This window comes from Grampus griseus (genome assembly GCF_964374135.1).
Source record: "Grampus griseus genome assembly, chromosome: 5".
NCBI lineage: Eukaryota > Metazoa > Chordata > Mammalia > Artiodactyla > Delphinidae > Grampus > Grampus griseus.
This window is the reverse complement of record NC_138998.1, coordinates 140,644,347-140,786,385: the sequence shown is the minus strand read 5'-3', so window position 1 is coordinate 140,786,385 and position 142,039 is coordinate 140,644,347. Positions and strand designations below refer to the sequence as shown.

At 52.3% G+C, this 142,039-nt stretch overlaps 1 protein-coding gene across 1 annotated transcript; it reads right to left on the bottom strand.

The window, feature by feature from the left end:
• Positions 1-37,075: 37,075 nt before the first annotated feature.
• On the bottom strand, positions 37,076-136,282 carry PDE9A (phosphodiesterase 9A). The gene is made up of 19 exons (XM_082654137.1): positions 136,192-136,282; positions 100,854-100,924; positions 99,487-99,564; positions 92,888-92,931; positions 68,114-68,168; positions 67,153-67,223; positions 59,627-59,711; positions 53,524-53,605; positions 51,910-51,984; positions 49,261-49,347; positions 47,960-48,064; positions 47,697-47,779; positions 46,276-46,432; positions 43,111-43,224; positions 42,035-42,139; positions 41,448-41,576; positions 39,996-40,088; positions 37,957-38,029; positions 37,076-37,237 (listed from the first exon to the last, which is right to left on the bottom strand). Exons 1-19 carry the CDS (start codon positions 136,258-136,260, stop codon positions 37,227-37,229), a joined length of 1,587 nt encoding a protein of 528 aa, XP_082510263.1. The 5' UTR covers positions 136,261-136,282; the 3' UTR covers positions 37,076-37,226.
• Positions 136,283-142,039: the final 5,757 nt, after the last annotated feature.

Below are 142,039 nucleotides of genomic sequence, written 5' to 3'. Positions count from 1 at the left end.
GTTTGCACGGGCCTCGCTGTGTGGCCCTCGGGCGTGCTGTGCCCTCTAGGACTGAGTAATCAAGCTCATTTCTCAAAGTTCCCTGATGGCTTTTGCTGAAGCGCGTCCTGCAACCGTAAGAACCAGACAGGCTGGTCCAGCCACAACCTTGGCTGTGGTGGGGAAAACGTCCGGGGGCTCGCTCTAAGCAATTCGGGTTGTGTGAAGCACACGTGCGGTTTTGTAAGGAAGCCCCGTACCGTTTTCCAGAGTGGGTGTGTCATCTTACATTCCTCTGGGTGATGCACGTTGACCCAGTGTCTCTGCATCCTCACCAGCATTTGGTGTCATCACTGTTTTATCTTAAGTGAGTTTTGAGAGTTCTTTATTCAAGTCCTTTGCCAGATATGGTTTGCAGACGTCTTCTCCCAGGGCGCAATTCCTTTTTTCATCCTTTGAACACGGGCTCTTTTGCAAAGCAAACACGTGTGATGTTGATGGGCTCCAGTTCATCAGTTTTTTCCTTTGACGGATGGTGCCTTTGGTGTCGAGAACCCTTTTCCTAGCCCTAGCCTCTCAGGATTTCCTCCTGTGATACTTCTGGAAGTCTCATGTTTCCCGTTTTACATTTAAGTCCGTGATCCATCATGAGTTAACTTGTATGTAAGATGTGAGGTTCTGTTCTTTGACTGTGGACGTCTGCCTGCCCTGGTGCCACTTGTTGGAAAGGCTGTCTGTTGTCTGTTGAATTGCCGCTGTGGCCTTCATTGTGGAAGGATATTTTCACTGGATGTAGTTCTTTAATTTTCGTTTCTTTGGAGATGTTCCTGCTCTGTCTCGGGGCCGCCCTAGTCTCCCCAGTGTCTGTTTTCCTCTGTGCTGGTGGCCTCAGTGTCTATGCACAAGTCCGTGCGTGCCCCTGCAGCTGGACCCTCTGCCTTTGCCTTTGCGGGTTGGCACAGTGGCAGGCATTGTCAGTGGAGGGCGCTGGGCTGGGCTGGGGGGGCACTGCAGGAGGATGGGGCTGCTGCTCCAGGGCCCAGGGTCCTTTCTTCGTGGGCTGTGCTATGCCGGCCAGCAGCACGGGGTGCTCTGTGACACCCCAGTGGGCTCGCAGTGAGCATGCACCGCACCCCAGCAGGAGGCGTCCTGGCACGTGCCCTGGTACCACGTCCAGCTCCCAGGGAGTGTGTCTCCTGGTGCCCCAGTGAGTTGCTGGAACCCTGGCAGGAGGCTTTCTGCTCGCCAGCGCCACCAGCTGGCACATCACAGCCGCACCCCCTCAGACAAGGTCCAGTCCCCACCCCAAACCCCCAGTGGGATGCTGCCATCTCCCCGAGGTCCACAGATGCCACGCTTCTCCTGGCTTGTTCCCTCTGCATGAGTCCTGGAGGTGCCGGCTACTCCCAGACCTCAGATTCCTTTGCTCTTTAAAGTTCTTCACGCTTTACTCAGCAGCCCTCTGTTCCTGTTTAACAATTCTTTATATTAGCGTTTTCCTCCTTAAATTGTGTGACTTCCATCTCTTGACCGATACACCTTCTTTTCCCCACTGTACGTAATGTGTCTTCTTTTCCTGGCTTTTAAAAAGCTTCCTCCCATCACTGGTCGTCTGTAATTTGATCATGATGTGCTTTGGGGGCATGCGTGTGTTTATCCTGTTCAGCATTTGCTGAGTTTCTTAAATCTGTGGATTTATCGTCTTTGTCAAATTTGGGAGTTTCCAAGTGTTATTTCTTCAGATATCTGTTTCCTTCCCCCTTCTCTCTCTGCCTCCTGCAGACTTCAGTACTTGCATTTCAGGCTGTTTGCTGCGGGCACTAGGGTCAACCAGTCTCAGCAGTTTCTCTTCGGGCCTTTTTCTGCTTCTGCTTCATTGTGGATAGATTCTTTTTTTAAAATTTATTCTTGGCTGCGTTGGGTCTTCGTTGCTGCGCACGGGCTTTCTCTAGTGGCGGTGAGCGGGGGCTACTCTTCATTGCAGTGCACGGGCTTCTCATTGGGGTGGCTTCTCTGTTGCGGAGCACGGGCTCTAGGCGCACGCGGGCTTCAGTAGTTGTGGCTCGTGGGCTCAGTAGTTGTGGTGCACGGGCTCTAGAGCGCAGGCTCAGTAGTTGTGGCGCACGGGCTCTAGAGCGCAGGCTCAGTAGTTGTGGCGCACAGGCTTAGTTGCTCCATCACATGCGGGATCTTCCCGGACCAGGGCTTGAACCTGTGTCCCCTGCACTGGCAGGTGGATTCTTAACCACTGTGCCACCGGGGAATTCCATGGATGGATTCTATTTCTCATCTTCACGTTCCCTGATCTTTTCTTCTGTGGTGTGTAAGCTGCTGTCATTCCAAGGCTGAGTATTTTCTGAACCAGACATTGTATTTTTCATCTCTGTAATTTCGATTTTGTTCTTTTAAAAATAGCTTTCATTTTTCTCATCATACTCATTAAAAACTGTCCTTGAGCACACGGCGCATACTTAAAATGGTGGTTTTCTCTTACGTCGACTCCACCTTCCCTGTCGTTTCTGGCCTGTTTCTGCTGACTGGTCTACCGTCTGCTTATGCACCTCTTTTCCTGCTGCTGTGTCCAGGAGGTTTTCTGTCGGGTGCCTGATATGGTGACACTGTCACGGTTGAGTGCTCAGCTCTATTACCTTCCTTTAGAGAACGTTTCGCTCCTCTGGGCAGGCTGTTAAGCTCCTGGGGATGAAGCCGATCCTTCTGGGGTCTGTTCTGGAGCTCACGGGGGCAGGTTGGAGCAGCCTCTAGAGGGACAGTGTGCCCTGCTTTCTGAGGCCGGCCCACCTGGCATCCCTGGGGAGCACCTGTATGTTCGTGAAGTCTCCCCGTGCTGGGCTGGCCGGAGGGGCCTCGGGTGACCTCTGGTCTGGGAATTGTCCTGTCCTCAGAAGTACTTGTGTGAGCCTCGTGGGGCTTCACCACACGTGAGCAGGGTGGTGTTGAAGCAGAGACCCAAGGGGACCCGGGCAGCCCCCTCTTCTCAGGCACCCTGTCCCAGACTCAGCTGCCCTGCCTCCGAATTCCCTTCCACCTGGACCTGCCCCCACTGTGCTGCGGCCAAACGATCACTTGAGGCAAAGAGTCCTCAGGCCCGTGTCGCCGGGTTTCCAGTTGGCCCTGGGGGGCGGGGTGTGTGTCTGGGCCCGCCGTGTTCGCCATGGTCTGCGGTTGAGTCACATTTGTCCTGTGACGAGTGAGGCCTGGCCTCTCGTCTCTGACCTGCCTGTGACCGTCCTTGGCCCAGGTGCTTGGCAGTGTTTCCTGGGGGGAGGGGGCGCTGATCTGAAGGACATCTTCCTAGCCTTTCCTCTGTTATGTCAATTGCGCATCTTTCCCAGTTTGGCTTCTGGCTTTGTTTTAGATATTTTCTTTTTAATATGGCCTTTTCTGGTAGTCGGATTCATCCATCTTCTTATGATTTTTGGGTATCACACTGTATTTGGGAAGGTTTTCTCCACCCTGCATACCTTTGAAACAGCTGGTTTAGGAAGCGGGGTGGGGGGGGGCAGAAGTGTGCGACCAAAGACAGGACAAGCCCGCCTGACGTGGGGGAGGAGCGTGTGGGAAGACTGTGATTTCCGTGTCAAAAGCCATTTGTTTTTCCCCCCAAGCCTGGCTTTTTACCCGTGAAATGGAGGCAGAGTGGTGCTAAGATTCACAGTGGGATTTGCCAATTTTTGAAGCAGAAAATCACCAGCCTGACATTTGATGTTATGTTTTGCTGGTTCCAATTCCGTGACAAAGAAATGAAAGAAAATAAAAAAGCTGTGCTCATGGCTCCTCTGGGTGATTTGTTTTGACTTTTGCTGGCCTGACGGGGAGGGGAGGCGTCTGTTGGGGGAAGAGCCTGTGAGCGGCTAGCGCGGCTGAGAGGGCACGGGCGGTAGCCAGGTGGGCAGGGGCGGCCACAGAGGGGGTCAGCGTTCCTGGAAGCCTGCGGTTCCGGGCCAAGCATCTCTTAGGTCAGTGTTCTTTGAGGTTACTAGCTCAGATGGACCATTACCCAGAGAAATCAAAAGGCTATGAGACATCTGTCATGGCGACCCTGCTCGGAACATCTGCTCCTTTTGTGAAATATTCCGATGGCAGTGAATATTCCAGTGAAGTGGCTTGTTCTGCACAGCAGGCGGGCAGACAGCGCCCTTGACTGAGGGTCACGTGATGGCTACCTCAGCTCTCCAGCGTTCTTCATCTGACCCGAAGAGCAGACAAAGCGGGCCCCCCACTTGTTGGCCCTGCACCCGTGAATCCTGCCAGGTCAAGTCTGACTGTACAGCACCGTGTGCTCAGGGCCCCTCTGCAGCTGAGCCTTGCTGGGAAGCTTGCTTTGAAGCTTAACAAAGTCCAGTATTCAGAAGACCCCCAAAGCCACCAGCACAGGTGAGAGCAGACTTGTCTCTGGTCGGTGCGTGTTGGAAAGCTCTTCACTGTATGTGGTTAAATGAGGACGGCAGCATGTTAGAAATAAGTATACGTAAGAAAGTTATTAAGGAACTACCCCAGAGAAACCACAGGCCCAGACCTTCACAGGGGAATTCTACCAAACTTCAAGGACCAGATAGTCCCAGAGCACCATAAAGTGTTCCAGAGTGTAGAAAAGGAAGGAAAGCAGTTCCTGATTCCTCTTGTGAAGCTAGTATAATATCCGATACTTAAACCAGATAAAGACAGTATAAAGGGAAAAACCTGTACTCCAATATCACTCATGAATTATCAGTGCAAAATTACTAAGTATTAGCAGCTGGAATCTAACATAAAAATAATACAATAGCATTACAAAAATAATACATCATGACTGAATGGGATTTATTTTAAGAATTTAAGGTTTGTTCAATATTAGTATCACTTATCACATTAACACATCTAAGAAAAAATTCATAGTTCTCTCCATGGATATGTCTTGTACAAAATTCAGTACCATGATAAAAGAATGGGAATTGAGGGGAAAAAATCGTGGTGAAATATACATACAATATGCCGTTTTAGCCATTTTTAAGCCTACAGTTCAGTGGCATTAAGTACAGGCACGCTGTTTACAGCCATCTGACACGATTCACCTTAGCCCTGAAGCCAGCACCTTACTCTACGAAGAGGCACTTAGAGGCATTTCCATTAAGATCAGAAAAAAGGCACGAATGCCCACTACCTTTTCTACTATCCTGCACGTATCAGACAAGAGGAGTCAATTAGAGGCATAACAGTTGGTAAAGAAGAAGTAAGACCATCTCTATTTGCAGATGACATGATGGTATATCTGGAAAACCCTTAGGGGATCAATGACTTTAAAAAAATATTCAGTGAAGTAGCTGGATACAAAGTTAATATTAAAAAGTCAATAGCCTGCCTACATATGAACAGTAAGAGACAGTACGGAAAAATTCCATTTACAATTGCAGCAAGGTTTGCTCAGGAATCAATTTAACCAGAAACGTGGGGAAACCTCTACAATTAACATTTTAAAGCAGTCTTGAAGGACACAAAAGTGGACTTGAAGAAATGGAAAGACATGTCTCCTTTTGCATGGGATGACCCAGCTTTACAAAGATGCCAGGTCTCCCTAACTTTACAAATTCAGAGCAGTCCCATGAAAAATATTAGCTGTTGTATGGAGCTCATATGGAAAAACAAACAAAAATAGCCAGAAAAACATGGAAAAATGATGAGGGGGCCCAGCCCAGCCAGCATTAACACCATGAAGCCTCTGTAGTCAAGACCGTCTGGTGCAGGCACGTGAACAAGTAGAGCCCAGAACAGGAGAGACAATGCAGAAGTAGCCATGAGTATATGTGGAAGCTGAGTGAGTGACAAGGTGGTGTCTCATATCATTGCGTAAAGATGAATTGTTTAGAAAATGTCCTGGGACAATAGGATTGCCATTTGGAAAAAGGTAAAATTAGATCCTTATCTCACCCCATACACAAGAATGAAATCCAAATAGATTAGGAAGTAAAAAATGAAACTACACAAGTAATGGAAGAAAACATAGGTGGATTTCTTCTTATCTTTGGTGTAGGGAGGGTCTAACTATGACCCCAAATCCAGAGACAATATGAGAAAAGTATTGATACATTTGACTGCATACAAATAAAAAAAAACTGTATCACAGAAAACACCATAAACCAAATAAAAACTGAACTGATAAACTGAGAGGAAATACATGCAACACAGACCAAAGAGTTGTCTCTTTGTAAAATCTCTAACATATAAAGAGCTCTTTAAAAAATTGAGTGACAAAAGGATTAAAAACTGGGGAGAAATGGGAAAAAGACATGCCCAAATAATTTACAAAAATGGTATAAAAATGACTCTCAAACATGAAAAAAATGAAGTTCAGACTCATAACTAGAGAAATGCAAATTAAAACGACAATGACATACTGTTTCTCACTTACCAGATTGCCAAAAACTTAAATAAAATGACACACACAGTGAGGCTCTGGGGAAAAGCCCTCTTGTACATTGCTAGAAGGAATGCAAATCGGCACAGCTCTTTTGGAGGGAAATTTGGCAATAACTAGCAAAAGCACACATGCACTTACGTTCTTCTCCTCCCACTTCTTGGGATCTACGCTGAGGATACATGTCCAACAATATGAAAATACACACCCATAAGGTTATTTATTGAGCATGATTTGTCACTGTGAAATGTAGGAACCAGTGCAAATGCCCACGTAGGGAGGGTTAAATAAACAGGGTATCCCCAGACAATGGAGCCTGTGCAGCCGTAGTGATGAATGAAGAAGGTCTATATGAACAGACACAGTGATTACCAGGACGTACTGTTACGTGTAGGACACCACGCACAAGTGTCTGTAGCATGATCCCTTCATGTGAGAAAGATGGGGATAGAAGAAAAGACACAGGCACCTGCTTATTTGTGCCGAAGAAATACAGGATAAACCAGCAACTAAAGAGGGTGGTTGGTTACCTGCAGGGGTGGGGGTTGGGGGGGAGTGGGAGCAAATTTCGTCTAAGGATACTTTGTTTAGTTTTGTTTTGGCCGCACGGTGTGGCACGTGGGATCTTAGTTCCCCAGCCAGGGGTTGAACCCATGCCCCCTGCAGTGGAAGCACAGAGTCCTAACCACTGGACTGCCAGGGAACTGGGTACTTTTTTTTTTTTAAAAGCTCCCATTCTTAGAACCGTAGTAGTGCACCCACAAATAAATGATGAAAACCAAGCACTATATGGGGAGAAAGGAATACGAACAGTAACAAATGAACCTAGCTCTTCCACAGCGAGTAATGAACCCCTGTGAAGGAGGCCAGGAAGGAAAGAACCAACTTAAGTCACTTTGGAGAACAGTATTTTGACAGGATACTGCTAAGTCTAAAGACAAAAAGAATTGGATAAAATACTGTCCTTTAGATAGTGAATTTGTTTCACACAGGGCTATGGGTTAGTAATGCGGAAACTATTGTCAGAAAATACCTAGAGACAAAGGAAGATGAAAACAAATTGACAAATCCTATGGGATGCTGCAGAAGCAGTTCTAAGAGGGCAGTTCATAGCGATACAGGTATTCCTCCAGAAACAAGAAAAATGTCAAACAACCTAACCTACCACCTAAAAGAATTAGGAATTAGAAAAAGAAGAACAAACAAAACCCAGAGTCAGCAGAAGGAAGAAAATAGTAAATGTCAGAGAGGAGATAAAGAGATGAAAATAATATAAAAGGTCAATAAAACTAAGAGCAGTGTTTTTTTTTTAAAAAAGGTAAACAAAATTGACAAACCTCTAGCAAGGTTCACCAAGAAGAAAAGAGAGAGGACCCAAATAAAATAAGAAATGAAAGAGGAGAAATAACAATACCACAAAATACAAATACAAAAAATCATAAGAGAACACTATAAACAACAAATTGGACAGCGTAGAAGAAATGGACAAGTTTCTAGAAGCATACAGCCCACCAAAACTGAGTCAAGAAGAAACATAATTTGAACAGATTGATCACTAGAAGTGAAATAGAATCTGTTAAAAACAAAACAAAACAAACAAAAAACCCTCCAAAACTCCCTGCAAACAAAATCCAGGACCTGATGGTTTCACTGAGGAATTCTACCAAACATACAAAGAAGAATTTATACCTGTCCTTCTAAAACTATTCCAAAAAACCGAAGAGGAGGGAACCAGTCCCAAATCAATTCTTTGTGGCCACAGTTACCCTGATACCAAAACCAGACAAAGACACTACAAAAAAAAAAAGAAAATTACAGGCCAATATCTTTGATGAATATAGAAGCAAAAATCCTCAACAAAATATTAGCAAACTGAATCCAACAACACATAAAAAGGATCGTACACTGTGATCAAGTTGCATTCATTCAGGTCACAAGGATGGTTCAGTATAAGCAAAATCAACGTGATACATCACATTAACAAAAGAAAAGACAAAAACCACATGATCATCTCAATAGATGCAGAGAAAGCATTTGACAAAATTCAACATCCATTCATGATAAAAACTCACCAAAGTGGGTATAGAGGGAACTATCTCAACATGGTAAAGGCCATTTATGATATACCCACAAGCAACATAATACGAGATGAAAACATTCCCGCTAAATTCAGGAACAAGACAAGGATGCCCACTCTCACCACTTCTCTTCAACATAGTATCGGAAGGCTTAGCGACAGCAGTCAGACAAGACAAAGAAATAAAAGGTATCCAAGGGACTTCCCTGGTGGTACAGTGGTTAAGAATCCACCTGCCAATGCAGGGGACACAGGTTTGAGCCCTGGTTCCGGAGGATCCCACATGCTGCAGAGTAACTAATCCTGTGTGCCACAACTACTGAGCCTGTGCTCTAGAGCCCGCAAGCCACAACTACTGAGCCTGCATGCCACAAGTACTGAAGCCCATGAGCCTAGAGCCCATGCTCCACAGCAAGAGAAGCCGCTGCAATGAGAAGCCCACGCGCTGCAACAAAGAGTAGCCCCCACTTGCCGCAACTAGAGAAAGCCCGCGTGCAGCAACAAAGACCCAACACAGCCGAAGATAAATAAATTAATTTTTAAGAAAGTATCCGAATTGGAAGGGAAGAGGTGAAACTGTCACTATTTGCAGATGACATGATACTCTATATTGAAAACCCTAAAGTCTCCACACAAAACTATTGTAACTAATAAATGAATTCAGCAAGGTAGCAGAATACAAGATTAATATACAGAAATCTATTGTGCTTCTTTACACTATTAATGAAATATCAGAGAAAGTAAAGAAGCAATCCTGTTTAAAATTGCATAAAAAAATACCTAGGAATAAACTTAACCACTGAGGTGAAAGACCTATATGATGAAAACTCTAAAACATTGATAAAGGAGGGACTTCCCTGGCGGTCCACTGGTTAAGACTCCATGCTTCCAGTGCACAGGGCGTGGGTTTGACCCCTGGTCAGGGAACTAAGAACCCACATGCCACGTGGCAAAATCCAACAAAAACAACAACAAAAAACACATTGATAAAGGAAGTTGAAGATGATTCAAAGAAATGGAAAGATATCCCGTGGTCTTGGAATAGGAGAATTAAAATGGTTAAAGTGGCCACACTACCCAAAGCTATCTACAGATTTCATGCCATCCTTATCCAAATACCCAGGACGTTTTCCACAGAACTAGAAAAAAATAATCCTGAAGTTTGTATGGAACCACAAAAGACCCAGAATTGCTGAAGCAATCATGAGGAAAAAGAACAAAGGAGATACAACCCTTCCAGGCTTCAGACAGTACTACATAGCTGCAGTAATCAAAAACAGCCTGGTACTCGCACAAAAACAGACACACACAGATCAGTGGGACAGAATAGAGGGCCCAGAAGTAACCCCCCACACATACGGTCAACTAATCTATGACAAAGGAGGCAAGAATATACAATGGAGAAAAGACAGTCTCTTCAGCAAGTGGTGCTGGGAAAACTGGACAGCTACATGTAAGTCAATGAAATTAGAACGTTTCTTCACATCATATATAACAATAAACTCAGAATGGTTTAAAGACCTAAAATATAAAACATGACACCATAAAACTCCTAGAAGAGAACATAGGCAAAATATTGTTGAACAAAAATTGTAGCAATATTTTCTTAGATCAGTCTCCCAAGGCAAAAGAAAAGTAAAAATAAACAAATGGGACCTAATCAAACTTACAAGCTTTTACACAGCAAAGGAAACCATCAACAAAATGAAAAGACAACTTACGGAATGGGAGAAAATATTTGCAAACAGTGCAACTGACAAGGGGTTAATATCCAAAATGTACAAACACCTCATACAACGCAATATTGAAAAAACAAATAACCCAATCAAAAAAATGGGCACGAGACCTAGATAGACATTTTTCCCAAAGAAGACATACAGGTGGCCAACAGGAACATGAAAAGATGCTCAACGTTGCTAATTATTAGAGAAATGCAATCAAAACCACAATGAGGTATCACCTCACACCGGTCAGAATGGCCATCATCAAAAATTCTACAAATAATAAAAGCTGGAGAGGGTGTGGAGAAAAGAGGACCCTTGTACACTGTTGGTGGGAATGTAAATTGGTGCAGCCATTATGGCAAACAGTATGGAGCTTCCTTAAGAAACTAAAAAAAGAGCTGTCATGTGAGCCAGCAATCCCACTCCTGGGAAAAAGTGAAAATTATTTTGAAAAAGATGCATGCACCCCAATGTTCATGGCATCATTATTTATAATAGCCAAGACATGGAAGCAACCTAAATGTCCATCGACAGATGAATGGATAAAGAAGCTGTGGTATATTTAAACAATGGAATATTACTCAGCCATAAAATAGAATGAAATAATGCCATTTGCAGCAACATGGATGGACCTAGAGTATTATGCTTAGTGAAGTAAGTCAGACAGAGAAAGACAAATACTATATGATGTCATTTGTGTGTGGAATCTAAAAAATAATACAAATAAATGTATATACAAAACAGAATCACATAGAAAACAAACTTATGGTTACCAAAGGGGAGAGGGAGGGGAGAGGGACAAATTAGGAGTACGGGATTAACAAATACAAACTACTATACATAAAATACATAAATAAGGATATATTGTATAGCACAGGGAATTATATTTAATATCTTGTAAAAAAATTACTCTCTGTGCACATTAGGACTGAAAAAATAATTAAATACATGGTGGAGAAGGAGGCCAGGATTCTTACTGTTGGAGAAAGACGTTACAAATAAGGAAAGGGGAGAGCTGCAAGGAACCTGGTGGTATTGGATTGTTTCTGAGAAATCAGTGTGAATCTGTGGTTTTTGATATATGGGTATGTAGACATGGAAATCAATACAGAGTGTGCATATGCTTGGGTTAGCATATATACATGTTTTCTAGCGCTCGTTGCTCAAAGACAATGACACCTCAGTCACAGTGAGCTCACCCGGCACCCAAATCTTGGTGTTTAAGCACCATTCCCCAATGTAGGGAACCAAGGGTCCTTGGAGAATTGGTTGATTCCAGGACTGTGGTAGGGAAATACAAGCTGAGCCTGAAACCTCTTGTGGAACGAGAAAATAAGGAATCGCTTGAAAAAGAGGGGCATTTGTTGAAAGTACACGGGAACCAACCTGCAGGAGTTCCCAGTGGCCAAATCTAGGATAATCTGGGCAACTAAATAAATGGTGATTGAGTTGTATTATGAGCCTAGCATAAAAGAGGTATCCACAAGCTCATATAAAGTATTGAATAAATAAATAAATGGTGGAGGAGAGACAGTTCTTCCTTGCAGAAGAGTTCCAATTAAAATGTAAAAAGAAGGACTGAAATTCCAAATCACTGCTAGGCACACGCCACCACGATAATCATTGCCAGCAAGTCCCACCGATGGATGCTCCGTTCAGAGGGCAAAAGTCTGGAGAGCAACAGGAGAGTCGCACAGTTTTAAAGTACCTCCTCCAAGATATTTATTCATTACGCAGGGAAACTATACCTTTACAATGGAAACCCCCAGCAGACACCCCCTAGCCTGGTGATCAAGGTCAGCCTCCCCTGTAATCAGGCTTGTGGACACCACATAGCCCCTGACCTGCCTGATGCACTGAGCAGGACCATGATCATGGCTGTGGAGCTCCTGCCAACATGAGTAGCCCATGAAACAATGTCAGACAAGCCCTCTTGGAGGGACAGTCTCCAGGGCTCACCCTTCCAAGGCGTCATGGCCACGACGGACGGGCGGACTGGGGACAGCCTCAGTGTGGAGGTGAGTGGGGACCCAGCAACCCGGGGGAGTGTGGGAGCCTGGCGTGGATCCTGGAACAGGAAGAGGACGTCAGTAGGACACTTATTAAACACGGGAGGTACCTGGCCTGGTGTGTGTTTATGGGAATGGACTGGCAGAGGCGGGGCAGTTGATAAGGAGGAGAGAGGGGAGGGCCGCAGGAGGGAGTCCACAGGAAGGGGAGCCGGGTGGGACCAGTGGCTGCCTGTCCTGCCTTTGTGGAGTTGGTTGCATTTTGGGGTGGGGGTTAATTTACACACGGAAAGACGGAGCTCTCCGTGATGCTGTTGGGTGGGCAGTGACAGACATGCGCACCACACACCATCATTCAAACCAAGCTGAGGGCTTCCATCCCTGGAGACTTTCCTTGGGCCCCTGACCCCAGTACCTCCCCAGGACCATGCTTGGACCAGGGCAAGTGGAACCCCATGCCTCAGGCGTAGGTTGGCGGGTTCGGCAAATAAAAGTGGTTTGGGAACCCTCCCTGGGGCCCCACACCTTGAAGTGCCTTCCTCTGAATTGTCCAAGTACTTCTCATGCTTGGGAATGGCCGATCCCCATCTTTCCCTTTTGGGGTACTTCGTGATCCTCTATACTCTACCTCCTGGGATTGACCAGTGCATCCCTCGCTCATGGGCTGCAGCCGTGTGTGTGTGTGTGTGTGTGTGTGTGTGTGTGCGTGCGTGCGTGCGTGCGTGTGTGTGTCTGCATGTCTGCATGCCCAACTTCTGCTTGCCCTTCCATGTTCCACTGCTCAGGTAAAGCACCCAAGGGCAGCAAGATGGTGGGGGGCCTCCTTTGCCCTGTGTGCCCCCCCTGGCTGTCAGCAGGCAGTCCTGGGAGTGGCCACACCCATCTCCCCTGAGGGCCGTGAGACCCTTGCTCCCATACCTTTATCCTTTCTGGTCTCCAATCCAGGCAATTATGTCAGGCTCACCCTGTGGGAAAAGTCATGGACCTTCCTTGTGCAAATGGGCCATCTCTTCTGGCTCCACCCTGGCCCCTCTCCTGGCCTCCCACTGGTGGCAGTGTGGAGGGCAGGGGTGTGGCAACATTGAGAGAGTTCTGGGAGTGTAGCGATCACAGCTGGCGAGGCCGGTTGGAGACAAGACTGGAAGGCACCTTGTCCTACATGAAATTTCCAACAGTAAATCCAGTGCGGCCAGAAGAGGAACTGTCGTTCACATTTGCATTTGCGGTCACCACTAACCACACGTTTGAAAGCCATTGGAAACCGCTATTCGCGGCAGCGAGATGGGTGGTACAGCAACCCAAGTGCTGGGGGAACCAGCATGAAATAAGTGGTCTTAGGGAACTGGGCAGCAGGAAGACCTAGATTGTTTCCATGAAAACGGGTTCCCAAGGGCCACTGCACTGTGAGTAATGAGGGCACTGATCCCATTCACGGGGGCTCCACCCTCATGACCTCATCACCCCAAGGCCCCACCTCCTAACACCATCACATCAGGCATTAAGATGTCAGTGTATGGGACTTGACTGGTGGCGCAGTGGTTAAGAATCAGCCTGCCAATACAGGGGACAGGTTTGATCCCTGGTCTGGGAAGATCCCACAGGCCTCAGAGCAACTAAGTCCATGTGCCAGAGCTACTGAGCCTGCACTCTAGAGCCTGCAAGCCACGACTACTGAGCCCACATGCCACAACTATTGAAGCCCACGCACCTGGAGCCCATGCACCTAGAGCCTGTGCTCCGCAACAAGAGAAGCCTGTGCACCGCAATGAAGAGTAGCCCCCGCTCGCCGCAACTAGAGAAAGCGCGCGCACAGCAACAAAGACCCAACGCAGCCAAGAATAAATAAATAATTTATAAGAAGAAAGATGTCCACATGAATTGTGGGGAGACAGTCTGTAGCAGAGGCTTAGACGAGGTAACCAGTGTCTCACCCATTCAGGGAGGGCAAGAGGAATGCCCACTTGCTAGAGTCGCGAAAATTACACGTAGAAGAAACCACATATGTTCATCTGTGTCTTGCTTAGAACAGGGCTTGGCACATAGTAAGCTCTTCGTAAATGTTAGCTCATTAGATATCGACTAAGAAATATGTGTGTCGTATATATTGCTATATGTAAAATTGAAAACTGGAGAAAACTATTAAATCACGGAAAAAATAATCACTGAGCTCCCACTGTGTGCCAGCGCTGAGGATACAGAGCTGGTCAGTGGTGCAAGCTTTTGGATCGTATTGCAGTTCTAAGTCCGTTCTTAATCTACATGTGTTGAGGGAAGGGACGTATAGGTCATAGGAAGTTGTCAAGAGGTGCCGCAGACCTGCAGCGATGGATTCCCCTATGGACAGACGGTCCTGCCTCTTTCTCTGACCTTCTCTTACTGAGTGTCCGGCTGGGGAGCCAGGTGGGGGGATGCCCATGTAACCAGAGGTAACCTGCAGTGGGGGGGGGGTGGTGATGCGGAGCTCAGATGTCATTTGATTGAGACTGTGCAGCCGTCTGGAATGCGTTCTCACGCAAGGGCTGGAGGTCTGGTCTACACCTGTTGTAAAGCGTGTCATGCCCATATGATTTGTGTCTGAGTCAGCCACCTGAGCCCTCGGGACTTCCCATGTCCGTGCGCCAGCTGCCTGTCCCCTCTAATTGCAGAGCCAGCGGGCATCCACGGATGTCCCTCCCAGACCCCACTGGGGCAGCGAGGTTTGCTCTCAGTGCCGCAGCGGGTGTCCGCCAGGAGTGCTGTGCTGGGATTCGGCACTGCACACTGGGCCAGATGCCCTGCTCTTTGCTTCTGGTCCAGAACAAACAGCCTGTGCCCGTTGAGTCCTGCTCCCCAGCCCTTTCTATTTTTATCTTTTAACCTGAAAATGTAAGTTGGCCCGTCTGTTGCAGCACACGCCAAGCTTGATTTCTCATTGTCCCGACCACATGTGTAGTCCACGTCAGGAGACAGGGCGCCAGCAGCAGGAGAAGCCCCTCTCCCCTCGAGTCTTCTTGGGCTCACTCCCCTCCGCTCCCCTGTAACCACAACCCTGATTTCTGACATCATATATTGTTTTGTCTTTTTTGAACTTGATATGCATGGAATCCTTTATTATGTCCTCCATTGTGTCCGGCTTTTCCATTTTGCATCACGGCGTGCGGTTCATCACGTTGTTGGGAGGATGCCTTGCCTCACAGCTGTGCTGGCTGGAGCATTGGGCCACTGCATCTGAGCGGCTGTGACTGTCCTTGCGTGTGCCCTGCCTGATGCCTGCCTACGCATGTCCTTCCTGGTGTGAGTGTGGTCACAGCACAACTGGAGGACTGATGGGATGGATGGAGACCCGGGATTACATTTTCAGGTTTAAAGGTGTGGGAACTCCTATTTAGTTCCTAGGTTTTACCTAATGTTGGGCAGGTCTGGCTTGTCCCCTGGCAGGCACAGGGCACACCTATCCGTGGGACCACAGCAGGCTGGGGCAATCAGCTGTGAGCGGTCACTCTTGATTTTGAAAATGGTTTCCCCTCTGAGATCTTCAGATTTGGTGGAGAGCAAGCCTGAGGACTCTGAGGGCTGTTTCCATGGAGATGGGAAGAAAATGATATCCTGAGTGCTGACCTGCTGACTTGCTGACCACCACGGGAGGTGCTCTCATGGGCCATTTTGCTGAATTTTCACAGCAGTTACTGTTATCACCCTTTCTGGGTCAGGAGCCTGAGACTTGGGACGTGGCCAGGGTTACACGGCTGCCAGCGCCAGAGCCAGGGGTTGCACTGGTTTTTCTGGCTTCAAAGTCCAGCCTCTCCCATGTGCAGTTGTTGTCTCCTTGAGACAAGACACAGTTTTCTTCGTCTTTATGTCCCTGAGCCTCATCTCCCTCCCATGCAGGAGGCACCCAGAGTTATGTGGGAGGATTCTGGGAAGACGGCAGAGTAGGAAGCGGCAGAATCTGTCTCCCCACCTGGACCATTGCACTGGCAGCATCTGAATGGTGGAACTGTTCTCGCAATCTGGAGTCTGTTGAAGCCTTGCAACTTCAAGGGGGAAGGGCTGGGTTGTAAATTGCGGTTAATTTTGGTAAAAGTCAGCTCTTGCACAGTAGTGGCTACTCAGCCCCCATCACCAGCCCAGGGCAGGCGGCTGCGCCCTCGCAGCCACCTGCATAGATTGTGAGAGTTAGGGTGGGAAACAGGACTCTGCCCCCAAATACAAGGGACTGTGATCTGACGGCAGGCTGCTGCTTCCGAACCCAGAGGGGCCCACGGGGGCGGGGGTAGCCATAGTTGTACCTCCCCCATCGCTGCCAGGCCCTCCCCCTCAGGCCGACGCGACCGCCGGAGCACTTAAAGGGCTGGCATCTTTTTTTTTATCCTTCGTTTTTTGCTTTTTCCTCTTTTGGAGCCAGACATTAAAGATTAGAACATCCAAAAACAACTGCATATATGGGGAAAACTAGAAAGTAACTGTCTATACCCAGGGAAAGGCTCAGAAAAGACCTGAGAAGACTAAATTTACACCTCAGGCACAGGAGACAGCCTACAGCAATTACACACACACACACGCGCACACACACACACACACACAGAGTGCTTGCTTCGACAGCACATATACTAAAATTGGAACGGTACAGAGAAGATTAGCATGGCCCCTGAGCAAGGATGACATGCAAATTCGTGAAGCGTTCCATATTTTTAGAGGGGATATATGTATACGTGTGGTATAGCATAAAGTAACACAACATTGTAAAGAAACTGTACTCCAAAAAAAACACCCAACAACAACAATAAACAAATCAACAACAAAACCCAGCAAACACGGGGAAAGGGGGAAGAATCTGATTTTCAGAGCTACCACGTCATTAGATCCGAATGTCCAGTTTTCAACAAAAAATTACAAGGCATTCAAAGAAACTGGGACACAGGGTCCATTCAAAGGAAAAAAAAAAATCAACAGGAACTGTCTCTGAGAGACCTGAGGGCAGATCTACTAAACAAAGACTTTAAAACAACTGCCTTAAAGATGGCTCAAAGGACTAGAGGAGGATGTGGAGAGAGGCAAGAAAATGATATGCAAACAAAATGGAAATATCAATAAATAGACCTAAATCGAGACCAATAAAGAAAACCTAAAAAGAAGCCAAAAATAAATCCTGGAGCTTAAAACCGAAATGAAAAGTTCACTAGATGAATTCAAAGGCAGATTTGAGCAGAAGAAAGAAGCAGTGCTATTGTAGGTAAGACAGTTGAAATTATCAAGTCTGACGAAGAGGAAAAAAAAAAAAAAGATTGAAGAAAAGTGAACAGAGCCTGAGGGCCCTGTGAGACACAATGTATAAAGATGTAATTTTTTGTGAAATTGACAAGGAAAAGGAGTGGGGATGGAGCTGTAAGGGAGCAGAATTTTTGTATGTTATTGAAGTTAAGCTGCTACAAATTCAAATGAGAGTGTTGTAACTTTAGGATGCTAAGTGTAATCCTCATGGTAATCACAAAGAAAATAGCTATAGGATATACACCAAGGGGATGAGAAAGGAATTTAAACATTTCATGACAAGAAATCAACTAAACGCGAAAGACGACAGTAATGCAGGAGATCAGGGACAAAAACGCTATAGGGCATATAGAAAACAAGTAGCAAAATGACAGAAGTAAGTACCTCCTTATCAATAATTGCTTTTTTTTTTTTTTTTGGTACGTACGCGGGCCTCTCACTGCTGTGGCCTCTTCCGTTGCGGAGCACAGGCTCCGGACGTGCAGGCTCAGCGGCCATGGCTCACGGGCCCAGCCGCTCCGCGGCACGTGGAATCTTCCCGGACCGGGTCATGAACCCACGTCCCCTGCATCGGCAGGTGGACTCTCAACCACTGCGCCACCAGGGAAGCCCTTGTGTTCATCTTAAACGTCTCTTGCCTGATCTCTGCCTCACTCCTCTGTGGCTTTCCCACTTCGCCCATGTACCAGTCTTAAAGCACGCCGAGAGAAAAGCTAAATAACCTGGATGGTGATGGTCTAACAGCGGACATCTCAACAGCAACGTATATGGCGAGAACGTAGCAGAACAAAGTGCTGAGAAAAGGAAGTAACTGCCAACCTAGGGCTGTAGGTCCTGGGCTAAATCATCCTTCACAAGCCTGCAGGAAACAAAGACATTTTCAAACAAGAGAAAACAAAGGGAGTTTACCATGAAAGGAGCTGGACAGCCAGGTACAGAAGTGAGCAGAGGATTCGGTAAACATACACAAGTATGGACTTTGAAAAATAAGGATAATGGTCACAGTCTACTTTGGGCTGTTAAAGCACACAGGTAGACCCCAAAACACTGGGCAAAAATGACACACAAACGAAAGGGGCAATCGGAGTGAAAGATCCTGAGATGTTTGCCTTTTGCAGGAGGGTAGAGTTAGTCACTTTAGATTGCGTTAATCTGAGTTAAAAACATAATGGCGCCGCTGAAAGACTAGACATAGAGTAAGTACGTAACTCTTAAAGAGGAGAGAGAAAAAATGGAATAAAAAAAATCTTAATCCAGAAAATGAGGAACAACATATCTGCAAGCAGGTGTCGGGAAGGGGTGAGTCAGGGTGAGGGGGTTATTGCCTGGGAAGCTCTGTGGGCACCTCGGAATGTTCTGTTCTAGGTTAGTCTTAGGACCAAGTGATGGGGGAGGTCGGGTCAAGAGGAGGGATGGAGGTGGCAGCAGAGAATGGGCTGGAATTGGTGTTCTTCCCCCTTGCTTCCTGCAGTGACAAACTGTGATGAATCTATGCTTTTTCTTCTCGACTAGATTGAGTCTTGAGAGCAGAGACCACGACTCATTAAAAATATATATATTCATTCACCATTTGAAAGAGTACAATTCAGTGACGTTTAGTGCATTCACAGTGCTGAGCAGTCGCCGCCTCCTCTAGTTCCAAATATTTCATCACCCAAAAGAGACCCTCACACCCCCTAAGCAGTCACTCCCCGTCCCCAAACCCCCAGCCCCTGGCAACCACCAGGCTGCTTTCAGTCTCTACGTAAAAGGAAGCTTCTGTTTTCAACTCACTACTCTTCGCTCTGACACCGAATGTGTGGGTTTATTCCCCACTCCAGCCGGCTCTCCAACCCTGACACCAGCTGTCCTGTAATTCAACTGTCCTGATGCCAGGTATCCGGACTTAGTGCAGATCTCACAGGCTGAGGGCTCGGCCCCACGAGACGGCCCCCACTGTGGATGCGGACCCCAAGGAGTGGGTCCCCAGGTCCCGCAAGCTTGTCTGGCTTGGCTACAAATCAGGGGGTCCCGCAACCCCCTTTTCGGTTTGATAATTTGCAAGGACAGTTCACAGGACTCAGGGAAACGCTTTACTTACATTCGCCTATTTATCGTAAGGGATGCAGATGGACGGCCAGGTGACGAGGTAGCCCGGGCAAGGTCCAGAGGGGTCCTGAGCCCAGGACTTCTGTCCCCATGGGGCTGAGGCACTCACCTTCTGGTGTGTGGAGGGGTTCAACCTGGAACTCTTTGAACTCCTCCAGTGGGGTTTCATGAACTCTTATTTAACCCTCACGACCAGATGAATGTCGTGCTGACCCCTCCTTTAAAGCAGGGCAGCTGAGGCCCCAGAGGTTAGCAATAATCCATCCTGAATTTGGACCTGGCCGCCTGGCTTCCGAGGCAAAGCCCACGGTCCCTGCTGGTCTAGCGGAAATTGCCGCCCCGTGGCCGACTGGGCATCGGAAAGCCTGCGGCTGGTGCCATGGGAGCCCATCTTCGCCACCTTCCACGCAAGCGCCCTCCTTATCACCACCCCCGAGGCCCCTCCTCACAGCGAGCCAGCGGTTTCCCAGTGAAATCCCCCGAGGGGCACTCGAAGAAATGCGCTTTCTGGCCCTTCCAGGTTGACAATGATGGGATCTCTTCCTTTCAAATCCCCCTCTTGTTGAGTGCAGTCAGGTGTGATCAGAGGACTAATCCCCACTGAATTGTCAATGACGCATCAGCTCATCAACTTTTTTTTCTTTACCCTTAAAAAGCTTCCAATCCATTAATTTCCTATTTTGCCTTCTAAATATTCTTGCTTCCAACCCCTCAATCAAAGCAGGACCAGACAAGACTTTCCTTTTCCCCCTGAGGTTTTCCATTTTCCCTGTTTTCCCAGGATTATAAAGCACTTCAGATTTTTTTCTTTGTAGATTGGAAGTTACCGCTCGAAACATCCTCCTCCTTCCCGTTTTGCATTTTAATGATGGACAGTTCCTTAATGGAAAAAAATACATTTCTGATGGAGGAATTGAAAAAAATGTTTTCTGTGCGAGACTTGGTGGCAGGAGGACCCTGCGTGTTCCCCGAGTCAGGTGGGAAACTGCACCTCACCGGGGCGGGGTGGGGGGCGGGGGGCGGACAGGCTGTGCGGATGGCACTGCAGCTGAGGAAAGTGCCGGGCAAATCACACCGAGCAGAAATGGAAAGCCCCTCCTAATCCATTCCTAGCAGCCGAGAAAATTGAAAACCCCAGGGAAGGACAGGCAAGCGCGGCGTACGTGTGCGTGTGTGCGGGCACGTGTACGCCTGTGGGTGGGTGCACGCGCGCGCGCGTGTGTGTATGTGCACGTGGGTATTTGCAGCATCTGGACCCTTCGCAGGGGAGGGAAAGGCACATGAAGGTCGCTCTCGTGTCCTGAGAACTTTGGTTGCATTGGCTGGAAAGCTGCCTTCCCCGGGGAGCCGCAGGGGAGGCTGGGATGCCCCCCGTTTTGGCCCATTTCCTCCTGTGACAGTGTTCTCCCCAGCGAGGCTTATCCTGCTTCCCTGGCTGCCAAGGGGCCCCGTCTTAAAAGCACACTCGGTCTCAAATGTGCAAAGGACTCATTTCCTTGCTTCCAGAGGACATAAATTACCCACTTCAGAGGGAGTGATGGCCGTGCAGTGGAGTCAACTTTCCAGCCCTTGGGACCTCCCCTGAGCGTGGGGAGGACCCTCCAAGCCGCAGGAAAGCCCCTGGGAGCCTTTGACAGACGACTCCCCCCACCCCACCCCCATCACGATGGGCTCCTCTGCGTGAACTCGCGCTTCGCTCTCCGGCAATTGCTAAAAGCCAATTAATTATCTTAAGAGCCAATTTGCCGAATGACCAATTCCCTGAATTTATGGTTTCTTTGAACCAATTCGTTGTAGTTGAGCAGTTTTCAATTTGTGTTCATATCAGCGTATTCAGACCGTTCTGTCTCTGCCTCAGTGCCCTGGGGATGGAGAGATGTAGAAAGGGGCCTTTGGAGAAGGCAACGGGGAGTATGTTTTAAGCCTGTGACCTTGACTATGAAGAGTTCTGATCAACCAGCTCTTTATTAACATGAAATAATTGTCATAAAACCAATATTTCATATTGAAGAATACATTCAAGACTACGCTCAGTGATGCATTTTTCATAAATGTTTCTTAGATGGATTTATTCTTCCATTTTTTCAATCTGAAGGTATAAAAGAGGTTGTCGGTGGCCTGTTCTGTATCCGTTCTCCGTTTTTTTCCTTTAGCACAAGGTCTCCTTTTGGGGGAGCACCCTTATGCCTAGTAAGCAATCACATTTCCCTGCCTCCCTGAACGTAGGGAGGACTGGAAAAATCTAAGCAAATGTATTTGGGAGGAACCTCATAACAAAACGTCCTGCAAAGGGACTCACCTGGGAGGCATACTCTTTGCCCTTCTGCCTACCTTCTTTCTGCCTGGAATGCAGTCACAATGGCTGGATCTACTGTGGCCATATTGGGACTGTGAGGTGACCTTGATGATGAATGCTGAGACTAAATGTGTAAGTGGACAACGGCCAGATCATATATAAAAAAAGAATGCTGACCCACAAACTGTAGGGGCCTGTAGAGGAAACCAGCCCTTTATCTTACAGCCAGACTGCTGTAAGTCAGACTTGTGTGAATTCAGACTGCTATCTCTAGTAAATGGTTCAGGAAACCAAATAATAACCCTTGCAACAATGGGCCCCAAATGTCCAGGACTTGATTAACAACTGACAGCGTCCCTAAATTTTGTTCCTGCTTGCAACCTGGGACCAACCAGAGAAAGCCAAATAGGCACCCCTAAAGAATCACATAGGACCCCCACTTCTAGTGAGCCTGCCTGCAGCTTCCCACACCGACAGCCTCCATCAGGGCACACCTGGAGCCTTCCGTTTTCTCCGTGTGAAGCTTTCCCCCACCTCTATCTGCCTGGGAGCTCTGACCCCCTTGCTACAGCCAGCTCTGAATGAATAGCCTTTGCTTTCTCATTCGAGTGGGTTTCATTTATTTCCATGATGCCACATATCAAGGATGGTGAAGAAGAAGCACAAAAGGACCTGGAGCTCTGATCAGAGGAGCGGCTGCTCTGCTAGCTCAGAACTATGCTGGGGAAATAGAAAGAAAGACAAAATCTCCTCCCAGTCCACAAACCATCTCCATAAAGGTAGGAGAACAAGAAAGCGATTTTATTATTGAACAAGCATTTAGCTATGATGTGATGTGCATCCCAGATAATCTGTTACAGAGACTGCAAAGGCAGGAATCTTTCTCTTGCATGTAGCTAAGTAACTATAACCCATTATATTCACATTTCTAAGATGAAATGGCTCAATTTCTTCTACCTTTATGACTGGAGGTAGGGTTTGTGTCGTGGAGTCGGGTGCCAGCTGAGGTTTGGCCGTCTCTCGTCCTAGGAAACTGGGAGATGGGGTCTTAACCTCCTCGGTGATTGCATTTCAAAGGGACACTCCTGGGTCCTTGCGGAGTTGTGAGGCTGGCAAGAGGCTTATTTCACATTTGACCCACAACTGCTGATCTCCAGACGTCTTAACATGACAGAAAACCAGTCTCTATCATCTTTAAACCACTCTTATTTATAACTAGCTTGAAACGCAATATCTCACAAAAGCACAGTTTTGGTTTTTTTTAGATGTTGGGGGCAGGAGTTTAGTAATTTATTTATTTCTTTTTGCTGTGTTGGGTCTTCGTTTCTGCGCGAGGGCTTTCTCTAGTTGTGGCAAGCTGGGGCCACTCTTCATCGCGGTGTGCGGGCCTCTCACTATCGCAGCCTCTCTTGTTGTGGAGCACAGGCTCCAGACGCGCAGGGTCGGTAGTTGTGGCTCACGGGCCTAGTTGCTCCGCGGCATGTGGGATCCTCCCAGACCAGGGCTCGAACCCGTGTCCCCTGCATTGGCAGGCAGATTCTTAACCACTGCGCCGGCAGGGAAGCCCAAAAGCACAGTTTTGTACACTTTTTTCAAATCTGGAAAATTCTCTTATCTTTGAATATTGCCTCTTCCATGCCTTCTATTCTGTCCTTCTTAGAAAATATCTATTACAGCATCTCATTCTATCTTCCTTGTCTAAAGTTTTCTTTAATATTTTTCAGCCTTTATCGGCTTGTGTTACAGGTCAAGCTTCCAGTTCATTAATTCTCTCTTCAGCTGTTTCTGGTCTACTGTATAATCACTGTGTTAATTTTTTATTTCAATGAATCATAACAAATAGATCTAAAATTTTTGTTTGCTTTTTAAAATATTCTGCCTCTTTAAAAAATATTCTGTTTCATGTGTTATGAATACTATTCTCTATATGCTGTCTAGAAGAAGCCATTTTAAGTATAAAGACAGATTAAAAGGATGGAAAAACATATACTGTGCAGACACAGATGAAAAAAATGCTGGTGTGTCGATATTAATATCAGACAAAGTCGATTTCAGTACAAGAATTGTTACTAGAGATAAAGAAGGACATTACATGAAAAATGAAGGGGTCAGACTATCAGGAAACTATCAGGAAAACATCACAGTCCTAATAACAGAGCTTCAAACTACATGAAGAAAAACCTGAAAGAACTGAAATAAACTAACCACAGTTACACCTGGAGATTTCTGCGCTGCCTTCTCAGTAATCAGTAGAACACGTAGACAGAGCTTCCTGGGCCAGGAGATCAGTGTGGCACTGAGATAACCATGGCAACAACTACCCAAACTAGCCAGGCTCCTGACCAGATGGGCCAATGCCCCACACCAAGGCCTGCAGGAGGTGAGCTACGAAGTAACGATGTCAGTTCTCCCCAAATTGAGAAACATGTTTAATGCAATTCCTGTCAAAATCTGAGCAATATTTTATAGATACAGAAAAGATTATTCTAAAATTTATATGGTAAGGTAAAAAAACCCTCCTAAATATATTTGAAGAAATATAAAATGAGAGGAATCAGTCTATCTGATTTTAAGACTTATTATATTGAGACTGTGGTATTGGTGGAGGGATAGACACAGAGATCAGTGGAACAGAGCGGAGAACCCAGAAATAGACCCACACAAATATGCCGAACTGATTTTTGACAAGAGTGCAAAAGCAATTCCATGGAGGAGGACAGCCTTGTCAACAAAGGGTACTGGGCATCCACGGGGGGAAAAGTGAACCTCAACCTAACCCTCACACTTCATATAAAGGTTAACTCAAAATGGGCCATGGATTAAAATGTAAAACTATACGACTCTTAGAGAAAAAACAGAAGAAAACCTTCAGGATTTAGGGCTAGGCAGACAGTTCCTAGAATTGATGTCAAAACCGAGATTGGCAGAAGGAAATGTTGATAAATTGGACTTCATCAGAATTCAAAATGTTTGCTCTGTGAAAGATGCTGTTAGGATGACAAGACAAGCAGCAAACTGGGCGAGAATGTTTGTGAACCGCATATCTGACAGAAGACTAGTATCTAGAATCTACAAAGGACTTCCAAAACTCAACACTAAAAACAATCAAACAAGCACAGGGAATGCCACTCAATACTCTGTAATGGCCTATATAGGAAAAGAATCTAAAAAAAAAAAAGGTGGGTATATGTATCAACATTTGTATAACTGATTCACTTTGCTGTACACCTGAAACTAACACAACATTGTAAATCAACTACACTCAATAAAAAATAAAACAATGAAACAACAACAATCCCCAAACAGATGTGAAAGTGAGCGGAAGACAGGGGCACACATTTTACCAATAAGCATCCACAGGGCACATCTTTTCAGATGTTCAACACCTCAGGCATCGTGGACGTGCAAGTCAGAGCTACAAGGGGCTCTCACTAAAGTAAAAGAAAACAGTGACAATACCAAATACTAAAGAAAGTGTGGAGAAACTGGATCCCTTGGACATTGCTACTGGGAAAGCATAGGTATAGCCATTCTGGAAAACGTTTTGACTGTTTCTTAGAAAAGCAGGCGAACCCCGGCATATGACCTAATAAATACACTCCGGGGCGTTCGTCCCAGAGAGATGAAACGTCAGACTCACGCAGAACCTGCTGGTGAATGGACGTAGCCGCTTTATTCGTTAACAGCCGAAACCTGGAATCAGCCCAGATGCCCTACAAGAGGTGAGCAGGTAAACGAACTGTGACCCATCCAGCCGTGGGGCACTGCTCAGCCGTAAAGAGCAACAAGTTCCTGAGGCACCTGGATGACCCTCCAGAGAATACGGTGCTGGATGAAATAAGCCCAGAGGTCACATGCTGTGTGATTCCGTTTATAGAACATCCATGAAATGACACACTTTAGAGATGGGGGACAGACTAGTGATCGTCAGGGGTTAAGGAGGGGGTGGGGTGGAGGGAAAGAGGGGGAGGCTATCAAAGGGCAGCAGGGGGCTCCTTGTGGGATGGAATGTTCTGTGTCCGGACTGCATTAGTCAACAGCTCGGTGGTGATTCGGTACAGAGTTCTGTAAGGTGTGACCGTGGCGGGGGGGAATCTGGGTAAGTCCACGTGGGATCCCTCTGTGTTCTTTCTTACAACAGCAGGGGAACCTACAATTATCTCAAAATAAAAAGGTTAATTTAAAAAATGATCATTTGGGGAATTCCCTGGTGGTCCAGAGATTAGGACTCAGCGCTTTCACTGCCGAGGGTGCCGTCTCTGGTTGGGGAACTAAGGTTCCACAAGCTGTGTGGCATGGCCAAAAAAAAAAAGAGATCGTTTTTCTTGGTTATAAGGTCAAAGAGAAGCTAATTTCACGGAGCCCACGTGGTTCCTGAGCAGCCCAGTGCTGGGAGGACTCTCTGTGTGAGGCAGACCTCTTCTGGATCGCTTTGGCCTGTCCAGACACCTGCTGATCCAGTGGGGCCCTCAGCAATTCAGGCCGGATCAGCCTGAGGCCGGACAAGTCTGCCTGCAGAGAAAACAGTTCACTTGCTGGCTTTGAATGATGCCTCCCGAGATGTGGGAATGCGGGGGCGGGGTGGTGGGCAGGCTGTGGGCTTGGAGGGTGTCCCAGGGTGGGTGCAGGCCCTCAGCTGGAAAGTGTCCTGGGGGTTGGATACAGCCTGTGGATTGGTGGGTCACTGAGTGACCCACACCCTGCCCCGCCCCGGCTGTGATGACGAGGGTCTCCTTGTGGGGAATTTAAAGGAACCACAGAAGATCCTGCTGGAGCGGCTGGGAGGGGCCCAGGCTGTGGAGGCCCCGAGAGCTACGGTGCTGTGTGCATAGCCTCACCTGGACCCAGGAAGGATCAGACCCAGGTGCCTCGCCTTGAGTTGGGGCCTCCCTTCAGCTGCCCAGGAAGCAGCGCTTGTTGGAAGTGACCAACTGCACCGGCAGCTCAGAGTATTGCCCGTCCGCCCTGTGGGCACAGCAGGTGATAAACGGTGACTCACAGGCTAGGCCGCGGTCAGCGAGGATGACACGGCTAATAAACGAAGAATTGCAGACCTCGTGGGTTAGCGTTCTCTCGCCCCTCTCCCCAGGGGCTGCTTGACCTCGCGGCCCCTCATTCATCAGCAGGCGTGTAACAGCTGTATGGGGTGGCGGCCTGACTGCCTCCAGTGGCGAAGCTGCTTTTGCAGCTTTATAACAGGAGAAAAATACCCTTCATAACAGGAGAAAAAAATACCCTTCATAACAGAAGAAAAAAATACCCTTCATAACAGGAGAAAAATCTCCCTTTATAAACAGGAGAAAAATACCCTTTTTGGTCTTTTCTGCAATCACATGTGCCTTCTTTATGCCCCTTCATTTCTGAACAAAAGCAGATGTATTTTTCCTAAAGACAAACATTTGGAGAATCTATTTAGCTGAAGTGATGGACAGCGGCTTGTCACAGAGGATGGAGAAAATACCGCAAGTTTTTTCCCAGGAGCTTTTGTGAAATCCTATCAGGAATGAGTGGTCTGACCTGTGGGGAGACCTGTGCATTTCCCTTCTCGTTCACTCTTCCAAGCCTCCTTGAAATCAGTTTGAATGCAATGCTAGCAGCCCTTTCAGCTGAAAACCAGAGCAGTAGACCCAATGATTCCTCTAGGTTGGCGGCATAAACCACATTCCAAGTACCTGCCTTTTAACTGTTCTTTCTTCACTCACTCGCTCTCATGTTCATCAAGCATCCTTGAGCACCTTGCTCGCTGGGCCGGGTACCACCAGGAAGGCAGAGAACCTGCCTCCCTTGCATTTCTGGGCGCCCATCCTCACCCACCCCAGTGCGCTCAGGTGTTTTCTTCAGATGCCAGTGAGGGCAGCTCACTTGTCAGAGATTAGCTTAGCTTATTCATGTGGTGAATGAGAGAGAATGAGAACGAGAATTTTAAAAAAGGTTCCTAATGCTTATGGGATTTTTTTGCAATTCTAATGAATGTGCCAACGTGACCTGACCTGGAGGTCCCTGGTGGAATGCGGGGTCTGACACATTTGCTCGTATCAGGCAGGTGCCCTGGAGGCTCGCAAGGTTATGGGCAAGGTTAGATTTCCAATGTGCCCAAGAGAATGAAAACATAAGGCAGTTAGTTAATAAACAGACTCAACCACCATGCTTATTTCCACAAACTCCACACTTCCCTCACTCGATTCAAGTTGCATGATTGATTCTGGGTAATTAAACACCTTTTTATGCACCAGCAATCCCCAATCGAGTTTAGCCCTGAACACCCACTCCCTAATCGCTGTCTCATTCAGGGAGCCCTGAGGGAGCCCTCATGTCTGCAGTCCCAGTGGGGAGCATTAGGGCTCCAGAGCCCCCGGGGTCTCCACGGCGGGGCTACCGATGACTCAAGAGTATGGCTGCTTTACCTTTATGGGGGTAGGGTTTCTCTGACAATAAATATAAAGAAAACCATTATCACCTACTTGGAGGCTTAGAGATGTGTTCGTCAGACCAGCTAGGGCGCTACGTACAGGGGCTGTGGTCCAATATTCCCACCTTCTCATCTGCCACCCGTCCAGCCTCTGAGCCTCGGTTATTGGTGTCGCTTTTTTGGCCAAGCTACCTCGTCAGAATATAATATTGTTCATGGCCATCTGCTGATGAAAAAGTGATACCCATTCACTATAGGAATTGAGGAAAATGTGCTGGAAAAACATCACTTGTAATTTCACCCAGGAATAACCTGTGAAATACCTGTTAACATTTTTCTTCAACAAAATCAGGGTCATAAGGAACAAACCATTTGTATCCGCCTTGCCCAATCTAACATTATTTAAGGAACACTTTCCAATAAAATTAAATGCCCTGGAAGCACACGGTGGTTGTGGTTGCCGCGTGTCAAATCCTAAGGATGTTTCCTGGTTTGCGTGAAGTTTCTCCCACTCGTAAGACACTGTTATCCTCCTGCCTTACAGTTGCCTGAAAACGCCAAATCTTTGCATTTCTCAGAAAATGGAATGACGCTGCCCTCCAACCATTTGAAAGGCCAAATATGACAGTTTCTGTGAGCACTTAGGGGCTCAGAATAAAACCTTGCACTCATTTTTAAGAATCCCTTAATTACACGCTTCTGCTGCAAGGATAATGTCTAAAAATTCTTTACACTTGAATTAGATGCCTCTGATGGCTAGGTAAAGTAAATAACCATGTATAAAATCTGGTGAGGCGAAATAATACCAGATGTGGGAAAGTCTTCCTTTGTCTGCTCACAAGGCTTGGCCAGCTGGGTGTGATTCTTACCTGATTCCCATGTTGAGACAAGCAGACGCATCAGTACTGGGGGTGCGAGTGCTGATAGCAGAGCCCACAGTGGGCCTGTGGCAGTCGCTCCAAGGACCTTGGGGAAGCTTTCAGGAGCTTTATAGGTTGAAGCCCTTCAATGGGCGTTCTAGGATCGCAGCACCGGGACGTGAAGACAACTTCTCAGCTGCTCTTCATAGGGTTGGCCTTGTGCCTTCATGTCTGAAATCACGTAACTGCTGGGCGGGTTAGAAAAACTAACGGGGTGGGGGGCTTGGAGATCAGGGAGGAAACGGGCATTGAGAGGAGACTGGAGAACGATGCCAGCTGTGTTTTACACCACGGTCATACCCACTCTCGTAGACGGCAAATGGCCATATGTTCTTTGCAGCTCTGTCTGTCGTGAAGTGGGCCCTATTTCCCACCCCTTAACTCTAGGCTTGGCCAAGGGACTTGCTGTGGCAGATGGGACACAGTGACTGTGGTACTTGATCAGACTTGAAAAGTGCCTGGGCCCCGGGGGCTTATGCTTTCTTGCTGCTGGGACCATTTTGCCACCACATTTTATTAACCTGCCACATGGTGACAGACACACGCATGGCTGCAACTCCAGCTGACACCAGACACTGCCAGGTGTGTGGGCGAGGCCATGTAGACCAACCAGCTCCAGCTGAACTGGGCCAGACCAACTATCCTGCCCAGTCAGCCCACGAAGCCCTGAGAAACAATACACGTTGTTGTTTCAAGTCACTGAGTTTTAGGGTGTTTGTTATGCAGCAAGAGCTGACTGACACACTCCCCATTCGTACCCAGGTGGTTGAAGGCAACATTTCAGGTTTGAGTTTGGCCAAGCAGAGCGTCATCATTTGTATTCCTGGATTCTTACATCCAGACCATCCTTTTCCTTCTGTCCCATTTCTACCAGTTCTCCCTGTTGAGTCACTCTGTGCTCAGTGCCCAGTCCTCTCAAAGAGACCCCACTGGCCATTCCTGCCTCTGCATCTGACCTGAGCCTGCTATTCTCCTTTCCTCCAGGTACCTGCCTTTTGCAGAATCTGGCTCCTTTGAGGAAGCCTGACCAAGAGAAGACGCCCCCAAACAACAGAGCTACCTCCCTGCCTAGGGGATGCACATCACTGATGGCCTCCTGCAACGATGCCTTCACCCACAGAGAGATGCAGGCAGGCTCCTGAGGGTACCTGCTGTTGATGGAGAGCTGGGTGCCAGACACTGTGCTGACACTTGACACACGCTAGTGAGTTAATCCTCACAGCGAGCCAGAGAGGTGGAAATTGGCAGATGGGCAAGCTAAGACTGCCAGGGTGTAGGGGGTGGAATTGTGTCCCAGCCCCCAAAGATTGTAACCACTTGTGCCTGTGAGTGTGACCTTACTTGGAAATGGGCTCTTTGCAGATGTCATAAGTCAAGGTGAGGTCACTGGATTGGGCTGGGCTGTCGTCCAGTGGCTGGTGTGCTCGTAAGAAGAAGGAAATTTGGGCACAGAGACGAGGGGAGAAGGCCATGTGATGTCCCCAAGAGCCAGGGACCAGCAGGGATGGCTAGCAGCCGCCAGAGCTGGGAAGAGGTGAGGAAGGATTCTTCCCTAGAGTCTACAGAGGGAGCTCGGCCCTGACAACACCTTGATTGTGGACTTACGGCCTCCTGAACCGTGAGAGAATACATTTCTCTTGTTTTAAGCCACCACGCTTGGGGTACTTTGTCACAGCAGCTCCAGGACATGAGTACAGGAGGTGGGCAGTCCACACCAGCAGTGAGAAGAGGATTCCAGAAGGGCTGAAACCCAGTCTTGCCAGGTTCTTTGCAGAACAGGCAGCCTCTAGACAACGCCCCGTCCTGATGGCAGAAGCTGGACCAGCGCAGGAAAAGGAGGAAAGGAAGCAGCCTGGCCTGGACGTCAGTGGAGGGGCTGCCGCTGGAGGAGCCGGCTTGGGCTTCCGGAAGTCTCCCAGAGTTTCCATTCAGGATGGATGGCTTGCCCGAGGAGAGAGGGTGATACGTAAACAGATGAACATTTCTGCCAAGTTCCTTCCCAACCAGTACGCTGTGGTCGGCACAGTGCGTATACCAGACTGGCAGGCATCCTCAGCCCATGCCATCAGCAGGCATTTCCATGGAGGTGGGAGCTGCGTGCCACGATGCCCGCTGCAGCCCTGGGGTCGATTAGCATCTGTGGGACACACACGGGCTATGTAAGGGCAGGTGCCTCTGGACATCACAGCAGCGGTGAGAACAGGCAGATCTGTCAGTGGCTGCAGTCACCGAACATCTCCTGTTACATTCTAATCGGCACGTCCAACACATTCTGAATTTCTTGTAGAGTTAATTTTAAGGAAAACGGCAGAATTTAGTCCAGAGTTCTCATGGCCATGAGTCATCGTGGGATGCTGCAGGTTCAACACGCGTCTCGCTGCCCCGTGAGGGACCATGTCTGCCTCTGCCGCCTCTCCTCACACCTGTCCCTTTGTTCCTTAACGAAGCCCAAATGTTCTTATTTTTACCCCGTTCACTGCCAAGTCTGAAAACCGTGCCAAGGATGGATGCGTGCTATCTTTTGAGGGTCCTTTGTCTCAGCTGGGAGTGAGGTGCACATACGCTCACAGATGCGCGCGCGCGCGCGCGCACACACACACACACACACACACACACTCACTGTGCAGGATGACTTTTCCTCTTAGTGATTCTCTAGGTTAGTGACCACAAACTCAAATTCATTCCTTCGATGGGTAAATGTCTGAGCCCCTAATGGGTGGTGGTCACCAGCGTCACCCCCAGGGTGTATGGGGTCCAGGGAAATCATTTTTTGCAGGGTTCCTATCCTTTATAAACAATGCGAGTCACCCCAAATCACCAGGAGCAGCGGGGCCATGGGGCAGGCTTGCAGCCAGGAGGGTTGATGCCCCAGTCAGCCTCAAGTCCACTCGGTGGTGTTCGCAGCTGTCACCACCCCCTTCTTACAACTGACCACCAGTCCAGCTGGACTTAGGTCCAAATGGTCCCTCAGACCCCAGCGGCATCTCTCCCTGGACGATGCGGCCCCAGCTCGCACCCCTGGCAGAGCCCGGTCCTTCCCCACAAGCCCCAGGGCACCGGCGGTCCAGGCCCCTGCCTCACCCGGACACCTGGTGGTCCTCTCCCCGCACGCCCTGGGCTTCCAAGCCCGTGGGCTCCTCCCTGCCTTGGGGCCTCTGTCGTGCCGTCCCCTCGTGTGGGAGCCGCTTCCTTGGATCTTTGCCTGGTTCACTGCGTTTATCAGCCAGCAGGACTCAGGGCTCTTTGCTCCAGAAAGCACACAGCAAGGGCTGCAGCTCCCCGCCCACCGGGCCGTCCGCTTGGAGGGCCCTCCCTTCTCCCTCTCCCGCCCACTGGCCTTTCAGGAGGTGACCCTTGCCTCCTTCTGAAGGTTCCGGGCACCCTGCGCGTGCCACAAGCAGTGCATAGGACCTGTGGCTTCCCACCGATCCTCTATGGTTTTCCCACTGGCCCGGAGCTCCGACGGGGTGGACACCCAGAGTGGCACCAACGCACATGCTTTGGGAAAGGGACTAGATTGGGCAGGAGGGCATCATGTTGTTTCAAAAGAAAGGCGGCATGTGATCCGGGAAGGGGTATTTTCCTCCTTAGGAATATGAAAGTTTAGGAACCACGGTTTGGCTCTGCAGACCCTGGGCACGTCTGTGACCGCGATGATGGGTCCCTATTTGGAATCGGGCTTGTTGAGAGGCACGGGGCCGCGAGGCCCTGGGCGTGTGTGCGGTGATTCGGGGCTGGTAAAGCCCGTCTGCCCCCGACACCTTCCACCTCGGGCGCCAACATTTCCCCCCTAGAGAGTCATGCTTTTTTCCGTGTCCCATTTTAAAAATAAAATAACATTTATTTATTTATTCTACTTAGAAAAGTAAAACCGGCCACTGCAGAAAATTTGGAAACTACAGGAAAAATCAGAAGCTTCCCCCACCCCGCTGCCGCCTGCTTCAGCCGGCGTGCGAACTCCGCTTCTGCACCCGAGGAACTGAGGCTGGGCGTCGGTGTGGGTCCTCTGGCTGGGCCGAGCCAGCGGTCCTTGGGTGAGAAGGCCCGGCCGGGCGGACGTGGCCTTGACGTCTGGGCACCTCCGGAGGGCCCTCTCCTCTCAGCACGCCCACTCGCGTCTCAGGCGATGGTCCCGACGTTCCTCAGGCCTCTCTCCCAGCTCTCAGGTCCCCTGAGCACTGGGGGAACCCGGTGGGGTGTTCCCGTGGGATGTGTGCCCAGGGGAATGCCCGTGAGGAGGGCCTGGGTGCTGGAAAGGCCTCTCCGCCGGGACAAGCAGTGGCCCCGAGAGAGGAGGGGCAGCTGCCAGGCTGCAGGGCGTGGTGTCGTGGGGGACCCGGCTTCACTCCTGAGCACCCCGCGGTGCTGGCCCCATGCTGGCCGTCCCTGGACACAGGCTGTGTGAGGTCCTGGGGCGGCCGTAACAAAGCACCGCCGACATTTATTCTCGTGCGGTCTGGAGACCAGAAGTCCAAGATCAAGGGGTTGCAGGCCTGTCCCTCCCGAGGGCTCTCTGCTGGGCGTGAGGATGGCCGTCCCCTCCTGTGTCCTCACGTGCATCCCTCTGTGTGCGTCTGTGTCCTCATCTCCTCTTCTTACATGGACACAGCCCTCTGGGTTAGGACCCACCCCAACTACATTATTTTAACGTAATCACCTCTTTAAAGATCCGACCTCCAAACGCAGTCACATTCTGAGGTGCTGGGGGTGAGGGCTTCCGAGTATACATTTTGGGGGACGTAATTCAGTCCATGACAAGGGAACTCACCCCCCAGGACCTGGCTCCTACCTGAGGCACCCACCCCAAAGCTCCCGAGGCTGTGGTACCCGCTGCCCCTCCACCTCCCCTGGCACGGGTTGGAAGCCCAGCCTGAAGCTGGGAAAAGCTGCCTGAAGACACTTCGAATCCCCAACACCCTCACCGGGTCCTCTCGGCTCCCAGCGGAGAACGGCCCCCTCCAAATCCACAGCGACGACTTTATCTGCCCTTCAGACAGATTACAGTTAAATTCTTTTGACTTAAATTTTAAAAACTCCCCTCACGGTAACACTGGAGGAGCAGTAAGAGTGCAAGAAGCCTCTTGTCTGGGGCCCGTTCCTGGGTTGGGGAGGGAACCAGCGTCGCTGCTGCCCTTGGGGTCAGGATGGAGGTGGCATTTCCTGCTGCCACCCCGACCCGGTGGGGCAGCTCTGTGGCGCCTGGCTCTTCTCTGCCGGAAGCGACCTGCAAGCTGACAGTTCCCACCGACGCCTGCTTATCCAGGGTTAAGTACTTAGTGTGTGTGGTGTTTGTTCAACCCTCACACTGAATTGACTTTCCCGCGTGGCTTGGTTAAAGATGTCACGCTGGCCTCAGAAATCATGGCTGGAGGAGTCCACGGGAGGTGCCCGTGGTCTGAGACACGGCGGGCAGCATGAGACAGCGGGGTAGGGGCATTTGGCCCCGGGGACACCCTCTAGACAGATGAAGCTCTCCTTTCTTCCTTCTTAGCTGTGAGGTCAGAGCTGAAATCACAAGCGGCTGCACGGCCTTTCTGACGGTGGTGGAGAGGCGGGCGGCCGTAGCTGTGTTCCCAGGGCAGCGCGCCCTCAGAGCTGAGCTCCCACGATGACGTTTAGGAAGGGGATTTGTCGGGGTTTATGAGATCCAGTCTTTGCCTGACACGTGTGCGTCATTCCTTGACGGCTCAGAGAAGTTCTTGGGGGAGAAAAACCACAGAAGAGGGCGCTGTCTTGTCCCCTTGTATGAACACAAGGTGATGGAGGCGCGGCCGGGCTGCAGGGTGGGGCCGAGTCCCGCTGTAGCCGCTACGCGCAGGTCTCCCACCACGGGGCTCGCCCTGAGCCTTTTATCCTTCACTCTGACTTTACACTGAGGTTGATGGGGGCCGCCGCCGCCTCCCCACCCTCCGTCTCCTACGCGGTCACTCAGCCAGCGTGTGTGGTGCCCCAGGGCAGGAGGCCTTCCAGGTGCGGGTGTGTGCAGGCTGACGCGGCTGGACGGGGCCCCTGTCCGTGGGCTCTGGGGCTGCTCTGTGCAGCAGGGGGGCGGCTGGCAGTATTCCTGCCGCTCACAGAGAGGGGCGTCCCGTGTGAGACAGCTTTCAGTGGGGTCCCGATGCTCTAAGGGATCCCGTTAAAGGGACCAGGCTGGCTTCACAAGGACCCGGACTGTCACAGGTGCTGCCAGGACGGTCTCTCCTCTTGTTTGTCGATCTCATTGTCCCAGGACTTGGTATAACCTAACCCAGTCATGCAGATGACGTGTTAGTGTGTGTGTACACACGTGTACATGCGATTGCCTGTATGTGTATATAAGTGTGTGCATGTGTATACATGCATGTACACGTGTGATTGTGTATATGTGTATGTGGACACGCGTGTGTATGTGCAGTATAAGTGTGTGTGCACACACGTGCCTGTGTATCATCGCATGCTTATGTATGTGTATGCATGCGTGTTCTGATCATGTGTACAGTGCACAGAAGCATTATGTGTGTGGACACCTGTGCATGTGTGATTGCACGTGTGTATGTATGTGTGCGTGTGTCGACATGTGTATCACCTACGGGTGGTTGCGTGTATACGTAAGCATGTGTGCACGCATGTGTGGATACATGTGTATGTGTATGCCTGTGTGGACGTGTGGACCTGTGACTGTGTGTATATGTGCATGTGTGTTTGTGCATGCGTGTGCATGAGTGTTAAATTCAGGAATCATTGTATGAAGTTTGATCAGGGGCAGAGTTGGGTGAGGTAGGCATTCGGCGTAACCCAGCAGACAGAAGGCACCATTCAGCACTTTCCCTCACCGATTGGGAGGGCGGGTGATAAAGTGTCTGTATAGCGTGACGTGCAGGTTGAAGGCCTCAATATCTAAACACGTACTAAGTTTGGGTTGTATTTTAGCCAAAGTTGCGGTAGGTACTGGCTTTAGCAGATGAAAATGAAAAACAAAAATAAGAACAGAGGCGGAACCCAAGCCCCCTGTCCATATTGAACTGAATTCAAGGAGAGATGGAACATTTCACAGCTCAAAATGAATTATTCAAAGATGGGAAGTAATATTCTGGAATTCACCAAGAGGGAATAGATGCTCTGAGGAAACTGAACCAACGTGCAAATGAAATGTCCACAGAGCTCAGATTACGCTGACGGCCTTTAAAGTCAGTTTTTAGAGCAGATGCTTTTGGGGGGACGGAGATGGAGCTCACAGCCCCGGGGAGCATGGAGGAGTCTAAACGCACACGGGGAGGGGCTTCTGGGCGAGAGCTCAGGCGTGTGCAGCCTGGCGAAGCCTGACTGTGAACTAGCCTGGGGCTGGGTCTCCCCTTGTGGGCGCAGGGCCACCCAGGACGTCCCCAGCGCTTGTGTCTAAAACAAAGGCAGGAAGAGAAGGACAGCTTCATCCCCTGAAACGGGGGCCCTGAAGTGTGCTGAGTAAACGCGGCTCCTCTGCCCATCTGCCCGCGTAAACGTGGAGCTCCCAAGCTGGAAACGGGCCCCAGCGTGCGGTGGCTGGTACCCCGCGTGGATTTCTCGGGCTCACGCTGCCTGCAGCCTGACCGAGCTGCCTCCGGCCTCACGTCCCTGGACGCAGCCCCCAACACCCCCCTCGCAGCTCACAAACAGGACACGCACAGCCCCGCGCTCCGGGCACCGGTGTGACATTTAATGCTGAGTTACGCGGAGGCACGCAGCACATCACTCAGGCCATCACTCCGAGACACACGGGTGAGGAAAGCACAGTGTCCTTTGTCTCCCCGTGGGAAGCGGGGGAGATTCCTGTGGTATATCAGAAGCAGCCCGGGATACACAACACTACCAAAGAAAAAGGACAGTACCCGTTTCTGTATAAGAATATATTATTTAAAAGACAGTTTAAAAATAAAAATTCTGTACAGCGTCGTGAAGTCCTTTTTTTTGTTATCAGTGAACAAAATGGTTCTTAGAAAACATGATCTCATGGTGGCAGATGCTCAGGACCACGTCTCCCCGCAGGGCCAATCCGCAAAGCCCAGCCGGCCGGGTCCGGAGAGCAGCCCACAGCACACGGCTTTCTTCAGGCATGATCTGCTTGGAAAAGGAAAAAGACGGCTGGTTTGTGACTGTGGGATCGGAACTGTGCGGGCAATGCTGCAAATGTCACAGGCTCACACACGGGCAATGAGCACTTCTTCTGTCCCAGCACTCTGTGCGTTTCATCACTAAAGCAAGAGGAATGGGATTATTGCCTCCGGTTTAGAGACTGGGGCTCTGCGGCTCAGAGAGGTTGAGATGCTTGTGCACGTCACTCAGCTTGTAATTAGCAAAGCCCGGACTCAGAACAAGGATTGTTGGATGCCAGGGCCTGGTACCCACCTCTCCTCTATGAAACCAACCCAGTTCTCATGCCCTGTACCCTGACTGCTCTGTAAGCGAGGCTCTCCCAAGTGACCCTCATACACGTGTGTGGTGTGATCTTACCACGCGGAGGCCGAATGGGCTGGTTTGCCTTCTACCCGTTCCAAATGCAAGCGCGCAGGAAGTGCTTACAGCGACATAAGCAAAGACTTTCTTTTTGAAAAGTAGTACCTATGCTAATCATTGATCTTTTTCTAAGGCATGGCTCCTTTCAGAGCCTAATTGTAAAGATTATATGCAAGGGAGAAGCGTTTCATTTAAAAACATTCATACATTCAGATTCTCTCCCCTCCTTCCCTCCGTCCCTCCTTCCTTCCCAGATTTCCACGCCATCCCCATTGCAGTCTGGACTACCGTATACACTGAGACACCGTTCAGAACAGCCTTACCTTCACGTTTTCCCCCATCTCTGCTTTTCTCTCTTGACGCGGTGCTCTCAGGTGTCAGGCTCTCAGCCTTCTGCTGTAACCAGGACAGAGGATACGGAAGGCAAAAATCAAGCTCCAGGAACAGTGAGTGAGTGACTGCTCGTCTGCCCAAGACCTTCCCGGGGCTGCAGATGCTAAGACGCGGGAGGAGACTGGGGTCTACAGCCTGGGGGAGCTTCCCGGACAACAGCTCTGCACGGGCCACCTTCCCTGCGGTCAGAGGCCCCACTGCACACGGCCACTGTCCTCGCACTCATGGCCACAGGTGCAGCGCCAGCGCACTGGTGGATGCGGGTGCGAAGTCCGAGACCCTTTCACCTCTTTTGTGGGTCTGTTCTTTCTGGGAACAGGAAGGGGCACTGGAGCGTCCTAACGGCCCTTCTAGGCGGCTGGCCTGGGACCTGGAGACTGAGGCCTTCACAGCGATGGCTCTCAGTTGACCCTGGGGAGTCAGGCCCCTTTAGCCCTCCTGTCAGGGGGCTCGGCAGGGGGACACCGCCTCTTCCATCTGTTCTCTGCATCTTTTGCTCTTAGGTTCTTGGAGTTTCAGGACCCGTCTGTGACTTTTTTTTTTTTTTTTTTTTGCGGTACGCGGGCCTCTCACTGCTGCGGCCTCTCCCGTTGCGGAGCACAGGCTCCGGACACGCAGGCTCAGCGGCCATGGCTCACGGGCCCAGCCGCTCCGCGGCACGTGGGATCTTCCCGGACCGGGGCACGAACCCGCGTCCCCTGCATCGGCAGGCGGACTCTCAACCGCTGCGCCACCAGGGAAGCCCTTACATTCCTGAGCTCTTAACTCTCCACAACGTCTTAGTACTTGTGAGTTCCCCAGCACTCCCTTTTTCAGTCCTTCACCTGGAATGCTGAGGGTTTTTTTAATTTTTTTTTTTTTGTGGTATGTGGGCCTCCGACTGTTGCGGCGTCTCCCGTTGCGGAGCACAGGCTCCGGACGCGCAGGCTCAGCGGCCATGGCTCACGGGCCCAGCCGCTCCGCGGCACGTGGGATCTTCCCGGACCGGGGCACGAACCCGCGTCCCCTGCATCGGCAGGCGGACTCTCAACCGCTGCGCCACCTGGGAAGCCCCATCTGTGACTTCTTGGGGGAAGAATCCGAGTAGAGGAATTGGCTGCCAGCCTGGATTGCCATCGACCCATCAGCATTTACCGAGCACCATATCGCGTGCGGCATTGTACACGAAGGAGGTCGAGAGCCGCACCGAGGCTCAGCGGGCGCAGTGGGAGTTCCTGGCTGCAAAGACGGGGCGGGGCCCTGCCCGCAGTGAGGACAAATGGCACAGAAGGGGGCCCTTGGGTGGGTGCGGGGGGACACCGGCCAAGGCCAGAGGGGGACCAAGCCCGAGGCAGCAGGGACGGGCCCCGGAGAGAGGGGGTGGGAGCGTGGACGGAAGGGAGGCGACACTCAAGTGGCTGGACGTCACGGGGGGAGGTCCCAGGGGTCCCAGGAGGCAGGGGGACCTGAAGCAGATCTGCACACACTGGGGTCCTGCCTTGGCCAGACCAGCTTCTGGGGCTTTTCTGAAAACCTCTACCCCAGCTCTGAGCCTATGAACTGGACCTCCCTGAAACACAGGATCAATCCCAACAGCAGCCTGGAGCCAGACCCAGCCTCTCCTCGAGGTGCCACGTGGTAGCCCTGTGGCCAGGTCGTGGTGGTGGCTTTTCCCATGCCAGGGGAAGCGTCTCTTCCGCCGCCCTCCCTCTGCACAAGGTCAGCCCTGGGAGGAGGTGAGGGACCCGCGCGGGCCTAGGGCGCTGCTCTGAGGGGATGCAGGCAGCCGAGGTGCTGTGATGCTCTGCATTTCCCGTGGGCGATTGCGACCACGGGCACCGACTCTGCCCGAGGTTCTGTGCGTTCCGTGCCGTGAGCTCCCCGAGGACTGACCCCCCTCCTCCGTGGGATGCACGAGCTCCCATCTGGAGGGCCCCCCGGGCCGTGTGGCCGGGCCCCGCGGCCCCCGTGCCTGCGCAGCCCGGCTCACCTCCTTCATGGCGTCCATTTGCTTCAGCTCCTCGTAGCGGTCTCTGGACTCCCACAGGGGCTGCAGCATGAGCTCCCCCACCGCAGGGAAGAGCTGCGAGGGAACACACGGGCCTTCTCAGCAGCTGGTCCCCCTCGCAGAAGACGCTGGCGCAAAACCGTGCCAGGTCCCGTGCGTCCCGGGGGAAAAGCCGCGCAGGGAATGTGCTTCTGTCCAAGGGGCACCTGTGGACCCTTGGGTCTCGGCTGCGGCGGAACCCAAGGTGCCCGAGGTTGGAAGCCGACTGGTCAGTGAGTCCCGGGAGCCCCTGGGGAGGGAGAGCCCCCGCTCGCTGCCCACCCACCCCTTCCAGGTCCCTGCTTCCCGCTCTCACACTGTCCTCGCGGACCTGGCAGAAGCCACTCCCTGCCCTCTGCTTGAAGGGACCCCCGACTGTCCAGCCTGCAGACTCTCATCTTCCAAACGCCAACCTTGCCTACTAGAGCCCTGGCAGCCCCGGGGTGGGAGGGGTGAGGCTGCTTGCACCCCCCCCCCCCGCTGCCCCCGTCCCGCCGCTGCATGGCCCAGGACCCCTCCGCCCACCCCGTGCTCAGGCCTGGCCCTGCGGCTCCCACCGCCCCGGGGCCACCTGCTGAGCATCTTTACCTTTGAGACTCAGCTCTGAGGCGCTCGCCTCTCACTCCAAGACCCCCCGGCGGCCCCAGGGAGCCCAGTGCACACAGCCCTCAGCCCCTCGTGCTTCCTGTGCTTCCCCAGCCCTGCTCCTGCCACCTGTGGGAGCCACCATCGCCCTGCTGTGCCCTGGCACCCGGTGCCCACGGGGAAGACCCCGCAGCCTGAGGAAGGAAGCTGCAGACAGGGAGACAAATTCTAGGCGGAACGGAGCCACGGGGCTTGAGGAGGGTGTGCTGAGGGAGCTCTGGAAGGTTGCTGAGCAGGGCATGGGGTGCCCAGGCCACGGAGGGTGGGCTCAGAGGTGGAGGCTTGAAGAAAGGCAGGACCAGGAGCTAAGGGCCGTCCTGTAAGACGGGAGGGCCTGGGAGGGCGGGGGGCTGTGTGCCCTGTGCTGGGGGCAGTGGGGAGCCATGGAAGGCTCGGGAGAGAGGCAGAGGCCGGCTCCTTGCTGAGGATTAACCTGGTGTCAGCCGTGTGCCGGGTGGGGTGGGGGGCAGGTTAGAGGGGCTTCTGTAGGCAGAGTTGAAAGGCTGACAGGGACTTGGCCGGTGCCCTGGGAAGCGGGGCCCTGGGGGGGGCCCAGAGACACCATGGGGGAGGGTGGCCAAGGGTGGGGCGGTGTCCATGGGGGAGGGTGGCCAAGGGTGGGGCGGCTTTGCTGCTGGGTCGCTGCCCGGGGCACGGGGCAGGCGGCCAGTGCACACGTGTGTGTCCGTGTGAGCGTGTGAGTGTGCGTGCACCTGTGCATGTGTGTGCACACATGTCTGGGTCACTCACCTTGGTCACCGTTTCAAACATCGGGATCAGCACGAAGCTGATGAACCCAGTCTGGGCCGTGGCCTTGGTCACTTTGTCCCGGTCCATGAAAGGCGCCACGGGAAGGCCCTCCGACTTCTCGCGGTCGCTCTGCGGGGAAGGCAGAGGACACACGTTAAAGAAAGAAACACCCGTGGAATCTGGGGGCTTCCAGGATCATCGTCTGAGAGGAAGAGAGAAACAGCTAATATGCCAACGGAACCACCCGCGTCACGCACGTTCGTGACCACGTGGGACGATGGGGACGCCGTAAGTGCGAACTAGGTGCCCGCTGGGCCTGCAGGGTTGTGCGAGGGGGGGGGGGGCGGGGAGGGGGTTTAACTAGTGGTAACAGGGGCACTAATGTGGTAACAGTTTGACATTAGCTTTTCCTGTTGGTCCCTGTCTTTCGTGTCTCAAATTACACGTGCGCCTGTTGGGAAGGCTTCCGGAGGCGGTGATGCCGGAGGCCACCTTGGCCCGTCCGTCACGCTTCCAGCAGGAACCTAGTTAAGGGGCTAATGAGCCCAGGAGGCGTGATGCTGCGTGACGCTGTCTGATGCTCCTACCTGCATGAAATACTCCTCTAATAAACAATCCACCCAGGGTTCCGCCACCTCCATCGGACGGACCTCGTTAGAGATGTCACAGCACTTAATCAGGATCATCTTCAGCTGAAAGAAGAGATCTGGAATCAGCTGTGCAACACGGGACACATCCCACAGCGCTGTGCGTCTGGACTCACCATCACTGGCCGGCAGGGAAGGAGGGCGGGTGATGCTGGCGGAGGGGAACCCAGCATTGTTGCCCCCTGCCCCCCACAAGGACATACTTCCCACTGCAGGGGGAAGACGGGGCATCCCCGCACCCCCGAGGGTCAGAATCTTTCCTGGAGGGGCCTCAGTAGTAGGGAAGCCCCTTGAACACACGGACGTTTTGTCATACAAACTATACACTGCAAAGCTCAGAAGTGTCTTCTTGATGTCGAGAATATGTAAAAAGTGTAGACAGACGGTATTGCCTGGAGGCAGAGGTTTAACAGATGACGAAAAAAACCCCAGCGGGTGGAGAGTGCTGGGACCCCAGAGCACTGAAGAGGTGTGCTAGAGACACAGGGTAAAGGGGATCCTCATGTAACAGCAGGGAGGGCGCCCACCGGCCTCGGCACCCCGCCGCCTGAACACCGGGGAGCGATGCAGGGGTGGGAACCACAGTCCTGCCGGCTGGCCCAAGGGGCATCCAGGGCAGGACTCCACCTCTGCCGCCCCCAGCACGGGGGGAGCAGTCCCACAAATGCCAAGGCGGCCCTGGCTTCTGCCCTCTGCCCTCTGCCCTCTGCCCCCAAGCCTGGCGCTCCCCTGTGTTGGCCAGGCCTCTGTACGCAGGCTTACCTTCCCCTACTTATAACCTTCAAATCTGAATGAGATGGGGGAATGGGAAAGGGGTGACTTTAACTAGGAGAGGGGGTCCTGCTGGGGTGACAGGGAGCTTTCCCTGCTAAGTGCCGGGACTTGGAAAGCCGGCTTCACCGACACCTCGCTGCGAGGCGAGGTTACACGTTTTCCTTTGGCGCTTCGGTCTCCAGTCTGAGCTGGGGGTGGCGCTCACTCCCCAGCCCCCCAGAGAGGGAAGACAAGCCGCTCACCAGGGTCATGTGCTCCTCGTTGCTGTAGTCAAAATTCTCCATTTTTTCTTTGAAAGAATCCATAATTTCTGCGTGCCTCGCCATGTCGGTGGCCAGGATTAACGTGATCACCCCCTGAGGAGCGAAGGCAAAGTGTGAACGCGGGGCACGATCCCAACAGTGACTCAGTGAGCGCCTGCTGTATGCAGAGCCTTCTGCTCATACCGCTTCATCTGGGCCTCCTGCCAACGCCACGGGCGTGTCTAAGAACCACTGTCCTCGTTTTATAAAGAAACTGAGAGCCGGAGAGGCTGGGGAGCCTGCCCAGGCCTCAGCTGGTGAGTGGAAGGCTGGGGGTTGAGCCCCGGGCTGCCAGACACAGGCTGTGTCCCTGGAGAAGGCAGCGCGTCGGGCCCGCCAAGACCGTTCGCCTGCAGAGGGCAGGCTCAGCACGTGTCTCCTTGCGAAGTCCAGACGCTTTCAGCCGAGGACAAATGCTCCCCGCTGATGCAGTAATTTAGGTATATGGTTTGTTCCTTCCAGAGCTTGTTGTTGGAGGTCAGTGACCTATTTTCCAAGAGTATTTTTTTCCTGTTATCTAATCTGTATGTGATGATATGTGCTTATCTTGCCTGGGAGCGATCAAAGTCTGATCATATAATAGCATGCTTCTATTAACGAATTTGTAGGTAAGGATAAAATAAAGGTGGTTTTGTTTTGTTGTTTTTGGCCATGTGGCATGCGGGATCTTAGTTTCCCGACCAGGGATCGAACCCGCACCCCCTGCATTGGAAGTGCAGAGTCTTAACCACTGGACCCCTAGGGAAGTCCCCAAATAAGTTTTTTAATACAAATATTTTGACCTTGTTAACCCAGTATTGGTTTAGTAGAAATAACATAATTTGAAACCATGATCATCTACCCACCCACTCATCCACCCATCGATTTATCTGTCTACCCCACCCGTCCACTTGTCCACTCACCCACCCATCCATCCATCCACCCACCCACCCACTTGTCCATCCGTCCATCCATCTATTCAGTCATCCATCCATCCTACAAACATTTACAGAACACACCTCTGTGCTGAGTATGGTGTTCTACTTTTCCAAGAAAACACCACCACAAGCATCAATTACACAACTCAAATCAGTCAAGACAGATAAAAAATGGGGGGGGGCGGGCTTCCCTGGTGGCGCAGTGGTTGGGAGTCCGCCTGCCGATGCAGGGGACACGGGTTCGTGCCCCGGTCCGGGAGGATCCCACATGCCGCGGAGCGGCTGGGCCCGTGAGCCATGGCCGCTGAGCCTGCGCGTCCGGAGCCTGTGCTCCGCAACGGGAGAGGGCACAGCAGTGAGAGGCCCGCGTACCGCACAAAAAAAACAAAAAAAGGGGCATCACTGGCCTTTTCAATTGTGCGATTTCTCGGTAAAGATTTAACTGTATTGTTAGTGAAGGATCTGTTCCTATGATGAGTTATCCCTCAAAATATTCAAGGACGGAATATGATTAAAAATTGGGACAACGGATTTTACCCTTAGGAAGGGTTAATGTCAGTAAGGTGCTGGGCAAGGTCAGCCTGTGTCCCCGTGGCGGGCGGCACGAGCAGGGCCCCGGCCCCTGGGTGCGGCTCCTCCGCGGGAGCGGGGTGCTGCTCTGACCCCTCCACGCACAAAGGGGCTCAGCTGCCTGAATCCTCTGGGCCACGTCCCTGGCAGGGCTCCTCACCCGGCAGCCATCGGGGCGGCACAAAGGCAGGGTCCTTTCTTCAGGGTTTGCCCCTTTACCTGCCTCACAGAAAGACTCACTCCAGCTCGTGGAACATGTCGCGTGTGCCTGCTGGGTGGGTCCATAAACGTGGAAGGGAGGCCAGAAAGCCAGCAGATAGAAAGCCAGCAGATAAAGGGGAGGTAACTGTACCAGGAGCCGGTGATTCACCAGGGCGGTAATTAAGCCCTGATTGAGCTCTGACTGCCTGGAAGCTGGAAGGATGGGGAACGAGGCTGCTGTCGTCTGATAAGGTGAAGCTATCAGTTCTCCTGGAGGGAGGGGACTGTGTCCTGGCCCTGGGCTCTAGTGCGTCTTGGAGCAAGGCCACAGAGACACCGAACAGACGCGGCGTGTGGCTCCTCCTATGCCGTGGACACGGCTCCCGTTCTAAGTGCCACATGCTGGGGGACGGAACAGCAGGAAGGCATCCTCTCACAGTTCTGGAGGCCGCAAGTCTTGAAACCAAGGTGTCCCCTCTGAAGGCTCCGGGGATGGTCCATTCCCTACCTCTTCCTGTTTCTGGTGGCCCCAGCGCTCCTTGGCTTGTGTCCACATCACTCCTGTCCCTGCCCCTGTTGCCTCTCTGTATCTCTCCTCTATGTGTCTCTTATGAGGACACTTGTCATTGGATTTCACATCCACATGGATAATCTGAGGTAAACTTATCTAAAGCTCCTAATTTAATTATGTCTGTAAAGACTCGTTCACAGGTCCTGGGGAGTCAGGAAGAGGACACACCTTTTTGTTTTTTTTTTTTGGTTGGGGGGTGGCTATCATTCAACCCACCTCACTCCTCCAAGATCTCTCTGACATCGCCCCTCCCCTGAAGACGCCAGAGGATGGGACACAGGGCTGCGTGCAGCGGGACCTCCTGTGTGTGTAGGGGCGTCACTTTTGGTGAGTTGGAAGCATCTGACCCCAGACAGCTGGCCTCCCTCATCCTTTTCCCAAAGTGCCCCGAGCAGCAGAAATGTCTCTTCTGAAATGGGTGGTGGGGTTGCAGGGGACAAGAGCAGGGCTTAGGGGACAGTGGTCGGGGTTCTGCTGGGCTGGATGCCGCAGACGTGTCTGCCCAGGGCCTGCTCCCTTGAGCGAGTGACCTTGCCTGTGTCAGCCTCACTTTCCTGGGCTGTGAGATGAGAAAGGACCGATCTCAAAGGGTTCAATTAAATGGTGGCCGTGATCTGCAGGTCCATGGAACACCGTGCATGCGTGCCAAACGCAGACCTCTTTCCGGGGAGCCACTTGGCCTTGGAGGAGGCTGGGGAGGAGGGCCGGTCCCCCAGGATCCCTGGTGGGGGACTGGGAGATGTGGGAGCCTCAGGCACGGGGCGAGAGGGCTTCTGCTCTCTGGTCGGACTCACTGTCCCCCCGGTGCCTCCCACTCTGCGGTGGGCGTGCCCTCACCCCACACACCTGTCTGATCTGCTTGAAGCCCTCCGCCGGCACGCTGGAGAAGATGTTGCACTCGGGCTGGCTGAGGATCTGGAAGGCCACGGCACAGTGGTGGTTCTCCAGGGGCGAGATGTCATTGTAGCGGATGGCCAGCTCCGTGCGGGCATTGATCTGGTACCTGGGGTTGGAGGAGAGAGCAGAAGGGCCCTCGGGCACCCGCACTCAGAGGCACCTGCGAGTCGGGGCAGCAGCGCTGGCGGTGGGGTGGGGAGGTGCATGGAGGCTGGAAGGGATGGAGGGGACCGCACTCTGCTTGTGTCAGGAGCCTCCTTCTCCTGGCTCTCCTGGGTCTCTGCTGCCCCTCCAACTGGATACCTCCAAGTTGCTGTAGTCCTAACAGTGGAGGTCACCAAGAAGCCTCAGCGCCTCCCCGTCGCGTGCCCTCAGAATGGTCAGACACCCTGCAGACGTTATCAGTATGTGGAGGACTGGGGTGCAGACACCCTGCAGACGTTATCAGTATGTGGAGGACTGGGGTGCAGACACCCTGCAGACGTTATCAGTATGTGGAGGACTGGGGTGCATTTTCTCGTCAGCTGCTGTGGGCACGGCCCTCGGCTGGCCTGTGCTCGGGCTCGTCATCCGAGTGTGAACTGAGGGCATGGATGCCCACGGGGCCGCCTCCTCGGAGGGGCACAAACGTCCACACCTTGGAATCCGCTCTGGTCCTGACAAACGACGGCACGCTTCTCGGGCAGACCTGGCATCATCACCCGCCCAGTGATACTCGATACGCAAATACACAAATTCGATAGAACCACCAATGTGCCACTAGGAACACAAAGCAGCGCCACCCGGCCTGGACTCTGGCAGGCGCGTGGGGTGGCACTCGGGGGCCTTCGCCCCAGAGGCGGGAGTGGACCAACGTTCCAGCAAAGCCTGGCCCGTCCTCCTGGCTCCACACCTGCCCTGGACCCTCCCACCTCCCGCTCGTCCACAACCCTGCTCTTGCTGTCACAGCCCCTGCCTCTGCTTTGCTCCTGTCGGAAACGGGCTGGGGAGGCTGCCCACAGGGGAGTGAGATCCAGAGACCGGGGTGGGGCTGCCCCTCCCCGTCCACGTGTGTGCGGGAGTCCCTGCCTGCTTCGGGGGAGGGAGGTCCTGCTGCCGTCGGGGCTTTGCCGGTGCAGACGCAGAGGGCTATGGCAGCCCCTCTGGCTTTGGTAACCTCCAAGGTCCTGCGCCGGGAGGCCCGGGCCCCGGACACAGTCCCAAGCGGCGAGCCATGTCCTAAGAGGTGGGGTGGAGCTGGGGGCTTAGGAGGCCTTGGCCGACTGCTCCAGCTTGGAACTGGCAGAGGGTTGAGCTGAAAAGTTCACCTCTAATGCACAGAGGCCCCTTTACAAGGGAAAAAGAGACAGAGAAGAAGACCGCGTACGCACGTGTTGTTGTAGCCTGGATGATCCAAGTCATGGCAGATGGCCGCTGTCATTAAGATCAAGATATCCATCTGGGAAAACTTCTCCTGGATCAGAGAGAGAGTGGGGTGGGGTGAGGAGGGGGCTGGAGTCGGGTGATACAGGGGGACGAAGCCCCTCCAGCTGCTGGCCCGGTGGGGGAGGACCTGCCTCTCCCTGGGGTGGGGCGGGGGTGGGCGCCCATTTGCTCACTGACCACGCCGGGCAGCGGGCTTCCCCAGACCCACCTGCAGCCCGCAGAGCCAGGTCATGCTGTACATCATCTGGGTGACGCAGAAGCAGTGACGGAAGTTGTGGAAAGGGTTGTTACGGTAGTTGTCATGCACGCAGAGCTGCGGAGACGAGAGGGTCCGCCCTGTGGCCAGCTGCCCACCCCTCCCCCCAGCTCCTGGCACCTTCTTCCCGGTGCCAACTGCCTGCTCCCCACCTGGCCCTCATCCAACTGCCCTCCCGTTTCCCGAGGGTGAGAGCACCAGGGGGCCCAGGGGCCTGAGGATGTCCGGGGGCCACACCATGGCCCCCACGATCCCACCCCGGGGAAGGTGTCCCCAGGGGAGCCACGCTGGGGTGTGAAGCTTGGGGGAAGAGCTGGGGGTCTATACGCGGGGAGCTGGGTCCCCAGCCACCATCAAATCTTCCACAGGCTTTTAACATCTGGTTGTGAGCAGTATTTTATTAAAAAGAAAAACCTGGGGCTTCCCTGGTGGCGCAGGGGTTAAGAATCTGCCTGCCAACGCAGGGGACACGGGTTCGAGCCCTGGTCCGGGAAGATCCCACATGCCGCGGAGCAACTAAGGCCGTGCACCACAACTACTGAGCCTGTGCTCTAGAGCCCGCGAGCCACAACTACTGAGCCCACGAGCCACAACTACTGAGCCCGCGTGCCTAGAGCCCGTGCTCCACAACAAGAGAAGCCACCGCAATGAGAAGCCCGCGCACCGCAATGAAGAGTAGCCCCCACTCGCCGCATCTAGAGAAAGTCTGCGTGCAGCAACGAAGACCCAATGCAGCCAAAAAGAAATAAATAATAAATAAAATTAATTAATTAAAAAGAGAAAGATCTGCTGCTAAATACTCTCTCACACACACACCCTGGCAATCACACAAACGCAGTCACGTGCATACGCTTACACGTGTGTACATGCACACGTACATGCACACGCCCCACAAGTATGCAGGCACCGGAACTCACAGTCACATGCACACACACACAAATACAAACGTACACTCACATGCACCCCCCCACGTACACACCTGCACAACACGCTCACTCACATGCCCGCGCAGCTTAGAGCACCTGCTTCACTTGCCCCTCCCCATTCTTACTATTTTCTCGCTCACCAGAGCAGGGGCCTAAGAGCAGAGAGTGTTTTGGGGGAGGGGGATGGGCAGAGACTGGCTGACCGTCCCCGCAGGGCTCTCATGGAAGCGTGGCTTCCGTCTGTAGGAAGCCCAGGGCCATCAGGAAGGCGCCCACAGTCCGTTCCCGTGAAACTGTGTCGGGGGGACGGGGGGGCCTGACACTCACCAGCCACCGCTTGAGGGTGATGGGGTTGATGCCAAAATCTCTGACCAGGCCGAGGTCGTGGTACATGTGCTCTAAGCAGCTCAGCATCTGCGGGCACAGGAGGAGAAGGACGGTCAACAGCCAGGGCGGCCAGGAGACGCGCTCAGGGCGGGCCGGGTGGCTTCTCCAGCCGCACAGAGAATCCACCGGGGAAAGTGGGAGCCATGCCCAGCCCAGCCCAGAACTGGGATGACGTCCCAGACGGAAAGTCCTTGATGGCCACCACACACGGCTCTTCCTCGAGGGCACGGCACACACGCAGGCCGGGTGCCAGAGTTTGGAAACGGGGGCCTTGAAGGAGCCCCTGGCAGAGCGCCGGGACTGCGGGGTCCCGGGTGAGAGCAGGACGGCCGGAGTCCGGGCTGCCGGCCGGCTGCTGCCCGGATCACCCCAGCTTTGCCGGCAGCACGAGCGCCCAGCCAGGGTTTTGCCGTCCAGAGGGGCTGTGGGTCCGACAGCCCCGCTCCCCGTCCCACCAGCCTGTTCGCAGCTGCGGGCAACCCCGAGGAGCTGAAATATTTGCTGTGAAATCAGAGTCAAGAGGCGGAGGTGATCGGCAGACAAAACCATCTGGTACCACTTATGTGGCAGCTTCGGAGCAGGAGTGACGCGTCTGAGCATCTGCTCGCGCTGACGCTGCGGCGGGCCCTGGGCTGGGCAGCTGGATAAGGCTGAGTGCGGAGCACGCGCGAGGTGACCGAGAGGCCCCGCGGCCTTCAAGCCCGCGCTCGGCAGACGCGGCGTCGGGGGCAGCACTCAGGTTAGCCCGCGAGAGCGGAGCAGCGGGAAGTCACCTCCCCGCCTGGTCTGCGATCAGAGGATGCTGGGCCCCTGGGTGACGCTGGGTGCGTCACCCCCCCTTGAAGGGAGAGAGGTGAACCACCACCACCCGGGAGCCCTGATGTTCTCGGGGTGCGAGCCGCTTCTTGGGTGGCCAGATGCAGTTTTGGGGGCCAGGCGGGCTGTTGAAGCTTTCAGGTGTGTCCCTGTAGCTGTTCACCTTTGCCATCCACACTCCAAAGTTCATGGCCTCCCCAGAGGCCAGGGCTCCCGTCTTTGAGCACCTCTGGTTTGCCACTGTGGGCAGCTAGGTGCTTTTCGGAAGCACTGGGACCCCTCCCAGGCTGCCCGGGGTCATGGAGGTGTGCTGGCGAGGGCCTGGGCCGGCAGATGGCCACACGGGCCGAGCCCACGGGCAGGGGCTGGTCCCTCCTTTCACCCCCGCCCTGATGGCGGCTGCACATACACCCCGAGTGTGGAGGGCCGCCTTCGCATCCCGCATGCGTGGGTCCTTCCACCTCTCAACGTGAGAGTGGTGTTCCCTCTCTGGCCACGAGCAGCCGGTGCCCCAAGGAGACAGGAATGGCGGGGGTTCCACCATCAGGGCCCCAGCTTTGCTCTTCCTCCCTGTGGGCTGCTGAGGTCAAAACGACTTTGGGGAGAGTGAGATGTGCTCGGTAGCGGCGCTTGGCCACCTGCTGGAAGCAGGGCTGCGTGTTCTGAGCTCCTGTGCGTCCAGGCCAGCAGGGTCCCCTGCTCAGCGAGAGCTTTTGGGACATGAGGTCCTAATGCTTCTCCTGGAAGATGTGACTCTTCTCCTCCTGCCGTGGTCCCCCTCCACCGCGTCCATTGCTGATCATGCATCGATCTGGCAGGTGACAGCTGCACACTTAGAATGCCTCCTCCACCCCTGAACTTGCGGCTCCAGCCCTGCGTGCTGACTGGTTGGACGGTTTGGAGCACATGTGTCACCTAGGGCCTTTCCTCAGGCGCCGGCCAGCACGCGGCCCTTCTCAGGGTGGACCCGGCTGGGCGGAGGCGGGACCTGCACTTTCCTGGCCCCTCTTGCTGAGGGCTTCTCTCATCCTGGGAGACCAGCCAGGGAAGGCGGTTCGCACAGGAGATTCCAGGCCCAGGCGGGGAACGACGACCTGGACGGTGAGCGCTCAGCGTGCACCGTTCCTTTGCTGGAGCGCAGGGAAGTCGCTCAGCGGATCTCGTCCAAGTGGGTGAGCCCCGCCGGGGCTCCCATGTTACCAAAGAGCTGGTAAGCGTCTGTGGATTCTGGTGGCCTCGTGTCCACGTGGAGGGACTTTTTGTTTTCTCCGGGTTCAGAGAGAGGAAGGTATAACTGATATTATAGACTAAACAACAACAAAACGATCTCCATGTTTGTGTTTTCTCAGCAAAAGGGGAATTTTAAAGAAGTGTGTTCTTGCTGCAGAAAGTCACTCTGGGTCCCCGAGGCCTCACAGCTGCCCGGGTCGCCTCCTCTCAGCAGCACCTCCAGTGGAAGCTCCTTCCTGAAATCCTCCCCAAGCCCACGAGGCCTGCACCCTGCAGGCCCAGGGATCAGGACGCAGCCTGGGGGGCTGCTGGGCGGAGGGGGTGCACCGAGCAACCAGAGCCCGGGTTCGAGGCCCCGCCGCTCACCTGCTCCTTGGCCCTGACGCCCCTTCCCGAGCCCACCAAGGGGCAGTTTGGCTGCCAACCTGGAGAATGAAGTTGAAAGACAAAGAAGACAGAGGAGAAGCCGAGGAGAAGAGCGATGGGGCCGCTCCCGTCTGGTCCCCGAAGCCGGTCCCGGTCCCAGGCGGCTCCTGCACTCACCTCGTTGGGCTCCCAGAGCCAGACGTCGAAGGTGGGCTTCCGCAGGGCGTCTACGGTCTCGGGGGACAGCAGGTACTGGAGGGGACAGGAAAGCACTGTGAGCACGCACGGGGGCCTCTGCGTTGAGACGAAGGCTGGCCATGCCTTCTCCACTCTCCTCTTGCCCGCCTCTCAGGACACCTGGGTACCTTCTCAAAGGCTACACCCACGAGAATTCTGGAGGGGTCAGAACTAAGGGGACAGACATCCCACCAGTGGTGGTCAGGGGCAGAGCGCCAGGAATGACCGCACAGGGGACGAGGGGGCGCTTGGGGGAGACAGAACGTTCACCCCTTGACCGTGGTGGAGGGTACGTGACCACGTAAGCCTGTTACACTTGATAATGCTCTGCACTGCAGGAGGTGAACTTTACTGCATATGCTAATGACATCCCGAGAAACCGGACTTTAAAAAATACAAGAAAGTGAAATCAAGGGAAAAAACTTTTACTTGGCATAAATTCAAATAGTGGCTAAGAAGCTATTTTGAGGTTTGCTTTTGGACGCCGTCACTGTTTTAGCCGTGGGCTATAACAGCCCAGCTTGCTGGGGGCAGGCGCTGGTTCTACGGAAGACCGGAGTTTAGGTTACATTGTCAGAGGAAACAGAAGATTTTAGACCCAAGATAGTCACGGTGTTTCGGAGTTAGATACAGTCGTCTCCTAGGTCTTTCCGTTTGTTTTTTTAAAAGGAACCACTGCGGAGGACTGCCACCTTTTGTTCTGGGCCTAAGCTGGGCCTCGTGACTCCCTGGGGCAGATCCTGAGGTGTGGGTCACGCGTTCCTGTAGGGCAGGGCACTTGTGTCCATGTGAAAACCTTGGACAGTATTTAGCTTGTCTTTCGTATCCGAGTTGGGGAACCCCCTGGCAGGGAGGCTCTGGGAGTTTCTTTGCTGCCGTGGGAACAGTGGGGGGGTGGCGGCCTTGGGCACGGCCAGGCGCCCTGTCTGCAGGACCCCGGCCACTGCGAAGCCCAAATCTTAGTGGGAGATTGTGCAAAGAACAGTTGGGCCAAGGGTCCTGCTCAGTCACTAGCTGCAGGCGTTGTGAGATGGGGGACCACCATCACCGGACCCCTCTTTTGCAGCTGTCTGAAGAACCCTACCCCCGTCCCCAGGGCACTGCTGCTCTAACAAGGGCTGAGGCTCTCTTGTAACTGAGAAATCTTTTGTGACCAAAAAGCAAAACTTCTCACAACAACTACATGTTGTTCGGGGACAGGAGATGCAGCGAAGCAGCTTTTAAATAATTTAGTTAAAAATGAAAGTTCTTTCAAGTAACATTTGCACGTGAGAACCGTTTGTTCACTGAGTAGGCGATGGGGGCTGGCTGGACACCGGGGAGGAGCTCCGATCTCTTGGAGCTTGGTCTGGGACCACTGTGGCTAAACAAACGTCCGAGAGAAAATACATCCTGCCTAAGAAAAACGGCAGTGTTCCACAGCCCAGGGCCCGGGCGGGAGCTGGTTTTGCAGATGCGCAGATGGCAGGGGCCGGGTTGGGAGGTCAGGGGGGCCGAGGGTGGGAGGCTGTGGACGCTGACTGTGGTTTCTTCAGGGGCAGGATGTCACCTTACCTTGGGATAAGCGGGGACATCGCGTCGAGATGTCAACTTCTTGCTGTTATCCAAAAAACTGTATTTACAGGGACAGCTGGTCCTGAAGGGAAAAGCAAAGATTGTTTCTGGCACTGCCGCCTTGGTCTTGGTGTCACTTGGGCGGCGGATTGCGGGGACCTCATCGGAGAAAGACCGAAAAACGCAAAACCCAACCCAATCCGCATCCCACAAACCCCTTTGGTCTTATTTGTTACAGAAGAATAAGTCGTAAAGCCAGTGACGCCTCGTTGCTAAACCCCGAAGGCCGCGCCTGGACCTCCTGAGATAATACTGAGCTTTCAGCAAACATGGCATCTTCATTTTAGAGAAGCTCCTGAAAATCTCTTTTAAATGATGCGAGCAAAATACGTTTATTCTAAAAAATTCAAAAACCACAGAAGCAAAGTAAAAAAAAGTAAGTCCCCTTTCCCCCACTTCTTTCCTCTAAATCTCACACCTGGCAATGCCTTCTGTTAAGTTTGGGGTACCTTTCCAGAACGTTCCTAGGTATGGACACACACGGACAGCCCCTGGTCCTTTTAGATAAGGATGGAATGGTTCCAAGTTTCCTCTCTGGCAACTTGCTTTTTCCACTACCATGTCACAAATGCACTGCTGCTGCTTCAGAGAGCTCGACCTCATCAAAAAGCAAGTCCTCCTTGGGACCTCGGGCGTGATGGACCTCATAGGGTCATCAATCCCGCCTCTTGTGATAGACGTTCAGGATGTCCCCAACTGTTCCCCTTACGCACACGTTGAGAGGCGAGTTTGATCTCTGACTCTGCTTTTCATTCCTTAACGTCAAGGCATCAAGAACAGAACAGGGACTTCCCTGGCGGTCCAGTGGTTAAGACTTGCACTTCCGATGCCAGGGGCCCAGGTTCTATCCCTGGTCGGGGAACTAAGATCCCACATGCCTCGGGTTGCGGCAACAAAAGCAAAACAAAACAAAAGAACAGAGCAAAAGGAGCCTGGTGGTTTTGGAGGGAAGCCCCCTTCCGACATCAGGGGCGAGTGTGCTGGCCCGAGGGGTCACAGCCAGGGACTGCAGGTCGGGGCTGTTCCAGGAGAGCCGGCAGCGCCTGGGCCCCCAGCCCACATGGGCACCTTAACTCCTCTGGAAGGAACTTGAAGTCCCCCCACCTCGAATAGGGAGCACAGCGGGGGTGGCGGGAGGGTCTAACACCCCACTCCTCCCGCTCCCCCTGCCTTGCGTGAGATTCCCAGGCTGGGGATGGGGCCAGCACAGAAGCTTATGCAGTCTGTAAATAAACTTCCATCTTCCAGGAGAGCAACTTATACTGAATTGTAAGAGCCGTAGAGAAATTCACATCCTTTAAGCTGCGAGGCTCCTCTGGAGAACGTATCATAAGCAAAGAATTAGACGTAAGCAAACAGCTTGAAGGTATTCATCCCAGTGTCATCTGTTGCTGCAAAAACACAAAACCAAACCAGAAGCCACCGGAACGTCCCCCAATGGGAAATAATTTAAACCATTGTGGTACTTCAACGGGGAGGACTATTATGTCATCTTTAATTATGAGTATTACGTGAAGCGAGGGAATTTTGGATGAAAAGGGAAAAAGAAACGTTGCCTACAGTATGTCCTGAAAGGTACTGCAAAACAATTGGCCACGGAATGAGGAGAAAAGAACTCACTGGGTGGGTGACATTTGCAGACATTCTGCAAAAATGTTTGAGGCTGCATTTTCATCTACTGACTGTTTACAGTGTTGTAAATGAAAAAAAATTACAACAGTATTTCGTAGCTGTTTTTCGAAACCGGCCATCTGGGCATGGAAGAACATCTGGGAAGCTCAGGACTGGGTTTTGACTGGGAGCATTGTGGTCGCTGTTATTTTTACTGACTTGCCCCCCTCATCAGTATAGTCTGGAGGTATGACAAGGTGGCTATGCCACTTGCAAGCTCAGAATAATACGTCTGCTTCCTTTTTCGGAAAAGAGCCTCAGTATGACTTTCTTGGCGTGCTGCTGTTCCTTCCCTCCACCCGATGCTTGCGAAATCATCCGAGCTGCTTAAGACAGCTTCGTGCATGGAGTGGGATTTTAAGACAGATTTAGCAGAAGGGTAACAAAATGAACCAAGAAAAAGCGCCAACCAAACGCTTTCCGTGGTCGCCCTTGTCAACGAGAACTCCCATTTACACACGCACGTCTGAGCAGTGAGAACCTGGTCTGTGACTTAAGAGCATAGGTAGCATCGTCATTATTTCTTTTCCACTTTTAACCTCTTTTGTACAAACATGCACACACGTGCTGTGCAGGTCAGTCCCGCGCCTCTCCCAGGAGGGCTGTGTAAGCTTCCACCACCGAAGATGATCTGACTGCTGGAATCCACTGCTTCCTTGAAAATCCCAGCGTTGGGAGGTCCTGCCGCAGCCAGGCAGCCCTGCCTGCTCCCTCTTCGGCCCGTCGCCACGGGAACCAGCATCCTCCAGCTGACAGAGCAGCTGGCATGGTGCCTTTTCTTTTCTTTCTGTTTCATTTTCTGCGCTCCCAGCCTCCCCCCTCCTGGGGCTCAGTCCAGTGGTCAAGGCCATTTGTTTGGGATGAAAGCAGAGATGACAGATCCCAGAGCCCTCAGATGCCGCCCCGTGTTCCTGCAGCCCCCACGTGCTCGGCGGGGCCGGGCCCTGCCCTGAATGTGGGCGGGCAATCCTCCCTCTGTCCTCTTGGGGAAAAAGCCAAGAGAAACCCAAGGCCTGTGTCTCAGGGGAGCGCAGCCCGTTCCGAGGGTGTCTGTGGGTCTGCGCCTCATCTGACCCAACGGCCATCCCTATTCCCTGGGGAAAGGCGGTTCTGGTCCACGCAGAGCCCTGGCTCCGAGGCCACGCTGGGGTGTGCCTGTGCGGGGGTGAAGGCGGCCATCGCCTCAGGCTCACTGGCCACCCGAGCGGGTGCAGACCTGAGCTCAGCCGGGCAGGTGCCTTTGTTCCCCTCTCCGCCCCCGAGAGGCAGGATCACCACCCGGCTGGGTGGACATCCTCAGAAAGAGCTGCTCAGCTGTGCGACCTCCTCCCCAGGTAACGAGCCTGGTCCCAGGATGCCGGATGACTGCACGGCCCCCTTGCACGATTAAGATGGAACCCAGCCGTCAGCAGAGACGAGGGGCAGTGCAAGCAGCTTCTCCTCCACCTGAGTTAATTTCTCCATAAAGAAAAGGGCAGGGCTGTTTGTATGGGGCACAAAGGGGTGCTGGGCTCCCGGGCCAGCGTCCCAGGTGGGTGTCGCTGCTGTGGGTCAGCCCTGAGCCTAGGAGGCTGCATTTCCTTTTTCGCAATGTGTCAGCACTGTTAGAGACTTTACCCCATTCTGTTTTCGATTGAAGAGGCACAATTACCCGTCTCTCACCTACATGAGCTGCTGTGAAAACTGCCTGTTGAGAAGACATGCCTCTAGAGGCGGCTGGGGCACAGGGAAGGCTCCTCTTTGAACCACAGCACTGTGAGTTCCAAAAACGTATTGATACCTCTTGCGGGGGGGTGGGGGGCGTGGAAGAGGCTTCATTACTTGATGAGCCCCGGTTCTGCCCACTTTGCCCCGACGGGTGCCTGCAGGTGGCATCTCGCTTCCCTTGTGCTCTGAAATCGGGCAGGTCTTCTCCACATGGTCTATCGTGTCCCCCAAGAATCATATGTGGATGTTCTAACCCCCAGTACCTGTGACTGTGACCTCATCTGGAAATAGGGCTGTAACAGATGTAATGAGTTAAGACTGGTCACACCAAGTGTGATTGGATTAGGGTGGCCCCTAATCCAATATGACTGGTGTCTTTTTAGAAAAGGGCCATTTGGACACAGAGACAGACACATACGAAAAAAAAGGCCATGTGGAGACAGAGGCAGAGACTGGAGTGATGTTCTACAAACCAAGGGGCCCCAAGAATTGCTGACAACTGCTAGAAGCTGGGAGAGAGGCCTGGAACAGGTTCTCCCCGAGAGCCTTCAGAGCGAGCCTGGCCTTCCTGACACCTTCACTTCAGACTTCTAGCCCTCAGAACTGTGGGAAAGTAAATTCCTGTTGTTTTCAGCCCTGCAGTGTGCGGTGCTTGGTTATAGCAGCTACAGGAAACTAATACCACCTGGACGAAATTCTGCTTTTTCTCCTGCAACCTGACCCGCAGGGCAGTGCACGCCAGAAAGCACGGCAGGGGCATCACGTTGCCCCTGGCCCAGCCTGGCTCTTACAGAAGGGGTGGTGGGGGGTGCCTGCCACACGGCCGGCAGGGCAGGACCAGCGGGGGGGGCGGGGCTCCTGACTCACCCCGGTTGCTCTGGGCAGGTGGTAGGATTGAATCATTTGAGAAGGGACGAGAGGCCTCATTATAAAACACCTTCTGCTTTTGAATCACTACATCATGCCCGTGAAACTAACCTAACACTGTAAGTCAACTATACCTCAGATCAAAACCCAAACCCGAACCCCGCCTCCTGCAAGTGCTCTGTGGGCTGTGTGGCTGCAGGCGACCCTACAGAGGGGACATGGGGGACGGGGCCCAGGGCACCACCGCTTGCCGCAGCAGACACGGCCCTCGGCCACGGGCCACCAGTCTGAGGCTGCTCGCGGAGCGGCCGGGACAGGGCCTGGCCGGCTAGCTTTATCTCCCCTGGGTGTTAGGACTGGCCACAGGACGGAGGTCCAGCACGTGGCTGCCAGAGGGCTAGGCTGAGCTGTCCAGATCCTGAGCCCGAGGACGACACCGTGACCAGGGGCCTCCTTCCAGCTGCTGAGCCGGGCCCAGCCGTGGGGCTGCGCGGGCAACTCCAGGGCCCTTACTGGGTCACGTGAGGGATCTGCCTCCTGACCCCACAGAGCCTTCTGCTTCAGGGACGGTGAGGACGAATCATTCACTCACAATTTTCTGTCGTCACGGACTCCTTTGCCCGACTTCCCCCAAATCCAATGGGATGAGACATCCCGAAGTCCGAAACACTTGACAAGTGAGCGGGCCACGAACGGGGCGTGGTCCCCGAAAGCCATGCACCACCCGAGCCCGTCCTGAGGCCGCCAGCCCCGCCCCTCCCCTGCGACCACCAGCTTCCCCTCCCCCTCCTGCACCGAAGGCCCTTGCGTGCAGCCACGCTCTGCAGTAAGCAGGTTGCCCTCAATTTTGAAAACTTAGGAAACGACCTTCAAGATGTTGGGTGGCCTCGTGAGCCAATTTGGTGCGCTTGCACGGGCCGTTCGCAGGTTCATTAGTCCCGTTAAATCCTGCTGAGCCCCAGCTGTAACCTCAGCCTCCTTAGTGGCGTGGCATTCCGGGGGTGACGGGCCACACCGTCACCACGCGGTCTCTGGACCGCGGGCGTGAAGCAACGCAGGACAGCAGACAGTTGCAAGCGGGCCCGTCAGCAGAGTGCTCGGTGCAGCCCCGCACACAGCAGGCTCAGTGTGTGCGACCTCCAGCATCATCTTGGCTGGCGTGGTGCATCTCTCCCCTTGACCTGAACATCTGCTTTGACCACCATTTCGGCGAAGGGTCTGGCTGTAGCCCAAGCCCCACTTTCCAAGAAATGCCTGGGGCATGTTTTTCCTGGATTTCGGCAGCCTGGGCCACCTCACCCTGGTTCTCCAGGGGATGTGTGGAGGGACCCTTATTCCGCAGGACAAGTGATTTCTGTGTCCAGAACGCGGCATCGCTCCCCTGACGGGCCGCTTTGTGCTATGGGGACGTCCGCATGGGATTGGGGCCTCCGGGACACCAGGACACTCGTCCCCTGGAAGCCAAAGGCCTTTCTCCTTTTATCGTTCCCCTTTTCAAAAAATCGATGCCAACTCTGTTCAAGTTGGGGCCGTAAATCCTAACACTTTGATCTGCAAGAAGATTACTGGCCTTTTCTGTGACGTCATCCTCCCAGCCTCCCTCTGCCATAAACTCTCTTTTATGATAAGAAACCTGTGTCATCGGAAAGCAAATCCCAGACGGTGCGCACCCCAGCCAGAGCTGGGATCCTCCAGCTCTGCTTTCAGGGAAAAAACCCCCCAGGGCCCCTCTCGGCTCCGCGTGGCCGCGCAGAACTCTCCCCGGCCGTCCGCCACGCTTGCCCAGCGCAGACCTTACCTGTTGCTTCTAGCTGCCAGCTCGTCCCTCATCTTTTTAATGTCACTCTTGCATTTCTCAACCTCCACCACTTTCAGTCCTTCCACTGGAGACCAAGAGAAACAAGGGGGTTACCATGGATACACGTGGAGGCTGGGGAGGCTGGTAACTGGGGTCTCGCCCGTGGCTCCCACGTCCCCGGGGGTGAGGGGCGGAAGCTGGCTCAGACACTGGTTCCCAGTCCCGCCCACGCCGCTGATTCTCAGGCCTCCCGCCCCCCGCACGCGGCTCAGCCACAGCCTGTTCATCACGAAGCCCCTCCCCCTCCCCGCTTCCCGAATCGCCACCGTTCCCGCACGTACTTCTTGCTTTTTCTCTGTACCCCTAAGCGCCAGCCGAGGACAGAGGATCTTTTATCCCCAAAAGAAAAAGGGGGTACGTGTTCCCAGGGTAGTAAAATGCACTGAAGGGCTCGGGGAGCAACACCACAGCCTTCCCAGCAAGGATGAAAATTTCGTTAAGGCAAAAGCTTTGCAGTTGAAGGTCCTGGGTAGAGCAGTTAACCGGGAGAAGCGCTGACTTGAAATGGATGAGAAATGATCAGGCCAGGGGAAGGACGAGCGGAACCCGCGCTTGGTCACATTCCCAGGGTCCTGCAGCACCGGGTCCCCTAAGTCAGAACACTATGCTTTTTTTCATCAAAGGATGAACTGGCGCTACGCCTGCCAGCGAGCGTTCAACTGCAAGGCGTTCACTCTGGCAGGTGCATATTTAGTTCAGAAACGCTGCCAGTTCTGGAAGGGCTTTCAGATTAGAGTCAGGTCATAAGAAATAAAAAAGATTAGCTCTGTTACTTGGTAATCACACCTCGATTTTTATGCAGAAAGATACAACCCACGATGCCACTCATTCCCCTTTCCATCAAGCGGAATATGGCTAAAAATAAAATGCAGGTGATTTCTAAGAGAAAAACAAAGCAACTCAGCGACTTCCGTGGGCTTCCACCCGTCTCCCATCCGGAGGAACTGTCAGCAGCTCTGGGGCTCGCGGCTGGGGGAACTCTCCCAGCGCCGAGCCCCCGGGCAGCCCTCCCGGAACCACGATCTCCCTGGGTGGGTTTTCTAAACATTTCCGTGTCAGGGGCCAAGCGGGGGCAAGATTATGTGGGACCACTGCTTCTTTCCGTCCAGTGGCAGGAATCTGGAGGATCTGATACTCGGATCTGGTTCCGGTGACCTGCTTCTGTGCCGTGCGGGATGCCAGGGGAGAGGCTCAAACACCATCTCCACCCTCCTGTACCAGGACGCGGGACCAGCGAGGTGGGGAAGTCAGGGAACTGGACATCGGTACTTTGTGCTCCCACCAAGAGCCCACACCCTCCTTTGGGGTGCGATGCCCTCAGCACTTTCTCGCATCGCGGACCCCGTTAGGAGGTGGATGAAACCATGGGTCCTCTTCCAAGAAAAAGCACATTAGCACACACCCTTTACGGTTTGCATTTGGACCAGGCGTGCGCGGCCTCCCAGGCATTTCTCGGCCGCCGTCCCATTGCAGGACGCTTACCCCGAGGAGGAGAGGACCACCGCGGAGCTGTGTCTGCGGGTCTGCGAATGGGACAGATGGTAGATTCAACATCAGTGGCAGGAAGGGGCCCAGGAAGGGGTTGTTAACACGTGAAGGGCAGAAAATTTTGGAAAGTTGAATAGATCTGGAGAAGAGACCCGGCATGTGGCATAGACTTGGATCCAAAAAGTGGATCCATCTGGGGAAGAGATGGAGCACGCAGTGTAGAGTCCAAACAGGGTAGCGGTGCCCTGCCTGCAGGGTCCACGGGTACCATTCATTCCGTTTCCAGCATCACTTCTCTGAATACAAAATAACCTATGATCGTTGTAGAAAATGGAGGAAATACAGAGTATCTCAAAGAAGGGTATTTAAAAATTTATCCATGGGGCTTCCCTGGTGGCGCAGTGGTTAAGAATCCGCCTGCCAACGCAGGGGACACGGGTTCGAGCCCTGGTCCGGGAAGATCCCACATGCCGCGGAGCAACTAAGCCCGTGCGCCACAACTACTGAGCCTGTGCTCTAGAGCCCGCGAGCCACGACTGCTGAGCCTGCGTGCCACAACTACTGAAGCCCGTGCGCCTAGAGTCCGTGCTCTGCAGCAAGAGAAGCCACCGCAGTGAGAAGCCCACACACCGCAACCAACGGTAGCCCCCGCTTGCCGCAACTAGAGAAAGCCTGCGCGCAGCAACAAAGACCCAACACAGCCAAAAAAAAAAAAAAATCCATGATCCTATTGGCCCAGAGAACTCATTTAATATTGTATATATTAGTGTGTATCCTTCCAGACATTTTTCTCCCACCCCCATGCAATCTAAATATCTATTTATCTTTCTTAATTTAAAAAAGGCAGAATTGGGATCATGTTTTCTCATCTGCTTTTCTCCATCGTCAACAAGTCAAGGGTGCTCCTGTTAGCAGCTGCCTCGTAGCTCATGGTTTCTGCTGGCTGCCTGATGTTTGATTGTGTGGTATTGAAACTGATGTAGATCAGGTTCCTGGGCCGTTTATCGGGGGCGATGTTAAGATTAAGCCTTTTGGGCAACACAGAATGATAGAATTTACTGTAATGATGTTTATGAAATACAGCCTGCTTGCCAAGGAAACTGATAGTGAGTAATGAGATGGCAAAAGTGCATTAATCAATGGAAGAGAAAAACAGTGCGTCACGGGATTAAAGAGCCCCACCGCCGGGCGGAAGCCAGGAGGCAGCGAGAGCGCTCGGCGGACTCAGGCGCCAGCAGACCCAGGGCTGCCGCTCCCAGGCCTTGCTGGACACCAGGATGCCTTGTGGAAGATCCTGGGGGAGGGAGAAGGCCGTCCGAGCTGGGCCTCCCCCAGGTCCTGGCACTGACACCAGGGAGGACTCAGGGTTGAGACGGATGTCAGTTTCCCACTGGTCAGTCTCAAACCTGAAACACAGGCGGGCACGGACCAGAACCCCAAACTGAAGCAGAGGCTCCACAGCCCCGGGCTGAGTGGCAGGGTGAGCACCACCTGGACACTGCTGTCCCCTCGGACTTTAGAAGGGGTCACGGCCACCCTAGAGGACCTTTAAGAATGATTTTCTAAGAGGGACACTGGCTTCGGGGACGGGGCCTCAGCAGGCAGGAGTAACAGCACGGTCACGGTCAGGTCACGAAGGCAGCTCTGTCCTACTCCCTTCTCCCCCTGACCCGCTGGCCTCTCCTAAGAGGCTGGCTGTGGGCAGGCGAGGCCCTAGTTAGGCTGCAGAGCTTTGAAAGTTGTTTATAGCCACGTAGGAATAGAGCCTCGGGTTTCAGCACTTCCTCCAAGGACTTTGGTAAAGAATTTGCATAAAGCACATTTCCCCGGGTTTCAGCACTTCCTCCAAGGACTTTGGTAAAGAATTTGCATAAAGCACATTTCCCCGGTGACAAAAAGAAAAGCAAGCTTTGGTTTCAGTTTTCTGGGTTGTTTGCATGACCTGGCTGTAAACTTTGCCCCATGGGGCCAGCTCTCTATTCTGTAGGTTCTGGGCCAGGCCCCGACAGGGACAAACGCTGAACAGGGGCAGGACTGCCCTGTGCCCACCGCAGGGCGCCTGGGCCCTTCCCGCAAACAAGGAAGGACGAGAGGGAGGGGCGCCCCTGGATGGCCCATCTCCAACCGGGAAGTGAGGGGAGGCCCTGGATGTCCTGTGTTTAGGAAATGGCTTCTCACCTAAGCGAGACCCCAGCCTCCCGAAGAAGGAAAACATTTCGTAGAAAAGGAAGGAAAGCTTTTAAGGTGAATTAAGAGCTATGGCAGAATTTACATTTGATTCCAAAGAATTATACACTTGAGAAGGTCAAAAAAAAAAGGCAGGAAATTCCATTTAAAACAAGTCAAATCAGTGTAATGTGGTTTACAGATGGGCAGTTCTAGCTGGTGCCTGTTTGAATTCACGAGGCAGAGAACAGCTCCGAACAGCTCACACATACCAGACAAAGTGTGTGTGTGCGTGAGCACGGTGCGTGTGTGTGTGTGTGTGTGTGTGTGTGTGTGTGTCCATATCTGGTCGGGCCCCGCGGAGCAGCCCGGCAGTCATATTCCCGGCAGCCTTCCCAGGCCAGCAGCTCAGGCCGGCTTGCTTCTGGCAGCTCTGCAGGGTCAGGGCTGACCTTCTGAGTGGCTGGGATGACCAGTTCCCCAAGTGACCTGCGGGAGAGGTCCAGCTGCAGAACCCCTGTCCTCAAAAGGCCTCCCCTGTCCATTTCCAAGGTCCCTGCGATGTCTTCGGGGGAGGCCCTGATTGCTGTGTCTGGGCGGCTCTTAGGAACTCACACCCCCCGGGGCTGAGCACAGATGAGGTGACCGCGCCCACCTTCGCGCTAACACAGAGGCGGGTGGAGCCCGGGGAGCGGTCAGCCACAAGCGCCAGGAAAGGATGCGCCCAAAGCCAGGTGGAGTTCAGGGAGGATGAGGGCCCCCTCCGGGGGTGCGTGGGCCCCCATAGCCATGTTCCTGTGGGCAGCGGGCAGCCGGGAGGTGGTGGGGAGGCCAGGGGCTGATGCAGGGAGAGGCGCCAAAGTGGGCCATGGGGGGGAGGCCGCTGCCCACACCTGGCCACCTGACCGCAGCTCCTGGAACCCTAACCCTAACGTCCTCTTCCTCCTGAGAAATGCAAGCTCTCTCCATCCCACTCCTTCAGTGCCCAGGTCTCTGGTGCTAGAAATTAATACCACTAGTAAAAACACTAGTAATTTTGCAGTGAGCCTGAGCTGGGGGTGAAGGGGCGATGCCATCCTCCAGGTAATTTATGCCCATGGGCATGAATTATCTGATCTACACAGGAGCCCCAGGAGGAGATGCGAGCTAGTTGTGGAGGATTCCGGGCAAGGACATGCTGGGGAGAAGGTCGTCGGGGATCCATCCTTTAATGGTCCTCAATCCACAAGCCACTTGAAGGCAAAATAAAAACACTTCTCGGCCTGATTGGTGTCCCCTCGGCCAGATACCGGAAGCCTCTCAAGTTGAAGTCAACACAGCTCCCTGTAGGAGTTCTGAGAATTAATTAACGGCCTCTTCAACTTGTCTGTTTCCAAGGAACGGCGGCACTGGAGCTGGCTTCCGTGTGGGGCGGGGGGAAGTGGTCAGAGGCGCCGGAGGAGAGGACGACGAAGCAGGAGGCACCTGTCACCCCCCAGCCTTCCCCACCCCCCGGGCATCTGCTCTCCGGGTGGGGACTGTATGACTGTTCATCTCTGTGACTGTAGGTGGTGACTCGGCAGTGAATGTTTGCTGTGTTCTTTGGCTGGACCTCTTCCCACGTCCAGAGAGCTCCCTACTCTATGGGGCTTGGTGGGAAGCTGAGCTTGTCGCCCATGGCAGAAGATGGAAACCCCAAACGCTCACGGCAGTGGGTTGAACTGTGCCCCCGTCAAGGACAGGCTCACATCCTGACCCCCAGAATGAGAGTGTGACCTTGTTTAGAAAAGGATCTCGAGATGAGATCGTTCTGGGTGAGGGTGGGCCCTGAATCCACAGACAGGTGTGTCCTGATAGAAGGACGACCTGGATGCAGACGCAAGGGGAGAAGGTCACGTGCAGGCGGCGGCAGCCTGGAGTGATGAGGCCACACGCCAAGGCCCGTGGGCGTCCTGGAAGCTGGAGCAGGCCTGGGACAGATTCCCCTCCAGAAGGAGCTGACCCTGCCGACACCTTGATCTCGGACTTCTGGCCTTGAGACAGTGGGGGAATTCATTTCTGTTGTTTTAAGCCCCCAGTTTGCAGTGCTTTGTCACAAGAGCCACAAGACACTAACACTTGCTTTCCTTGGCCGTCCTTGCAGCGAGGGTGTGGGCACCTGATCCAGCTCTGTCCAGACTCTGGATCTGTAGCTCGTGTACAGAGAAGCAGCCTGATGTATGCAGCAGTGGCCACAGGGGCTATGGGGGTCCAAGCACAGATCTAGGGGTGCCGGGGGGTACTGTACATCTGGGGCTCAGATCCACCAGGTCGGCATCCTCACAGCATCAGCTCTACATGGGGTTTGGGGCATCGCTCCTGCTGCAGAGCTACTGAGCCCTGGTCCTGAGCCCTCCTGACACCCAGGGGAGCTCCCCCAATCCCTTAGGGCAAAACCTCTTTTCTGCTCAGTGCAGCCATGACCAGTGTTTGCGGCCGTAGCCGCGCAGCCAGCTGTCACAGCTGCTTTCTAACCTGCATCCTCAGGCCCTCCCCGCCCTGCTGTGGCACTGGCTCCCCATGGGGAAAGGTGATGGTGAGAGCAGCCCCACCAGGACCCTGGGGCTGGTTCCGGTTTTATTTACTTTTCCACTTTGCTGAATGAACTTCAGCAGGTCACTTAATCTCTCGGGGGCTCCTTCATCACCAATGGGGAAAATAAAACTGTTCTGAAGCTCTAATGACCAAATGGATTTTATTTTTTTACCCAAACCAAAGTTTCTTTATTACGAAGCTCTCTCTTTTGAAAAAACATCCAGCAGAAACAAGTGCTCTATTCCAACCCCTTTATTTTTAGGGTATCGGCAACCACTCCCAGAAAACTAAGTTCACAGCAGTTTCTGGGTACCATGATTTTTGGGGGAGAAAAACAAAGGTCCCAGGGTGATGTGATCAAATGGATTTTTATAATGTTGCCCTACTTTGAAAAGGGTAACTATATAAATCATGATTCAAGTTATTTAGGTGAATTTGTTTTGGACATGATCCTGAATGTTTTTTCTTGTAAAAAATCCAAGCCATTCATACAAGATATGAAAAGTGACAGTCAGTGAGTCAGCCAGGTAGAGTCTGTGATGCCACGACCCCGACGGCCTCAGGTTTGGAGTGTGTTTGCTCATTCCGGAAGTCAGTAAATGTGGTGCCCATGAGCCATTAACCTTGGCCTTGACACTGACAAAGAGCCTTCCCGTTGTGCATTGAATGGGGAATTGCGGGTCATGTGGAATTCAAGCTTTGTTCCTTATTTGACGGATGGGAACACAAAGGGTGAGTGACTGGAAGCTGTTTTCCTCCCAGAGTTTCAGCTATTTGGTCACTGAATCAAGACTTGGTAATGATTTAGTGGACATCCTCCCCCCAGATTGTGAAACCACAGAGTGTGGGTCGGTGCATTCTCCTTTTTGTAAAAAGACACACACACAAGTTATTCTGCAGAAGTTCTTCCCTGGAGGGGGCTACGTCTGGGGGCCTCACGGTTTCCTTCTGTGCTCTCCTGCACTCAAGAGACCCTATCCCAGGGGCTGTGCTGCGATAAGTACCATGTTGCAAGTTACTGCACACTTAGAACACGTCATATGTCACTGAGTTACTTTTAAAATAGAAATAAAACACTTAAGATTCATCACTGTTCTAGCCCTTGTTAACTTCAAAGGTAACTTTCGCGCATTTCCCAGAGAAGAGACATTTGCTGTCAGCCTCAGCTCCTGCCACCACCAAGCACCAGGGTTTTAAGTGGTTACTTTAAGCAGAGGTTAAAAGACAAATCAGCGAAAGGGAATGAACGTGCCACTCACATTCAACGCGCTTCTCTAGCACTGCCAAGTGATGCGTAACTTCGGCTTTCAGTTCGTTGATTTTAAATGCTCTAGGAAGGAAAAACCAAAACAACCCAACTCACCAAATTCTCCAAGTTAAAATGGGTTCCGCCAACATCTGCTGACTCCCTGCCGTGGTGAGCCCTACAGGTGGGCTGGCGAGGGGCTCGAACAGAGGAGTTGCTTTTAAGGAACTCACGGGAGTTGGGGAGGGGTGCTGAGGGGAGGGAGGAAAAAGATACCCCTTTGAATTATCTCAAAGGTGTATTTTCCAAGATGGGAACGTAGAGCAGGTATGCTTACTTCCCCATACGTGGGCAGTGAGCAGATGCTCTCCGGGGAGGACCGTGTCCTCTGCTCACAGAGGGCCTGGTCCAGCCCCACACCCTGCCCTGCTGGGCACAGACCGTCTCAGGGGACCTGAGGTGCCCTTCTCCGGGAGGCTCCAACCCATTCAGTTCAACAACTCCTGGGCTTTAAGAAAATACCCTACGGCCTTTCCCCATTTTAACTACCCTCGGGCAGTGAGATGCCACAGCGAGGTAACTGAGAAATGGAAAGCACTGACCCAGAACCGGCAGGATGACTCAGAATGGAGAGGAAGCCGCACAGCTGCACAGGATCTCTGTGAACGCTGTCAGCTCTTGTAGGTTGAAGTCCTAGCCCCAGAAGAGCCAGCTGGGAAGATTACCAGCAACACGGGCTCTCGTTCTGAGAACACCCACTTGACACGGTCTGTGGCACCTGGCATCTGTTTCCTGGACCCCATCCAAGCTGGCTTAGGTACGCAAGTCCCCAAAGGATTCCACTGGGGAGGCAGCTTCTGGGGGCGATGTATCAGAGCCTGCCGGCCGAGACAGCCTCAGAGCAAGTGGCCCACCCAGCCATGAAGAGAAAAAGCGCCCAGCTCTGGAGATGACGCATCCAGAAGATTCCGTACCTTGAGAACTGCTCTGCCACCTGGGTCAGCACGCTCTGGATCAACTCTTCTTTCTCTGCAGACGAAGAAAGAAAGACTGATGGGAAAGGGCACGCTGTGCGGACCACGGGCTGAACCCGCACGTCGTGGGCAGTGGCACCAACACCGTGCCCGGGAGCCACCCGGGAACCTGGAGGGATGCTCTGGCCGCCTCTCAGCAGCAGGGCCTCTCCTGGGCCCGGGATTTCCTGTCCACCTTCAGACGCTCTTTCCCTCCTGGACTCTCAGTACTCTCAGCGGTGCCTGGGCAGAGTGACCGGGGCTGAGGCCCGCCCGCGGTCCGCACCAGCCGTAAAAAGCAGGCAGGACTGGGCCCTTAAATACGGGCCATTTTCACGTGGTGCCCTGGTCCACTTTATGGGGGCAATTACTATGACAAAGCGCGTTCAAGGCATATTTTGAGTGCAAAACAGTGTTCTCACGGCAGGTCCCAGAGAGAGGAAGCAGGCCGGGGTGAGCAAGTTTGTCCCTTTGTTGCCGGGCACATAAAACCGGGCTGGGTGGCTGGTTTTACAAGGTTCAGGTCCCAGGCTGAATATAACCTGCCTGTCTTCCTGTTTCCTGACCGGGCCCAAGGCGGGATGCCTCATAGGAAGGTGTAGACTGCACGGCACTGTTCCAGCAACTCCACCCTCTGAGGAAGGGAGGGTTCTCCTCCTGGATCCAGATGGTCATTTAGTTCACGCCCTGAAACGCTGGGGACCTAAACAAGGCCTCCTCCTGAGCTCATGTCATCTTCTATATTGACTCTAAAACCAACACAAGTCAAAACTAAACCAAGCCTGTCCAGACGAACAAAAAACCTTGATAATCCAATCTGGCAACAGGGCTGAAAAGCTAAAAATGATCCAGTGTCTTCATTTCTAGGAGAAAGATGTTCATCACAATGTTATTTAACACAGTGAAAACTGTAACGGCCTATATACCCATCAAATGCACATCACTTATGGCTTATAAATGATGGTATATCTGTACCGTGGAAACATATTCTGCTATTAGGAATAACATCTTGGAAAATGTTCATGTCTATTGTTAAAGAAAAAAAAATTGTAGTACAGTGTGATAGCACTTCTGAAAACTTGGGAGGATACATTCCAAAATAATAATTGTAGTTATTTTTGGTTGTAAGATTATATATACACTTTTTCCCTTATTTTTGTTTCTCTATATCTAATACATTTCTATAATAAACATATGTTAATTTCATAAACGTATTTAAAAAATTAATCTAAATTAACCTCTTGGACCTTATTCCTTCACTTGCCAAATGAAAGGGTGGACCAGATGACCCAAGGTTTCCTCTGGCTTTAGCATTCTATAACTTGATGAGAAGAAGGGAAACAACGTCTCATTGTATCTCTTGGAAATATAAGAGTAAAAATGTCAGCCAGGAAATTTCATTGAGCCATATGTTGAGCTGATCCAAGTTCTATCCTTCAGAGAGGCCCACACCTATCAGGGAAGAAGGGTGGTGACTCCACTGATAAGAATCACCAGAGAGAAGGTTTCACAGCCGTCCTCAGTGAACTCAGCAGGATCTTAGATCACTTCTTCTGAAATCTTTTGCACAGCAAAGCAAACCATAAATAAGATGAAAAGATAACCCTCAGAATGGGAGAAAACATTTGCAAATGAAGCAACTGACAAAGGATTAATCTCCAAAATATACAAACAGCTCATGCAGCTCAATATCAAAAAAACAAACAACCCAATCAAAAAATGGGCAGAAGACCTAAAAGACATTTCAGCAAAGACATACAGATGGCCAAGAGGCATGGGAAAAGTTGCTCAACACCACTAATTATTAGAGAAATGCAAATCAAAACTACAATGAGGTATCATCTCACACTGGTTAGAATGGGCATCATCAGAAAATCTACAAACAGCAAATGCTGGAGAGGGTGTGGAGAAAAGGGAACCCTCTTGCACTGTTGGTGGGAATGTAAACTGATGCAGCCACTATGGAGAACAGTATGGAGATTCCTTAAAAAACTAAAAATAGAACTACCATACGACCCAGCAATCCCACTACTGGGCATATACCCTGAGAAAACCATAATTCAAAAAGACACATGCACCCCAATGTTCACTGCAGCACTCTTTACAATAGCCAGGTCATGGAAGCAACCTAAATGCCCATCAACAGACGAATGGATGAAGAAGATGTGGTACATATATACAATGGAATATTACTTGTTCATAAAAAGGAATGAAATTGGGTCATTTGTAGAGATGTGGATGGACCTAGAGTCTGTCATACAGAATGAAATAAGTCAGAAGAGAAAAACAAACATCGTATATTAACACATATATGTGGAGTCTAGAAAAATGGTACAGATGAACCTATTTATGGGGCAGGAATAGAGACGTAGATGTAGAGAATGGATGTGTGGACACGGGTGGGGGAAGGGGAGGGTGGGATGAATTGGGAGATTAGGATTGATATAAATACACTACCATGTGTAAAATAGATAGCCAGTGGGAACCTTTTGTATAGCACAGCAAGCTCAGCTTGGTGCTCTGTGATGACCTAGATGGGTGGGATGGGGGGAGGAGGGGAGAGAGGTCCAAGAGCGTGGGGATATAGGTATACATGTAGCTGATTCACTTCGTTGTACAGCAGAAACTAACAGCATTGTAAAGCAACTATACTCCAATAAAAAATATATAAATAAATAAAAACTTAAAAAAATAATGTATCACATAACCTTCAAGAGTTAGTGATCTGTCTCAAAGTCTTGAGATATATTTAAAAGTCTATCAACGGGGGCTTCCCTGGTGGCGCAGTGGTTAAGAATCCGCCTGCCAGTGCAGGAGACACGGGTTTGAGCCCTGGTCCGGGAAGATCCCACATGCCACGGAGCAACTAAGCCCGTGCGCCACAACTACTGAGCCTGCGCTCTAGAGCCTGCAAGCCACAACTACTGAGCCCGTGTGCCGCAACTACTGAAGCCCATGCACCTAGAGCCCGTGCTCCACAACGAGAGAAGCCACTGTAATGAGAAGCCTGCTTGCTGCAACTAGAGAAAAGCCCACAAGCAGCAACGAAGACCCAATGCAGCCAAAAATAAATAAATAAATAAATTTAAATAAAAATATGTTTAAAAAAGAAGTCTGTCAATGACTGCAGAACACATATTCTTTTCAGGTGCCTACAAAGCGTATACCAAAATAGACCCTATGCTGTCCACACACACACACAAAAACCCGCAACAAACGTAAAGGAACTGCAACCATATAGAGTATGGTCTCCGACCTTTAAGAGAATCAAACTAGAAATCAGTAACAGAAAGATAGCAGGAAAATCTCCAAACACTGTGAAGCTAAACAACACACTTCTAAGTAATACATGGGTCAAAGAGGAAGTCTCAAGGGACATAGAAACAGACATTGAACTGGATGAAAATGAAAATACAACACATCAAAATTTAGCTGTGGGACACAACTAAAGCAGTGCTGAGAGGAATATTTATAGCACTACATGCTTGCATTAGCAGAGAGGAAAACCCTCAACACAATAATCTAAGAACCTAAAAAAAGAAGAGCAAAATAAACCTAAAGCAATAGCAGAAGGAAGGAGATAATAAAAAGCAGAAATCTATGAAATAGAAACAGAAAAACAAGCAGAAAACCAATGAAACAAAGGGCCAGTTATTTAAAAATATCGATAAACTGACAAATCCCTGGCAAGACTAAGAAACACAGATCACCAATGTTTGGAATGAAGAGGGGGACAGCACTACAGACCCTGCAGACATCAATAGGATAACAAGGGAACAACTACAAACAACTCTAAACACATAACTTTGACATCCTAGATGAAAATGGACCAATTCCTAGAAAAGTGTGAACTACTACACTCATCCAATATGAACTAGGCAATTTGAACAGTCTGTATCTATTAAGGAAACTGAATTTCTAATTTAAAAACTCCCCCCACGGAAATTCCAGGTGCAAATGGTTTCACTGGAGAATTCTACCAAACATTTAAAGAAGAAGTAATACAATTCTGACCAATTTCTTCCAGGAAACAGAAGAGGAGGGTACACTTCCCGATTCATTTTATGAAGCTAGTATTAACCTGATACTAAATTCAACAAAGACAACAAAAAAAGAAAACTACAAATCAATATCCCTCATTGATGTGGAAGCAAAAACCCTTAACAAAATATTAGCAATAGAATTCAGCAAGATATAAAAGTAAAACCGATAGGTGAGTTCAGCAAGTCACAGGATACAAGATAAATATACAAAATTGATTATATACTAGTGATGACCATGCAGACTCTGAGATTAAAATCACAACACCATTTACAAACACTTAGAAAAGCTCAAACAACTTAAGTGTAAATATAACGAAACATATGCAGAAGCTGTGTGCTGAAAGAAATAAAAAAAGATATATAAATGGTGAGACCTACCATTTTCATGGTTTGAAAGACCCAACATAGTAAAGATGTCATTTCTCCCCAGATTAATATATAGACTTAGCACAATTCCTATCAAAACCGCATCAAGATTTTTTGTAGAAACAGACAAGATTATTCTAACATTCCCATGAAAATGCAAAGGAACCGGGAAAGCTAAAACAATCTTGAAAAAGAAGATAAAATGGGACAAATCAGTCTATCTGACTTTAAGACCTATTACATAGCTAATAATCAAGACTGTGACATTCGTGGAATGTTAGACACAGATAACAGAACAGAGGACCCAGAATGATACCCACACAAACACGCTCAACTGATGCTTGACCAATGAGCAAAAGCAATTCAATGGTGGAAAGACTGTTTTTCCAATGAATGGGGCTGGAGCAATTGAACTTTCACAGGCACAAAAATAAGCCTCGAATTAAACCTCACTGTTCATATAAAACTTAATGCAAAGTGGACCCTGGATGTAAAATAGAAAACTATAAAACTTTTAGGAAAAAAAATAGGGGAAAATGTTCAGGTTCTTGGGCTAGGCAGAGAGTTCTCAGATTTCACACCAAAAACATAGTCCATAAAAGGGAAAATTGATGAACTGGGCTTCATCAAAAGTAAAACTTTTCCTCTGAGAAAAATCCTGTTAAGAGGATGAAAAGCTATAGTCTGGGAAAAAGATATTTGCAAACCACGTATCTGACAAAGACTTGAATATAGACGATGAAAAGAACTGTCAAAACTCGACAGTGAAAAACAGAACAGCCCAATTTGAAAATGGGCAGAACACACGAGCAGACATTTTACTGAGAGAATATATAGATGGATGACAAGCACATGACAAGTTACTGAGCTACATGAGTCACTGGGAAATGCAAATTAGAACCACACTGAAATACCACTGCACACTTATCAAAAAAGCTAAAATAAAAAAAAAGTGACAACCCCAAATGCTGGAAAAGATGTGGAGAAACTGGATTACTCACACATCGCTGGTGGGACTGTAACACGGTACAGCTCCTCTGGAAAATGGTTTGGCAATTCCTTAAAAAAACTAAACATGTAAGTACTGTATGTCTGACCTAGCAATTGCCCTCTGGGGCAGAGAATGACATGTTATGTTCACACAGAAGCTGGTACATGATGTTCAGAGCAGCTTTTATTTTTAATTGCTCCAAACCAGACACAACCCAGATGCCCTTCAGTAGGTGAATGGATAAACAGACTGTATTCCGGCCACACCATGAAATATTACCCAGTAATAAAAAGGATTGAACTTGTGATACACGTAACCACCTGGACGCATTTCCAGAGAATTATGCTGAGTGAATAAAGTCAATCCCCAAACTCACCCACTGGATGAAGGCATTTATAGAACGTTCTTGAAATGACAGAAGTATATAAAGATGGAGAACAGATTAGCGAGTGCCAGGGGTTAGGGAGGGGTGGGGAATAGAAGGGAGGGATCTGGGGGAGGCTATAAAAGGAGGGCTCGTGCATTGGGGGGATGGAATGCTCTGTATCTGGACTGCATCCGTGTCAACAGCCCAGGGGTGATATCTTACTACAGTTTGAAAGATGTTACCACTGGGGGAAAAAAGGTAAAGGGTGCCTGGGTCTCTCTGCCTTTTTTCTTACAACTGTATGTGACTCTATAATCATTTTAAACGGTTTAATAAAAAATTTAATAGATAGAATGGAAAGAAAAGTTAAGGGGGAATTTTCCCTTGGACTTTTGAGGTGGGCTTCTTTGAGCATTATAGCATTTTGATGCCGAAATTTATTACTGCCCCAGCAGTAATAACGCTTCTCGCCACTTCATCCCAGACCTTCCTGCTCCCAGCTCAGTCCAAGGTGTGGACACTCGTATTCCGGTCCACGTAATAGCTACACCTCAGCCCATGTGCCACCCGTGGCAACAAATCCGATGTCCTCCGAAAGGGCATCGGCACAGAGGTGAGCTGGCGGCAGGAAAGCCTCAGGGCGCCACTGCCATGCATGTAATTTCACCCTGAGCTGCCTCTTCAGATACTGTGCAATCTGCATTCTTTTGCAAGGGGAAAAGAGCGAAAAAATGCCTCTATGCGAAAGGCCAACCACACCCACACAACCATAAACAGAGCCTGATCAGGAAGTAGGTGCCTCCCGCCACCCCCCACCCCCTGCACCCCAGAGCGCTGGCATTCCTGTCGCGGGCCACTGTTTCCTCCCAGGGGAGTTCCGAATTTAAAATTAATTGACTTAATGTGTGTAAAGTACTCAGGGCAGCGCCTAGCCCGTGGCGAGCGCTCCGATGTTGGCTGTTGGCTGTTGCTACTACGTTAAAAGTGTTATTACATCACTAAGGGGCCCTGACACCCACAGGTGTTGTTATTACATCACTAAGGGTCCCTGACACCCACAGGTGTTGTTATGACATCACTAAGGGTCCCTGACACCCACAGGTGTTGTTATGACATAACTACGGGTCACCAACAGACACAGGTGTTGTTATTACATCACTGTGGGGGGGGGGTCCCTGACATCCACAGGTGTTGTTATTATATCACTAAGGGTCCCTGACACCCACAGATGTTGTTATGACATCACTACGGGTCACCAACAGACACAGGTGTTGTTATTACATCACTAGGGGTCCCTGACATCCACAGGTGTTGTTATGACATCACTAAGGGTCCCTGACAGCCACAGGTGTTGTTATTACATCACTAAGTCACCAACAGACACAGATGTTATTACATCACTAAGGGTTGCCAACAGCCACAGCAGTTGTCATTACATCACTGAGGGTCGCTGGCAGCCACAGGCTCTCTGACACCTTCTCTTGCTTTGAGTGTCTTCCCCGGTGCGTGCACTGTCCCTGGGGTGACAGGCAGAGCTCTGGGGGGAACCAGGTCCAGGCTGAGAAGCAGCCACATCTTTCCTGCACTGTCCCGAAGGTGCTCTTCATTCCCCTAGAAGCCTCAGATAGCCCTAAACCCCTGCACCTGGGGGCAAGAAGCAGTTTTCAGTCGCAAATATTAGTCATGCCCAACCTTGGTGGCCAAATCACACCCTATCAGAAAAGTCTGACAGCATGTGGGAAACCCATCTATTTCCTAGATGCTACGTGGCATATATCGAATTAAAAAAATTGAAGCATATTCAAGTGTTTTTGCTTTGCAAATTTTAAAATAGCTTTAAGAGTAACCAGCCACAGCCAGGGATGCCGGCAATTCAGGGTTGGACGTGATTGGGTCTTCGGGGTCTCTCTGGATCTCGAAGTTTTTGAGAAAATTGGGAGACAGGAAGTACGACTGAAAGAATGGGAGTCAGAGCAGAATGCTTGCTGGTCCACAGGATGGAGGCTGAGGAGGAGCCAGCCGAGTCATGGGTGACTCACGTGCTCTCCAGAGAAAACTCCGCTCCATGAGAACAGCTGACGTACCATCAGAAGTGTCTCTGAACCTAGCACGCGCTAGCGAACATCCGGGACACCGCTCCAAGCTCGCCGTGATTTACTCCTAGGCACCCACAGCTTTCACAAAAGCAAAAGATTTAATAAAGGCCAAATGGTCCGTCGTAAGCACAGAGGTCTCTGTAGGCTTCTCATCAGCCTCTTCAGGTCTGGGCTGCTTTTCCCTGCTTCCACCTGGATGGGCCTAGCCTAGATATTCCGGGGGCCTTATCTGGCTGGCCTCTCAGGTGATGGGCCCCGACGGGTAAATGCTGGGGCTGGCAGGGTCTCCCACACATCACAGAAGCGTTTAATTTAGTTCCAGGACAATCTTGGAGCCTGGCAGAATCCGAGTCCTGTTTTAAGGATGCTGCTAGATCGGCCCAGATTCTGGCCGTGAATCTGCACCAGGGTGGCCCCAGGAGCTTCCGCTGGAACAGAACCGAGGGGTCCGGAGCAGCCCACCCTTCGCAGACGGGTGCAGAGCCGCCTACTGGGGTTTGTGGGCAGGATGCCGCCCGTGGGCTGGCAGGACAGCACGCACCCCCTCAGCCCCGCCCTGCCCTTCCCCGATGCCGGCGGCTGCCCGACTCCACGCTGGCCTGCTGCAGACGCTTCGAGGAACCCGCCTCCACCTCTCCCAGCCCTTCCAGGAACTGTTTACTTGTTTCAGACAAATCCTGAGTCTCTGCAGCACAGAAGGACATAAAGATCTGGTTTAACTGATCGACAGGACAGCCTGGCCCCCTCATTCCTGAAGGTCACCTTGAAGGTGACGCCCTGATTGGACAGGCCAGCCAGGTGACGGGCACCTCTCATCCCACCCCGTGCTGGACGAGACAATGACAGCCATGGCCATTCCTCCATCCTCTGCTCACCTGAGCTGGCCGGCACGCATACCTTCCTCCCCCGCTGCAAATGGAAGCAAACGCAGCCCTGGTAATATGCTGGCTCCGCACCTGTGCATGCAGGGAGGGGCACCCTGCATGGGGACACCGGCACCTGAACCCCCGCCCCCAGTGGTGCGATGGGTGGACCGCCTGGAGTCCACGGTGGGTCCCAGTCTCTCCTGATACGTCTGCAACTGTTGCACAATGTTGCTATTGTGTCTCCATGCTGTTAGTATGATGTGTGAGCTGTCCGACCTTATCTACCTCACCTGAAGCCCCGAGCATCGTTCAAAAAATACATACTTAACAGACACCCTCCCAAAGCTTTTTTTTTTTTTTTTTTTTTTTTCGGTACGCGGGCCTCTCACTGTTGTGGCCTCTCCAGTTGCGGAGCACAGGCTCCGGACGCGCATGCCCAGTGGCCATGGCTCACGGGCCCAGCCGCTCCGCGGCACGCGGGATCCTCCCGGACCGGGGCACGAGCCCGCGCCCCCCGCACCGGCTGGCGGACTCCCAACCACTGCGCCACCAGGGAAACCCAAAGCTTTTTTTTTTTTTTTTAATGGATATCCCTTCAGAAAGGGGTGTTTTGCTTTGCATTAGGGAAAATCACGCCCATTACTTGGCCCAAAGAGACACCCCAAGGCCCTGAAGATTCGGGGTGTGTTTATTTCCAGGGCTGTGTGTAGGAAGGGCCTAGAGGGGACTCCCTCTCGGTCCCCTCCTGCCCCTCCTTCTGGGAGGTGGCACTGCCCCTTTCCAGGAAAGAAGTGGGGCAATTCACCTCTGCCCCACTTTGGCTCTCCGGGCCCCTCCAGCCAGAGAGGATGTTCTAGCCCTGGGCACAGTCATCGGCAATTCACTGTTTATGGATGTCATAAAGTAGACGTGCAGAAGGAGGACGCTTCCTTTACAACCCAGGAGCACAATAAAATGATATGATGAGCAGTGACCTGGCCTCGCTCCTTAAAGCAACAGGTGCCCTTTCCACGGTCTGTCCTGTCGAGAAATCACCCTTGTTTATCAGCGGCCAAAGGGCCGTCCCAGGGGACCCACGGTGTGACTTTGACTAGATGCTTTCGCCTCCTGTTAGCCACTCAGATGTGGCAAAGAAAGCAAAGTGGACCAAAGGGCGCTGGCGACCACATCCGACATTTGGAGAATGTCCCGTAACCGTCTCGGCCGAGTCCTCGCAGGATCACTGCAGACTCGCCGGACCTCCGCGGCAGGGACTGGGTTGTTTTCTTTTCCCCTTTCGCTTTTGGAGCTGGGATTTGTACTGTGCGTAGTTGAGTCTGATCTCAGGTGTTGGATACAATTCCTCCCTATGCCCTCCTTTCCGCGTAGTTTTGAGAAAAATGCCTCGGAGGGAGAAGCTTCTGGGACAGCTAGCAATGCAAGTTTTCTTTATTGTTCTATGGATTGCAACAACCAAAACAATCTTCACGGAGCACTTTCTAGGTTCCAGGCACTGTCCTGAGTGGTTTGCCCACGTTGATCATGTAAAGCCTCCTAAGAGCTTGAAGTGGCTGCGGAGAGAAAGTCATGGCACGACCCAGCCAAGCCCACCTTGCCCCGCCCCCCACCAGGCATGTCCCCACGTAGGACTGCAAAGATGGGCAGTGTCGCACGGAGCCCAGGGGGCAGAGATGTTCTGCACACTGGCCTCCTCCCTGAGAGCCATCCCTCCTCCATGGTGTGGTCGGGGGGTGGACTTTTCAGGGAGGAGGCCACGGGTGTGACATTCTCTTGAGGATGCCCTCGGAGGAATCTGAATCTGAGATCCAGCCTCTGATTGACTGTACAAGCTGGAGGGACTTTGTCCATTATGTGATAACCTTGAATGTCTCAGTGAGGGGACACTCTGTGGGAACGTTTAATTACGGTGAAACCAAAGGGAGTCAAGCCCGGTTCACTGCGTCTGGGCTTTGACGGTGTGTCACATGACCCCAGAAGACCGGCGTCAGGGAGAATTCTGTCAGGATCAACTCCGATCCAGTAAGATGATCGAAGGAGGGCTCCTGTAAAGCTCTATTAAGAGACTGAACCCTTTCTGAGAACCATCTGTGGACGTTAATGGTGCACAATTGCAGAGGCTGCACAAGATAAACTAAAAACAAAAACCCCAGACGACACAGAAGTTGAAATGAGCATGTCCCTATAATTGCCTTTTATGTGGCAAATGTAAGTACATCCAAAAACTAAAGAAAAAAGATGTTAGTAAGTAGTAAACAGACAGGGGATCTTAAAAGAGGAATCCATGAATAAGAACAGAATGAAACTGTTGAATTTAAAAGTGTATCTGAAACAAAAAATTCACAGATGGGTTTAGAGCAGTTTGGAGTGAGCAGCAGAGTCAGGGGAATTGAGGGCAGATCATTAGGAATTCTCCAATCTGAAGAGCAAAAAGAAAAAAATCTTAAAAAAATAACAGAGCCCGTCACACGAGGGATAAGAGCAAACTTTCTAACATGCATGTAATTAGTCTCAGAAGGAAAGGCGTGAGAACGGTGCATAAAATACACGTAGTGAAATAACAGTGGAAAATTTTACAGATTTGATGAAAGCTCAACAAAGGACACCAACCTTTTATATACCATGGAAGCTCAACAAAGGACACCAAACAGGATAAACAGAAAGAAAACCAGGGCACGACATGGTCAAATGCTGAAGCCCAGATACAAAGGAAAAACACCTTGAAAGCATCCAGAGGGGAAAAAGGGATGATATGATTCATAATGAAATGATTCATCTGCAGAAACATAAAAGCTGACTTCTCAGCAGGAACAATGGAAGCCAGGAAAAAAGAAAAAAAAAAAAGGACATCTTTAGACCTCTTTTAAAAAACAAAAACAAAGCTCTGAATGCAGCATTCTACACCTTGAAATATGTTTCCAAACGAGGGCAAACGGAGACATGTTCAGAGAAGCAACAGCTGAGGGAATTAGTCACTAGCTGTTCTGCGCGTCAAGAGATGCTCAGAGAAAAAAGAAAATTTTCAGGCTGAAGGGCTGTAACACCACTCAGGAGTTGGAATCCATGGGGAAAAAAAAAGCACCAGAGATGGCAAATAGGTAGGTAACTACAAAAAAGTTATCTTTAAGTTTCTTTTCATTATTTCTTCAAAAGACAGCTGACTGTTTAAAGTAAAAATTTTAATACTGTATTGTGGAGTTTATACTGGGTGTAGGTGACCTTAGCTGCTCCGCCTGCTCTAAGAGACCACAGAGACTCGGTGGCCTGTGAACAACAGAAATTTCCTTCTCACAATTCTGGAGGCTGGACGTCCAAGACCAGAGCGCCAGCAGGGTCGGGGGCTGGTGAAAGCCACTGCCTGGTACGTAGACGGCCAGCTTTTCAGTGTCTTCACAGGGCAGAAGGAGCGAGGGAGCTCTCTGGGGTCTCTTTTATTAGGGCCCTAATCCCATTCATGAGGGATCTGCTCTCATGACCTACTCACCATGCAAAGGCCCCACCCCCCAATGCCATCACATGGGCGGTTAGGATCTCAGCGTGTGAATTTTTTTGGGGGGGACGCAAACATTCAGTGTGAAGCATAGATGTAAAGTGTATTGCAGGGCTTCCCTGGTGGCGCAGCGGTTGGGAGTCCGCCTGCCGATGCAGGGGACGTGGGTTCGTGCCCCGGTCCGGGAAGACCCCACCTGCCGCGGAGCGGCTGGGCCCGTGAGCCATGGCCGCTGAGCCTGCGCGTCCGGAGCCTGGGCTCCGCAACGGGAGGGGCCACAGCAGTGAGAGGCCCGCGTACCGCAAAATAAATAAATAAATAAATAAAGTAAGTGTATTGCAGCAATAGCTCAAAGGTTGTGGGGAGGAATTTTACTGCTGCAAAGTCCTTACTTTTTATGTGAAGTGGCACAATATTAATTTTAACTAGGCTAAAAAGTTAAGGATGATTTAAAAATGGGCAAAGATCTGAAAAGACACTTTGAGAAAAAGAAAGATATACAGATGTCAAATAAACATGAAAAGATGCTGAATAACGTTAGCGGACTGCAAATTGAAACCATAATGAGATACCACTTCACACCTGTTAGAATGGCAAAAATCCAAAACACTGACATCACCAAATGCTGGTGAGGCTGTGGAGCAACAGGAACTCTCATCACTGCTGGTGGGGATGCAGAATGGGGCAGCCAGTTTGGAAGGTATTTCGGTGGTTTCTTGATTCTTTTTAAAACATTTTAAAAAATATTTATTTATTTAGGTTGCATTGGGTCTTAGTCGCGGCACGAACGATCTTTCGTTGCGGCGCATGGGCTTCTCTCTAGTTGTGGTGTGTGGGTTTTCTCTTCTCTAGTTGTGGCATGGGGGCTCCAGAGCGCGTGGGCTCTGTAGTTGGCAGCACACAGGCTCTCTAGCTGAGGTGCGTGAGCTCAGTAGTTGTGGCGTGTGGGCTTAGTTGCCCCGTGGCATGTGGGATCTTAGTTCCCCGATCAGGGATCGAACCCGTGTCCCCTGCATTGGAAGGCGGCTTCTTTACCACTGGACCACCAGGGAAGTCCCAGTTTGGTGGTTTCTTACAAAATTAAATGTATGATTCAGCAACTGCACTCCTGGGCAGTTACCCAAAGGAGCTGAAAAGTTATGTCCCCACATAACTTTCCCACAAATGTTTATAGCAGCTCTGTTCATAACTGCCAAAACTTTGAAGCACTCCAAGACTTCCTTCAATAGGGGAAGGAACAAATCAGCCCTAAGAAGAAATGAGCTATGAAGCTATGAAAAGGCACAGAGGAACCTGAAATGTACAGTACCTAGTGAAGGAAGCCAGTCTGAAAAGGCTGAAGACTGTATGATTCCAGCTACGGACATTCTGGAAAAGGCACCCCTATGGAGACAGTAAAAAGATCCGTGGTTGCCAGGGGTCTCGGGGGAGGGATGGATGGACAGGTGGAGCACAGAGGATTTTTAGGGCAGAGAATCTACTCTGTACGACCCTGCAGTGGTGGATGCAGGTCTTTATGCATCCGAAAACCCACAGACTGTATAACACAAAGAGTGAACCCTGATGTAAACTATGGACTTTGGATGACAATGACGTGTCAGTGTTGGCTGACTGGGACAAATGTAAAGCTCTGAGGCGGGACGCAGATGGTGGGAGAGACTGAGTGAGTGTATGAGGAGGGAATGTGTGGGAACTCTGTACTTTTCACTCAATTTTGTGTTTTTATTGATCTCCAACAAATAAAGCCTGCAATTAAAAAAAAGGTGAAGGATGCACGGTGAAATATAACAACCAACTAAAAATAATGCAAAAAGCAGAGGTAAAGAGTCAACAGAAGAGGGACTTCCCTGGCGGCCCAGGGGTTGAGACTCCGCCTTCCAGCGCACCGGGTATGGGTTTGATCCCTGGTCGGGAAACTAAGATCCCACATGCCTCGTGGCCAAAAAACCAGAACATAAAGCAGGAGCAATATTATAACAAATTCAATAAAGACTTTAAAAAAAGAGCTCATTTCTTCCATTAACAAAGAAAAGAGTCAACAGAAGAAATAAAATAGAATACAAAAGTTTATTCAATGAACCCAAGAGAAGGGAGAAGAGGAGGAACCAGGAAATGGAACCCAAGATCAATTAAAAAAAAAACAAATGGCAACATGGTAGATCTAACCTCAAGCATATCAAGAAATACATTACATGTAAATGAATGTAGGAAGAAATAACACCAAAATTACACAAAATCTTTCAGAAAACAGAGAAGAAAGTAAATGCCCCAATATGTTTTATAAGGCCACCATAACCCCACAATCAAAGCATGACAAAGACATTACAAGAAAAAAGTTATAAGCCAACGTCCTACATGAGCATGGACACAAAACTCCTTAACATATTATTAAAAAATAAAATCTAGCAATATATAAAAAGGGACTACATCTTACATCAGGGTAGAGGTCCTGTATACCCTTTGTTAAATTTATTCCTAAGTATTTTCCTAGGAACACTTCCTGGGGATACAAGTGGGGTTATCCCAGAAATGCAAAGTTGTTTTAACATTCGAAAATTAGTCGGTATAATTCACTGCCTTAACAGAATAAAGGAGAAAAATCATATGTGATCCCAGTAGATGCAGAAAGAACACGTGACAAAAATCTAACACCTATTTATGATGGTAAAAACATTAGAAAACTAAGAATAAAAGGAAACTCCCTCAACCCATTTCAGTCGATGCACAAAGAACCTCTGATAAAATTTAACACAGAAGATTTGACCAAAAAAACCTCTTTGTGAACTGGGAGAAGAGGGCATCCTCAATCTGACAGAGAGTACCTACAAAAAAACCTGCAGCTCACGTCACACCCAGTGGTGAAAGAGTGAATGCATTTCCCCTGAGGCTGGAATGAGGTAAGGATGTCTGCTCTCAGTCTCATTTAATTGTATTGCAGTTTCAACCAATGCAACAAGACAAGTAAAAGAAATAAAATCCAAAAAGACTGGAATGTAGAAAGTAAAACTGTCTTTATTTTTAGAAGATATGATTGTCTCTATGGAAAATTCTAAGATTCTATGAAACAACTACCAGAACTAACCCATGAGTTAATAAGCGATGTCACAAGGTACTACGTCAACACACAAATATCTGTTGTAAATGAGGAGCAAACAAATGGAAAATTACGTGAAGATTCCATTTACAATAACACCAGAGAACAGAGAACGCTGAGGAACAGATTTAACAAAAGATATGCAGGACCTCTATTCTGAAAGCTATAAGCGTTGCTGAGTGGAGGGATGTATCATGCTCGTGGTTGGAAGACTGAATATTGTTTAGATTTTATTATTCCCAAATTAATCTATATACTGAATGCAATCCCAGTTCAAGTAGAGAAGCCTTTTTGAAAGAAATTAACAAGCTGATTCTTTATTCTAACATTTGTAGGGAAAAGAAAAGGACCCACAGAACCAAAACAACCAAAAAAGAAGTACAAATGTGGAAGATTACTGGATTCCAAGCTCTAGCAATTAAGCCAGTGTGGTCTTGGTGTCAGGACAGACAAACAGATCCATGAAACAGAACAGAGAGTCCAGAAAGGGACTCACACATATAGAGTCAATTAATTTTCAATAAACATGCCAAAGTGGTTCAATGGAAAAGGAAACTCTTTTTTAACAAAGGATACTGTGACAACTCCTACCTCACACCATACACAAGATTAATTTGAAATGGATCACAGATTGAAATATAACAGCTATAACCCTAAATTTCCTGAAAATGTACCTTCATGACCTTGCAGTAGAGAAAGGATTCTTAAAGAAGACACAGAAAGTACTACACATAAAAGAAAACCTGTTCAATTAACTGCATCAAGTTAAAAACTTATGCTCATCAAACGACCTCTTTAAGAAAACGAAAAAGGTAAGTCACAAACTGGGAAAAGATACTTGCTATATATACATCTCACAAATGGATTATATCCAGAATATATGGTTTCTTATAAACCAGCGATAAACACTAATACAACAGTCTAAAAACTGCACAAAAATACTTGGAACAGACACTTCACGAGGTAAGATATTCAAGTACCTAATAAGCACAGGAAACCACGCTCAACAATTATTAAGTCATCCGAGAAATGTAAATTTAAACCATAGTGAAATATGATTCTACGCCGACTTGAGTGCCTAAAATTAAAAACATTGAGAATGCCTAGTGTTGGGTTGGCTGTGACAACGGGATCACTCATACATTACTGGTGGGAACATAAATGGTACAGCCGCCTGGGAAGACAGCTGGGCATACGAACCAGCAACATCACGCCTAGGTATTACCCAAGATAACTGACAAATATGTCCATAATAAGACGTGAACAATGCTTACTGTAGCTTAACCCCAAACTGGAAACGTCCATCCGCAGGAGACTTAACGACCAGGGGTGGAGCGCTCATGAAATAGACTACTACTCAGCGATACAAAGTAAATAAACGACACGCATGAATCTTGAAAACATGATCCTGAGCGAGAGAATGCAGACACAAAAGAGTTCACTCTGTGTGGTTCCATTCTCATGAAATTTAAGATCAGGAAAAAGCAATCTGCCTGTGGCAAAGGAAGCGGTGGTCTCTCACGGTGCGTGGGGACAGATTTGAAGACAAGCACAAGAGAATTTTTTTGGGGCGATGAAAGCGTTCTTTGTCTTGACTGGTGTGGTGGCTACACGCGTGTGCTCTTTTATGGAAGTTCAGCAGATGGTACCCTTTATGTCTGTGCATCTCACCGCACAGTTAGAGGGGACACGGATATGTGTGTGACTGGTTTTTGCAGATGCCTAGCGGCGGAGAGCGTTTGCTTCCTGTTTGAAGTTTTGCTTCCCAGAGGTACGGTCAGTCCTCGGTATCTGCAGGGGATTGGTTCCAAGACCCCTGCCCCCGAGGACAGCAAAATCTGCTGATGATTTTGGTACCCTTAGTCGGCCCTCCGCATCTGTGGGTGTGGGACCGCGGACACCAAGGGCCGACTGGACCAGATTCTGTAGTCATCACATGCCGACTCTGTGTCCGGTATTACCGTTTGCCACCCGCCTTCCTGACAGTGATGGGCTCAGTGTTCCCGCTGTCGCCTAAACCACCCCAAGGGGCAGGTGAACACGCGATTCCCTAAAGCTAAAGAAAGCAGAAGTGCGCTAAGCCCCTAAGAGACCTCACGGGAGAATAGGAGCTTTCGTTTTATACGCTGAACCCTTTTTGTTTTCAAAAGAATACAAGTAAAGATGACTGAGCCTACGATGACCAAGCTGTGGGCAGTGAAACTGCGCTAAAAATAGAAAATATTATGAAGAAGCATTATTATTTCTCCGAAGCACCATGCCTGTGCTCAAATGTCAAGCATTAACTTCACTGGCAAGTGAAGACGGGAGCCAGCCCTCCATGTTTCAGACCTTAGGAAGCAGTCCTGGCTCCACGAAAATTCAGCAGTTCCAGACAGGCACAGCTTCAGCCGTGCAAACGTGTCCTCTAGGGCATTTTAAATGATAGCACCATTTAGCGAGCGCTCCCCAAGTGGCACGCACCGTGCTAAGCATTTTGTATGAATGACTTCATTTATCCTCGTAAGAACCATGCGGGCGTGTATCCTAATTCCTACTTTGCAGGGTAACTGCGGTGCAGCGTGGTCAGTCGCTTTCCTGAGACCACTTCACCCAACTGACACCTGAACGATGGCAGCTGGACGGTCCCTGCTTCTTAGGTTTGGATCTTCCAAAGCCGACCCGGAGACAAGGAATCAGGCGCCAGCAGGGCACGTGGAGGTGGTCCCAGGAAGGCTGGGGGGCGTGGGGAGCGGAGGAAAAGCAGGGAACTGTGAGCCGATGAGCAGGGGCATCTGGGCTGATTGTTCTGGGGTCCCTTTGGGCAACTGCATATTCGATGCGTAAACTGTCCCCACCGCTCCACCCAGGGGCAAGGAAGCCAAACACTTGCCCGCGGCTCCCTCTCTGGCAGGAGGACCGTTCTCGGGGCGTCAGCCCTCAGAGCTTCCCGTGCAGACGGAGTCCACAGGTAGGGGACCCAGAGGAGGAAGCCCTTAGTCTGCATGTGCTCTTTTCTTAGGCCCTTCCTCCAAGGTGGCTGGGCTCTTGTTTTTTTAACTGAAATATTTTATCTAACCCAACTTACCTCAAAAATATCTCATTTCAACATGTATCATTCCTAGGAAAACTTGCCCACACTGCACCATTTACATTAGCCAAAAAGTGGAAACACCCAAACTGCCCACGAGCTGATGAGTGGAAAAACACCACGTGGCTCTTCCACCCAACAGGACGAGCGCTGACCTTCGCTACAACACAGAGGAACCCTGCCTACATCAGGCCAAGCGAACGAAGCCAGGCACAAAGGGCCGCGTACTCTGTTACACGACACGTCCACGACAGGCCTATCCACGGGGACGGAAGGCAGACAAGTGGTTGCCAGGGAGCAGGGTGAGGGGATGGGAGTAGGTGCTGGCAGCTACGGGGCTTCCTCTGGGGGTGTGGAAACCTTCTGGCATTAGAGAGTGGTGATGGCTACACAGCGAGGTGCGTACACTACAAACTACTGAATTTGTGCCTTTAAAATGGGGGGTTTATGCTGTGTGAATTACATCTCAGTAAGATAACATGAAATATAAACGTTACCCATGAGCTATCTTACTCCCTTTTCTCCATGCTGGGTCTTCAAAACTCGGTGTGCATTTTGCATTTACATCTGCAGCTGGACGGTGGCTGGCCTTCTTATACACGTGGTTGCTGGGTCAGGACTGGCCCGTCCTTCTCTTCTATGAAAAGTCATGTTTTCCACAATACTCTTCTCTTCACTGTTTCCTAATATTTAAACAGCAAAACAGGAAGACTGGGGCATTTCTGTGCTGCCCGGCCCCACCAGGACCGCTAGGGGCGTTTATTGACACGTGTGGCTCAGAGGATCAGCAAAGACGGCGGGGCCCCCAGGAGAGGCCAGGCAGCTGGAGGGGCCCCAGCAGCTGCATGTAAGCCTGGACACAAGGTTCCTGAGTCCTCTCGTGAGGTTGTTTTTCCCGCCATTGTGAATGTGGCCTGGCGACTGCAGGGCCGGTGGGGCTCCTTACAGGCCCTGACTCAGGGCTGCATGGCCAGGACCGGTTACTGAGCGGGGGCGAAGGGTGAGAGTCTCCAGGAAGCCAGGCTAGGTGTTGATGGATGCGAGACGGAAGGCTATTTCCAGAGAGAGAAGCTCAAAGAGTTAAAGACTCCTACGAGCAATTCCCAGAGGGCAGAGAGTCACACAAAATCCTCTTTCTTCTTCCTCTAGCGAGGACTGTGCAGACATCTGATCACGCTGCCACGCGCCCCCGTCTTCCTCTCCGGAAGCTCATCCCTGTCCCGTCCACCTGCTCGGCTTGTTTTCTTCCCCTTTGTTCTTCAAAGGGACCCTCTTCTGGATGGTGTCAAGTCTTCAGCGGCCGTCGCAGGGAATGCTGTCCCCCAGTGTGGCGTCTTAGGGCTCCGTCCTCGGTCCCTCCCTGGCTGGGGAGCTCATCAGGCCCATGGCTGCAAACATCACCCACACCAACAGCCCAGTGTCACATTGTCACATCCCCAGCTCAGGTGTGACAGCTCCCCTAGACCCGTCTACTCGATATTGACGTCCAACAGGCAAACCACGCCCCCCTGCCCCCGCCGCCCTGAGCCCACGTCACCCTCAGCTCACACCCTCACAGGGCTGCTGCTCCACCCTTTCTGTGGCTCAGGCTGGACCCCCGAGGCTTCTCCAACTGCTCTTTCTTCTATATCTCACTTCCACTCAGTCAGGAAATAAGCCTGGTTCTTCCTTCAGAACACGCCAGGATCTGATCACTCCTCACCACCTCCCCTGCCCTTCCCCATGGGAATCAAGGCACCAGCTCCTCATGGACCTTCAAGGTCCCACATGACCTGCCCCCAGCAACCTCAAACCTCATTTCCAAATGTCTGAGCTCCGAAGAGCTGGAGTCAGGAATGCTTGGTGGTCACCAGGGCGTCAGTGGAGACCCCACAGGGATGGCGCCTCAGCTGCAGGACGGAACTCTCCCTGGAGTAGGGGTTCTCTAGAACCGTCCTAGCAAAGCTAAAAGACAGGTCTCAAAGGCATCAAACTGATTTGTAAGTTGCTTAACTGTCTGCCAGGACAGAGCCTATGCTCTTTAATGGAAGAAAACAAAATCCAGATGGTCCACAACATAACAAAGAGGCAAACATGAATATCCAGAGACACGAAGAAAAAAATATAAGTGTCGACAGCAAAGATGGTAACAGTGTATCATGGGGTCTAAAACATAAGTAGGAGTAAAATGTGTGACATAAAGCACAAAGAATGAGGTAGGAGAAATGGAATCATGCTATTCTGAGAGTCTTGCATCATTGTGAAGTGAGGTAATGGAACTGAAAGGCACACTGTGATGAGTCACTGGTACATATTGGAACACCAAGAGCAGCCACAAAGAGATAAGACAAAGAAGTACACTTCATAAATCAAGAGTGGAGGAAAAAAAATGGAATTAAGGGGCTTCCCTGGTGGCGCAGTGGTTGAGAGTCCCCCTGCCGATGCAGGGGACACGGGTTTGTGCCCCGGTCCGGGAAGATCCCACATGCCGCGGAGCAGCTGGGCCCGTGAGCCATGGCCGCTGAGCCTGCGCGTCGGAGCCTGTGCTCCGCAACGGGAGAGGCCACAACAGTGAGAGACCCGCGTACCGCAAAAAAAAAAAAAAAAAAAAGGAATTAAAAAATGCTCGGTATCCAAAAGATGTAGAAAGAGTGGAAAATACCGAAAAGAATAATGAGAAAAATAGAAAATGATTAACAAGGTAGTAGATTTAAACCCAACCATATCAATAATTACATTTAATGTAAATGGCTTAAAAACTTAATTAAAAAGCTTAATTTGCCAGAATTGATAATGCCACCTATAAAAAATCCACTTCAAATATAAAGTCATTAAAAGTAACAAGGTGGAAAGGGATATAGCATAGGAGCACTAAGTATAAGCAAGCTGGAGTGGTTATAGTAACATGAGATAAGGAAGACTTGAGAACAAGGGATAGTACCAAGGATAAAGGGCAAATTTTCATAGGAATAAAGGGGCTGATCCATCACGAAGACACAACGATCCTAAATAAGTATGTGTCCAATAACAGAAATTGAAATGCATGAAGCATGAGAGAACTGAGAAATTTAACAACACATCCACAACAGTTACCTATTTTACTACTCATCCTTCAGTAATGAATAGAACAAGCAGACAAAAAATATGTAAAGATACAGAAAACTTGAACTACGCTATTGACTAACTTGACCTAATGGACATTTACAGAATCTTTCATCCAGTAACGACAGTACATGTCCTTTTTTATGTGTACATGTACCAGTCACCAAGATACACCATGCATCTCAAAAAAATCAAAAAAGACTTACGTTACATAGTCACAATGAAATGAACAGAAATCAGTGATGGAAAGGTAACTGGAAAATACCCAAATATTTGAGAATTAGATAATATACTTCTTTTTTTTTTCTTTTCGGTACGCGGGCTTCTCACCGCTGTGGCCTCTCCCGTTGCTGAGCACAGGCTCCGGATGCGCAGGCTTAGCGGCCATGGCTCACGGGCCCAGTTGCTCCGCGGCACGTGGGATCCTCCCGGACCGGGGCACGAACCCGTGTCCCCTGCATCGGCAGGCGGACTCTCAACCACTGCGCCACCAGGGAAGCCCCTGGTCCATTGATTTTTGACAAAGGTGCCATGATAATTCAATGGGGGGGAAGGATCGTTGTTTTCAACAAATGGTGCTGGAACAAATGGATATTTAAGCAAGTGAACCTCAATTCTTTTCTCCCTCCCTTGAAGGTGGGCTATACTTAGGGACTTGCTTCCAAAGAATCGAGCAAGGAAAGGGGAAAATAGTGACTTTCCAGTGAAGAAGCCAGTGATCATGGGGGTGCTATGGCCTCCTTGTATTCTTTCCAAAAACCCACATCCCCAGGCTGATCATGAGAAAAGCATCAGACAAGCCCAGATTGAAGGGCATTCTACAGACTCTTCAAGACCGCCAAGGTCATGGCAAACAAGGAACGTCCGAGACACTGTCAGACCAGAGAAGACTGGAAGGCATAACGACTAAGTGTGGACTGGATCCTGGATCAGGAAGGGGACATCAGGAAAAAAACTAGTGAAGCCTGAATAAAGTCGAGGATCTAGTTAATAACAACAACAAAAAACAATAATAAAAAGTTTATTGTTAAGCCAAGGGCTTGATAAGCGCTTTTTATGTTAATAAAAAGTTATTGGGCTTCCCTGGTGGCACAGGGATTAAGAATCTGCCTGCCAGTGCAGGGGACACGGGTTCGAGCCCTGGTCCGGGAAGATCCCACATGCCACAGAGCAACTAAGCCCGTGCGCCACAACTACAGAGCCCGTGAGCCACAACTACTGAGCCTGTGTGCCACAACTACTGAAGCCCACGTGCCTAGAGCTCGTGCTCCACAACAAGAGAAGCCACCGCAATGAGAAGCCCGTGCACCACAACAAAGAGTAGCCCCTGCTCACTGCAACTAGAGAAAGCCTGTGCACATCGACAAAGACCCAACACAGTCAAAAATAAATAAATAAATTTATTTTTTAAAAAGTTATTTTCATACGAAAAAAAGTTAGAACTCAGATTTTATTCTAACATCTACTATCAAAAGAACTGAATTAAGAGTTTTCATAAAGAGCTACTCAGGCATAAAAATATTTAAAGCAACCAGTGCTCCTATGTAAATGTTGTCACTTGAAAGATGAGACCCTGAGACACAGAAACATCAGGGCCTCACTCACACACCATCCAGCGCAGTATGGGTGGCATCAAAATTCTATTCTGTAGACATCAATTTTGAAAAAATTATTAAATTAATATTAAATTTTAAAAAGAAAAATAAACCTCAACTTTTGCCTCAGACCATACACAAAAATTAACTCAAAATGGACCACTGACCTAAATGCAAAAGCTAAAACTATAAAACTTGTAGAAGAAAACAGAGGAGAAAACTTCACAACTATGGGATAAAATAAGATTTCTTTGGCCACAAAAAGTACAAACCATAAAAGAACAACTGGTAAATTGGGCCTAATCAAAATTTAATTCTGGTTATTGAAAGACACTCATAAGAAAAAGAAGCAGCAAGTTGCAGACCAGGAGAAGATATTTATAATATCTACCTGACAAAAGGTGTGTATCCCAAATATACCAGGAATGCTTTCAATTCAAGAGTGAGAAGGAAAACTACCCACCACCACCACGACCAACAAATCAGAAAAGATTTGAACAAATACTTCATAAGAGAAGATTTAAGAATGGCCAGTAAATGCTTTAAAGATACTCACCATCATTAATCACTAGGGAAACCAAATTAAAACCAGATGCAGTACCACTCCACACCCAATAGAACTGATTAACACAGAAAGGACTGACAATATCAAGTGCTGCTGAGACTGCGAAGCAACGGGAACTCTTGTACATTACGGGTCGGGGTGCAAGATGTGCAGGGAAACTACCTGGCAGTACCTTTTATAAAGTGAAATATACACTTAACCATGCGATCCACCAATCCCATTCAATCCCATTGACCCCAAGGGAAATAAAAATACACGTCCCTGTAAATGCTTGTACTGGGATGCTCACAGCTGCTTTATTCATAAAAGTCCCCAACCGGAAATAACCCAGATGTCCTTCAACAGGTGAATGGATAAAACAACTGTGGTCCAGCCATACCCGGAACGTGACTCACCAATAAAAAGGAAAGAATCACTGATACACACAACACGTGGACGAGCCTCAAAAACGTTCGGTCGAGGCAAAAAAAGAGGACACATGTTACGTGATTTCATTTTCTATGGAACTCTCAAAAGGCAAATCTAATCTATGGTGTCAAAGAGCGGCTGGTGGCTGACAGAGGTCGGGAGTGGAGGGACAGGGGTTAAGCAGGAGAGAACACAAGAGAACATTTTTAGGTGATGTAAATGTTCCCAGTCTTGGTTTTGGTGGTAGTTAACAAGGATGTATAGAACTTTCAAGGTTTATCAAAATATACACTTAAATGGGAGCATTTTATTAGGCATACATCATACATAAATAAGAGCGATCAAAGATTCAAAAGGAAATGGGATTTTAAGAAAACACCACCACTGACTGTATGAGGCATCCTGGGGGCTGGCCTTTTGCCTCACAGTCTGAATGGTCAGGACAGACACTGGGCCCAGGGAGACAAGAGTGGGGTGTCACCCAGTGTCTGCTAAGTCGTCAGGACCGGGTGGGAGGGGGTGGGACTGGGCACCCTGGGGGTTTGTGGAGGGCAGAGTATGGCTGTCTCTGCAGCAGTACGTGGCCTTAGCTTCTGTAACAGTACCGGGCTTCAGATTCAAAGCCTAACTCATACATATTCAATCACAGGTGCAGCCTGGAGCTTTTAGTTTTCTTTTAATTTAAAAAATGATAGCAAGGCCTTACCAGAGAGCTGCTTGATGGCCACAGGTCTCACTTTGTAGGGAGTCCTGCAAGAGAGAAGGCAGTTCCACTGTAAGATGCTGTCAAGATGTTCATGTACATCTGGTTCGAGAGAGAAGCACTCGGGCTGAATTAGAATTCAGTGAATTAGGTCTTTTTAAAATGAATTTCTTTGGCAAGTCTGAGTTTTCTCATTCAGAAGAATTCTAAATACTTTAAATATACCATTTAAACAACGGCCCTCCTCTATAATGTTCATATTTGGTTAATAAAATAAACATGTTGAATGCAGCTGGGATGGCACAGAATTGTCCTGGTCTGTCCTGACACCTGACTGATGCGGGAGGCTCTCCCTCTTTTGCTTTGAGCTCCTGGAGACTGCATCCCCCAAGTGCACAAGAGAGGATGGTGTCAATAACTCAGTCGAAAATGCACTGGCACCTCGGTGATGTCACCACCGGTAATCATGAGACCCACAGGGGGTGGGGAGAGGATACTGGTGATAGGAAAGGCAGAGTAAGGGTCACTGTCCCTGACATACAAGGACCTCTGGCAAAGGTCGGGGGGAGACAAGTCAATGGAAAATAGGCAAAGAATAGGAACAGGCAATCATCGATAACAGTTAATAAAAATAAAAAGAGGGACCTGAAGAAAGAGGCTATTTTTTTTTTTTTTTTTTGCGGTACGCGGGCCTCTCACTGTTGTGGCCTCTCCCGTTGCGGAGCACAGGCTCCGGACGTGCAGGCTCAGTGGCCATGGCTCACGGGCCCAGCCGCTCCGCAGCATGTGGGATCTTCCCGGACCGGGGCACGAACCCACGTCCCCTGCATCGGCAGGCGGACTCTCAACCACTGCGCCACCAGGGAAGAGAAAGAGGCTATTTTTTTACCCAAATTTAGAACCTGGGAACATGAATGCTATGAGGCACAGGGACTCAGGGTCTCACAGGTATTGCTAGTGGGAGTACGGATCGCCATCACCTATGGGAAAGCAACCTAGCAGCACTGATTCAAATGTAAAATCCTTTGTCTCAGCACGTGAACCTAGGAACGGAAGTATTAACTCTTTTGGTTATCTTACACAGGGATACCTTCACATGTCACTCATTCATTCATTCAACATGTTTTACACTCAGTGCTCACTGTGGTTGGGTTCTGGTGATATAAGAGTGAATCAGGGCTTCCCTGGTGGCGCAGTGGTTAAGAGTCCGCCTGCCAATGCACGGGTTTGAGCCCCGGCCCGGGAAGATCCCACATGCTGTGGAGCAACTAAGCCCGAGCGCCACAACTATTGAGCCCGTGTGCCACAACTACTGAAGCCTGCGCGCCTAGAGCCCGTGCTCCACAACAAGAGAAGCCACCGCAGTGAGAAGCCTGTGCACTGCAAAAAAGACCCAATGCACCCAAAAATAAAAAAATAAATTAAAAAAAAGGAAAAAAGAGTGAATCAGGCAAGAACGCTCTGCCCTCACAGATCCTACGTTCCACGGTCAAGTACACGTTGAAAGGACGTGAATGCTGCCATCTGAATGGCTAAGAAATATGCGGGCCCCTCTCTGCCGGGGCTGCGTGACACATTAGCTGAACGGTGGCGTGTCATTCAGTGTCAAAAAGATGGAGATGAGCGAGCAAGTACTGACGTGGAGGGCTGCCTACAACATCTCGTTAGGGAGACACGGCAAGTTACAGGGCCACAGACGGAGAATCGGCTCAGCGATGGAGAAAGAAAGCACAGAGACTCTGGAAGGAGTTACACCAAACACCAGACTCTTGACAGGGGCTAACTGGGCATCCCACCTGTGGTTTAACAGTTATAGGGCACACGGAAGATGGTTTACATTTAAAATGCCAATAAGGTATAAAAATAACAACTGCGTGGCACTAATAGGTGATGGACGGACAAGCCCACGGTGGTCTCAAGTCCCGCCTCCCCGCAAGGGTTTCCTCCTGGTGGAGCCCGTGAGGGGCAAGTCACCCCACCCATCTCCCCCGCAGGAGTGTGCCCCTTGCTTGGGGAAAGGTCCTCTTCCAAAGGCCCCCGGAAGTTGGTTATTTGGGACTTGGGGAACATTCCCTACAGAGGCTTCGTGGTGATGGTGTTTGGGTCCTGGGAGATCACAGAACAGCCTGTTCAGAGTCCACGCGGCTTGAGGTGTGGCTCCAGCTGCAGAGCAGGTGAGACACCGGCTGGGGCGGGGCTTGGCCAAGGGGACACAGCTGCCTCTGTCCTCACTGATGGCGAGCAGGGCGGGTCCACCCTCCCCGGGCCTCCCAGCAGCCGTCAGCCTCGCCAGCTTGCAGGTTTCCAGGAGCCTCCGCTCAGCGAAGGGGGGACCCTCCCTGAAGCCCACCGCGTGTGTGGGGCTGACTTTGAACCAGGGGCGCATGCAGAGCACGTGTTGGCGTTTCCGGGGGGGCCAGGGCTGCGGCGATGGGCTGAGGGGCGCAGAGAGCCAAGGCGAGGTGGGCGTCACCTCTCCTCTCTCCTCCTCCCTCAGCCCCATGAGCAGCACTGATGCTGGGGCAGTGGGTGGAGAGACGGGATCCCGGGCCCGAGGGGTGCAGGAAGGGGCCATCCCTTCCCCTCTTTTTCTTCTCTCTCCCTCCCCTGCAGCCACAAGGACTGTCTTCCCCTGCTCCCCACAAGCCCACGCTGGCCGGGAGGTGACAGTGACGGCACAGAGGAGGTGCCGGAGGCGTGGATGGGGAGAGACAGAGCCGCGAGTCCCGAAACGCCCCCTGCTCCCCGTGTCAGAGGCGCTGACCACAGCTGGATCCCCAAGATCACTCTTGGCCCCTGGTTCCTTAATCCTCTTGACTCGACAGCAGGAATGTCCTCAGAAGCAGTTATGCTGCTTCCACGACTGAATGAACTCCTGCCTCGGCCTAAATTGACTCGCAGCTTCATCATTTCTTCCTCAGCAACAGAACTGAGATAAACCACTTTCCATTCGCCTTGAACTTGTATTTGTCTTTTTCCAAAATGCCTCTTTTCAAACACGTTTACTGGGAGCTGCGCCGGACTCCAGGAAGCATTTCTCCCCAGCTGAGGGGATGGGCACACACACCATCCTTGTAAGTGCTCAGCCATTTCATCTGGCGGACAGCTTCATGCATCACAACTTGGCTAAAACCGGAAACACAGGAGCCGTCCTGGCCCTCCCCTCTCTCCACATGCCCCATTTTTCCTCATACTACTTAAGGGTCTGTTTCTCTCCTTCAACAAGGATCTTGAAGCAGCAGAGGCCGACGGAAGGGTGGTCAAGAAGCAACACGCTGGTCAGCGGGGCCCCATGGGATCCACAATGTCCCCTTGTCCAGAAAGGAGCGCACGGGGACCAGACGCTCGGTCCCGCCGAGCGTGACATGAACAAACCTGGGATGTGTCTACTTGTGTTTGTTAGTCTTTAGGAATGGGGATTAGCAATCCATCACCTTTCTTATCAGCTCCAAAAGAGAGAGGAAGCTACTCAGCCCATCGCTAGATTAGAGCCTCTCTGACTTAGGTAAATAGGTACCAGGTTATTTAAAATGCTGGTCTGAACATTCTCTGATCATTAAGGGAAGAAGTATTTTGAAGGAAGACTCAGAAGGTCATGAGACGTGGTTTGAAATGAGCCGAAAAGTTTAGTATAAGAGATGGGAAAACTGGGACCCCGACTACTGATCAGTAACCAGGTGATCACAGTCAAGAGCCCTTGTAATTCGGAGAAGAGGCTGTGAAAAGCGGCCCCTGCGAGTGTGAACTGGGCAGCAAGCAGGCAAGGTGGACGAGCTGGTGCCTGCAGGAGAGCCTCTCCCGGGAGGCGGTTCCTGAGTCCGAGGCTGGGGGCAGGGTACAGGTGTTGACAAGGCTGGACCGAAGGGCTGCAGGGTCTTCAGTGGTGGAGGAAGCTGGAGGGACACGACCTGACTTGACCGTCTTCTGGGAGGAAACAAAATGTATCCAGCACTTTCCGAGAAGGGGACACCCTGCGTCTGGTAGAGGTGACCTTCTGGTCCCTGGCAGGCTGAGCACCCACCTGGGGGTCAAGAGTAGTTTCTTAGCTTTTGCCCACTTTACACCAGTGGTTCTCACCCTCGCTGCACATTGGAATCACCCGGTGAGCTTTAAAAAAAAATCCCTCAAAAATCCACATTTCCTGGGTTCTAGTGGGGCTCTGGTCACCAGAGCCTTTTTGATGATCCCTGGTGGTTTGAACCTGCAGGCAGGGCTGACGGTCACTGGTTTGGTTGGACTAGGTTATACCACGCATGTTTAGAGGGTGCGGGACCCCCGACGGCAGCTGGAACCGTGGGACTGGAGAATTAGAAGCAAACAGAACAGATTGGAGGCCTCACTGGGGCTCACGCATGACCCGGGAGGGGGAAGTGAGCAGATGGGAAGGGAATCTTGGGGAACGCCGCCTTTCAGGGGCAGAGAGTGGGAAGCAGACACAGACGGGGGGAAGATGATGGAGGCAGCTGGTAAAAAGGAGAAGTCCATGATCTCACATGCAGGGAGCAGACAGAGACAGGGGAGGGGATGCCCAGTGCTGGGAACAGTGATTAAGGAGGTCCCAGCCAACAGCATCACCACCTGGGAACCTGCAGAAATGCCAGTTCTGGGGCCCCGAGGGGGTGAGGAGAGGGAGGGAGGGGGCTCTGCTTCAGCCAGCCCCCCGGGGTGTGCGTGAGGCTGGTGGCCTGGGGGACACCGGGCAGCTCTGCGACGAGAAAGCAGTGGGGACCGCATACACCGGTTCTCAGCCTCGCCAACACTGACATTTGGGCAGGTGAGTCTGGGGTGGAACCAGTCCTGGGCACTGCGGGACGTAGAGCCGCAGCCCTGGTCTCTGCCCGCTGGATGCCACAGACCCCATCCCCTGGCGTGGCAGCCAAAATGCTCCAGACTTCGCCAAGGGTCTCCTGGGGAACAAAACTGCCCCCCGTCGAGAAGGGCTGGCACAGAATAAAGAGCCTAAGGACATATGATGAGGTGACAGAACAAGTCGACAAACTACAAACTGCTTTCAATTAATTCGGGAAAAAGGCAGTTTTGCCCCATCAGACACCGGCTTGCACGGACAGGGCACTTCCCCCTGATGACACCATTGTATCTTGTGGATGTCAGGGGTGACAGGTCACTCGTGACTTTCCTCATGAATACAGATCTGGGTCAGGCTGGACCTTATGCCACAATTTAGGACAGTCTGCCCGGAGCCTCTGGGGATTCAATTAGCATCGCTCCTTCCGGGGAGCCCGGAGCTGATAATCAGAGTGTAATCAGAGCCAGAATGCGTGGGGGCAGAAGCTCCTGATGACAAAATTAAAAACTCAGGAGACTGATGGATGCAGCGGAGGGGGAGGGGAGACCGGGCGGAAGCGCCCAGATGCTCGGGGAAGGACAGTGCTGGCCGCTCACCACGGAGCTCGGAGGACATCGGAGCCTGTTCAAATGTTCTAGGACTTTGCACGCGCCAAGGGTTTGTTACTTGCCGGGCTTTCTGCACCAAAGCCTGGCAGCCTTTGCGAGGTCTTGAGCCCTTGCCTGGGGCCAGGCATCCTGCACCCAGGCTGGCGTGGATGGCTGACAGGTGGCTTCGGGGGACAGAGGAAGAAGGGCTGGTGCCCATCCCTGGGCGCTCAGGTGTGCACACACCTTTGGTCGGGGGAACCTTTGAGGCACCTACAGCGGAGGTCCCAGGGACCCCATCATGGGAGCCCAAATATTCCCACGCTGCCATCAGGGGGCCAGGGCCCTCCAGTGGCCGGGAACTTTGAGGGTCTGCCTGGGCATGCTCTCTCCTGCGGCTGGAGCAACTGGCCTGGTTCAGTCGGGGGGGCACACCCTGATGGCCGGATTGACACGTGTCCCTCGCAGGGGGATGCAGTGAGGGCAGGCGTAACAGGGGTCCCGAGGGGCACCCCACTCCCAATCACGCTCCTGCTTCCGGCAGGGCACATGGGCTGGATTCTGCCTGGCCTTACTGCAAATACAAAGTGTGGACTACCGGGGACCTCGCCAGCCGCTGGGCAGAGGGGCGGGCGTGGACAGGAGAGGCTCTGCTTGGAGTCCCTCCCTCCGGCCACATGCAGCTGGGCTGTTTTACAGATGTTCACAGGTGTGTTTACTGCCCAAGCCTTTTCCTCTCTAGGTCTCTCCTGGTTTCACTCCTCTGGCCCCCAGGTTTCCCACCCCCCAACCTCCGCCGTCTTGGGCAGAGTAGCCGGTGGACAGTGCTTGACAACGCCGGGACTTGCCCCAGGGGGTCGACGCCCAGCGCTGCCCAGGGAGTCTGGTCAGGGAATCTCCTGCCCGGATGGACTGGGGGCAGCTCTGCTACTGCCACTCAGTGCCTCAGTTTCCCCATCTGTAAATGCCCCCTCAGAGGGCTCTTGTGGCCTCGGAAAGGTCACGCTTAGACCTGCTACCTTCTTGGAAAGTGACGAGTTCTGCAAAGGAACCAGCGGCCTCCTTCCCAGACCCTCCCATCTTTGGTTTAAATTCAGATTTTCCTGCAGCAGTAAATTTATACAACCACCATGGAGACCCTGCCGTGCATGCAGAGAGCTGTCAGACACGCCACGAGGAGGAGCTGACGCAGCCCACTAGCCGCTTACCGTTCCGAATTGGCAGGCATGGTGGGGTCGATGGAGACCATGGCGTCATCTGTGGTCAGGAGGGAGATGGTCGTGTTCCTGGAAGACAGGAGAAGCCAGTGTCTTCACCCCGCTGTTGTCCCCCGGGTGCACACTTGAATCTGGGCCTCCCGTGAGGTAGGAGCCCGGGTAGCAGGCCCGTCCTGCCCAAGGGGCCATGAGGAGTCGGCCTCAGGACGCTGGCCCTCAGCTTGTAAACAAAGTTACGGGCTGGCGCGTACTGCTAAATACTCAGTAGATGTGTAAGCAATTTAAACGGGAATTGGAGAAAGTGTAATTGGTTGAGTTGGGAGATTAAATGGTGTCAAAGTAGAAATGAACATTTGTATCAACCAGTGATGAATTCAGGGTTTGCCTTTCTACTTCATTTCCTGTGGGAGTCTATCTAAATGGGCAAAAAGCTCTCCTACCAAACAGTTTTAAGTGGATAAATGGAATCTTCCTCCAACTTCTCATCTGTGGGGTCTTTCACGCGAGGTGTTGCCTTAACCACGTGACTTAACTCTCTGGTCTTCAGCCGTGTATCATAATCTGTGCGATGGGGGTGACACCTAAAACCCCGGTTGTTCTAAAGAACAACATTATTTATTTCTTAGCACATTGCTTATTAAAGATGCCCCAAACTGTGGGCTATTTCTTGCTGCTACAAACCGCTACTTGCTGTGACTTCGGGTGTGTAGTCTCATCCTTGACTCTCCTTTTTCTCACCTGACTCTGAACGGCTCCTGCTGTCCTCCTCTCTCACCCTCCTTGACCTGGGCCACAGCTTTAGTTAACTGCAGGCCAAGCTGCCCCTCATCACTCTCTATAGTTGGGAAGTTAGGACAGAAAACCCACTGGCTGGAACAAACTGTTGATTTGGGGAAAAGAATTCTTCTGGAGCCCTTATGGTTCTATAAGGTAGATTTCTGGTCTTTTCAACTTGTTTCTGACGTCAGTCTTTTCCTAAACCTTGATCTGTGATGAGCCCCTCTCTCCCCCTTGCTGGGTCATTTGGGGCTGGGGAACCAAAGTCTAAACACTACCACCGTCCTTTACCCTTTCTCCCAATGCAAAGGAATAAATGAAAGAAAAAAAGAAACTCTTAAGACAGTAGTTTCTGCCTAATTCCTCCAAAGGTTCCTTCTGCGTAGCACAGCGGTGGTTGAAAAAACCTCCAGAGATTGATCCACTGATTCGAAAGGTCCCAAGTGCAAGGTGCAAGGTGAGCCCACGGGCCCTACCACACCTCTTGTCCCCTAGACTCGGCCACTCGCCCTCCCAGGTACCTGTCCCTCCAGGTGAATTTAAAGGCGTCCCTCTGGCGGGGGCAATTCCGGGTCACTCACCGAGGCAGGCCGGTGGCGATGCAGAACAGGTCCATAATGTCGCTGGAGTTGCAATACTTGCTGAAGACCACCTGCAAAACAGAAGCAGAAGGCCGTGAGGGTCAGGCGGGAGCAGGGCAGCTGGTTTCCGTGGTGACGTCAGATTCCAGAGCTTTCTCTCTGGTCCCGACCTGCAGGTTAATTTTACAAAGAAAAAACAAAATAACTGTGGGCACTGGAATGTTCCATGCACGTCTCTTCACTGAATCGATTTATACAGGTTGAGAAAAACTTCACTCTTCTGTTCGCTGAAAAGAGTTGTGAAAAACAACGCTATCACCCACATAAGGACACCTGCGGTGACATGCTGCCTCGTGCCCCGCACCATCAACAACCTCAGCTTAATGATATCACATCGCAGGGGGTCTCCAACGGCCTCCGGGGCCATTATGCAAAAGAAATTTAAGATCATTAGCTTAAAAACAAAAGATTGCCTTTTAGGATTTGGGGGCTGAGGTGCAGGACCAAATCCAAGAGGGAATCACCCTGAGAAAGGGTCCGATTGGAACCGTCGGTCTGCATAGTGAACAAATTTCACCGGAGGCAATTTTACACATGGCCTGGGTGTCCAGTCCCTGCTGGACAGGAGAGAAACACACCAGTCACATCAGCATCTTTTGTCCGAGGGGCCCCGATTGTGAATCTGGGCTCTGGAACCCCTCCCTGGGAGAGGGGGCTTCACGTACAGAGAGGGGGGCTGCTCTCCAAGGCTGGACAGCGCGCACGGGACAGTCCACGCCAAGGCTCCCGTAACAGAGGTTTTCTGTCAACATTCTCCCTGGCTAATGGCTTAAGGCCCCTCCTGCTCACCAGGAGCCCGCGGGCGTGGGGCGAGCCAAGCTGAGGAGAGCAGGTATTTTTCAGTGCGCAGAGCGCTATTTTTTTAGCCAGATCAGTTTGCATCTTTTTTTACTGGAAACAGTAAAACAGAGTAAGCAGATGTTTTTCCCCGCAAACGTAGCTGGTCCCTGACTACCACGGCCTCCTCTGTGCCACTGGCCTGCCTACGCTGAGACTCTGCCAGCACCACTGTCCGGGCTGCCCGCTTGCCCCCCGAGGTGGTATTCGCACCCTTGGTGACAGGGCCTTTGTTCGGCACTGTCCACCCGGCGGCCACCGGCCTGGCTCAGAGCTGGTCCCGCCTGGACCCCTGCAGCAGCCCCTGCACTGGCCCTGCTGGGTCTCAGCCCAGCACCCACCCTTGGTTTCTAGAACTCAAACCTGGTTGTACCACTTTTCCGTGCAGACGCCTCTGCTGCCCCGCACGCCCACCGGAGAAGGTCCACCTCCTCGCTGGGCACCTGAGGTTCTGGGGTGCGTCCCTCGAGGCTGTGCCCTCGCCAAGCTCCCGCCCATGGGTGCCCCTCCCTCGCCCTCTGCTCTGGGTCCCCCCTTCCCAGAGACCGTCCTCCGCTCTCCCTCCTCCCAGCCCTCGGGACTCGGGGCCAGCTTCTCCGCACGGCCCCCCGACCCCACCGCCAGAGGAGTCTTGCGCCTTCGGCCCCCCGCGTTTTCACGACAGCACGTCCCAGCGCCCCCAGCACAGGCCTTAGCTCACGCCTCGGCCTTTGCAGCTGTGCCCAAGACGGGTGAGGTGCGGGGTCCCGGCCGTTTGCCCACTGACACGGGGCCATTTCTGACTTTCCCACTCAAGCCTTTGTGAAGGTCGCGTCCACCTGGTGCGGGCTGACTGCGTGGGTTTATTCCAGACCCCAGTCAAAGGCGAGGGTGGGCCGAGGCAGAGGACAAGACGGCTCCGTCTGTGAACATTCGATTTGCCTGGAGATCCTGGCACAGGGCGAGGGGGCTGGCAGGCCGGATGCTGGTCATGAGCTGAGCGTGACCCCGGCAAGTTAGCGCCAACAAGGCCCTCCCCAGGGAGGGAGGTGGGAAGAAAGACCAGGAGCTTGGAATATCCTGGGGGCCTCGACAAGAGGGGAGTTTGCCCAACTTCATAAGCACTGCAGATGCAATCTGGAGGAGCGAGTCTTTCGTGATAGCTTCCTGGGCTCGGGATAGCAAATAATAAAAGCTTTAAAAAGTCCAGTTATGAAGCAGCACAACAAACCCAGAAGGGCCCACAGGGCTCCTTGACACTCTCGCTGCCCCTTTGTAACCTACCCCGCCCAACCTCGTGAGGGAGGCCAGCCTTCTTCTGGGTCCGGAAGAGTCTTGGAGATTATTTTTGACGGGTGGCAGGGGGGCCGGGGGGATGGAAGGAAATCAGAAGTAAGCAGAAGAGATTGCATCGGGTGTCTTCCATTACAGTGGGGAACCATGCTGTGTCCATCTGTAAATTCATTTCAACATTCCTGTACCGTAGAGAAATGCAGCGTTCTTTGACTGCACTTCCGAACTGGTTGTAACACTTTGCTGTTTCCCTTGTTCAGCTAACAAGTTAGTTTGACGTGTGGTCCTTTCACATCTGTGCGAGTCAGGCTTTTGCCTTATTTAGGTAGTTAGTTAACGAGCCTTGAGCGGGGCCAACGCAGGTGAGAGGCTGGGGTGAACATCACGTGAACCCTGACGTCGGAAGTGCTTGGACAGCCTAGTTCTTGGCCGGGTGTCAGGAGGAGCTCCTGGCCTAGGTGGGTTGTTCCTGGTGTGGGAAACCAGCCCCTGTAGCACAAAGGCTTGGTCGGCCTGGAAAGAAGCCCTCCCCCACCCCTGTCACCAGGCAGCCTGGTCAGGAGGGTACAAGGCTTTCTGTTCCCATGCTGAATCGTTCTGCAAATTCCTTAGCCTCCATCCAGAAATAAACAGCGGGGGGAAACAGCGCGGGGAAATGAAATTTAAACGTGAAAAGTGGAGGCAGCGTGATGAACAGAGAAATAAGCGTGGAGGCAGCGTGATGAACAGAGAAATAAGGGTCTTACGTTGCCCCGGGCTGCGGCTCATCAGTGAAGCACGGCAGGTCACCCCACACCCTTTCTGTGGCTTGGTTGGCAGCACCGCGATGTTAAAACAGGACGAGAGAAAACAAGGGGAGCCCAGAGGCCTCTCTTCTGCTGGGTACTGGGCCTCCCTCATAGTCAGCTGGGACCTGTGAACGTCAGAGGGAACTTCGGCACCTGGAACCTTCCTGCTGCCTGCAGAGCCGGGTAACAAATACTCGTGAAACCAGCCGCCCGCCAAGCTGTGTTCTGAGTGGTCCCCAGAGGAAGCAGCACAGAGCTGGACGAAGCTCCCTGGGGCCCAGCCAGCGAGGGGCCAGGGGGTCAGGATCACAGCCCAGGCCTCCCTCTGTCCAGCACACACGTGACCCAAACAGCTCTGACTCGCAGGCTCTGCACGGCGTGTAGTATCTGTATTCACCCCCCGCCCACCCAGCGATGGTGTCCTGGCAAGAGCAGGGGGGCCTGCGCTCCCGTCGGTTATTCTTCTATCCATCGGTTCCCTCCCAGTGCCCTGCCCACCCCTCCGCCGTCGTGGGCAAGACCGCCACCACCCTGGAGCCTCAGTTTGCCTTTCTGCGAATGAGGTCCATCACGCCAGCTGCACCTGCCTCTCAGGGCTGAGATGGGCAACACGTGAGGGAACCCTCAGGACGCTGAGCCCTCAGGACGCTGCCGCTCTGACACAAAATTCAGCTGCGTACCAGCTCTGCTGCCTGTGAAACTCCAGGTCCCCAGTGGCTCTAAAATCCTGAGTGTGGATGGAAGTCTCCAGGGCTCTTCAAGTTGCCAGACGCACCCAAAGTGACTTGTGGCCCTCCTTTGTCTGGCACCCAGTTTTATTTCAGTAGGACCTCAAATGTACGACTGCAGGATTTCCAGAGCGAGAAGAAAGGACGTGTAACCCAGCTCCTCCGTTTCCACTGTTTCTCGGTAGGTGGGGATGGAGCCCGGGGTGGGAGCTCCAGGCCGCGAGCTCTCAGCAGGATGGTGCTGGGGCTTTGTGGGGAGCGACCGACAGTCAGTGCAGACGAGGAAGAGAGGTGAGCGTCCCGGGGCACACACGGGTTGACCGGGCTTTCTGGTCAGTGCATGGTTGGGACTGGCCTTGGCCCAGCCCAGTTGGGCAGCCCAGGAAATGGGCCCAGGGCTCTGGTCAGGGCTGTGCTCTCCCAGGCGGGTTGCTGGGTGGGGACCTTTCTGAAGACATCCTGCAGGCCTGTCCTTACAGGTGGGGACTTGGGAGCGAGACCCAGGGGACTGCCGTGGCCCAGCCACAGCCCTCAAAGCACAGGGCGCCTCCCTAGAGCCCTGGCTGGGCAGCCCTGGCACCTGGGGACCCTGCCCCTGCCCGCAGCCTGACCTACAACTGTCGGGCCAGCACACAATCTCCTTTCCTCGTGAGAACTTCACTAAGCGATCCGGAGCTGGTGGCAATTGGGGTGAGTCACAGGGTCACGGGGAGTCTGACCTGCTGACCACACCAGGCCACCCACGAGATCACTAAGGAGGTGCAGCCCCCGGAGAAGGCGGGAGGGAGGCCGGATCACAGTGGGCAGAGGGGAGGGGCAGAGGGCAGGAGAGCCCAGTGGCTTGAGTTGCCAATATACGCACGGTTCTGTTTCTTGTTATCAAAGGCACCTCCATCAACATACTTAGAACCCAGGGCTGGTAACCGTGGAGCAGATGGTCAGAGCACGGCCAACTCGCGTCCAGGGGTTAAAGAGACAGGACGGCACTTTCTAAAGGCCTGGGGGTGACTTGTCCATTCTGAGTCCAGAGGCCTCTTCCCGGGACGAGATTCTATTGTGTTTTCCTCTCCCCCCTGGACCCCCCATTCAGAGGCTCATGGAGGGGAGAATGCAGGAAGCAGCCCCTGAGTTCCCGTGTTCCAGCCACACGCTGCTGTTTGCATGTCGAAAAGCAGGAGGATGGATGGTCTCCGGGCCGCCAGGCAGCTCAGATAATCGATCAGCGAGTTTCCCGTTATGAGGCCAGGAGGATGGAGATTTGATCATCGCCCAGCCGGGGCTCCTGGAGGGCACTCCCTGGTCTTCTGCAAACCAACCCAGCATGAAGGGGTTTCCACGTTCCTCAGGAGAGATTCCAGGACCTTCCACTGGGAGACACAGCTTCGTGTTTCAGCATGAGGACAGCGTGCGGGGAGCGGCTGAGATGTTCTGGATTGGAAACCAATCCCGATGGGCTGTACCCTGGACGGGAGACAGGACACAGGCAATCCAGCAACGACGGGGGCGGGACTGGGGCCCCAGGCTTCAACGAGACCCGCAGAAGCCCTGAGATGTTCATCCACGGATGGGGGCAGCCCCGCCTCTGCGGGACCTTTCCCGGGAGGGTCTTCCACCTCCTGTGAGGGCCCTGCATCCGGCTGCCCCACCTTCGGCCCTGGAAGCTTCCAGGGTTCCTTCCAGTCTGCCTCTCCCTTCAGGCTGTGCTCTGACTCACCTGCCGTGTTTTCATGAACCTAAAAGGTGCAGAATTAAGCCCGATGTGTCCCATTCTCCAGTTTGGAGGGGCTGGTTCAGCAAGATACCTCTGGTGACCAGTCCGTCAGTTCAGCAGCGGACTCCACCACGGGGAGGCTGCCCGGACCGTGACACACACGGTTTCACCAGCTCAGGCTCCGTCCCCCTTGCTCCTGGCTCCACTCCCGGCCCCCGTCCATGTGTCCACAACTGTGGCACGCGGCTGACCAGCACCTGCTTCCATGTCTGCCCCACGATGGTCGTGGCTGCCATGCTGGTGTGTTTTCAGACCTGGAGGCCGAGTCTCGCTCTATCCGTGGGCCCAGCGCCTGGGGCTGCTGGCCCAGGTGGGTGCCCAGGTGGCGCAAAGATGCTGCATTCCATCTTTGCCAGATATTAGCTCTGAGTTTTGCAGCATGCATTTGAGGATTATGACCCCTGACGCACACGACTTAAAAACCACGTATGAATTCATGCAGGTGAAGCTTCTTAAAAGAAATTTCAAAACACGCTGGTGTTGATGTCCATCACCTGCTGTCCTCTGCCTTCCTGCCTCCCCGCTTTAAGGTGGTGGATGGGGGAGGAGTCGTGGGGGGCTGGCTGCCGGTGCCGGGCCTCCGCGGTCCAGGCACAGGATAAGCCTGGCTGCTGGAAGAGGGTGGAGGTGGGGGAGGGCCACGCTGGGGGCGGTGCTCAGGCATGAGAAAGATTTCGAGTAGAGCATCCTTTCATTTGGGCTCCACAGGTGAAAGCGACTTGTCACGTCCCTGCCCCATTTACGCTGGTCATTCAGCGCAAACGTGGTCGGCAGTGGCCGCTGAGCACACAATTTCCTCTGCTGAGTAACGGGGAGCCCGCCCAGGAGGGGCAGTGATAACAGAGCAGAGATAACCAGAAAGCAGAGAGACAGCACCGCGCCCCCGTCCCCGGACCCCGCACCTCTAAGCACCCTCGGGGGCTGGGATGAGCATGCTTTGTGCCTGCGCTCCGAGAGGGGAACCTGAGTTTGGTTTCCTATTTCTATCCGAGGCAGTTCCCTGCAGCTGCTGAGAACATTTCTTGCTGGGTTTGTCAAATTTTGGTTTGGACTGGCATGGAGTCAGTGACCACTGGAAGCTGTGGGTTTCTCACTCAGACATCTGTGGCTCTATATTGCGAAATGCTTCCAGTCCTGGACGAATAAGGTAACCAAACGGCAATTCAGGTTTGGGTTGAGAAAGACAAAACCCACCACTATCACAAAAGAAAAGTTCAGTTTGTGGATGTTGGAAGGGGACCAGGGACCAGGCAGGGAGGGGGACGGTCAGAGGCCTCCTGAGACTGCAGTGTGTGCCCGGGAATTTTCTCTGCCGGGCCGGGTACAATCTTTTTCACCAGGGAGACAGCTCACGAAGCTCGTAAACCAGGATGGCATTAGTTCCCTTTCAAAATCATTCAAAGCTACATCCATGTCAGGTAAGTTGTGCTTTCGGGGTTGGCTGCTGCAAAACATGCAATTACGTTCGTCTTGCTGTTACGCTCGCACCGCATGGGAAATTTTTTATTCGACTGCGTTAGCAACAATTTTCACGGAGCGTCTTTGAACTTGGAGTAATGAGTCTCGAGTAAAATTTTCCTCATTGTAATTCTTCTGCAGTTTTTCCCCGAAGTGATTGTAAACGGCTACAGCTGAAGATGAGAGCTGGGGTGCGTAGACACCAGGATGCCGAGGTCCTGAAGCAGGCAGGGAAGAAAGACACTTCTCCTTTCCCAGCAAGTTGTCCTTCCTGAGGGCACGTGGCGAGCTCTGTTCCTCCACGAGGCACCCGGCTCCGGTTCCTTCCTCTGTTAATGAGAACTCGACGCCTCTCCCAGCGACGTTCACTCTGGTCCCTCCTCGCTCCGTCCACGTCGGCTATTGCTCTCAGCCCCCCAGCATCTTAAACCCCAGCACTGACCCTTCATCATACTTGTATTTACTTGACGACGATGAATTCTACGCGTTACATGGCATCAGAAATCTCCACCCAACCAAACTAGGGTACTGACTTCTAAAAATAGCCACATTGGCCTCCAAGAAATGGAAGGCAAACCACCACATTGGCAAGAACGAAAAAGTGATGGGAGAGCCCAAATCTGGAAGCAACCCAGATGCCCTTTAACAGGTGAATGTTAACCAAACTCTGGTCCGTCCATACTGTGCATGAATTACTGATCTACACAACTGAGACGGGTTCCAAGGGATTTATGCTGCATGAATAAAAGCCAACCCCAAGAGGTTACATGCTGTATGATTCCACTTATATGACATTCCTGAAATGACAAAATTATAGAGATGGAGAACAGTGTTACATGCTGTGTGATTCTACTTACATGACATTCCTGAAATGACAAGATTATAGAGATGGAGAACAGTGTTAGGGATGGAGGTGGGGGTAGGAGGGTGGGGCTCCGGGTGGAGGATGGAGGTAGGCGTGGTCACAAAAGGGCTGGGACTGTCCTCTACTGTGACTATGGTGGTGGATAAGAGACCCTACAGATGTGATTGAATCGTACAGAACTCAACACACACACTCAGATGAGCACAACAAAACAGGGAAAGTCTGCATAAGGCGGGGGACTGTCTCACGGTTACATCCTGGCAGTGACCCTGTACCGTGATTTTGCAAGATGTTACACTGGGGGCAACGGGGTGAGGGTACACAGATCATTCTGCAGTATTGCTCACAACTGCACGCTAATCTCCCATTGTCCCCAAGAGCTTATCTGAATAAAGTGAAGGCACCAACTCTGGCTGGGAGTGGGGAGAGGGATGTCCTTCCAGGAATGTGTGTTCAGACAGCCCTGCTGGGAAACAGTGTGGCCATATCTGTGCCCTTTGACCTGGAATCCCATTTCCAGGAAGCGCTCTTAAGAAAATAACAGCAGGGCTTCCCTGGTGGCGCAGTGGTTGAGAATCTGCCTGCCAGTGCAGGGGACACGGGTTCGAGCCCTGGTCTGGGAAGATCTCACATTGCTGCGGAGCAACTGGCCCAGTGAGCCACAACTACTGAGTCTGCGCGTCTGGAGCCTGTGCTCCGCAACAAGAGAGGCCGCGACAGTGAGAGGCCCACGCACCGCGATGAAGAGCGGCCCCCGCTCGCCGCAACTAGAGAAAGCCTTCGCACAGAAACGAAGACCCAACACAGCCAAAAATAAATAAATAAATAAATAAATGAAAAAAAAAGAAAATAACAGCAAACTTAATAAAGAGAGCATTTATTAAGTGCCAGGCAGTGTTCTAGTCGCCTCCCAGGCTTAGGACCAAACCACTGCCCTGCATGGCCCCTCTGCAAGCAAAGAGCTAGTGGGGTTGTTCCCTGTGTGTTAGTTATTGCAGAGAAATGGAATTAAGGTGAATATCTCAAAGCAATGAAATGATTACATCTTAGTAAGTCTCAACGATGGAACATTATATAGCGTTAAAATCATGTTTTTGAATACCTCCAATGTAATGCTGAGTGACAATGATCAAAATTAAAAAATATGTAAAAGAAAAGAGATTCTCTCTCCCTCGGTCTCTCTGAAAACACCAGCAGGAGAGGTCCCGAAATGTTCGCACTGGCTGGTGGAATAATGGGTTCTTTTCTTTTCTTCTTTATGCTGCTCTGTATTTTTCAAATATTCTACGATGAATACGCAGGGCTTTTATAACCGAGAAAAGTTACCCAGATCTAGAAGCTGAGGTTAATAACTGATAACAGAACTGGCTGTGAATCTCTCTTCCTAACAGCGGGTTGCGCTGCATTTGCATAAGAGTCTTAGGAGAGGAAAAAAAGGTCTTTACCATTTTTATTTGGAATGAATACTCTTTGGCTTTAAGCCAAGCGGATGAGAAAATTAAATGACAAGTTAACCAGGGGACAAAAATCAGAATTTCAATAGCATTTGGCTAGGAGTAGAGGGAGCTGGTGCGGAGCCGAAGGCGACAGAGAGGCAGGGACCCTTGGATGGGAAGCAAAGGGCAAGCTGGGTGCCTCCCGGGACAGACAAGAAAGCAGGTCCCACGGGTCTGTGCCAGCTGCAGGGACACAGCTGACTCGGGGCTGGAGGGATTGGCCGTGGCCCCCAGGGGACCCGAGGCCGTGCAGACAGAAGGGGCCACAGAGAAGCCTCCTCCCCCGTGCTCCTCCCCCATCCCGCCGCCCCACCCACCTGAGACTCGCGGCCCATGCGCCGGAACTTCCCGTTAAAGGATTTCTACGGCTTCAGAGCCCAACCTGACGTGCCTCACATCATGCATCTTCCAGACTCACCCAAGTGAGGTTTTCAGTGATGAGGATGCGTGTGCGGTCCTCCTAGGGGGCTGCAGTGAGCCTGGGCAGAAACCCCAAGGGGTCCAGACCAACAAGTGGGGTGAGACCGGCCTGGGCGCGGGAGCCACGCCCCAGACATGGGAAGCGGGGGTCTGGTTGACCAGCACTGCCCTGCAGCAGGGGCAGGGGCAGGTGGTGGAGCCCTGCCGGCACTGGTCTCAGCTTTCCTTACGTAAGCTCCTTTAGACACTAATTATAAAGCAAGTACTCAGCTGTAATAACATAAATATCAATGCATCTGAGGAGGGACACGTCATCTTTGGGGGCGGTACCCACGAGGCTGCCCCTGACTGCTGTCCTGAGACCCGAGTGTCTTGTACATGCCTCCTGGCCGGCGAGTTGCAGTTCGAGCCTCTCCACGGCCTCAGGATCGTGCAGGTCAGGGCCCTCCTCAGGCAGCGTTCTGGGGGCCAGTAAAACGAGCTGAGGGTAACTGATGCTCAGGCCAACGCAAGCCTGCGGCTGCCATTCCGAACCCTAATTCCAAACGCGGTGCTCACACGGGGACCCGCTCTGTTCCCAGTAATTCTCCGGCGGGTGCCGTAGGTCTGACCTTACAGAATAAATGGGCACTAATACATGGTACTTAACTGTTTATCCAAGCTTTATGTAGTAGGACTGTAGGTAAAATTTTTTGAGAAAGAAAACAGTTCAGTTGCTCAAGTTATGCAATCACTGCACTAATTCTTTGGCCATCCGGGCAGCAGGGGTGTCTGGCAGCGAGGACAGTCAGTGAGTGACTGCCCTTAGCGGGCTACGTCTGACCGGGTGGGCGCTGGGTTGGCTGGAGCCCACGCGTTTCCTGCTGTCTCACATCCCAGGATTGCCCTCGGCTGGTGCCAGAGTCGCACACTGCTCCAGGCACGTGCAGGGCAGAGGGGTGGGAAGGGAGGGGTCAGGGAAGTGAGTTCACTTCCAGTCCCTCTTCCTATCAGCTTGACCCAGGGCAAGTTTCTTCACCTTTTTGAGACTCTGATTCTTCATCTGCAGAGTGAGGGTTATCATACCCCAGAGAAGGTTTCATCACGACATACAGAGGGCCTGGTACATAGTAAGTGCTCAGTTAAGTGGCAGTTGTGATTACAGGGAGGGCCCCTTGAAACTTATGGATGTCTTCCCTAGAGACAGAGAGGCTCCTCCTTGACCCCTCCAAGGCCATTTCGCAAGCAAGAGGCGCTGAGGACACACAGCCTTAACCTCAGCACGTTGGCATCTCTGGGTGGTTCATATGTCGGGACATGGGGATACCTTAACTCGGGGAGGCCACCACAAAGCAGGCCCTGATGTGCTAACTGACCTCCCCGTGTTACCAACCACACCCAACCACACCCAAAATGCAGTGAAGACCAGGACCGTGTCAATACGAGTGTGTATTAGTCAACAGGGTCACCACATAGGATTCAAAAGACTCTGACAGGTTAAATGATCGATTCGCCCTCACTGTGGGGAGTGTCAGTTTTCTTCTGGTAAACACGGAGGACAGTCTTTGGAAGGTGAGGTCCTTGCGGGCAGGACCCTGTTTAGTTCCTCTGTGTTCCATCTGTGAGCACAGGGCCTGTCCACCTGCTCACGGGACACCGGTGCCCAAGTGTCCTCCTGTGTGAACAGGCTGAGGATGAATTTTGCATCTGCTGGTTTTAGGTTATACCCCTAAGGATGCCAATTCCACCGCCACCTCCACCATCGCCTCTAGTGTCACCACCATGACTACCAGCACCAGCACCACCACCACTGTCACCACCACCATCACCTCCACCATCACCATCACCACTGTCACCTCCACTGTCACCACCACCATCACCTCTACAATCACCATCACCACCACCACCACCTAGTGAGGTTGAACTCGCGCTTGGGCCAGAACCTGAGCCACGCAGCTTACACCCTATGACCCTGGGTCCTTGGAAGGACCTCATAAGCTGGGGGTATCCTCCGCTTCACAGAGGAGGACTCTGAGTCACAGAGAGAGAACCTGGCCTGGCTGGGTCCCCGTGGTCCTGGATACAAACTCGACCTGCCTAGCTCCAAGCCCAGAGCTGCGTGCAGTGCCTGGAATCAGGCTTTTAATGGTGGTCCACCTGGGAAGCAGAGGTAGTCTCTTGGCCTCTTTGCCACTGTCACGCTCCTATAACACTGGACGTGTTCTCTGTTCACCTTGTTCTCAGATGACTGGTTTCTGATCGCACACTTGGAAGGAATATTGATTTGGATCCCACACTTGGAAGAAAATAAATCCAAATTCTTTTTCCTTTGTCTATCAGACCATGATTCATTTAAAAATTTTTTTATTTTTTAATTTTTTTTGCTGTACGCGGGCCTCTCACTGTTGTGGCCTCTCCCGCTGCGGAGCACAGGCTCCAGACGCGCAGGCTCAGCGGCCATGGCTCACGGGCCCAGCTGCTCCGCGGCACGTGGGATCCTCCCGGACCGGGGCACGAACCGGCGTCCCCTGCATCGGCAGGCGGACTCTCAACCACTGTGCCACCAGGGAAGCCCCATGATTCATTTTTAAATAGCTTTTATAAACTGTTAAGCTTGTATAGGGCTTTGTCTACCCTCAAAGAGTACTTCAGTCTGGCCCCCAGTTCTCGTGCTCCAGGTCCACGAGTTAGAATTCACCAGAGGTGGCAGGGCAGCCAAACGCCAACTCAGTGGGGATTCTCCAACTCCACTATCTTTGGGGGAGTTAACAGCTGAATCTCTATTGCCTTTTCAGCACCTGAGAAGTACAAGTGTTTAATAGATAAAACAAACAAGCTAGAAAGAGACCAAGACCCAAACCCCACATTTTATTGTTTTTTACTATCAAGAAATACATTTTCACCAAAGGAAAGATTGTAGGCTATCTCCCCATCCATCCATCCATCCATGTATACCTGCAATTCATCTGCAATTCTTCTCCAGTTATAAATTATATCCATAAATGGGAACATACTGTTCATTCTGTCCTGCCCCTTGTTTCCAGAACACGTAACAATAATGTCACATTCAGAATGGATCACTGTTACCCACCAGGCAGGCAATCATGGCTTCTCTGTCTGCTAAGATAAAATTTGAATTAGGCCTTATGTCTCTTTCCAATTTAAGAGATATTTTGCTGGTCGTGTCGTGTGAAAAGACTATAATAACGGGAGAGACCTTCAAGATGGCGGAAGAGTAAGACGCGGAGATCGCCTTCCTCCCCACAGATACACCGGAAATACATCTACACGTGGAACAGCTCCTACAGAACACCTACTGAAGGCTGGCAGAAGACCTCAGACCTCCCAAAAGGCAAGCAACTCCCCACGTACCTGGGTAGGGCAAAAGAAAAAACAGAGACAAAAGGATAGGGACGGGACCTGCACCAGTGGGAGGGAGCCGTGAAGGAGGAAAGGTTTCCACACACTAGGAAGCCCCTTTGTGGGCGGAGGCTGTGGGTGGCGGAGGGGGAAGCTTCGGAGCCGCGGAGGAGAGCGCGGCAACAGGGGTGCGGAGGGCAAAGCGGGGAGATTCCCACACAGAGGATCGGTGCTGACCGGCACGCACCAGGCTGAGAGGCTTGTCTGCTCACCCGCTGGGGCGGGCGGGGCTGGGAGCTGAGGCTCGGGCTTCGGTCGGAGCGCAGGGAGAGGACTGGGGGTGGCGGCGTGAACACAGCCTGCAGGGGTTAGTGCGCCACGGCTGGCCGGGAGGGAGTCCCGGGAAAAGTCTGGACCTGCTGAAGAGGCAAGAGACTTTTTCTTGCCTCTTTGTTTCCTGGTGCGCCAGGAGAAGGGATTCAGAGCGCTGCCTGAAGGAGCTGCAGAGACGGGCGCGAGCCGCGGCTAAAAGCGCGGACCCCAGAGACGGGCATGAGACGCTAAGGCTGCTGCCGCCACCAAGAAGCCTGTGTGCGAGCACAGGTCACCATCCACACCCCCCTTCCGGGGAGCCTGTGAAGCCCGCCACTGCCAGGGTTCTGGGATCCAGGGTCAACTCCTCCAAGAGAACGCACGGCACGCCTCACGCTGGTCAACGTCACGCCGGCCTCTGCCGCCGCAGGCCCGCCGCGCATCCCTCCCTCCCCCCGGCCTGAGTGAGCCAGAGCCCCCGAATCAGCTGCTCCTTTAACCCCGTCCTGTCTGAGCAAAGAACAGACGCCCTCCGGAGACCTACACGCAGAGGCGGGGCCACATCCAAAGCTAAGCCCCAGGAGCTGTGAGAACAAAGAAGAGAAGGGAAATCTCTCCCAGCAGCCTCAGAAGCAGCGGATTAAAGCTCCACAATCAACTTGATGTACCTGCGTCTGCGGAATACCTGAATAGACAACGAATCAGCCCAACCTGAGGCGGTGACTTTGGGAGCAATGATATATATATGTTTTTCCTTTTTCCCTTTTTGGTGTATGTGTATTCTTCTTTGTGTGATTTTGTCTGTATAGCTTCACTTTTACCATCTGTCCTAGGGTTCTGTCTGTCCTATGCCAAACAACTAGCAAGACAGGAACACCACCCCACCCATTAGCAGAGAGGCTGCCTAAAATCATAATAAGGTCACAGACACCCCAAAACACACTACCAGCTGCAGCTCTGCCCACCAGAAAGACAAGATCCAGCCTCATCCACAGACACTAGTCCCCTCCACCTGGAAGCCTACACAAGCCACTGAACCAACCTTACCCACTGGGGGCAGACACCAAACACAACAGGAACTACAAACCTGCAGCCTGCCAAGGGAGACCCCAAACACAATAAGTTAAGCAAAATGAGAAGACAGAGAAACACCCAGCAGATGAAGGAGCAAGATAAAAACCCACCAGACCTAACAAATGAAGAGGAAATAGGCAGTCTACCTGAAAAAGAATTCAGAGTAATGATAGTAAAGATGATCCAAAATCTTGGAAATAGAATGGAGAAAATACAAGAAATATTTAACAAGGACCTAGAAGAACTAAAGAGCAAACAAACAATGATGAACAACACAATAAATGAAATTAAAAATTCTCCAGAAGGAATCAATAGCAGAATAACTGAGGCAGAAGAACGGATAAGTGACCTGGAAGATAAAATAGTGGAAATAACTACTGCAGAACAGAATAAAGAAAAAAGAATGAAAAGAATTGAGGACAGTCTTAGAGACCTCTGGGACAATGTTAAACACACCAACATCGAATTATAGGGGTCCCAGAAGAAGAAGAGAAAAAGAAAGGGACTGAGAAAATACTTGAAGAGATTATAGTTGAAAACTTCCCTAATATGTGAAAGGAAATAGTTAATCAAGTCCAGGAAGCACAGAGAGTCCCATACAGGATAAATCCAAGGAGAAACACGCCAAGACACATATTAATCAAACTATCAAAAATTAAATACAAAGAAAAAATATTAAAAGCAGCAAGGGAAAAACAACAAATAACATACAGAGGAATCCCCATAAGGTTAACAGCTGATCTTTCACCAGAAACTCTGCAAGCCAGAAGGGAGTGGCAGGACATATTTAAGGTGATGAAAGGGAAAAAAACCTACAACCAAGATTACTCTACCCAGCAAGGATCTCATTCAGATTCAACAGAGAAATTAAAACCTTTACAGACAAGCAAAAGCTAAGAGAATTCAGCACCACCAAACCAGTTTTACAACAAATGCTAAAGGAACTTCTCTAGGCAGGAAACACAAGAGAAGGAAAAGACCTACAATAACAAACCCAAAACAATTAAGAAAGTGGTAATAGGAACATACATATCGATAACTACCTTAAATGTAAATGGATTAAATGCTCCCACGAAAAGACACAGACTGGCTGAATGCATGCAAAAACAAGCCCCATATATATGCTGTCTACAAGAGGCCCACTGTAGACCTAGGACACATACAGCCTGAAAGGGAGGAGATGGAAAAAGATATTCCATGCAAATGGAAATGAAAAGAAAGCTGGAGTAGCAATTCTCATATCAGACAAAATAGACTTTAAATAAAGACTATTACAAGAGACAAAGAAGGACACTACATAATGATCAAGGGATCAATCCAAGAAGAAGATATAACAATTGTAAATATTTATGCACCCAACATAGGAGCACCTCAATACATAAGGCAAATGCTAACAGCCATAAAAGGGGAAATCGACAGTAACACAATCATAGTAGGGGACATTAACACCCCACTTTCACCAATGGACAGATCATCGAAAATGAAAATATATAAGGAAACACAAGCTTTAAATGATACATTAAACAAGATGGACTTAATTGATATTTATAGGACACTCCATCCAAAAACAGCAGAATACACTTTCTTCTCAAGTGCTCATGGAACATTCTCCAGGATAGATCATATCTTGGGCCACAAATCAAGCCTCAGTAAATTTAAGAAAATTGAAATTGTATCAAGTATCCTTTCTGACCACAACGCTATGAGACTAGATATCAATTACAGGAAGAAATCTGTAAAAACAAACACATAGAGGCTAAACAGTACACTACTAAATAACCAAGAGATCACTGAAGAAATCAAAGAGGAAATTTAAAAAAATACCTAGAAACAAATGACAATGAAAACACGACGACCCAAAACCTATGGGTTGCAGGAAAAGTAGTTGTATGAGGGAAGTTTATACCAATACAATCCTACCTCAAGAAACAAGAAACATCTGAAATAAACAACCTAACCTTACAGCTAAAGCAATTAGAGAAAGAAGAACAAAAACCCCCCAAAGTTAGCAGAAGGAAAGAAATCATAAAGATCAGATCAGAAATAAATGAAAAAAAATGAAGGAAACAATAGCAAAGATCAATAAAACTAAGAGGTGGTTCTTTGAGAAGATAAACAAAATTGACAGACCATTAGCCAGACTCATCAAGAAAAAAAGGGAGAAGACTCAAATCAATAGAATTAGAAATGAAAAAGGAGAAGTAACAACTGACACTGTAGAAATACAAAGGATCATGAGAGATTACTACAAGCAACTCTATGCCAATAAAACGGACAACCTGGAAGAAATGGACAAATTCTTAGAAAAGCACAACCTTCCGAGACTGAACCAGGAAGAAATAGAAAATATAAACAGACCAATCACAAGCACTGAAATTAAAAATCTTCCAACGGACAAAAGCCCAGGACCAGGTGGCTTCACAGGCAAATTCTGTCAAACATTTAGAGAAGAGCTAACACCTATCCTTCTCAAACTCTTCCAAAATATAGCAGAGGGAGGAACACTCCCCAACTCATTCTACGAGGCCACCATCACCCTGATACCAAAAGCAGACAACGATGTCACAAAGAAAGAAAACTACAGGCCAATATCACTGATGAACATAGATGCAAAAATCCTCAACAAAATCCTAGCAAACAGAATCCAACAGCACATTAAAAGGATCATACACCATGATCAAGTGGGGTTTATCCCAGGAATGCAAGGATTCTTCAATATACGCAATCTATCAATGTGATACACCATATTAACAAATTGAAGGAGAAAAACCATATGATCTCAACAGATGCAGAGAAAGCTTTCAACAAAATTCAACACCCATTTACTATAAAAACCCTCCAGAAAGTAGGCATAGAGGGAACTTACTCAACATAATAAAAGCCATATATGACAAACCCACAGCCAACATCGTTCTCAATGGTGAAAAACTGAAACCATGGGCTTCCCTGGTGGCGCAGTGGTTGAGAGTCTGCCTGCCGATGCAGGGGACACGGGTTCGTGCCCCGGTCTGGGAGGATCTCAAATGCCGCAGAGCGGCTAGGCCCGTGAGCCATGGCCGCTGAGCCTGCGCGTCCGGAGCCTGTGCTCTGCAACGGGAGAGGCCACAACAGTGAGAGGCCCGTGTACCACAAAAAATAAAAAATAAAAAAATAACTGAAACCATTTCCACTAAGATCAGGAACAAGACAAGGTTGCCCACTCTCACCACTATTATTCAACATAGTTTTGGAAGTTTTAGTCACAGCAATCAGAGAAGAAAAAGAAATAAAAGGAATCCTAATCAGAAAAGAAGTAAAGCTGTCACTGTTTGCAGATGACATGATACTATACATAGAGAATCCTAAAGATGCTACCAGAAAACTACTAGTGCTAATCAATGAATTTGGTAAAGTAGCAGGATACAAAATTAATGCACAGAAATCTCTGGCCTTCCTATACACTAAGGATGAAAAATCTGAAAGTGAAATCAAGAAAACACTCCCATTTACCACTGCAACAAAAAGAATAAAATACCTAGGAATAAACCTACCTAAGGAGACAAAAGACCTGTACGCAGAAAACTGTAAGACATGCTAGTACACACATGGTACTGGCACAAAAACAGAAATATAGATCAATGGAACAGGATAGAAAGCCCAGGGATAAACCCATGCACATATGGTCACCTTATTTTTGATAAAGGAGGCAAGAATATACAATGGAGAAAAGACAGCCTCTTCAATAAGTTGTGCTGGGAAAACTGTACAGCTACATGTAAAAGAATGAAATTAGAACACTCCCTTACATCATACACAAAAATAATCTCAAAATGGATTAAAGACTTAAATGTAAGGCCAGACACTATCAAACTCTTCGAGGAAAACATAGGGAGAACGCTCTATGACATAAATCACAGCAAGATCCTTTTTGACCCACCTCCTAGAGAAATGGAAATAAAAACAAAAACAAACAAATGGGACCTAATGAAACTTCAAAGCTTTTGCACAGCAAAGGAAACCATAAACAAGACCAAAAGACAACCCTCAGAATGGGAGAACATATTTGCAAATGAAGCAACTGACGAAGGATTAATCTCCAAAATTTACAAGCAGCTCATGCAGCCAATATCAAAAAAAAAGAAACCCAAACTAAAAATGGGCAGAAGACCTAAACAGACATTTCTCCAAAGAAGATATACAGGTTGCCAACAAACACATGAAAGGAGGCGCAACATCACTGATCATTAGAGAAATGCAAATCAAAACTACAACGAGGGCTTCCCTGGTGGCGCAGTGGTTGAGAATCCACCTGCCGATGCAGGGGACACGGGTTCGTGCCGCGGTCTGGGAGGATCACGCGTGCCGCGGAGCGGCTGGGCCCGTGAGCCATGGCCGCTGAGCCTGCGCATCCAGAGCCTGTGCTCCGCAGCGGGGGAGGCCACAACAGTGAGAGGCCCGCGTACCGCAAAAAAAAAAAAAAAAAAAAAAAAAACCTACAATGAGGTTATCACCTCACACCGGTCAGAATGGCCATCATCAAAAATTCTACAAACAATAAATGCTGGAGAGGGTGTGGAGAAAAGGGAACACTTGCACTGCTGGTGGGAATGTGAATTGGTACAGCCACTATGGAGAACAGTATGGAGGTTCCTTAAAAAACTAAAAATAGAACTACCATATGACCCAGCAATCCCACTACTGGGCATATACCCTGAGAAAACCATAACTCAAAAAGAGTCATGTACCACAATGTTCATTGCAGCTCTATTTACAATAGCCAGGACATGGAAGCAACCTAAGTGTCCATCGACAGATGAATGGAGAAAGAAGATATGGCACGTATATACAATGGAATATTACTCAGCCATAAAAAGAAACGAAATTGAGTTATTTGTAGAGAGGTGGATGGACCTAGAGTCTGTCATACAGAGTAAAGTAAGTCAGAAAGAGAAAGACAAATACCGTATGCTAACACATACATATGGAATCTAAAAAAAAAAAAAAGTGGTTCTGAAGAACCTAGGGGCAGGACAGGAATAAAGACGCAGACATAGAGAATGGACTTGAGGACATGGGGAGGGGGAAGGGTAAGCTGGGACGAAGTGAGAGAGTGGCATGGACATATACACACTACCAAATGTAAAACAGACAGCTAGTGGGAAGCAGCCGCACAGCACAGGGAGATCAGCTAGGTGCTTTGTGACCACCTAGAGGGGTGGGATAGGGAGGGTGGGAGGGAGGCACAAGAGGGAGGGGATATGGGGATATACGTATATGTATAGCTGATTCACTTTGTTATACAGCAGAAACTAACACACCATTGTAAAGCAATTATACTCCAATAAAGGTGTTCAAAAATAAAAATAATAACAAAAACTACCATTTATTACTATGAGCCAGACACATTACACACATTCTCTGAAAGGAAAGAGGAACTGTTGTATAATGGAGATGCTCCAACACGTGCAAAAGCAGAAGGCCTGGCATAACGGGGCCTCCCTCCCCACCTCGCAGCTTCCACGACTCTCATCGCGAGACCCATCCTGCTTTGCCTGTCCCCCGACTTCGCCCTCCAGTGGGGTCACTGTGAAGCTCATTTTCGACATCGTATTATTTCATGCATGTATTTCAGTGTGGATCTCTAAAATATAAGATCTCTTTCTTACGGTTTAAGATAGCCACAGTGCGATTATCACATGGAAATAAAATTGACAACAATCTCCCTTATCACTTCTCAGGTTGTCAGATATCTATCCTTGGGGCATGTTTTGAGGACAAGAAGTAATATGTCTTCTTTGAACAATAAAATGGCAAAAGGAACGTAAGGGATGCAACAAATGGATAAAGACCAAGAGGGTCAGCAAACAAATGCACCAGGTGAGTCTTGTGTGGATCCTGACTTGAAAACGAGTGTGAGCGTGTGTGTGTGTGTGTATGTGTGTGTGTGTGTGTGAGACATGGTCCCCTTTTCTTGCCGTTTATTTGTGGAAGAACACACATTATCTTTGATCCTTAAAGCAAGCTTTAAAGGTGGGCACTGTTATTCCTATTTCGCAGGTGTTAAGGTTCAGAGAGTAGAGGCACTCATCCAGGTTCACACCAGTGAGTGGGAATGAAAAGGAAGGGCGACTGCGAGTCCAGCAGCGGGTGAAGGCCAGGCCGAGGGAAGGGAGAGGAGCTGGCGGCTCAGTGCGATAAACCGTCTTAGATGATGGAGACCAGGTGTGGGCGCAGCTGGGAATCATGGACACGCTCGGGGGGCAGCACACACGCAAAGCCTCCTGGAATTGTGGGAGGGTGAGTTTGGGACAAATGCAGAGAGAGGTCCCTAGAGACCAACCTCACTGCTCTCGCAGAGCTTGTAAGGGCGTGACGAACCGGCCGAGGAAAAGCCTCTGAACTGGGCTTCCAGGACCTGACTCTGTTCCCCCTCTAATACACCGTGTGCCCCAGGCAAGTCTCCCAACATCTCTGGTCTTAGACATCTCAACCTCAGAGTGGACAGGGCCAGCTTCACGGCGCTGCGGGGCTCCCCTGGGCAGCTTCTGCCCTGAGCCCCAGATACTGGAATGACCACCTCACCCCATGGCTGGCTCTTCCTTCTCCCCGAGAGGCACATTCACTGCACAGAGCCTGAGGCCTGCCCTCCTGTTCCACAGCCAGCTTTGCTTCTCAAGGACTCTGGGATGGTGGGCAAATTCCTCACCTCCTTCACTGTATACTTTCCTCATCTGCCATCTGGGGAGGATGCACAGCCTCTATAAAATACGTCCCAAGATACCTGGGATGTGGTGAGCATGACCCAAATGTCTGCCAGGCAGGTACTAGCCCCATTGACAGATGTGGAAACTGAGGCCCAAGATCATACAACCAGCACGTGGCACTGCTGGAAGCAAAGCCCAGTCTGCTGATTCTGGGGCCGCTGGATAAGCAGCTGAGGGGGTGGTGGGGTGATTTGAGCCTGAGGTTCTGAAGCAAACCACCACTTCCCGAGATTCATCTCTTCCTCACGCACCTCTTCCGGGGTCCAACACACAAGAGGCAGTCGAGGCAGCCTGTTAGGTGACAGGGTGTGAGAGGCACATTGCCTAGTGCAGCACGAGTTAATGCAATCAAAATGAAGAGCGACACTTGGTGGGGGGAGCAGAGAGATGTCTAAGACCCTGCCTGTAATATGTACCCGGCGGCAGAGGAGGCGATGATGTCCACGACACACACGAAAACAAAGGCAGATGGGACACATCTGTGAAAGAGGGCCGACCTCAAGGGATGGGGAGGCCACAAGGAGCAGGGTGAATCAGCCTGGAGGTGAAGGGCAAGTGTGATCACCTCGCTCCACCCTACCCACAATTCTAGACCGACGATCCCGCTGGGCTTAGGGCACAGTGACTACGTGTGGAGAGCCTGTGGGGCTGAGGAAACGTGCTGTGAGCTGAGGCTAGAATGTGTTTACAGCCAAGTGGCCGTTGGCCCTGAACAATGCCCCACCCCCCAAAGATACCCACACCCTAACCCCGGGAAGCTGTGAATATCATCTCATGGGGCAAAGTCTCTGCAGGTGTGATTAGATTAAGGCTCCTGAGATCATCCCAGATTATTCAGGTGGGCCTAGATGAAATCACAGAATCACAAGGGAGGCAGAGGGAGAGCCGACAACACAGGGAGGAGAAAGTGACGTGAAGCCGGGGCAGAGAGAGGTTGGAAGATGCTGGCCTTGAGGACTCGAGGGATGAGGCCGCAAGCCAAGATACGCTGGCAACCGCAGAAGGCCGAAGAGGCAGGGACGGATTCTCCCCCAGGGCCTCTGCCAACACCTCGATTCCGACCCCCGTCATACTGATTTAGAACTTTTGGCCTCCGGAACAGTGAGAGAATACATTTCTGTTTTCAGTCACGCTGCTCATGGCTGATTTGTTAGCAGTCCCAGGGAGCTAACAAACCCTTGGCCTCCATTCTGAGAAGGCTGGGATCTTTTATTGCAGGCGATGGGAGTCCTTGAAGCTGCATGAGGCACGGAGTGTCTGCAGGATTGGGACCAAACTGCAGGACGGGGCCAGGGAAGCACGGGTTAGAGGGCGGAGACGCTGGAAGCTTGGGAGCGGGTCAAAGGCTGTGATTCAGCCCCTGAGAGCTGCCGTGGGCCTGGGGGACGGTGAGGCTGGGAGGCTGCAGGGAAAGAGCCTGGGAACTGTCCAGTCGTGGGAACTGCCCTGGACGTGTGCACGTTCGCCGGCAGGACGCGGCCACCCAGACTCTGTAACCCCCACTTGCTCAGGCTCTGCGCTGCCCTGAGCCTCAGCGGGATTTCGCGGCCCATTTCCCCGCTCGAGTCTGCGGCAGCCTCCACCCTGGACCCATCTGTCACAGCTGATCCACTCACGGCTCTTGTCATCGTTCAGGGTTGCTTTGTTTCTGTTTTTTCTCGCTTCTGGTGTCTGAGGCCAAGCTCCATTGTTAGAAATAATGGCTCCCAGGGGACTGAAAATGCACAAAGCGGGGGGCGGAAGAACGAGAAATGCGCTGCCGCGGAGCTCCCTCGGAGCGCGGCCCGAAGCTAGGCCGTGGCTGAGGGCGTCTGTCTGCCTCAGATTTGCTTTACTTCTCGAGATCTAACCCCAGTAAGAGGCAGCTCGTGGCCCACGAGCCTTGCACTTCCCCTCGACGGGCCCTCGTCCTGCTACCCTGCCCGCGCGGCTCTGCTGCGTCAGGACTCCGGGTGTGGTCCCGGGAGACCCATCCTGGGGTCAGGGCTCCTGGGTGCCCCGGCTGGGAGGGCGCAGGGGGAGAGGACCTGGCGCCGAAGCCCCTCGGCGACCACCCATGGGGAGCCTTCCCCCAACATGCAGTCCCTCTGGCCCTGTTTCGAGGCGGAATGTGAGTGTGGCGGGGATGGGGGAGGGCGAAAAGGCAAGCTGTAGAAGAAACCGCGGGAAAGCGAGACCGTGACCAGGAGGCGGGAAGGGCCCCTCCCTCCAGCTCAGGCCGGAGAGCGCGGCTGTCCTGCGAAGCAAGCGCCCACGTCCCACTGTCATTCCCAGTGGGGATGAACCGGGACCCCGAGGGTTCTAGGGAAGCTGCCCCTTTCAGCCCCTTCCAGAGCACGATCAAGGCTTTCGGGGCAGGGCTGTATTTGGAGAAAGTCTTTAAAGAGGTAATGAAGTTAAAACGAGGCAACTGTATGAGTTTTCTGGGGCTCCCGGAACAAGTGTCACAAACGGGCAGCTTAACACCACAGAAGCTTACGCAGGCCGGGAGTCTGCCGTCAAGGCGATGGCGGGTTTGGGTCCTTCCGAAGGCTCTCGGGGAGCGTCCGTCCTCGTCTCTCTCAGGCTCTGGTGGCGGCCAGCAACCCCTGGGGCTCCCTGCTTGTGGACACATGACCCCAGTCTCCACCTCCGCCTTCTGTTCTCTGCACGTGCTTGAAGGACACAGTCACGTGGGATAAAGGCCCCTCCTCAAGCAGCACGACCTCATCTCACCTTGGTTACATCTGCAAAGACCCTATTTCCAAACACAGTCCAGTTCACAGGTACTGGGGGTTAGGACGTGGGCATATCTTTTGGGGGCGACACAATTCACCCCAAACGGTGGGGACCCACGGGAACAAAGACAGGACGAGGTGACAACGCAGGCAGGCGGGAACCTGCCAGAGAGGCACCTGGGGCCGTCACGCGGGCGCCCTGGCGAACAGTGGCGTGTGCACTGAGATGGGAGCTGGGGAGAAAGTCCAGTGAGCTGAGCTGGTCGTGGGACGCAGGGGAGCTGAGAGGCTTCCATCTGCAGTGGGGGCCGCCTTCCTTCCTCCCTCCCTCCATCGCCTCCTGTATTTCCTTTTCTTTTTATCGCTTGAAATTTCATTAGAAAAATTGAGCACAGTTTTCCTGCCAGAAAAGAAATGTCTCTGGGCATGGGTGACGCTGGGGGCCCTGAGCGGGTCCAAGCCCCACCGTCCTGCGTCTTATCCGGGAGGAGGCCGGCGTCCACCATCGGGAGAAAACCCCCACGGGCATCCTCTACGGCTGCTACAAGTGCCTCCAAAGATCGGGGTTTCTGCTCAGTGCGGCTGCACTTTCGGGGGTGCTCGTCCCCGATGTCGCGTCTCCTGGGCCACGCCGAGACGCCCAGTGTCCCACATCGCGTGGCACCCATGCCACCCAGCCTGTGGAGGCCGTGTCACCCGTGCAGCCTCTGCGCTGAACCAAGCAGTCCCTCTGGGGCTCACTAGTTTTAATGTGATGCCTGGGGCTCACAGCGGCTGGCCGAGAGCCACTAAACCCTGGCTTTTTCTTCCAGAAGCCAAGCCTGGCACGTCCGAGGCGGGGTGGGAGCTGGAGGCTTCGAGGGGGCCCTGTGGTGTCTGGACCCAACCTGCATCCGCTGGGGGTGTGTGGGGAGGGGTCACCACAGGGCCGCAAACCGAGTCAGAAACCCCAGACGTAGAGGGGGCCCCGCTGCTCCAGCACCAGTGCCCAAGAGGCCCAGAGTCCCCCATCCCTGGAGAGGCCCTGGGCTTCAGGGAAAGGCCTGGGAGGGGAGATGCCGTGCACAGGAAGAGTCGGAAAAAATAGGGTGCAGGGCTTGGCATATGTTGTCACGTTCCGGGGGGGAAATATGGGGTGCAGGGAGAGGGGAGCAGGTGGAGGACCCAGCCACGTCCGCCGGTGCACGCAGCCCGCACCCTCCAGGCTCACTCACGGGAGCCCTGAGAATCGGGCCCTGACGATCAGGCTTAACATCTTGGGTGCCCAGGGCAGGCCGCCGAGTCTGACTCTGAGAAGGGCCGCCCTCACCCTCTGCCCACCCACCTCAGCACCCTCCATCACCCAGGCATCACCTGCACGGGAGTGTCCTCTCCGTCCCTGAGGCTGGGACCCATCTCATCCCTCTTCTGCCTGGTGCCAGTAGCTTCAAGAAATACTCCCGGAGAAAACTCACTGCTCCTACACGCGCCCCTTTATAACCCTGCCACAGGAAGTGCCTCTCAGACCCTCACCCCTTGGAATATTCGGGGCCGTCTTTGCCAGGAGGGCACAGGTGCCATCTCCCATCTCCGCTCTTTGGGGCTCAGCCTTCGAAACACCCCCCGCAAAATGGGTCTCAAGTACATGCTGGACCACCGCCGCACGTCCTGCGGGCTCCAGGGGGCGTCTTAAGCCATCTCTGAGTCACGTGTTCCACTGCTTCTTGTATTTGCTCTTTTTCTGTTATTAATAGTGACGGTAAGACATCTGAGGCTTACATAAGAAGCTTCACTGAGATCTCAGGGTATGTGTGACCATGAATTTTGAGCCTTTAAGCACTGCCCACATCTTGACTCTTCCCCCTGTGAAGCTTATATAACACAACTCTGAGCGCAGACACTTTGGGGGCTGCTCCCCGAAGCGCTCTGGAACCGGTGCGCATGGCAGACGGGCTCCAGACGAGCCGCCAGCCACGCCCGGCTGCTTCTGCCGGCAGTCAGCCTTTACGTAACAAGGAACGATGCTCCGGGTTAGCTGTTCTTGCAAATGGGAATCGCAGGTGGAGAGATTACTGAAGATCTCTAGACGATCATGTCAAATGCACTGCCTCTTTTTCTGTTAGTTGTAAGGCTATAAATGTAAAAACAAAAAAATCCCCAAGGCAGAAGCTGTGGGGGTAAAGCCAGCCTGAATCACTGGGTCTGCTAACCGTTCTGCTTACAGAATGAATCAATGCACCTTGCAGCTGGCCTCGGGGATGCCTGACCCCACCTGGACAGCACCCTGGTTCCCGGAGCCTGCAGCCGGGCGGTGGTGACCGCAGGGCGGCGGCCGCTTTTCCTTGCGGCCCGTGTTCCCTCTCGGCTAAACTGAGGAGGGTCTGCCTGTGACAGATCGCCCAGGGCCGAGCAGCTCTCCCAGGCTGCACACGGGGGCTGGGGGAGCACAGTCGGCATCCAAGGGACAGAGACAGCAGAGCGGTCCTGGGGCCGCAGGGGAAAGCAACCAGCAGAGCACTCTCCAAGCACCGCTCGTTTCCACAGCAAAGGCTGGTTTCGCCTGTAAAATTATCGGTAAGTGCTTGTGGGTACCGCTACCATCCCCTCCAGCAAAACAAACGACCCAGAAGCCTGGAAACCCTCATGCAGCTGGAGAGCACGCGGGCATGCAGGCTGCCCCACGTCACGATTGGGACTGCTGGTCCCAGCGCATCCAAGCTGAGAGCCTGCACTGGGTGGTCACGTCCCCCCCCCTCCCCCCGTCCTCCCTTCTCACCGCTGTCCTGATGGAGCGCCACCTCCGAAACAGTCGGAGGAGAAATGAAAGGCATTTGCGGTCTTTTCTTTGCTGGGAAGAGAGGTTTGGGGGCCGACCTGGGGAACACAGTCACCAGGTATCACAGAGCTGGATACACCCGAGGGGCTGGGCCGGCCCCCCCATTCCACAGAGCACTCCTGGACACACGGTCCTGTGCCTGGAACGATGGCACGACACACAGGGCCACACGTCTCGGGAAGGTTCCCCCAGCCAGACACAGAGATCCGGCAGCTTGAATCCATGACATGCGTAAATAATAAACAAACAAGTAAAAATAACACGACCTTCCTAAACATACACCACATGCCACCCCGTTTCAGCACACATGCTTGAATTTAATCACTGCGGCCCTGTGAAGTGGACGCTGGCCTCCCCCCACCTCACAGACGGAGACACCGAGGCATGTAACTTGCCCGCACGCTCCCAGGTGCAAACGCAGACGAACCCGCCCCAGAATCGGTGCTCTCAACCGTGATGTCATGTTGCTGGTAAACGGACTGAGTGTAATTGAATCTGAAAAGCATCTGTCTTCCCTGAACAGTTGACTCCCGTCCCGGCCTGTAACATTTCACTTCATAGACCACACCGCACACAACCGCCCTGGATGAGCATGACCAGGACCAGGAAACGGGGGAGGGCTTTGGGAACACAAAGTTTTCCAGAAGACACAATAATTCACTATTGCAACAGACCTACGCTTTGCAAACTGAGGTGATAAGAGTGGAGATGATTCAGGTTTAAAATATAGCAGGCAAATTCATTGACGAATAAATGGAATGTGGTCCCTCCGCACAAGGCAATCTTATTCAGCCTTAAAGAGGAAGGACGTCCTGACATCTGCTACAACAAGGATGAACCCTGAGGACATTAGGCTCAGTGGAATGAGCCAGTCGCAAAAAGACAAATCCTGTATGACCCCCCCTATAGGAGGTCCCTAGAGGACTCAGATTCACAGAGACAGAGAGTAGGGTGGTGGCTGCCGGGCGGCTGGGGTGCGGGCAGGGGAGTCAGTGTTTAGTGGGGACAGAGTTTCAGTTGGGAAAATGAGAAAGTTCTGGAGATGGACGGTGGTGGTGGCCGCACGACAATGTGAATGTATCAGTGCCACTAACTGTACACTGAAAACGGCGAAGGCGGTAAAATGTTATGCTATGTGTATTTTACTACGATTTTTTTTTTTTGCGGTACGCGGGCCTCTCACTGCTGTGGCCTCTCCCGTTGCGGAGCACAGGCTCCGGATGCGCAGGCTCAGCGGCCACGGCTCACGGGCCCAGCCGCTCCGCGGCATGTGGGATCTTCCTGGACCGGGGCACGAACCCGGGTCCCCTGCATCGGCAGGCGGACTCTCAACCACTGCGCCACCAGGGAAGCCCTTTACTACGATTTTTAAAAATTAAAAAAAATGTTAGGCAGGGCATCTAAAGCCAACTGAACAGAACGTTCTAGCTCTTCTTTCATTGTGTCAAGACCGAGTTTTCAGAGGTGCTGTGAGTTTCTGTTCAGGCAGAAGTCCCCATCGGGCGATCAGCTTTGGGAATTGAGAAGGAGATGTGGTACCTGGTGGGGTGATGGGGTGGGGGACAGGTAGGCAGGGCCGCGGCCAAGGCAAATAACCACAGCATCGACTGCAGAGGTTGTTTTTGAGATTGGAAACGTCTGGTGCCATTTCCAAGGCACGTGAATGCCCTGTACAGTGACCCACAGCACGGCTGCAAACCCGGTGCCCGGGGAGAGACGGGTGCACTTTTTATACTCTCACGGCTGCATCTTTAAGTGTGCACTACCTTAGAATACTTTTTTCTCAAAAAGATTCAGAACCCTGGCAATGCCAACACTTAACCACGAAAGTGGGAGGAATTAGCCCGATGAGCTGAGCAAGAGGCCGTGGCTCCGTCTCTACGTCTTTCGAGCTGGGCGGCTGACACGCCTCCTGCACCGGCCGCGAGCCGTCCACCAGGCTGGAGCCCATCCTCTGCCACACCTGGGCGGGGGCTGCCGGGGCCCCCCTCCCGTCTCATGGCCCGTCCAGCCGAAGGGGAGGGGATGGGAGCATGGAGGAATCCTTCACTGGGGCAGGGCTGGGCTGCAGCTGTCTTGACATGGACACCTGAGGGCCCTCTGTGTCCTCTGGGGACCCTCTCAGCCCTTCTTGCCAAAGACCTCCCCCAGTCCCCAGGAGTGCAGCCTGCCACCTGCAAACCGCAAACCCAGGACAGGGGAGTGGGGCCCCAGCCTGCAGTGACCCAAGGCTACCTGTCCGCCCAGCCCCTGCTGCCCACTGCTGGGCTTGTGTCGGGGTCCCTGAGGCTGGCACAGGGCTCAGCATCCCAGCTGAGTGTGCAAATGAGGTTCCCAGAAGCTGCCTGACGGGGCGCCCTGCCCGTGCTTTTCTTCCCTGACACTCAGAGCCGTACTCTGCACGTTTCTGAGGCCAAGCAGCTGCTTGGCCCACAAGGGCTCTGGTGAGGCCACTGGCCCTCTCATTCAGGGCAAGAGATTCGCCTCTGCCGGGTCGGAGAGGGAGGTGCCCTGGGCAGTGGGCCGGGGTCTCGGAGCCTTGGCACTGCCCCTGTCTTTGTGGTTGTCTGTCACAGTGGGCTGGCTCACAGATATGAAACCGGGGACACCAAGGCACTGCGAAGGCTTCTTCCAGAGTCTCCGAGTGGACAGGGCAGAGGGAGGGGGCCGGGGGACAGGACGTGTTTACTGAGCCTCCCCGGGTGGCCGGCTCCGCCCTGGGCTCTGTACGAGTGCTGCCTAGCGCCATTCGCATCACCCCGTGTGGGGCGTCAGCACCGCACCCACCTCACCGAGGAGAAGGTGACCTTTCCGTGGCAGAGCCGGGCACTGAGAGGCTGTCTGCCCAGCACCACGGCCTCTGCCCCTCCACATGACCGCCGAGAGCAGCTCCGGCCCCCCTGCGCTTAGCCGGCAAGGTCTCCATGTCATTACCCGCCAACCCTGATGACATTAGTGAGGTTCGGGCCTCCAGCCAACCCCGTGCTGGGGCGTCCAGATGTCAGAAAGTGTCTGGTTTAAGAGGTTTTCCGACCGTAGCTAGTGGGAAGGAGGGAGTCCAGCAGCCTCCCGAGTTCTCCACGACCTCGGGCTAAAATTTGAGAGACTGAGTTTCCAAGAGATCTTATTTGGAAGCACCTGATACGGCATCTCAGGAGTCAGGCTGACTTACTTTAGCGGCTGATCTACTTGTTGAAAAAGAGACTGAAAACGGAGACATCAATGTTCACAGCCCGGCTCTGGCACAGCTGCAGACAGAGGGTCATCACAGGCGAGGGTCTGGGTCTTCTCCCCATCACGACCAGCCCTATACCTCCATTCACACCGGAATCCCTGAAAGGGTATGGAATGACCCCCTTTCTCCAACTTCCCTTGGTTGCAATTAGCTTGTTACCATTTCAATATATTTTTAAAGCGCTTACATTATGAACATTAAAAGGAGGATAAACGACTTTGCTGGGACTGCGGAGGGCAGTGCACCTGGCAGTGATGTGGGGAGAGGACAGCAGCGCAGAAGCCCAGAGGACTCGCTGGGTCTGCCTGGCCAGGGAGTGCATCCCTGTACAGACGGGCATAGACCCTTCCGGTCGGCAGGCCAGGGACGTTCTGAGCGTGGGGCAAAGCAGGGGCACACGTCTGCGGGCAAAAGGGAATCTCCACTAGGCTTCACCAGGCAGTCAGCCAGACATTCCAGGAGGGGAAAGACATTCCATGAGCCAGGGAGGGACTCCAGGCCCCGCCATGAGGACCGCGCTGGACCAGACGGGGGCAGGTGCACCCTGCAGCAAACAGGCTGAAGACGATCGGCCAGCGTGAAGCGCTGGCTCGTGTCTGTGCCAGAGGCAGCGGAGGCTGCCGTCCTCGGAGGGCGCAGAGCCAGAGCGGGGCAGGGCGGCACAGGGAGACTGCGGCAGAGCGGGCAGAGCGGGGCTCCCAGAGCAGGGAGGAGAGCGGGGCTCCCAGCGCAGGGAGGAGGGCGGGCCTGAGCCCCGGGGGAACCTTTGGGGAGGGGATGGCAGGCCCGGCCCCGCAGCTCCACGGGGGCTGAGTGCCGGCTTCACGGCCTGGGGTCCCAGGTGTCAACAGGGCCAGGCTGGGGGGAGGGCAGCAGGGTGGAGAGAAGGCCCGGCAGACGGGGGCTTAGCCCCAGCGGGGAAGGGGGCACAGTCACAGGGCGGGGAGAACCAACCACAACAAGGCGCTGGAACTGGGAACAGCCTTCTCTTGACATTTTAACTTTCCAGTGCTCTAACTGCTCTTCCTTTTGGATTTTTCTCATTTGTTCCATTATTTTAGAGCAGAAACAACTTAGCAGAACTCAAGTGGCTGATCGCCCATTAAGACCCGAGTTCCAGCTGCAGAGCGAGGCGGGAACAAGGACGTGGCAACTCACAGAGGCCGAGGGCGGCCCCCCGACAAGGGGCTGTCCCCCAGGGGGCCGCTAGACCAGGGCGATGCACCAGCAGGCGGTCCCTTTCAGCGGCACTTATCATGGTCTCCAGGGTGGTCAGTCTTGCCCAGATGAGGCCTCTCACCAAACCCAAGCCCAAGGCCAGGTCCGGGGGTCCCACAAAGGCCTCACTCTGCCTCACTCAGGAGGTGGGCAGACCCACGCCTGGACGTGCCACCAGGCAGGACCCCTCAAGCTCCCTGATGCCAAGGGCATTGTCCCGTCATGCCCTGGGCAACCCTGCTGAGCTCATCCTTGCTCCGGACACGGGTAGGAGAAAGGAGCAGGTTCTGAGGTCAGGGGAAGCTGCGGAGAGAAACAGCAAGCCCTCTGGGTAGGAACAGGACGCATCAGCTCCTAGAGCAGAGTCCTCAGAGCTGCGGTGCTGGCTCTCCGGGCTTGGGGGCTCCCACTCCCTCCTCCTTCACCTGGGGCTGGGAGGTGCCAGGTCCCACCCGCCCCCCTGGCAGGTGGAGGCGCAGGCGATGGGGACAGGTGTGCAGAGGTGTTGCGGGCCGCGTGAGGCCGCAGCCCTGGCCATACGGCAGCCCCCGGCCTGGGTCCTCCTGAGCCCACCCAGTCTGCGAGAAGGGCTCCTTCCCCACAACGCCAGTCTTCTCTGAGGAAGGAAACCTCTTCATTGGGCCCCATGTACGGCCGGCATCACAGCCCCTTCCTGCCAGCCGAATCCCGCGGTGTCCTGCCCATCACCAGGCACCCTGCAACAGCGGCAGTTTACTATCTGTCCCTTCCGGGGGAAGCAGGGGGCAGAGAGGCCATGGCTCGGGGGGACTCACCAAGCTGGATCCCGGCTCTCAGCACATAGCAGCTGCTCAGTAAACTCGTCTGGATAACTAAGCTATTTGCCCTGTCCGCTTGGACTCCTACAACAAGCAGCACAACTAGCATCCCCGCGTGACAGCGGAGAAATCCACGGCAGAGAGAGGTTAGGTAACTAACCCGAGGCCGTGGGGGTGGTAGTGGAGGCGCTTAGGACAGGACCGCCGTCTGGCTCCTGCCATGGCTGCCAGCCACCTGGGATGCTGCTTCTGTGTAGACCCAGGAAGGACCCAGACCCGGGAAGATAAGCCACGTCTGCCCTCTGAGCCTCCTCTGCACAACCTCTGCAGGAGAATCCGGCGGATGGAACACGGATCCCTCAAGTGGACCCCAGATCCCCGTGGCGGCCTCCCACTGGATACCTGAGCAGGTGAAGTGCCCGTGTGTGCTGGAGTCTCCTTCACACCAAGGAAGCAGTGAACCAGCCTCCCGAGGGCCGTCACGGTTTCTCTAGGAACCTGGAACACCTACGGTACGATCACTACGGTACGGCCTCAGACGGGGACGCTGGCTGGCTGTCCCTACAGACGTTACGTCTGCACCCCAAGCTTTGCTGGAGCCGACACCATCTGCAGAAGCCACTGTTCTTTTTTTTTTTTTTTTGCGGTACGCAGGTCTCTCACTGCTGTGGCTCCTCCCGTTGTGGAGCACAGGCTCCGGACGCACAGGCTCAGCGGCCATGGCTCACGGGCCCAGCCGCTCCGCGGCATGTGGGATCTTCCCGGACCGGGGCACGAACCCGTGTCCCCTGCATCGGCAGGCGGACTGTCAACCACTGCGCCACCAGGGAAGCCCCAGAAGCCACTGTTCTGCCTGTTATCTTCTTCTTCCCCGCTGGGCCCCTCTCTGGGGGGAGCGTGGAAGGACCAGGAGCCGGGGCACTGGACAGACAGGGAGCAGAAACAACGTGGGGGCCGCAGGAGGGACGATGGGCGGACAAAACGGCACACGCGTCAGAAGCGGTACCTGCCTCATCCCCTGACTCCGACTCCGCGGGGCTCTCCCCTCAAGAGTGACCTTTCCCGGAAAGGAGGTGGGATGGGGATAAAAGGGAGAGAGAACACGACTGCATGCTGGGAACTTTAGGAATTAATCCAGTGCCTGGGACTTTAAGAAAAGAAACCGCAGCCGCTGGAAGCATTGCTGTAGGAGCTCTCAACCCAGGATTAAAGTCCCAACAGTGCTGCTGGGTGTCGAGCGTGAGGTGAGCGCGGGGTTATGACTTTCTAGCACATGCCTGGAAACCCAAATGATCCGGTTCTCCCCCAGGGCTAAAGGTGCAGCCAGGAGCCCCCAACAGGGCCGGCAACAAAGGCAGAGGGCGCACAGCAAGGTCAAGAAGCACTGACACAGATGGCAGAGGTCTGAGGACCACTGTCTCCCTCCCCCCTTTTGTATTAGTTAAAGGGCACGGACGAAACAGAGAGAGAGCATCGCGCCCGCTGTGTTCCAGAGTGTTCCAGGCACTCTGTCTACATGGCCTCCTTCACTGCGCACGAGAGTCTATGAAGCAGATGTTTTTGTTCCACTTTACTGACCAGGAGGCCAGCTCAGAAGAGCCAAGGGTTAGGTGCCCAGGATCACAGAAAGTGGTGGAACCAACCCTCAACATCAGATCTGGCACCCCCGAGCGCAGGTGCCCGCGGTCTCCCAGGGCCACCTGCAGGGCTGCTTTCGTGGAGGTCACCCAAACCTTGAGCATCTAGGCCGCAAAATGCCCACAATGACGGCTGAGCTGAGCCCGCCACTCACCTTCACCTCCCTCCAGACCCTCTCTTCCACTTTTCACCCACATCCCACTGAATTTCTCCGGGAAACCTTTGGGAAGTTCTTGGGAAGGAACTGTCACTTCTGATGGTGACAGCATCTCATCTCACCTCTTTCCAAAGATAAAAAGGGCCAATCTTGGATAATTCTCCTCTGCTGGGGTAGAAAAAGCGTGTGTGCTTGTGTACGTGTGTGCATGCGTGTGTGTTTGTGCTTGTGTGTGTTTACATGTGGTGCGTGCACATATTTTTATGTGCGTGCTGTGTGTGAACGCATGTGCACACGAGCGTGCCCAGGTGTGTGCATGTGTGTCCATGCTGGGGCAGGGAAGTACTCAGCGGAGGGCCCTTTCTTCCTTTGGGGAGGCTCTTAAATTCCTGTGCGGTCACAGGTGCCCAGCCCTGGAAGTCCGGGGACCTGGGGGGAGTACTGCATCAGGTCACCACCTGCCCTGTGCTGATGAAGTAAGAGGGGGTGGGCCACCTGCCCTTGTTTCAGCTGCTTCCTGTTTCCCGTTATATGGTTCCAACGAAGCGGGCTATAGTGGGAGAAGGGGAGCCCATACTTCTCCTTTCCTGGGATCAAGCAGGGGATGGGCTGAGAGTGAGGCGGCTGGCAGAGGCTTGTGTGAGAACCGGAGACACCCGAGCCCCCGAGGCTACTCCGTGCCGGGCTGGGGCATCTCCCCCTGCTTCCCAGCTCTGGGTGCGCCACCTTGAGAAGAGCAAAGTGAGCCGCGGCAGCTGCAGGGTTTCCCTGAAACATGCAGCTGAGATTTCGGAGCGTTTCCCTCACCGGGGCCTTCCCTGTCCCCCGCGCCCAGGACCTTACGGGGAGCTTGGAGAAGCCCGCTCCAAGCAGCTTTCTTATCGTCCCTCTCTGCCAGTGAGAAGCAGGAGATGCTCTGAACGTAAAGCTGGTCCAGAGGGTCACCCAGTCTCTCGGCGGGCCCAGGAGGTAGAGCAGCCCCGGGGTCACCCCCTGGCGGTCAGAGCCGGCCACCTGCTGGGATGGGTAACTGAAGGAGGTGGGGGATGAGCAGTCCCTGCTGAGCCAGCCTCTACCGACACCCCTCCGCCCAACCTGCTCCCTGCTGGCCGGGAAGCGGTGCCCGGTCCCCACAGGGGCTGCGAGCTCCAGGCACCCTCCCTGTCTGAGGACTCTGCCCGGCAGGTCTGCCCACCGGCTCCCGGGGTGAGTGTTCCACCGGAAGTAAAAGGCTTAACGGACCAGCCTCTGAACGGAGGAACTCAGCCTCATCAGATCTGTTACAAAGAAAGCTCTGCCCACGAAATGGAAAAAATCCCCCCTTGCAGTCGCGCCTTTCCACGGGGCCGCGCGTGGGGACACCTGCCCCGCAGAGCCCCACCAACCCCCGGCCCGAGTTGTCGAGGGCCGCAGCAGGCTCCACGGATGCCGGTTCGCTCGACCGCCGTCCCCTCCCCCGCCGGCGCCCCCTGGCCGGCCCCCACCCGCCTCCGGGACCCCGCGCTGTCACCGGGGAGGGGCCGCCGCCGGGCTGGCACCACAGGGAGCGCGCCGGGAGGGCGCCCGCGCCGGGCTGGGAAGCTTGGGGAGGGGGCTACCTTCTGAATGCGTCCATCGATGTCCAAATAGATGGCCTTGGGCCGGTAGCTGGAAGAGCCCGTTCCCATCTCGACGAGCGCTGCACTTGGACTTTTTACTGTACTTTCTCGACGCCAGCCGCCGCGGGGAGGGCGGAGAGTGGGAGGAGGGGGTGGGTGGCGGGAGGACGCGGGGACCAGCCAACCAGCGCGCCGCTGCGGCCCGTGCCGCCGACTCGGCCCCTCCTCTCCCCGCCCCCTCCTCCTCTCCCCCACTCCGCCTTCCTCCCTCCTTCCTCTTCCCTGCCCGTTTCTCCTCTCTCCCTTATCTTCACTCCCTTTTCTTCCCCTCCCACATTAAGGCGCACCCCCTCATCTTGCCTTTGAGTCCAGCCGCCTTGGGGACAGGGCCAAGCAGCCTGTCTCCAAGTGCCCTCTGGACAGGTGCTCATAGCGAGCGACACCCTCTGGCTGCAAAGCTGGTCACCTCCCCATGTGACCAGATTCCCATAGCGACCCCCTCTGGCTGCAGGGGGCTGGTCACCTCCCCAGGTGGACAGTTGCCAGTTGGGACTCCTTTGCCGCAGGTGGGTACTCCATCACCTGGCTGGCATGGGGCCGTACGCTATTTGTGGTCGCGACCTAAACCCAAGCACCACTTAACGCTAGGAGAATCGCCCTGGGTTCCTGCTCTCCCTGCTGTGAGTGCCGTTCTCATTAGTTTCAATAGGAGATGGGAAAAGTTTCTTCTCCATGTACCTCCTTCCCCTAAGTTTTCTGTACATCCTCGAGAGTGAAAGCTTTTTCCAGCTGCACCCAGAGCTGAAATGGCAATTTTATTTCTGTCCTTCATGTAGCCAGAGCGAGGATTACCCAGCCACCAGTTATTTGCTGGTTTCAGCACTGTTCTGGTTCCCACCCCCCTTGTTAATTGCCACAGGGAGTGTGGGAAAAAAGGGAGGGATTGCAGGCAGCTCTTGACCTGCAGGTCACAGCGGGGGCTGCCTTTGCAGCTCCCCAGCTCTCTCAGGGGGCGGAAACAAGTTTTGGGAGGGCGGTGATGCTGAATGGCTCTCAGTGCCTGTTGCTTTTGGAAGCTGGTGTCGAAACCAGACAGAGAATGCACTTATTGTTTCGTTCTAAGAGAATTCCAAGCCACTGCTTTTCATCTGATGAATGTCTGGGGCTTGCCTACTGAGACAGTGGCTGGAGCACACAGGCTCCCTCCTCCCTGCCGGTCCGCCCAGGCTCGGCTGACCACGGCCACGGCCAATGGTCTTTGCTTTTCCTTCCCTGGCCATCTGGCCTCCACCTGGTGGATAGTCACGGGCTTTCCAGACTCCTCCCAGCTGCCTGGAGAGTTGGCCAGGCTGGAGCCCTGGGGAGCGTGGGGTCATCATCTTTGGGTGAAGTGGTCCTCCTCAGCCTTTGGACGGTCCAGCATGTGTCGCTTCACGTCCCCTGCCTGCTCTGGGGTGGGGGTGGGGGGCCGATTGGTTTTGCTCTTGCGTCCAGCGCAGTGACGCGCAGGGACCGCGTCAGAACCTGGGCACCACGAGATTGGCTTTACACGTGGCTGGAGGCGAGAAGAGGCACCAGGAGGCCTTTGGGGTGGAGGGTCAACCCTGCTGGGTGGGCACAGTTGGCCACTTGACTCACAGTTGTGAAAATGTATCCGCAGAAAATTGGAAGGAGCAGTGTCATGACAGCTCAATTTTGTTGTCGAACGTTCCGACGTTCTTTGGGCTCATCTGGTGACCAATCTGCAGAGCTGTCGTGCTGCCTGGCGTGGCAAGCTCACCGCCCGGCAGATGGCTCATTAACTTGGTACTTGTTTATTCTCCGTGTCTTGTTGTCATCTGACCCTGCTCTCTCAGACCATCTCCTTCGGGCGCCCAAACACCGAATGCAGCTCTTCAGGGCCGTTTACCACCGATCAGAGGGTGAGTTTCTGTGACGGTGCATTCGTACCACTGTGTGTTGGGGGTGGCCCTTACGCTGTCTGGCTCATTCTGCATTCAGAATAATAATCGCCCCATAAGTATCTGACCAGCTAGGCTGCTGTCCAGTTACTCCATCCCTGAGCCAGCAGACCCTGCCTCTACCGCGCCCCCAGGAGCCGAGGTTCCATCCTTCATCAGCGCCACCCTTGCTGTGTGTCGGTGCTGTTCTAGGCCCCGGGGAATTAAGTGGAGAATAAACAGAAATCCCTGGTCTGGAGGAGCCGGCATTTTAGTGGGAAACAGATGAGATGGTGTAAATGAATGCAACATGTAGCATGTTGGATGATAATTAGTGCAAAGGAGAAAAGTCACGAGGGGAAAGGCGTGCGCCATGGAGTGTGCAGCGCTGACGTCGGCGGGGTGGCTGGCGGGAACACACAGGGGTGAGGGAGCAGGGGGCCCGTGTCCATCGGAGGAAAGAGCCTTCCAGCAAACGGAGCAGCCTCAGGCCGAGGCCCCTCCCCCAGGAGAGGAGGGCGGGGGTGGTACGGGGCAGGGGGGGGCCTGCAGGGGCTGTGGGTCAGAGAGGTGAGGGGTGGCAGGGCCGTACCAGGGCCGTGGTTCCGCTCTTTCATATGGAGCTGCGCAGAAGGCTGCGCAGAGGAGAGACGCGGCCCCCTCGGGTCCAGCCGCTGCTGGGTGGGGACGCCCTAACGGGAGGGGTGGCGGGAGTCCAGGAGGAGCTGCCCCCATAATCTTTGCGAAGAACGACAGTGGTTTGGGCTCCTGGGGCGAGGAGGAGTGGCTGGATTCCGCCTCTGATCTGGAGATCGTTTGGCTTTTTCATGAAGGCTCGGTGACATCATTTCTGCGTTTTGCTCCCCTTCCCTTCCGCAGACGGGGGTTCTGCCTAAATTCGTGCTCCTCCATCCTGGACGGCCCCTGGGGTTAGGCTCCAGCAGCCACCCCTCCCCTCTGCCTGCACCACATCAGCCCAGAGGCTCCCTGGCGTCCTTGACCTGCATTCCTGATCCTGGCTTGGCCACCAGAATCGCAGCCAGTGTAAGTTCCCAGAGCCAAGATACAGCGGAAGGAAACCGCCTGCCTCTGCCAGGAGGGCTGCGCCCGGATGACGAGCCAGGGTGGGGCAGGAGGCCTGGGGCCTGGTGGCAACTTGGCCACTGAGCTCAGAGCCCTGAGGGGGTCCAGGGGGCGAAGTTTCCAGCTGTCTGGGCTGTCAGGGTGTGAAACCCTGCCTGAATCTCGCAGGGCCGGGGCGGAGGCGAAGGAGCTCAGGGAAGTGCACAGCCAGCCCCTTGGGGGCGTCAGCCTCCGTGTGGGCTGAAACTTCTCCTGGTACCGTCCGGCCTGCGCACGGGCTCATCCCTGCCTGCAGAGCTCACCCTTTAATTGCCATAAAGACCTCATCAAGGAAGAATTTCAAATGAAGAAGTCAGAGCCAGAGTGCAGAACGGAAGGGCCGAGACTGTGGCCTGCGGAGCTGGAGGCGGGTTTCCGGGTCCCACACCAGCTCTTCATCCCTGGCAAGAAGGGGCAAAGCCGCAATGAGGAGGAATAGAGGGTCTGCCCTGTGCCCCCAGAGTGGGCGGCCTCCAGCAAGGATGCAGAGGCGGGGAAGGAAGTTCAGAGTACTCAGGAAGAGTCCGGAGGGTGTCTCTGTCGGTGGGAGGAGGCATCCGTCTAGAGTAGCCGGGGCCGGGCCAGGTGGAGCATCTTCCCCCCCCCCACCCCCGGCCTGCAGCGCCCCAGGACGGGGTGGGCCAACGGGTCTGCAGGCAGCTGCCGATCCAGCCCCCAGGGCGTCCTCTGCCTCGTCTGTCTTGGGTGTAACTGGTGTTTTTAATGACTCTTCCGAAAATAATCCAGTTGCTTCCTGTGCTAATTCTTCCGACCTGGGAGGCGGGGGCGTGCCCCAACATGAATTTGTCGAACAAGCAAAATGTATGAGCGCCTACTGCATACAAGGCACCGAGCGGGCCTTGTTAAAGGGGATTGGAGTAGTCAAAGGGGGTCTGGAAACACCCTGGGAGAGGATTAGCATTAACCAGCTGGTCAGAGTAAGATGCTTTACGTTCTGAGAGTTTTACCATCGGCCTCTTGGAGGAACCAGCCTGCTTTGTGCATTTCTAACAAACCGAACACCCCATAAACTGCTCTAACCTTCTGGGAAAACCATCTGCCAGGAGGCACCAAGAATGAGAGGAAGCGTGTGCCCTCTGGCCCACCTGCCCCAAGCGTTCGTGCGATGGCAGTGCCAGCTTCAGTGGTACAGTATTTGATTTATACACACATCAGCTTACTCCTTTTGATGGCTTTGGTAATTACAAAATTATTACTAGTTGTAAATATTTCAAACAATGCAGAAAAAAGGGACAGTCCCATCCAGGTCAGAAGGTGGAGACCCAGCCCTTCTTAGTGGTCATCCAAGGGGGTCACGGACATACCTGTGTTCTTACCTGCTCCTTATTTATCAGGTTCCCTATATGCTGGGCATCGAGATTTTCCTCATCACTGATTTCTACTGGCTCCTTTTATATTGTACAAAGGATAGTAACCCTTTGACGATCGTATATTTTACAAATATATTCTACAAGTCAGTGGCTTCTCTTTTAACTTCATTCGCGGTATCTTCATAACACATTGAAGTAATCAAAACTCTACCTCTTGTCAGCTTTCTGGATTTCTTGTTGGCTTAGAAAGGAGATGTCGTTTATAACAGAAAAATTTAAAAAGAAATAAAGAAAGATGTGACCTGGATTTCCAAAGATTGGGACCGCTAATTAAATTGTGGCGCATTTGCCGGAGGGAATACTGAGGACGATGATTATGACGGTTTATGGAGGCCGAGGGAAGTTACAACCCCGCCAGTGACAGGGCAGAATCCAAAGAGGCATTTACACCCTGACCCTTCATTCCCGCCCCGACCCTTTTGTCAGCAAGCGCTCCAGGCCAGGCGACGCAGGTCTGGCTGTGGACAGAACCCGGCCCTGCTTGACGGGTTTACCTGCCGTGCTAGGCTCTGTGAAACCTGGCGGAGAGTTGAACCGATTTAGGAAGAGAATACGAAATGGTTGGTTTAGGTTGGTAGGATTCTAGGCATTTTATAAAAAACATTTTTTTCTGATGCTGTGATGTTATTTTTGCCATAAAACGGGGAAAGGGGAAGAGTTAAAGTGCTAAACAAGGAGCGTGCGCGAGGCAGCATCCTCCTGCTTCCTTGGAAGCGGCTGCAAAGGGAAGAACAGGTCTGCTTCACAAACGTGGCGCCGTGAGCCTTCCAGACCCAGGCAGACACTCGAGTCTGCTTACGGCGGTGGCGTGGAGTCACGCTCCTTGCCAGGACCCCCAGCTGGCCCCCCTCGTCCCCTTCTCGTGGGCGGTGACTCCCTTTCTGGGCAGCTGGCGGGTCAAGACATTCTTCCGTCCTCTCTCGGTCCATTTTTGTGGCCTCCTACCTGCCTCTCCTCCCTCCCCGCTCCTTCGTGAGTATGTGTCCCTGGATCTTCCTATTTGGTCCATCTGCCCCTGTCATCTCCCTGGCTGGCCTCCCTGGGGACCTCCCATGTGACACACCTGGCGTCTACTATCTGTCCTGTCCTTCTCCGTCCCCATCCCCCGAAGACAGCAGACACTCTGCTGTGACGTTCGTGTCTGCTCTTCATTTCATCCGAGAATAATGTCCCTCCCTCTCTCCTCCCCTTGATCGCCTCTTCCTTGAGGTCCATTCAGGTGTCATTTACACGGTGCCGTCTTCCTGAACCCCCAGATCTCTGGACCAGGGTGGGGAGCTCCTCCCTGGGTCCCTGACGCCTGGCATCCTGTGTGATTCCCGCCATGTAGCCCCGTATGATTTGCGTGTCCTCCCAAGCTTGACTCCTTGTTGATCAAAGGGGGTGACAACAGCT

What these genes read in the sequence shown, in the direction of transcription:
- PDE9A (XM_082654137.1), bottom strand. Translation starts at nt 136,260, where the DNA reads ATGGGAACGGGCTCTTCCAGCTACCGGCCCAAGGCCATCTATTTGGAC. An exon ending in ATGTCCCCGCTTATCCCAAG is followed by an intron (nt 51,985 to 53,523) that starts GTAAGGTGACAT and finishes TGTCCCCTCCAG; the next exon opens with TACCTGCTGTCCCCCGAGAC. An exon ending in AAATGGACGCCATGAAGGAG is followed by an intron (nt 38,030 to 39,995) that starts GTGAGCCGGGCT and finishes TCCTGGTTACAG; the next exon opens with CAGAAGGCTGAGAGCCTGAC.